Source organism: Heterocephalus glaber, unplaced genomic scaffold (genome assembly GCF_053883595.1).
Source record: "Heterocephalus glaber isolate CG9 unplaced genomic scaffold, H.glaber_assembly_v1.0 deba00001608, whole genome shotgun sequence".
Taxonomy (NCBI): domain Eukaryota; kingdom Metazoa; phylum Chordata; class Mammalia; order Rodentia; family Bathyergidae; genus Heterocephalus; species Heterocephalus glaber.
Window position 1 is genome coordinate 17,665,603 of NW_028258379.1, and position 144,179 is coordinate 17,809,781.

General features: G+C 44.5%; 1 protein-coding gene across 9 annotated transcripts; it reads left to right on the plus strand.

Annotated features, from left to right (window-relative positions):
* Positions 1–2,484: 2,484 nt before the first annotated feature.
* Positions 2,485–120,340, plus strand: Adck1 (aarF domain containing kinase 1). Of its 9 annotated transcripts, none has more exons than XM_087195424.1 (12): positions 2,485–2,616; positions 12,604–12,749; positions 14,953–15,036; positions 22,372–22,471; positions 41,617–41,840; positions 66,512–66,670; positions 84,788–84,946; positions 91,470–91,586; positions 111,152–111,301; positions 112,615–112,812; positions 118,169–118,362; positions 119,652–120,340. In XM_087195424.1, the coding sequence occupies exons 2-12, from the start codon at positions 12,615–12,617 to the stop codon at positions 119,821–119,823; spliced, it is 1,692 nt and encodes a 563-aa protein (XP_087051550.1). In that variant the 5' UTR covers positions 2,485–2,616; positions 12,604–12,614; the 3' UTR covers positions 119,824–120,340. The 9 variants fall into 9 exon arrangements, with proteins under 9 accessions (XP_087051550.1, XP_087051553.1, XP_087051555.1 ...); XM_087195425.1 differs by lacking the exon at positions 2,485–2,616 and adding an exon at positions 2,630–2,743; XM_087195426.1 differs by lacking the exon at positions 2,485–2,616 and adding an exon at positions 10,690–11,090.
* Positions 120,341–144,179: the final 23,839 nt, after the last annotated feature.

Genomic DNA, 144,179 nt, shown 5'->3' on the forward strand with positions numbered 1-144,179 from the left:
ATGTTTTTGGGTACTTTGTATATTCTAGATATTAGTCCTCCATCTGAGGAATAGCTGGCAAAATTTTTTTTTCCATTTTGTATGGTGTCTCTTCATTCTGTTGGTTGTTTCTTCTGCTGTGTAGAAGCTTTTTCATTTGATATGGCCCCACTGGTTGATTTTTGGTATTATTTCTTTGCCTTTGGGGTTCTGTTCAGAAAGTCCTTGTCTATGTCTATATCTTCACGAGTTTAACCTATTTTATCTTCCAGCAGATTTTTTTTTTTTCTTTCTGGTACTGGGGATCAAACTTGGGGCCTTGTGCTTGCTAGGCAGGTGGCGGAACCACTGAGCTAAATCCCTGGCCCAGATTGTGTCTATTCTAATATTTAGATGTTTGATTTATTTTGATGTTAGTTTAGTAATGGTTAGAGATAAAGGTCAACATTCAATGTTCTTATGTTGATAGCTAGTTTTCCCAGAACCATTTATTAAGAAGCTATCTTTCCTCCAGTTTTTGGCTCCCTTGTCTGATCTGGTAGCTGAATGTGCCTGGATTTGTTTCTGTGTCCTCTATTTATTGATACAAATATCTGTGGTTTTTTTTTTTTTTTGCCACTACCATGCTGTTTTTATCACTCACTGTAGCTTTGTAATATAATTTCAAGTCTGAGATTGTGATATTTCCTACCTTGCTCTTGTTACCCAGGATTGCTGCTGGTATTCTGGTTCCATATCAATTGTAGGATTGTTTTTTCTGTTTCTTTGAGGAATGCTATTGGTATTTTGACCGGGATGTATTAAATCTGTATAATAGTTTTGAAAGTCATTTTGAGTATATTGGTTCTGCTTATTCAGGAACAGAGGATATCTTTCCATTTTCTGATGTTCTCTTCAATTTCTTTTTTCAGAGTATTGTAGTTTTCATTGTAGAAGTCTTTCACTTCCTTGGCTAGATTAATTTCTAAATATTTAATTTTTCTTGATGTTATTGTAAAATGTATTGTTTTCCTAATTTCTTTCTCATTGAGTTCATTCTTGCTGTACAGGAACATTTTTGATTTTTGTGTGTTGATTTTTGTATCCTACTATGCTACTGAATTCGGTTATTTTAGGTGGAATTCTTTGGGTCTTCTATGTAGGGGATCATGTCATCAGCAAATATAATAATTTGACTTCTTCCTTTCCTGTAGATATAACTTTTATTTCTTTCTCTTGCCTGATTGCTATTCTGACAACATCCTGGGGTTTTGAAGGTACTACATCTCCCATATGGTCTGAGGGCTGGAACTGCCTCTAGCTCCCTTCTCCAAGTGAAGGTCTAAATACAGTATGTGCCATTGCTTCCTAAACTTGGAGTGTTCTAATATATAAGGACTACCATAGTATTTACATGCCTTAACTCCATAATACTTTTCATATTAAATCACAGACACATAACTATTCCACTAATATGGTCTATAGAGTCAACTCAAAAAGTTAAACAATGCAGTTGCTGTCAACCATTTCTATCTCTTCAGTGACACAATTACTAAACCACCTCTCCTCATAAGCAAAATCCGAACACATTGGTTATAAAATGCACAAATCCACAAAAAGGCAGAGTTTAAAAGAGTGAATGTAAACAACTTAATACCACAGTACATGAAGAGACCAAAGAAATTATTCTCTAAGGCCACTTTTTGATACAGAAAAAGGAATGAAAGATTTTTAAAACATGGAAAACTTTGACCTCCAAGACTAAATCTAGATTATCTACAAATAAATCGAATGACTCTTGCAAAAAGTTTTCAGTGGGATTCCATGTCCAAAGAAGGCATGGAGGTGCCTTTCCATTTACTTAAGTCATCTTTTTTTTTGGGGGGGGGCGGTAGAAATCGAACTCAGGACCTTGCCCTTGCGAAGCAGGTGCACAGAGCTAAATCCCCAGCCCTTACTTAAGTCATCTTTATACTTTAAAATTTTTTATTAGTACATGTTTGTAGCACATAATGATTATGCTCATCATGAGTTGGTACATGTAATGTTTTGGAGTTTTCTTCATACAAATCGTATACCACTTTGATTCAACGTATATTTTCTTTTGATATTTATCAATTCATTTCTTTTCTTTTTTACATTGTTCATCGATAATGTGTGAAAATATAACTATTTTTGTTTGCTATTCTTGTATTCTGCAACATTGCTGAATGTATTGATTGGCTGCAACAGACTTTTTTGGATTTTCTTTCTTTTTTTTTTTTTTTTTGGTACCGGGGATCGAACTTGGGTCCTTGCGCTTGCGCAGCAAGCGGTGAAACCACTGAGCTAAATCCTCGGCCCCTTTTTTGGATTTTCTATATATAAGATTATGTCATCTAAGAAAGACGGCTTTACGTCTTAAAAAAAAAAAGAAAAAAGAAAAAACAGTATCTGAGGCCCCTGTGCCTCCCTGGCTGGCGCGGTCCAGGCGTCCGCGGGCTCTTGCTTGTTGCTCCCAGTTTGGGGAACCGGGAACTACAGGTCCCGGCAGGCCGCGCGGCGGCGGCTACACAGAGCGCAGTGGGGGTGGCGGAGGGCACCGTTTCCTGCGAGGTCCCGGAGGCCCAGCTGCCCGGCTGCGGAGTGAGTCGGCGCCGCTGCTGTGTGTCCCTCGCGGTGAGTGGCGGCGGCTGTCGGGAGACTTGCACTTAGCTCCGGCCAGCCGGTCGTCGCGGTGCGCGGAGCGCCGGGAGCTGGTGTGACGATCCCGCCTTCCTGGGCTCTGTAACCACTGAGGGACCCGGTAGGGAGCCCTGGCTTGTGACCTTGTCACCTGGGCCAGGGGCGCGGGCACGTGGCTCGGCTGACTGGCAGGGGCCCGCCCCCTCTCCGGGGACTCTCGGGTTTGGTGCACTGAGGGCATTAGTGTGGACTGTCCACTTGGGTGATACAACCCAGCGTGCGCAGTAGCCAGAGCTGAACTAGAGCCGCTGGTGGCTCAGCGAGAAGCCTTTCCACTCAAGTGGCGAACCAGGGAGCTGGGGCTGGAGCGTGGAGTGGTTAAAAGCTGGAGCGGCCCTGATCCGGCTCTCCATCTGGGATTGCGACTTGTCCCAGTCTAGTGCTCATCTCCAGCACCTTCCAGACGACCTGTACTTCTGGGTGTGTGCTGACTGGGATCAGCGTGAGAGAAGCCTGTAGAAGACGCCTACTACAGCTCTCTCCCAGGGTTAAGTGGCACTTAGTTCCCACAAACTAGGGACTCATTCAACAAGTATTTCTTGATGTCCTCCATGATGCTTGGTGCATAGTGGGTGCCCTACAAATGTGTTCAGAATTGAAGTGAATTGGATTTTGTGCTGTCTCACGTTTTCTTTAAGCACTTACTTAATGGGGTAGTTCTCAAACTTTACCATGCAGCATAATTACCTGAAGGGTTATTACTCAGAATTCGGACCCCCATCCCCCAAATTTCTGATTCTGATATGGTGTTTTAGGCCTGGTATGAGTACCAAGAATTTGTATGTCTAATATGTGCCCACAGTTTAAGTACCATTATTTTATAGGAAAAAAGCCTGTAAACTCTTCCTACCTGGCCTTTTTGTGAGTTTTTTACTTTTTCAGTTGTAGCAGTAAACATGTGCATGTTACTTTGCACACTGTTAATTCCCACCACATTACTTCACATTCAGATTTTCATGTGGTCTGAAGCTTGTCGTTTTTCCTGGATTAAATCATCTCCTGACTTGATTGTATCATTTGCTTGACCAGTACTTAACAGGCCTCAAGGATGTGAGCTTTGACCTCTGCTGGAAGAGTTTGCATTTTATTCCTTTCTGATATATACTCAGCCTCTTAGGAGGTGAGGGACCTATGAGATAATAGTACAGGTTTACCTATCCTTCCCCATATCCCCAACCAGGGCAGTTCACTGAATAACCTGGTTTGTTTAGATTTCCATGTCAGATAGTCTCTGTAGTCCATCTTAGAGCTCAGGAAGCTGCTTGTTCTTGTCCACTATGCTGTCTTGGTTGGAGCAGATACACCTGGATTCAAGTTCTGACTCTCTTACTTAGTAGCTTCTTGGGCAAGTTTCTTCCACTTCTGTAGAATGAGGCTCTAGCAGTGTGCCCTTCAGAATCTAGTTATTCATGTTACATGAGGTATTGAAACACTTGGCACTGCACCTGTCTTGTTGGAGGATGACTCTTCTTTTATCCTCGCTAACTCTTTTTTGTGTGTCTTTCCACTGTTCTCCCTGGGTTCCCCTTCCCCCGATGAACTGAATAGAGAATTTCTATTTCTTGCTGGGGTGAGATTTGTTTTCCTTATCTATTCTGGGCCATTGGCATGGGTCAGGGATCCTTTGTTTAATTAATATTGATTCAAACAAACATCTGGCCATTAAACACTAGGTAAGGGTATATGGTTAAAATTTGGTTCCTGCGTTGGACTTCATCACTATCTGCAGGAGAGAGCGGGCTGTAAACATGCTTGGGCTCACGACAGTCCCTGGGCATTGATTTGCCTTGTATGCTTTTTATCCACATCAATGACTGTCTTAGTTACTTTTCTCTTGTTGCTGAGACAAAATACCTAATACCCAAAATTAAAGAGGGAAAGGTTTATTTAGCTCACATTTTGCACAGATGTTTCAGTCCATAATTGGCTGGGTCCACGACAAGATGGCTTGTAGAGAGAGGGGAACTGTAGAGGAGAACCAGTTTGTGGCAAGCAGAAGGCAGCAAAAGTAAGCAAGCAAGGGAGAAAACAAACTTCTTTGGTGTTCACAACTTGCCACTGATTTCTGGGGATGCTGGAAGTGGAAGTGTGGGATTCAATGTTTGCCCCACTGGATTTTGGTCTTGCTTTGTTCCCTTTCCTTCCTATCCCCCTGTTTGTAACTTTTGGAAAGGAAATGTCTATCTTGTGCCATTGAATGTTGGAAGTGTTTAACTTTCTTTTCATTTGTATGGGGCTTGTAGCTAAGAAGAGTTTGCCTTCAATCTCAGAGGAGACTTTGGACTTGGACTTTTCAGCAGCGCTGAAACTGTCAGGACTTTGTTAACTCTTGGAGATGGACTAAATGGCTTTTGCATAGAGGGATATGCATAAGATTTTTTTGGGGGGCAGGGGAAGAATGTATGGCTTGTGTTTAGATGTCCCCCTAAAACCTCATACGGTCATAGGCAGGGCTTTTTCAGAGGTGGCTGGATCTAGAGTGTGTGATGCTGGGATTGATTCATGGTGGAATAATAGGATCAAGGGCTCTAGGATTAAAAGTGTGAGTGCTACCTGGCCTAAGTATGCTTTTTATCCACATCAGTGACTGTCTTAGTTACTTTTCTCTTGTTGCTGAGATGAAATACCTGACACCCAAAGTTAAAGGGGGAAAGGTTGATTTAGCTCACAGTTTGTACAGCTATGAGTACCAAGAATTTGCATGTCTAATATGCACCCACAGTTTGAATACCACAATTTTATAGGACAAAAGCCTGTGAACTCTTTCTACCTGGCCTTTTTGTGAGTTTTACTTTTGTCCTGTCCTAAGTAGCCTGGATGAGATATAAGGGATAGAAAGAGCTGTGGTTGTCCCTTGTTGCTTTATTACCTTCTGCCTCCCATGAACTGTTTCTTCTCTGCGATGCCTGTTTGTGATGCTACCCTGCCTTGGAGCTAGCTGATTATGGACTAAAATTTCTACACACTGTGATCTAAATAAACCTTTTCCCTTTTAACTTTGGGTGCCGAGTATTTTATCTCAGCAACAAGACAAAAGTAACTAAGCCAGTGACCATGTTTCTTTGAAGACCTATTCACTTTCTTCAGGGGTAGTTTTGGATCTTTACCAGTCTTGGGAATGGTCTAGAAGAAAATAATGCTTATCTGTGTAATAGTCTCTCTAGGAAATGGGAGGAAGCAGTGGTCACTTTAGAGGTTTACTGGGATTAGATTCCTAAGTGCCTTCCCTCTGTAGTCATTCTCACTCTTGTACTAAGCAGGAAGAAGTGATTCTAGGCTTATATTCCTGTGCTATGGCATTGAGAGGGGGCAGCAGATGGTTGCTAACTGAAAAGGCCTAGCTCCTTTCTGATCCTCATGAACATTAAGTGCTTTATTTCCTATATAGTTCTGTCCACGGGATAGAGATTTTGTTTAATCATCAACTTCCCACTTGTCAAACTTTCTGTTTCTCTAGTTTTATGACCTGCTGGAGTGTTTTCTGTGGTCCAGTGAGGTGGAGTTCATTCTTATTGATTTGGCAATTAAACAACAGTGTCAACTTTGTAGACAGAAATGGATTGTTCTTAGTGAGATACATTGCTTATCTTTTACTTGACATGCTTTTGATTTCCAGGGTTCTACACACTCCCTCCCACATATCTGGCATTGTTTGGGAATGGTAGAGGGTCAGAAATCATAGTGCCTCCATATAGTGACTATTTACTCGAGGACAGTAATAAGAACTTTAGTGACCTGGGGTTCAAGTGTCCCTATCAAAGACATCATGGGGGCTGGGGATTTAGCTCAGTTGGCACCACACCTGCCTCCCAAGAGGAAGGTCCTGAGTTTGATCTCTGGTACAAAAAAAAAAAAAAAATGCATCATGGGCCATAAAAAAAGAGAAGGACTGAACACTTGGATTGGGAAAGCCCTGTTCAAGTTCTTTTTTTTTTTGGTACTGGGGATCGAACTCGGGTCCTTGCATTTGCGCAGCAGGCAGTGAAACCACTGAGCTAAATCCTGGGCCCGCCCTGTTCAAGTTTTAATCTGCCATTTGACTAGCTGAGCCACCTGGGAAAAATCACTCATGATCTCTGCGCCTTGGTTTTCTCATTTATACTTGGGATGGTGTATTTGCATTACCTCCTTGGGTTGCATGGAATATCTAATGAGATGAGTGTAAAAGGCTCTACAAAGGATAGTTATTACTAATATCTAGTGATTAGGTTTCAGGCTCTTGTTGGCCTTAGATCCCTGAAGTTATGTACTGTTATGATAGGTAAGTCAGGTAAAAGTAAAAAATGCAAGTAAACAGAACAGGACAGATGATTCATTAGCAAAGTGTTTAATAATGAAAGATGTTTTTCACTGACAGACATATTTCATGCCTGACAGGTCTTTTAAAATACTCCAAGGGAAGCAGTTAATTTGTATGTTAAAGACTCAGTGACACCTTATGGAAAACTGCAGCTCCGATCTATTTAGAAACAGTTTGGCTCCCCTTCCAGAGTCATCTATTTTATGTATTTCAATTCTCACCTCTTTTATTACTGAGGACATTTGCTTGGAAACTGGGTTTGGGAGTGGTTGCCTTGCTGCCACATTCCCACATGGAGGTGATCTCAAGGGTAGAGGTGACCTTGTATATCGGGGGCCAAGTATGGGGATAGGGCCAGAGGAGGATGAGAGCAAGAAGTGGGAGGTCATGTTGGGGCTTAAGGAGGAGGATGGCTATTGCTTTGGCAGCCCAGAGTGTGTATTTCCACCTGGAGACCTGTGTTGTTATTGGCTCTGCACAGGCCTTTTAGGGCATAGTTCACTGACTCCTTCAGTAAATGCTTTTGGAGTGCTCCTAGGCTAGTGTGTGGCAAATAACAACTTCAGGGTTAAATCTGGCTGTGCTCATTGCTTTACATGTCCTCTGAGGTTGCTCTGGGCTATAGTATAGAGTTGAGTAGCTGCCTCAGAAATGGCATAGCCCACAAAGCCAAAAATAATTACTGTAAGGCTCTTTACAGAAGAAATTTGCTGGTTCTTCTCTAGGCAGAGAGACCAGCAAGGGCAAAGGCTGCAGCGAGGCCACATTGTGCCTGGCATGTTGGAGGATCTACAAGGTGACCAGTGCAGTTGGAATGGAGAGGGAAAAGCGGAGACCCCGGAAGCAAGAGGGGAGGCAGATCCTGTAAGGCCTTGTAGGCTGTGCCCAGCCTTGGCTTTTCACAAATGAGGTGGGAGCCACTGGAGAGGTTGGTACACAGGAGTGCATAACTGGACTTGTGTTTTCATGTTGAGCTTAGACTGGGGAAAGACTCACCCACTCATTAGTTTCATCATTTATTAGCAGGTCTATTGTTGTATTTAAGTCTCATTTGGTCTTGAGGTCTTTCCTAGGAGTGTGGCCATAAACTCTGCTCCTACCCTGATGGGGACCTAAGAGATTTGGTTCTGGATGTTTATAGTGTGCCTTTCTCAGAGTATTTCTTTATCCAGGCAGACAGCCTAATACGTAAGTTATCGAACTGCTATCAGGTGTTTCTATCACAGCACACATATTTATTAATGGCAGATTCCCTGTGGCTCTCATCTGGCTGGGGCCAGTTTATTCCTTCCAAGGTAGCCCCTCTGTAGGAGGTCCTGGAAAAGAGTTAGGTTCAGGTGTGCTGGTCAGGTGTTACACAGAGGAGGTAGCCCAACAAAACAGTGAAATAACAGAGTCTTTGTGTATTCCCAGATCCAGGTGCCCATGAAGAGAGTGAAGAAAAGTTTGGAGGCAGCAGAGTACTCAGCAGGTGCTCAGAGGGGAGAGAGAAACAGAGAGGTAGAGGCACCTGTGTGCCAAAGTCTTTATTCGACTTGAGGGCTTACCTGGAAAGTTTCCCTCAGGAAGTTGTTTGGTAGGTGTAGAGCAAGGAGGTCACACTGTAACTGAGAGGTCACCACTGCAGCATGTTTATGCACTATGCCAGGTATGGGGGTGAGTAGGGGCAGTCAAGCAGGTTATATCTGTCCCATAGCTCTCTTTGGGAGGTCATGACCAAGAGGCAGTTATCTGGATCAACTGCACTGAGAAGCTGGGAGGAGGCAGGAACTGGAAACTCAAGGGTAATGAGGTCCAGCTCTGGCATCAGCAGGGTAAACCTACACTCGAAACGGACGCCAAGGCAACATAAAACAGTAGGAACTCACTACACATATGTATTTATTCATAAATTCTGCCCTTGGCATCCGCAAGGCAAATACAGGACCAGATTGTAGAGATAAACGCAGAGCATGATGAAACATAGGAAAGAACAAGGAATTCTGAGTGACTGACTCACACAAAGCTTTCTAGAGGGCTATTGGGGGATTAGGTATGAGTGATACTTTGGGAAATAAAGTGCAGTGGTAGGTTGGGATGAGAAAGTGATAGGCCTTGAATGTCTGTTAGAGAATTTGGACTTTTTGGTAGGTCAAAGTGTGGTAGAAGTGATGTGAACACACTTGAGGGTGGGTAATAGTGATACTCAAACAGCAGAGGGGAGGGTGGATGGGGTGTGAGAAAGTGTTTGGAATGCAGGCTGATTGAGTTCAGGCAAGAGGCGACACCCACCTTTCCCCTTATTTATCATTCAAGGTTGTGCCAAGTCCTGGGCCCTGAGATGCTAGGAGTTCCTTTAAAGAAGCCTCTTGACTTTTCTTTTTTGATGGTGTTGAGGATAGAACCACAGGCCTTGTGCATGCTAGGCAACTGTGCTCCCATTCCCAGTACTCTTTGACTTTCAGAGATGAAGAAATGAAGTTTAAAATAGTAACAAGAAAAGAAAGTCTCATTTCCTGGGTGTGTAAAGCAACATGTTAAAGCAGCATGCCATTTCATTCTTAAAACGACCCTGTAGTGTGGACACTTTTTTGTTGTTTGTTTGGGATAGGATCTTGCCATGTAGTTCTGGGTGTGCTGAGCTGCAGAGTGCATGTTTCCCACCCCCATGTCTTCTGTCTGAAAGGATTATTATTATTATTATTATTATTATTATTATTTTTTGGTACTGGGGATTGAACTCGGGTCCTTGTGCTTGTGCAGCAGGTGGCGAAACCCCTGAGCTAAATCCCTGGCCCTGAAAGGATTATTAAAATGTTGCAAAATGAGGTGTGGATAGAGAGGTTTTTCACAAAATAAAAAGAAATATAAAGAAAATCAAAAGCTTGCTAGAAAGCAAACTTTTAAGTTATTTTTATATACTTGTTTTCCAGCTTTCTTAAAGTAAAATTGACAAAAATTACATATATTCAAGGTGTACGTGGTGATTCCATGCATATACATGTGCAATGATTCCAACAACCAAATTAATCAACATATCTACTGCTTCACATAGGTACCATATTTTGTGTGTATAGTGAGGACACTTGATCCAATTCTTAGTAAATTTCAAGTAAGCAATATAGTATTATTAACTAGTCACCATGCTGTACATTAGATCCTCAGAACTTACTCGTAATCGAAACTTTGTACCCTTTGGCCAATGTCTTCTCATTTCACCTTATCCCACACTCTATTTTCTGTGTCTATGAGCTTGACTATATTAGATTCTATCCAAGTGAGATCATGAGTGTCTGTCTGTGTCTGGCTTATTTTACTAAGTGTAATGTTCTCCAGGTTCATTCATGTAGCAAATGGCAGGATTTCCTTCTTTTTTCTTTTTTCTTTATTTATTTTTTAGTACTGGGAATTGAACTCAGGATCTTGCACTTGCAAGGAAGGAGGCAGCACCACTGAGCTAAATCCCTGGCCTGCCTTCTTTTTTAATGGCTGAATAGTATTCCATGTGTAACTATCCTGTTATTCATGGATGGACACTTCAGTTGTTTCCATATCTTGGCTATTATGAACAACCGCATACTCTTTTTATTTGTAGTCACAATTCCTTTCTCATAAACATAGGAACTTATTCCAGGAGTTGGGCCAGAAATTGAGCACATATGTTTAGGGAAATGAATGCTTTTCTTTAATTATTTATTAAAAAATAATTGTTTGCATTTACTCCTGTGGAGTGAATACAGTCGCTTGAGTAAAAGAAGGGGATGCCAGCTTTGGGGGGATGGTTTTGCTGATGAATTTGAGCCCATTAAGCTCTTTATTAAAAAGAAATATTTGGGAGAGTGGTACTCAAACTTGAGCTTGTTGGGTAAAACTCACCTCTTCCCTTATTAGAACACAGATTCCAGAGTCTTTTCCCCAGAGTGGTTGTATCAGTGGGCTGTGGGATGGGGCCCAGGAATTTGCCTTCTTACTGTGGCACTTAGGTTGAGATTTTTTCAGATGTTCCTCTGACTACACTTTACAGATGTTGGGGTAGTGAAAGAAGGCTACAAAGGGAAAAAACAAAGGACTTCTAAAAATTACTGAGTTCAGAAAAAATCAAGAAAGGAGAGAAAAAGAAACACACCAGGTAGGAAAACTAGTAAGCATGGAAGTTGATAAAATGTAAATCCAAATGCATAAGTTATATAAAATACAAACATAAAGAGTCAACTATGTGCTGTTTAGAGGAACAATATAAACTGTAAGTGGAAAGTAACAGAATGGAAAAAGATATACCTTATAAACACTTTTATTAAATACCTGTGAGGAAAACCTGTGTGGCTGTTTAATGAGGCGTGAGTCAAAGACTTAGACTTTAAATGAAAACGAGGCTGTTTGGAACAGTAGTTTCCATGCAGAGGAGAAACAGGCTCAGAACAGGGAGGCAGTGGCCACAGACCCAGTCCAGAGCAGAAGCACAGTGATGACCTACATCTGGCTGCTGTGTCTGTGCTGTGTCTTGTACTGGCAGGTGGCATGGTGGTTACTTGTTCCACCGAGGCCTCTCCCTGGCAGCTGCAGCTGGGGTCAGGGATTTTAGTCTCATATGGAATACTCAGAAATTGCAGAGGAAGCAGCCCACCGGGGCACTGGCCCCAGAGAAAGGCTGCATAGCCACCTGGTGGCCTGAGGAAGAACAAGTGGATGGGGAGGCTGGGCATGGTGGTGCACGCCTGCAATCTCAGCACTTGGGAGACGGAGGCAGGAGGATCGCTGTGAGTTTGAGGTCAGCCTAGGCTACATAGTGAGTTCAAGGACAGCCTAAACTACTAGCAAGACCCTGTCTCAAAAAAAAAAAAGGTGGATGGGGAAAGGTCACATTGACTAGTGTATGAGTTTTAAAGAGATCACGTCACCAAGTGGAGATTGAGCCCTAACCAGAATGTACCTTGTAAGACTGTGTGTGGACAAAACAGAGACAGTCATGGTGTTTGTCCCCAAAGGTATGCAGTCTAGACAGGGGCAATGTACTCTAACCAAAGTAAAAACTTTGGAAATCAAGCAGATGTGGAGGGCTTACTGGCTGCTTCTGCCCAGCTGCCAGTTTGGTGATGGCTTGCCCACTTTTGACCTGGGCACCAAGGCTACTGATGCCTGCACGTGCATGTTGTGCTATAATAAAAGTAGTGATGGTTAACATGCCCTTCCTACTTTTCCAGTCAAAAATAGCATCCTTCATTTCTTGGGATCACCATACCCTCTGTCCTTTTTATCTCAGCATTTAGTAGCAGTTCTGCTACTCTAGTATATTATGTATTTTTTTTGCTTCTTACCTTTCATCCCCCTTAGAGTGTAAGCTCCATGTGGGTGAGAACTTCACTCTTTCTTGTATCTAGGATAGTGCTCGGCACTGTTGAAGGAAGGATTTTGAGAGCTGACTGGTACCAGGAACCATGCTAACTGTTTTAGGTATCTCATTTTGTCTCAAGAATTTTGAGGTAAGCATCGTCTTATTTTAAAATGATGAGACTAAGGCTCAGTGAGCTTAAGGAAATGATCCAGGGTCATACAGTCTGTAAGTGGCAGAGCTGGAATTTGAATCCTGGATTGACCATGAAACCCTTTACTGCTATCTGTCTCAACTTTTCTTTCTTCCACAGGGTCTGGGGCCATGGCCAGAAAGGCTGTCAAGCTTGCTTCATGGACTAGCATTGCTCTTGCTGCCTCTGGGGGTTACCTCTACAGCAACAAGCACTTGGACCCTAATGACTTTGGTGCTGTCAGGGTTGGCAGAGCAGTTGCTACGGTAGGTTTCTCTCATTTTGAGGGTAGCAGAGGAAATACAGTATTACTTGCAGGTATACCATACCTACAGCAAATGGGCATGCAGGTCATATATATGTACAGTTAGATGTGCCGAAACTCCGTCTACACAGGTCCATAGACATGGAGGTGCATCGTCCTGTATTTTCATTCCTCTATACACAGCCTCTGCCATCCTGCAGTTAAATAGAATGTGACTGCATGAGGTCTCTGTTCTGAACCTTTACATTTTAGGTTCTGTATCTTATTATAGTGGTCACTTATAGGGGCAGCCCTTCTCAGCAAACACAGAGGAAAGAAGACTTTATGGAAAGAAGATTTTGCAGATTAAATTCTGCCGGCCAGCTCGATCTCATTCTAGTGAGTTAGTGTGACTGGTTCAATAGACTCTAGAGCAGTGATGGCGAACCTTGTAGAGCTTTCAATAATACAAACAGCCCACTGTGGCACACATGCCATAGGTTCACCACCACTGCTCTGTAGTAGCCAGGCCCTGGAAAACTTTGAGAATCTCCTTGGTTCCCCAAACAGAAAGAGGGAATCCAACTTAAATATTGGATCTTTAGAGGTTTTCTCCAGTGGCTCAGTAGCAACATTGTCCTGGTATGATCATGTCCTTGAAACTGCAGATAGCAAGTGTCCCAGGAATTGCAATAGAATTGCCCCATGAGTGTCACATGCCAGATGCTTTCTGTCCTCCTTTATCTGCTGCAGGTGAGTTTATCCTTTTCTCTCTTTGATGTGGATATGCATCAAGGTACAACTCTTATTTTAGTTGTTATCCAATTATTTCCTTAGTACTTGGTGCTACCAAGTGTCCTCTTGAGCATGACTCAGAGGGGAGGCCACTGACATGGTGGCTGTGCTCAAGGTAAGCTGAGTTTTAGAATCAAGACAAATTGGGTCTGGATGAACAGGTTAGGGAATATGAAACGATCTCCATGTGTTCACTGACTGCTTTTTTGGGACCCATCATTGACTTATGATGGGCTTTGATGGGTAGAAATGAATGGTCCCAGCTGGACCGAGCTTTGAAGGAGCTTCTGTTCAGCTTTAAAGGAGTCGACCCAGCTCTGAAGGAGCCTCTGGAGCTTCTGGTCATGGAATATGCACACTAATGGGTTAAAAAGCAATCTAAAGCCATGCATGTGTCAAGATTGCTGCTACAGTTAGACACAGAAGTGAGCACTGGGGCCTGGGAGTCTGGGTGAATGTCCTGGGGAAACAGGGCTTGAATGGAACCTTAGGTACTTGAAGAGTTAGAAAGAAGGGGGGAGGATTTCACCTGGTGCTTTATAAAACAGCCACCAAACTATACATTCTTTAAAGGGCTCTGGTCTTGATCATCCTGGTACATTCCTCACAGTGATCTGGTGGTTGGTATTTAATGAGTATATGTTGAATGGAATTATGCCTTGGAGGGTGCAAAGAATCATTCTTTTTTTGGTATCAGGGATTGAACTCAGGACCTTTTGGTTGCCAGGCAGGTGCAGTGCCACTGAGCTATATCCCTGGCCCTAAGAATCATTCTTTAATATAAATCTTGTAAGCTCCTTAATTTCTAGGGTCCCCTGATGCTCGATTCTAAAAAAAAAAGATTTGGACTAGATAATCTTCAAGGCTTCTCCATGCCTGAGATATCTGGGAATTTGTACTTTTCTGATTCACCAAGAATAAGGGAATCTCTTCAGAATCAAAACTTACTCTGTTAGAACAAACATAAATATAACATGTTTATTTGGGATATCCTTTTTGAGAATAGGATAAATTTATCTAATGTCACTCATTCAATTAGTATTTATTGAGCCCTCTGCTCATGTGCCTGACAGTGTAAAATGTGCCAGGGGTACAGTGAAGAACAGAAAAGACCAGCCCTTGTGTTTATAGAGCTTCAGTTCAGAGAGTTCATAAGCAAGGAAACAAATAAGCAAGAAACCTTTAGGTGGTAGATTATTATGGTAAACAATTAGGAGTTCCTGGTGGGTAGGGGCAGCTTTAGAAAGACCTCTTTACAGAGGTGGCATCTGTGCTGAGCCCTGAATGGCAGGAAGAAGGGGCTGAGATCTAGGGACAGGGCATCTGAGGGTGGACTGGTGTTTTCTGCAGACCTAGCAGCCCATGTTGGGGCCTGCAGCTGCAGGGCTTTGGTGTCTGAGAGCTAAACTTTCCCCTCCTTTGGTTCACAGACAGCTGCCATTAGTTACGACTACCTCACCTCCCTTAGGAGTGTCCCCTATGGCTCAGAGGAGTACTTGCAGCTTCGATCAAAGGTAAGGGAAGTATGGTGCCCATCTGAGCCAGGTCAGGACAGGATAAGTCTGAAGTAGCTGCACAGGCATCAAGCTTCCTGTGGGCAGCTGGAGGAGAGCAGAGAGCAGAGTGGGTATTGACATGGGGGCCACTGGGCATGGGGGCTTGGAAGGAAGGAGGTGAGGACTACCTCCTCCTTCACAGGGAGGTGTTTTAGTACCTCTTAGTTGGGGCAGTCAGATTACATCAAGCTGGGTTGCCTGCTGCTGAGGTTATTTATTATCTACGAGTTGCTGTCTGGGAGGCTGGTGTGTGTTTCTGGTCAGGCCACTTGTGTGAGACCGGGACTCAGGAGGGATGTGGCCTCTTGTCCTTGACAGTTTTTCCTCCTTTCCTTCCCCCTCTTTTTTTCCTTTCTCCTTCTCCCCTTTTTCTTCCCCAGCCCTTATTTTATTATTTTATTTTAAGACGGTCTTGCTATGTGGCCCAGGTTGGCCTCAAATTTACAATCTTTGTGCCTTAGCCTCCTGGGTGGTTGGGGTTACAAGCATGGGTCACCAAGCCTGTGGCTGCCTGACAACTTCTAAATTGCCTTCCTTGGCAAAATCCAATGGAAGGAAATGAAATGCTTTGTTATCCTTTGAAGGCCACTTTGAGCCTCTTGTAGGAGAGGAGCTGTCAGCCCTGTGCTCTGTGTGCTCACTTGGAACTAGGTAGTTGATAGCCTAGAGAGTTGGAGGATCAAGCAAGAGGACATTTTTGTGGGATGTGGGTTGAGCCTGAGGTCAAGCATAGACACTTTTGACACCTCCAGAGAGTTTTGGGTAGACTGGCTTTGCTTTGCTCAGGTGGTCCCCTCGTGCTGCTTTGCCCCTTAGAAAATTCCTGCTTATCCCTTTGGCCTCACATCTGTGATGCTTTCCTTCTCAGGCATCCTTTGTGCCTGTGACAATTAATTTTACAATTTGTATTTAAACTTTTCATGATGGAAATTTCAACCATCCACAAGAATAGATAGAATAGTATCATGAACTCTTTTGGAACTGTCATCTAGCTTGAGAAATTATCAATATCTGATTGTCATTTACTCCTTTATTCATTCTTTCATTTGTTTTCTATTCATTATTATTATTATTATTATTATTATTATTATTTTGGTACCAGGGATCGAACTCGGGTCCTTGCACTTGTGCAGCAGGCGGTGAAACCACTGAGCTAAATCCCTGGGCCCTATTTATTATTTTTTTGCTGAAATATCTTAATGTAAGTTTCAGGCATCATATTGCTTCATCTGTAAATACTTTAGTATGTGTCTCTAACAGATAAGGACTTTTGAAAGAACATAACCATGATACTGTGATCATACAAGATTAGCAATTCTAGCTGAATATGCTGGCACATGCCTGTAATCCCAGCACTCAGGAGGCTGAGGCAGGAGGATCACCATGAGTTCAAGCTACGTAGTGAGTTCAAGGCCAGGCTAGACTACAAAGAGAGACTCTGTCTCAAAAAACAAAAAACTAAACAAAACAACAAAGATTAGCAATTGTTTAATAATCCCTAATAGATAGTTCTGTCAAATTTCCTTAGAGCCCAAAATGTCTTTTTTTTTTGTTTTTTGGTACTGGGGATCGAACTTGGGACCTTGTACTTTTGAGGCAGGCAGCAGAACCACTGAGCTAAATCCCTGGTCCCAAAATGTCTTTTTAAAAAAATTAATTTTATTGGTACATTTTAGGTATACAATATAATGACATTCATCATTGGAAATTCATACCTTTACATAATATATCTTGATTCTTATTTTTTTCCCATTCTCCTGCCCTCCCTTCAACCCTCCACCCCTGCATATTTACAAAGACTTTGTTTACATTTTTTCCTTTTCTCATACTAATTCCATTCCTTTCTTTCCTTTCTCCAACCCCACCCACTTCCCCTTCCCCTTTGGACCTTTTCTTCCTATTTTACATTATATTATACCTTTTGATCCTTATTTACACTTTCATTTTCTCACACCAGAGAAACTATTCGGTATTTATACATGTGTGTCCTATTTATTTCACTTAAGAGGATGGCCTCAATGTGCATCCATTTAGCTATAAATGTCTCTAGTTTCTCATTCTTTATGGCCGAGTAGTACTCCATTTTATAAAAAAACCACATCTTCTTTATCCAGTCTCCAGTTGATGGGCACTTGGGCTGTTTCCATGCTTTAGCTATTACAGACTGTGCTGCTGTGAACATGGGTACACATATATCACTGTAGTATATGATTCTTTTAATTCTTTGGGGAAGATACCCAGCAGGGGAATAGCGGGGTCAAATGGGACCTCCTGTCTTAGTACTTTGCGGTATCTCCATACTGATTTCCACAGTGGTTGCACCAGTCTACACTCCCACCAGCAGTGGAGCAGGGTTCCTCTTTCCCCACAGCCCCGCCAGCGTTTGTTATTGGTTGATTTCATGATAGCAGCCATTCTTTCTGGTGTGAGTTGGAATCTCAGCGTTGTTTTCATTTGTATCTCTGGAATGACCAGTGATGTTGAACATTTTTTCATGTATTTATTTGCTATTTCTACTTCTTTGTCTGAGAAATGTCCCCAAAATGTCTTTTTATAGTTAGTTTCAATCTGGATCCAACAAGGTACATGTATTACATTTGGTTAATATTTCTAAATCTTTTAAAATCATATAACATTTCCTTTTCCTCCCTCCTTTTATTTTTATCTTCTTCTCTTCTTTTTTATTTAGCTCTTTGCTTGCTGAAGAAAACAGATCATTTGTTTTGTAGAATTTTCCACATTCAGGATTTGGCTGATTGCACCCTCAAAGTGTTGTTTAATGGAAAATATATTTAAATGGCACACAATTCAAAGTGTATAATATTTGAAATAGACAAAATGACCCTCCTACCCTTTCTCTTCAGGTACTCAGTTTTCCTGCTTGGAGGCAATCATTATTTCTCGTGTATCTTTTCAGATATCTTTCTATTTGAATTTAATCACACTATCTTTATTCCTGCCACAAATGATAGTTGGTCTTTCTCTTCTTTTAGACTATTGGTTCCTTTATGTTGAAGATTGGATGTTCTTTTTGTGTATTCTGTCATTAGTGATGATACCTAGATAGACCAGAGTTGATTTAATGTCTGTTTCAGTGCCAGGCTGTATGATGCTTGCTCTTTGCCTTTGGAGAGGCCCCAGAAAGAGTCTAAGATTTGCAGTCAGAAGACTTGAGTTTGTGCCTTGTCTTTGGGAGGGTCATCTAGCCTTTTGGACTTGCTGTTTTCCTGATTTATAAACTAGAGATGGTTATACCACTTACTGAGGCTTATATAAATAATATATGAAACAAAACTGTACCTTATAAAATGTAAAGCAGGCATGAAAATAAGTCAGATGTCTCCTGGAAGATATGCTCCATGCAGACAGGCTTGGTCTGTACTGTGTATATTTAGGTCTGTAGCACTTTATAAGAGTACCCAGGACACGGCTGGTCCTGAATAGACTTGTTAAACAATTGGATGAGTGAAATGTTGGTTTTTATTGGATCTCAAAGCCTTTATCTCTAAGGCTTAATGCACTTCTACTTTCCCTCAACTCCTTCCATCTAACCAGTGCTGTGAGCCTTTGAACCTACCACAGTGACATTCAATAGGAAGGCTCAGGCCTGGATACAGGGGCAAAGCTTCTGCCTTGAGAAATCTGCAGAGCAAGCAGGCGTAAGTGTCCTGAAGACAGTTGCCTGTCCGCATCGGTCACCTGAAAGACAGAAATGTCATAGCTCCTGAAGAAGTGACAACACTGGGGATGCAGTAAGTAAAGTACAGCTTGGCATTTGATGAGAGGGCAGCCCAAATTGGCTGGCACCAGATAACAGTGTAGGCTGGTCCTAGGAGTTGTGCCTGGGGAGGGGGAAGTGGCTGACATGAAAGAGCATGAATAAATACTGCAGGAATGTTTTCTTCCATTGGAGTGCATATCCATTCTCATCATCATGGCTAATAAAGAAATGAGCGAAGGATAAAACATAATTTGCTTGCCTGTCAAGTCAGCATCTTGAGGTTCCAGAGTAGGTCAGACCCAAGAGACAGCAGCCAGTGACTTTAAGAAGCACTTTCAAGGTTGTTGCTGGCAGGCTGGGTTCTCAGTGACTCAGCTCTGCATCAGGAGGGTGGGGAGCCAGCATAAAGACACAGGTCTTAGGGCCACGCTGGCACTTTGCTAGGCAGCTGAGGGGTTGAGGAAGTGCTCAGGCCCCACCTCCTAATGCCAAGCCAGCTGTAGAACCTTCATAATCCAATCACCTTCCTCCATAAGCCCCTCCTCTGAGGGGAAACTTTGGGGGATCATCTAGATATAAACCATAATACCTGGGCACTGTCCTGGCCAAACCTGGCATTTCTTCACCATTCTTCTACTCATCTATTATTTTAGCCAGTTCTGTGCCAGGTATTGAGTCAGGCTTCAAAGGTAGGAAGGGAAACAAGGCTTGACCTCTGCCCTCGAGCTGTTCATGGTCTGCACTGAAGAGGTAGAAAGCAGGCATGAAATCACCAGCCGCAGAAGGATGGATTTGTCTTTATTACAGCTCTGGGCTCTGGTTTGGAATTACTGCCAGTGACCCCTGACACTAGCTGACTTCTAGCCAAGAGAAGCAGGAGCCCAAGCCCTGCAAGGCAGTGGGTGTGATTGAGGTACGTGCTGGGAAGGTCTCCTCTGGAACAGGCAGAGCTAATTGTATTATGGTTCTTTTGCATGTGTAGCATCTGTCCACGCAGTGTGGAAACTATTCAGTGGGTTTTCATGCACTGTTCCCCCAGACCCTCTTTTGCAGCTTTTGTTTATCATCATTGGGAATTTGCCCAAGAGGGTTCTGCTTAGAGGAGGAGGGAAATTGAATCCTTGCTATCTTGGTGACTGGCTTTCTCAGAGCTTGTGATAATTTCTGCAGGAGCATGAGCTGCATTTAATGTGCTCTGGTTGGGTCATCTAAGGATCAGTTCTCTGGAATAAGTCTGTGATGGAGTCCAGCACCTCCTTTTTAAAAAGCTTTCTGTCTACTCATAACTTTCTGAGGATCACAAATCTGTGAAGTTCTCTGCACTGGCCCTGACCCCAAAGCCTTCCCAGTTCTAGGAGAGTTCCAAAGGAGTAGGTTCTTGGGCCTTGTTGTGGTCTGGGAGAGAGTTGGTGGGGCCCACAGACGTCAGTGGGGGTGCTGGGGGAAATGTGATATGACTGAAGCTTCCCTCTGGAGATTGGGCTTCACATGGTAGCATCTCCGTAGGCCCAAGGCAAACATGGAAAGGCTGGTTTCCCTTTTGCTTGATCTAAACTTTTTAGTGGCCTATGGACCATTGCCAAGCACAACATCCTATTCTGCCATATGTGCGTATAGCCTGTATTTAAAAAAAAAAAGTGAAATACTTAAGACCTAGAAAAGGCACAAAAATAATTCACTGATCACCTTTGTACTCACTGGCCAGTTTCAGAAATAGTACCTTACCTATATAGTTGTAGCCTGTGGGTACTTCTCTGACTTCAGCTTTTTTTTCACGTAAATAGAACACACACCTTCTTGGCCTCATCATCATTGCCACACATTCCTCTCCAAGCAGTTCTTCAGGGATTTGTATGATCTTTTTCATTCTGTTGACTATTTAATTTTCATTTACTTGATTTTGTTTCAAGCCAAATATCTGCAGAATTACAGGTTTGATAGTTCTCTTTCTCTCCCTCTCATGCACGCACAAATAAGTGTTCCAGGTGCCATGTGAGACTGCCTCTCGGGCCGAGTTTTGCACACCATCAGTGGCGCAGGATTGCACTTTGAGAAGCAAGGCCGCGTCATCCAGAGGGGATGCTCAGCCAGACTGTGTGGCTTGCACCCACCGTCACCTTCACCTTTCCCTGCTGGGTCTGGTCACTCTCTTTCCAGCTCTGTTCTTGTCTTATCTCACCCTGATTTTCTCCTGGGGTTGCTTCAGGCTCAGAGATGGCCAACAGGATGGGATTTGCTTCTGCTGCTCCGTAGTAGGAATCCCTTTTCAGAGGCCATGGTTGTTAATAAAACAACCCCCGGGTTTCTGGAGGTGGGGGTGTTACTGTGTGCTGGCCAGCTCTTCACCCTAACATCGCGAGCGCGGCCATTCGCAGGTCCCTTGTTTGTGTGTGTCCGTGGCTCCCTTGCAGGTGTGTGCTGCCTGGACACACAGGGCTGCTTCTGCTGCCACAGAGCTGCTCCCCACCTGCCACTGCCATGTGTGTCTGCCAGGTAGCAGAATGCTTTGCCTCCCAGGGGCTGTGCCCAGTGTTTAGCTTGCACTTGATGCCAGGCAATCAGTGGGGCAGTGGGGCAGTGGGGCTGGAGAAACTCCAGCTTCTGCCCACTCTTGTCTGTCTCAGACCTCATTGCAGACTATGGCTGCGCTTCCCTGATGTTAAGAACAAGTGGTTACATTTACTGAGCAGTAGTTATAGCACACATACAGTGCTAAGGACTCTATTATCTCACTTAACTCTCACAACAACCCTACAAGATAGATATCATTGTCATCGTCCCCATTTTACAGATGAAGAAAATGAGACTCAGACTGATCGAGTGACTTCTCTTAGGCCCCACAGCTAGTAAGTGGGTGCATTACTTTCCTGTGATTGCCATAACAGATTACCACAAATCTGGTAGCTTAAGACAATAGAAATGTATTCTCTTGTAGTTCTAGAGGCCAGAATTCTGAAATCAAAGACAGATAGGGCCATGCTGTTTCTGGGGGCTCAAGGAAAGAATCCTTTGCCTCTTCTTCCAGCTGTGGGTGTTCCTTGTGGCTACATCGCACCAACTGCCGCTTCTGGTCTTTTCTTCTCTTTCTTGTAAGGACATTTGTCATTGGATTTAGGGCCTACCTGGATAATTCAGGATGATCTCACCTAAAAATTCATAACTTACATCTGCCAAATTTTTTTTTTACAGCTGGGTATGATAGTGCACACCTAGTAATCTCAGCATTCTGGGAGGCTGAGGCAGAGAGATTGCAGATTTGAGCCCAGCATGGGCAGTTTAGCAAGATTCTGTCTCAAAGTAAAAAATCAAAAAGGTTTGGGACTCTAGCTCAGTGTAAAGGCCCTGAGTTCAGGCCCCGCTACAAACCAATCAACCAACCAACCAACAAACAAACAGACAAACCCACTTATTTTTCCAAGTAAGGAAATTTGTTACAGTCACAAATTTGAGGGATTAGGGATGTGGACATTTCTTTCTTTTTTTTTTTTTTAATCAGGGATCGAACTCAGGACCTTTCACTTGTAAGGCAGGCGGCTGAATCACTGAGCTGGCCCTGGACATTTCTTTTTCAGGGACACTGTTCAGCCCATCACAGGAGCTTGGATTTAATCCCAAATGGTGTGGCTTCCACTGTACCTGTGACCCTTATGCTTCCCAGTTCCTCTGGGCCAGGTGAGCCTTCAAGGACCTTCTAGGCCAGCAGTCTACACAGCATGGATTTCCTTACTGTATCAGGGAGTTTGAGCCATTTGGGTACAGTGCTTTCTGCACCTTTCTGTCATCCCCTCAGTTCCTGTGTTTCTCCTGAAACCCTGTGAGCTGTTCATTCTGGACTGAGGCAGGATTGTGAATTTGAGAGGTTTTGTAGCAAGTTCAAGGTCAGCCTGGATTGCCTAATGAGACCCTGTCTCAAAAAAACCAAAGGAAAACAAATCCCCAGAACAAAACAAAACAAAATATCTCATACCTTTGTGTGCTCAGGAGATCTGGCTGCAGGGATTGTGAGAACAGATTCATATGGGCTCAGACAAGATGTATTTCTCTTGCCTCAGTGGCCACGTCTCCAAAATGGGAGGGGGTAGAATGGCAGAGGAGAGGGAAGGCCATGACATGTTAGTGAAGTTAATGGAAGGCTTGCTGCTGCTGTATGGGTGGTCGAGATGCTCGTTAACGGCAGCGATAATCTAATGGCCTAGTCTTGATTTCCTGCTTCTCACTGTCTTGGCCCCAAGCAGCTATTTTCTACCAAATTAAAATCCACTCAGCACTCTTCCTGTCTCTGAATAAAACTATGCTCAAAGCTCTTGCCTGTTACAGCAAGACTTTTTAATAGACTTTTCCTCATAGAACCATGAGACATATGTCCAATTAGCAGAATAATTTCACTTAAATATACAAATAAACTGTTGACTGATAATCGTAGGACATATGTGAGGCTAATTTAAGGCAAGTTGGTTTGGGAACTGGGGTATTGTTTCCTCTCCCACCCCAGATCAGTCTGTAGGTCTCTCTTACTCTCTAATCTTTTGCTTATGGAATAGATCTTCACTCCCTGCCATCTATATGATGAAGAGGGTTGTCTCCATGCTGTGCTGGTCACAGTGCAGAATATCCAAGCTGCTATTCATTCAGCCATTTGAACAGCAAGTACTGAACATCCATTATGTGCCAGCCATACCTACTATGCTAGGTATACAGGGGTCTACTCTAGAAAGGTACATGGTAAGTAATGTTGATGGAACCGACAAGGAAATCTGCTCCAGGAGGGCAGGAGCTCAGTTTGTTTTGCTTTCTGTTATGTCTGTGCACTTAGAAACAGTCATGATACACAGTGGGCTCAGTATACACTCTGCAGTGAATTGGTGAGGGAAGTACTATGATAATTTTAGCTCTTGCTAAGTGCCCTGAAGGAGACAAAATGTAGTTATGGGATAAAGAGCAACTGAAGGTTGGACTGGGGGAAGGCTCTCAGACATGGAGCTTTTCCATTGACTCTGAAGAGTGATCTGAGAACCAGCAAATGAAGAAGGGGAATGACTGCTAGAGGAGGAGGCAGGGCTGGCTGTGTAGATTATGGGGCCCAGTGCAAAATAAAATGTGCGTCTGACTGGAGGTGAGAAAGTCAGTCTCCCCTGTCTCAACCCATTCTCCAGAGTTGGCCCATTCTCCATGGTTGGCTGGGTCCAGTGCACAAGCATCATGGTAGAAGGGCACAGTGGGGGGAAGCTGCTTACCTCATGGAAGGCAGGAAGCACCGAATAGGGGAAGAGCTGGAGAGAAAGGTACTGAGGTGGTCACGCCTCCATGATCTAGTCCCTCCAACCAGCCCTTACCACCTGTTTCCATCACCTCCCAATAATGCCATTAAATTACAGTCTCATCAGTGGATTAAGCTACTGATAAAGTTAGTGCTGTCACAGTCCAATCACTTTTGTGGGCATTTCTTAATTCAGTCAAGTTGACCATCAAGATTAACTATCAGGGGTTGCATGCCTAGAAAGCCAGCCTAAAGAGGAAACCACAAGCCTAAAAGCTTGGAGGTGGAAATGAGTTTGGCTTGTTCAAGGACCTGAATGGAGGCCAGTGTGACAGAGTAGAGTGGCTAATAGGGCATGTAGTACAAGTAAGAGGAGTGAGGCTGACACAGTTTGAGCACATAGGGTCTCCAGGGCCAGAGTGAAGGGTTGGAAACAGCAGGAGGGAATCTGCTTTTGGATCTTAAAGGGAAAAAAACCTCTATATGAAAAATTCCAAGTATCATTATAAAGCACAGAGAATAATATAATGAATTTCACATCTGGCACCTAGACCTAAAAAAATGTGCTGTAGTTCTTTCAGTCATTTATTTATTTATTTATTGCTGAAGAAATTTAAAATAAATTGTAGAAATCATGGCATTTCGCCTCTAATTTCAGTATGTACCTCTGAAAACTGACATTTTTCTGTGTAATTGCAGTGTCATTACCACAAGCAAGGAAATTCACAAGAGGTCTTTCATTTCATCTGCTCCTGCCTGTGGGGAGCTGTTCCCCAGGTGACCTGCCTGCTGATCATCACACTGTGCCTGAGCCCTGAGCTTTGTGCCTAGTCCAGCTCTTATTCTTAGGATTGAAGACACCTTACCTGTATTTTTAGGGTTTTGTTTTCTATTCCTTCCCACTAGGCCCCAAGAGAACAAGGCTGTGAAGAAGTGAAAGCTAAAAACAAAATTTGTCCCATATCCAGGCCTATGGCCTGAACAAGCAACATGGGGAAAGAACAGAAAGGAAGACAGGCAGGCTGGTTGGGTGTATTATTCTGCTTGCAGCCTAACATTTGTTTTTCTTGTCTGTAATTGCCATTCCAGAAATGCCCTCACTCTTCCAGCCACAGAGCAACTGTTAGAACAAATTAATTATGTATCTTCTCAGTGTGTGTGATTAAGGGGCAGATGGAGGGAAGAGTCCTCTTCAGCTTTTCTGGCAACTAGGTTCTCAAATGGATGTTTTCCAGACTAAAGAGTGCAGGTCCTGGGCTCCTGTGGGCATCTGGGTTTGTCTTTGTGGTGACAGGGTTGCTCACTGGCAGGCCGAGTCTCAAGTTGCCAGTAATAATATTATTAATCTCTTAAATTTGCAGCTCATTTACTGTTTGGTGAGGGTTTGCACAGTCACATTAGTTCATTTATTGGGATTTCAGGGATGCTGGAACAACTTTCTTTGCTTAATATCTCCCTAAATCATTGTTGATGATTGTAATTCCACCATTAGAGAGTAATTCCTTTGGCCTACAACTCTGTTCCCTATTAAAATGCAAGTATCCTTGGAAGCTGTTTAACATATTCGTTAAGCATTTGCAGCCACTAACAACTGGGATTCCCGAATACCCATGCTTGCAACTTTTCTGATGGCCTTCTCTGAAACAGAACCTATATTTAGAACCCATCCCATTCCATAGAACTTGGCTTTGGGTTAGTTCCCATGTTTGGAAAGAGATAGGTAAAGAAACTCCTGCCGAGGTTCAGTGACCTCAGCTCCCTGTGTTGCTACCACCAAGGAGTATTCCTTTTGACTAGAACTTTTTGGAAACACTGATTGATGTGAAGGAACCTGTATCCCTGTATCTTATCATGTCAGAGGCTTTGGCCTTAGATCCCACCTCTGCTAGAATTCCTGAGGCAGCAGGGATGATCCAGGCTGCAAGACTCAGATTGGATATTGACCTGAAGTGAGCGTCACAGTGGTTAGAGGAAAAAGTGGGTGATGTCCAATGTCCATCTTGAAGAAGGGAGACTGAGCCATAGGGCTAATGGTCTACTTGAACTTGGGGATAAAATTTTAAAAAATGTCTTTAGAATGCCAGCAACAGAATTGTAGTTTTTAGAGTGAGAAGATATCTTAGGAATAGTTACTGTGGGGAAAGCAGAGGCAATTCATCTGCCAATTGCAGTTGATGAGTAGTGGTTATCTGACTGTAGGATGGAGATCAGGAAGTCTTCACCTGGGTTCAGTGAATGCATTCTGTGGTTGATTAGTGATGTCTGACTATGTCATGAGTGGTAATAAAGAGAGGCATGCATGCCATGCACTTGCTGTTCCTAATTCTCCTCACTCTTTTGATTTACAAATAAGCCAGTTGAGATCCAGAAGGTTGAAATGGTTTGTTTAGGATTGTGTAAGTAGGGGGATAAATGGGCAGAATTGGCTTAGAATCCAGGTCCTTTGAGTCTTGGGTCAAAACTTCTGAAGTACTGTATAGTTTTTTAGGGGGGTGTGCTAGAGATCACACCCACTGCCTTGCACATTGTAAGCATGCACTCTACTTCTGGGCTCCCTGGGACCCCTGCTGCCAGGTATACAGATACGTTAAGAAATGTTTCAATGCAGAGAACATTGTGGCTTTGAAGTATGGCTGCTTGGTTTCATTCCCAGATCCCATTTAGCTGTGTGTCCCCAGCCAAGTTGTTTAACCTCTCTCTCTCTCTCTCTCTCTCTCTCTCTCTCTCTCTCTCTCTCTCTCTGTGTGTGTGTGTGTGTGTGTGTGTGTGTGTGTGTGTGTGATGAGGATTAAAACCAGGGCTTTCACACTAGGCTACGTCTTCTGCCCTTCCTCTCCTTTAAAATTTTTATTTTTGAGATAGGGTTTTGCTAAATTGCCCAGGCTGGGGTCAGGTTTGTAATCCTCTTGCCTCAGCCTCCCAGAGTGCTAGGGTTACAGGTGTGAGTTGCCGTGCCTGGCTTCAACCTTTCTGAGCTAGAGCTTCTTCATCTGTAAAATAGGGAGTAATAATTGTGCCTGTTATCTATGGTAGTCATGGAATTAAATTAGAAAATGCTTGTATAAAGTGTTACGATTAAGGCCTATAGTAGTTCCCCTTCCCCATGGAAAATATGGCTCAAGACCCCCCAGTTGATGCCTGGATCCAAGGATAATACTGAACCCTATAGATAATGTTTTTTCTTATACAAACATACCTATGATAAAGTTCAGTTTATTAGTAAAACATTAACAACAGCTAATAATAAAATAGAACAGTTCTAGCAGTGTGCTAGGGAATTGGGGCTGCAGCTCAGAGGTAGAACCCTTGCCTAACATGTGTAAGGCCCTGGGTTCAAGTTTCAACACTGCAAAATAACCCTGCCAAAACAAAATAAAAAAACTTCCCAAACTATAATGTAATAAAAGTCATGTGAATGTGGTCTTTCTCTCTCTCTGAAAATATCTTTTTGTACTGTAGATTTTAGCAACCTCATCGTAATTTTTTTCTGACGAAGTTGAGAACTTTGACTTTTTTACTTCAAGGGTTTCTCTTTGGCATATCTGAACTAGCAATACCTGAACACCAGGGGTGCAACACTGTGACAGTTGATCTGATGGCCAATAGGGCTAAGTCACTAATGGCTGGGTAGTTTGTGCAGAATGGATACACCAGGCAGAGGAATGATTCACATCCTGGGGAGAGTGGAGCAGAGCAGTGCAGGACTTCATCATGCTACTCAGAATGGTATACAATTTAAAACTTATGAGCTGTTTATTTCTGTAATTTTCTATTCAGTGTTTTCAGATCATAGTTGACCATAGGTAACTGAGACTACAGAAAGCAAAACTGCAGATAAGGAAAACTGCTGTTCTTACTGAGCCAATTAGAATGTTAGAATTAGTAGCCAGTTAATTCTTTTGAGAAAATACCTAGAAGGAAAATAGCTGGGTCAAATGGGACCTCTCAGCCTAATTTTTTTTTTTTGTTTTGTACCAGGGATCGAACTTGGGTCCTTGTGCTTGTGAAGCAGGTTGCGGAATCACTGAGCTAAATCCCCAGCCCATTTTTTTTTTTTTTTGGTACTGGGGATCGAACTCAGGACCTTGTGCTTGTGAGGCAGGCGGCGGAACCAAAGAGCTAAATTGCCGGCCCTCTTATCCTAATTTTTTGAGGAATTGCCACACTGATTTCCACAGTGGTTGCACCAGTTTGCACTCCCACCAACAGTGGAGAGGGGTTCCTTTTTTCCCACAACCCTGCCAGCCTTTGTTTTTGATCGATTTTTTGATAGCAGCCATTCTTTCTGGGGTGAGATGGAATCTCAGCATTGTTTAAATTTGCATCTCTAAAATGATCAGTGATGTTGAACATTTTCTCATATATTTGTTTGACATTTGTACTTCAACTGAGAAGTTTGTATTCATCTCAGATGCCCATTTTTGGATTGGGTCTTTAAATTTGAGGGGTCTGATTTTTTCAGTTCTTTATATGTTGTAGATTTAGTCCTTTGTCTGAGGAACTGGCTAAAATTTTTTTCCACTCTGTGGGTTGTCTTGTCACTCTGTTGGCGAATTCTTTTCCTTTGCAGATTTCTGCTTTTTAATGATGAGATCCCAGGTGTTGATTCTTTGTAGTATTTCCTCTACGATTGGGGAAATAGCCTAAATGCCCATCAACTAATGAATGGGTAAAAAAGATGTGATTTTTGTAATACAATGGAGTACTCCTCAGCCATAAAGAAGGGTAAACTTGAGCCATTTCTAGGTAAATGGATGCATCTTAAGACCATACTCTTTAAGTGAAATAAATCGGACACACATGTGTAAATATTGCATTGTGTCTTTGGTATGAGATACTAAAAGTATAAATAAGGATCAAAATGTATAATAGATTTGTGAAATAGGAAGAAATTGTTCAAAAGGAAAGGGGAACTAGGGGAGGTGAAGGGGGAAAGGAAAGAAGGGAAAGAAACAAATGAAAAAAGAAGAAAAAAATGGAAACAAAGCTTATGTAAATAGGGAGGGGTGGAGGGATTGAAGGGAGGGGAAGGGAATGGGAAAAAAGTAAGAACCAAGATATATCACATACAGTTACAAATTTCCTATGATGAATGTGATCATTATGTATATCTAAATTATACCAATAAACTTAAAAAATTAGTGCCAAAAAAAGAATTAGTAGGCAATTAGAATGTTACATTTATATTGTATTGTCCATCTAGATTCTTGCTGGACACAATCACTACATCTGCAGTATCCCTCAGGGTTACTCTCAGAGATAACTGCTTCTTTCCCATGGAATGTTCTGGGTTTGAAGTGCTCCTGGAATTTACTTACAGTCAGGTGATGAAATGTCTCATATACTGGTAACCATGCGTGAAGTGGTGGTAGATCTATAAACACCTTTGGTTCTGGGCAGTTTTTCTATTATTCTTCATACTGCACATGCAGAGAGCCCATCTGAACAGGGTGTGTGTTGGCGGGCGGGGGGGGCAGACAATTCTTCCTGTAGAAGTTGGCCTAATACCTCACCACCCTAGGTGGATTTCTGAGTATACCATGGAAAACTGTTCTCTTTTCCCACTGTGGCCAGTGTTTAGCCCCTTTTTGGACCTTCCTCCTTGGGTTACACAGTTCCTGGCCTTGTCTAGTTCTGCAGTAGGAGACCTCACACCTTCCAGGCCACCTTTGCTTTTTTCCCCCCAGCAATTCTCTGTCTCAGCTTGTTTGTTTGAGTAGGCCTTTCTAGACCCCTGGGTATTTGTGAATTTGTTCCTAATCTCAGTGTCATTTGTTAGCCTACTGGAACGGCTACAGGAAGCTCAGACATGGCCAGGGCCATGGCAGCCCAGCATGTGGCCCAAGCATGAAAAATGGCTGATGCTGAGCTTAGAGGGTGGATGGCTGGTTGCTGTGAGCAAGTTGGGAGGACAGCACGGAGGGCCCCACCAGGCACTGGCCATCTGGTGTTGCTTTTCCTCTAATTCGTGAGGAATGTTTGACAGTGTGGAGGGGAAGCAGAGTCTAACAGAAAGAGGGGGTTTTGGTGTTAGACGACAGTGTGTCAAAACATTGATCTACTCTTTGCTAGCTGATTAACTTCGACAAGACCCTGAACTTTTTGAGCTGCAGGTCCTGTATTTACGCTATTAAGAGAATGATAGCACTCATCTCAGAGGCTGTTGCCTGGATCAAGGGAAACTGTGCATGAAAGACTGAGTACATTGTGAAGGATTGTGCAGTCACTATGAGGACCATTATTATTGACCATATGATGAGCAGATTTTGTTTCCTAGTAGCTCAGATTCTATGCTTATAGAGTGAATCAACAATTCAAACAGAGACCAACAATTATGAGTACAACCTGTGAAAATTATAAATCAGGGACCTGTTGGTACTTGGATTGTACTGATGAGGGATTTGGTAATTTAAGTTTGATCCTCATTTTAATATGAAATTATTAACTGAGTTGACTGTTAGGAAAATCATGCATACTTGGACGTTTACAGTACAATTTTTCTTCTTTGTTAATGAGTACTGATCAACTTAATGAAGCAAAGGGGCTTTCGTATTGAATACTCAGGGTAGATATGTATAAAGTGCGACTAAGATAATATAGTGGATTAAAAAATAAGACAGTTTCTGTGTTCTGGAATTAGTGACTATACTAAATTTAGTGAAAATACTAAATTAGTAAATTATAAAAACCGTGAATTGTATACAATAAAATGATAAATTTCGTGGTATGTGAATTATATCTCAATGTAAAAATTTTAGTATATGTGCTGCCAAAGCGAGCACTCTCAATGTAAAAATTAAAAAAAATCATTAAAGCAGTAGGTATATTATTAAAAATTCAGAAATTTTAGAAAAAAATTTTATCAGTCCGAACTCATTATAATTTTAATATACTTTGTTCTAACCCATTCCTGTTATATACATCCATACAGTTCTATAAAGAAGATGAACTGGTTTTCTCATTTAATGTGTTGTCTTTAGCAATTTTCTGGGTTGGTCTTGACAGTCTTAATTTTAAATTGGGTACTCAAGATTCTATGTGTGGCTGTGCCATGATTTACTCAACTAATCTCTTTTCCCACTTTTAGTTTACATCTATGCAGATATTTGTCTATTATAATTAACGATATGATGAATATCTTTTTGCATGTTTTTCTTCCATATCTTGGATTATTTCCTTTGGAAAAGTTTCTAAAGTGAAATATCTGAATCAGTATATTGCTGAGAGAAATGAAAGAAAATGTAAGAATATATATCATGTTCATAGATCAGAAGACATGATACTGTTAAAATATGTATTCTCCCCAAGGAAATCTATACAGATTCATGACCATCCCAATAAAAAAGCAGGCTTTTTTTTTGTAGAACTTTGACAAACTGATTTTGAAATTCAGAACTGGGAAGCCAATTCTAAATGCCAGGCATGCTAGAAAACAACACTGAAAAAGGAGAGCAAAGTTGGACTACTAATCCTACCTCATTTCAAGACTTTTTATAAAACTAGCACAATAAACAGTGTAGTGTTGATGTTAAGATAGACAGACTGATCAATGGAACAGAACAGGGTCCAGAAACAGACCCACACAAATATGGACAATTAATTTTTCATGAAGATGTAAAGGCAGTTCAGTTGAGAAAGATCTGTCTGTTTAGCAGTGCTGGAACAATTAGATATTCTTATGAAAAACTGAACTCTGATTCGTACCTCACACTAAAAATAAAAGTTGGCTCCAAGTGGATCATACACTCAAATATGAAACCAAAACTATAGTTAGGAGTGTTAACCTAAATAGCAAACAGAGAGCTATTCTCTAAGAAATTCTGAATTTAATCAAGAGTAGCTGAAGATTATAATCTGGAATATATATGCTGTGGGGACCATAGACATATCCAAAGAGGTTAAGGTAGGAGGAAGCTTTAAAGGCAAAAGAGGAAAGTACATGTAATTTATTTGGAAATAAAGAGAACACTAGTCATAGGGTCTAATCTCAGAGGTTGACATCAGTTCATGAGTGGAGACAGTGTACCATCGACTGTCCTTGTACAGCCTGCCAGCCATCTTTGTGATGTATGTAGCAAGTTGTAGTTTGGAAGTCCTTGGCTAAAGTTTTGATGACAGGGATACGTGTGTAAGAGCCCATATAAGAAGGTACTAGTTTTTATTATAGGCATGTATGCATAGGGCCCTCTTTCATAACTTCTGGCTTTATTTATTTTGTTAGGATTTGATACAAGTGACTCCATTATGATTCTGACAAGTTGCACAAAAGAATGGAAAGAGAAGCCACACCTGGGGAGAAAACATTTGCAGATCCTATATATGATAAAGTACTTGTTTATAGAATATATAAAGAATTCTTCTAACTCAATAGTAAAAGAAACAACTCATTAAAAATGGGCAAAAGATTTAAACAGACATTTCACCCAAGAAGATATAATGATGGCAAATAGGTGCATAAATAGATGTTCCACGTTATTAGTTATTAGGGAAATATAAATTTAAACCCTCCTGAGACGCCACTTCACACGAATGACTAAAATGAAAAAGATTTACCATACTGAGTATTGGGAGGATGAGGAGGAACTCTCTAGCACTGCTGGAATGTAAAATGGTACAATCACATTGGCTGTTTGGCAAATTCTTAAAAAGTTAAACATATACCTATCATATAATTTAATATTATATTTATAAGTATTTACCCACAAGAAATGAAAACATTTATTTGTACTCCAAAACTGGAAGCAACTCAACGTCCACTAACAGGTGAATCAATAAATCAATTGTGGTATATTCACACAGTGGAACACTACTCAGCAAGACAAAAGAATTAGTTGTCAATACATACAACAACATTAAATCTCAGCATAGTTATATTGAATGAGAAGGGACAGGCGAAACAAGAATATGGGCTTTATGATTCCATTTATATAGAACTAAAAAATTCTGTCTATCTGATAAAAAGCAGTCATTGGTTGTCTGGAGATGAGGGGTATGTGGAAGAATGGGGTGGAATTACAAAGAGATGTGGGGAGCTTTTAGGGGAGAGATAGATATGTTTAATGTGGTTATGGCAATGGTTCTATAGATGTACAAGTGTCAAAATGTTTAGATTGTACATTTTAAATGTGTTTATTGTATATATGTTAGAACACTTCAGTGAAGTGGTTAAAACAAATGAATAAACAAGGATAGTAATGAGTTACTGTTCAGTGAAAAAAGAGATCCACGAGTCCAAACTGATGGAAATGAATGAATAAATTGAAATTTGATGAATAATGGGTTAGTTACAAAATTTGAAAGTACTTCTTCATGATGTATTTATTTATAAAGGGCCGAGAAGTAACTTTAAGTGAGGAAGCCAGATAGATTCCCCTAAGATTCCATTTCTTGAAGATCCTGAAGCAGGGATAATAATAAAAAACGTTCTTCCCCATTATTAATACAGTATATATTAGTTAGAAGAAACTTGGAAAAATATATAAAAACCTTTAAGGAAGAAAAAGATAATCATCATTTCACAGTCCAAGATACTGCTATTAACATTGCCATCCTTCGAGGCTTGAGTGTTTGGCTAGAAGAATTAATCAACGGTCTCTTTGGGGTCTGTTACCTTCTTTCACTGTTTCCTTTTTCCTTCCTATGTTTGTGTAGGGCGTGTGTGTGTGTGTGTGTGTGTGTGTGTGTGTGTGTGTATTTCCTCTGTCTCACACACCCCTAAGCCCCACTGGAAATATTTCCCTGTTCTCAGAGCCCCATGTCTGACATTAGTACCTTTCTGCCAAGTTTGGGGCCTGGGGCCCCTGCTCACATTGATTCAGACACGAGGAAAGAATTGTTCTTTTTGGGCCTTTGCTCTATCCAAACAAATCAATAACTAATCAGCACCGAGTTGATCTTATTAATTCTACATTGTTCCCCTCTCAAGCCACAAACCAAGCCGGCTAATGACAATGCTTTTAATGAATGCAAAGCAAATTAAAACTCATTACAGCAAGGTTACTGGTAATGAGATAATCATAAGGCAAGTTATGGAGCTGGGAATGTAAAGGAAGTTGGTGCCTGAGCAAGGAGACCAGGCTAGCTGTTCCTGTGATATCTTGACAGGGAGGGACTGCACGGAGGAGCTTTAGAAATGCACCAAGCCAGTCAGTGACACCAAGTGTTGGGTGGAGGCAAGACTGGCGTCCATAGAGCAAACAGGTGCCTGGAGTTAGGGTAGAAGTTCTCCTCCTTTGGGGAGGAGAACCTAAAGTCTGTGTGTTTAGAATTTTCCACTATTGCTGTTATAATTTTCATTTCTTTTCTTTTTTTTTTTTGGTACCGGGGATCAAACTCGGGTCCTTGTGCTTGCGCAGCAGGCGGCAAAACCACTGAGCTAAATCCCCGGCCCCTAATTTTCATTTCTTATGCACTAGTGTTTGCAATTTAGATGATAGTCCATGAAATTAGCAATTGTTTCTGTCTGTTACACTGTGGTCCAGACTTGCTAGAATAAACCATGGACAGGGAATGGATGAGCCTGGAGTGGATTTTTTAGCTTTATTTTTCTAGCAAGGTTGATTCTTTTTCCATCTCTCTTTCCATTTATTTATTGAATGAACACTAATATATGCTGAACCCTGGTTCTTCTTTATGCATTGCTTCATTTAGTCATCATAGTGACAAGTATAAAATTTATCCCTCTTTTACTACTGAGAAAACTGAGGTCCCAAAGTTTATTAACTTGTTCAAGGATATATGAAAAGTAGCAAAATAGGATTTGAACCCAGGTCTTTCTCATTCCAAAGTGAATACTATTAATCATTATGTATATGATCCTTCCTTGTTTTATTCAAGGCCAAATAAAACTTGCATTGCATTTTCGATTGCTGTGGCTACTCTGGTGCCTAGCATGGTGATATCCAGTATATGTCACATGTTGGAGTCATTGGACAGTTACTTTTACTGCCTGCTTCTGGTAATTTTGGTTTTGTGGCTGCGTGGCTACTGCTCAGTCTATATTACGAGATCTTTGCATATGAAGACCATGGCTGTCCTCCCTTGCAGCTCCCCACAATGCCTGGTATGTAGAGAAATTCTATTAATGTTTATTCACCAGCACAAGGTACATAGCATACAGGGCTGGGTACTGACAGATCAAAGTTTGGACACACTAGAGTTTCACCACTTACTGACTGAAACTTTGGTAATGTTATAGAACTTCTCTGAGATTTTTTTCCTTCATTTTTAAAGACACATAGTAATATTTGTGTTACGGAGATAATGGGGAGATTTAAAAACCACCACCACTAACAACTATATTTGAATGTAGGCCAGGAAGAGTAAGATATTCCTCATTTAACAACCTACATATTTAACAACTATTTGGACTTATGCCTGGACCAAGGTGTGCTGTTTGAACTTGAGATCCTGAATTTGAACTTGCCATGCAGGAACATGAATGGCAGTCTGACCTTATGGTGCTTTCTTCTACTTCTGTACTGTAATGTATATACTATATACAATTCCTTATTTAGCGACCAATTCAATCAATGACCTAGTCCCAGAACTGGAGATTGGTCATTAAACGAGGAATATCTGTACTTGAAAAAGGTGACTAAATAAATGTTTATATATTGATTATACTTGTTGTTGATTTCTGAGCCTGAATTGTCCAATCTGTGGTGTTATTTGAAATCTAATTAAAAAATATTTCATCAGTCACACTAGCCACATTTCAAGTACTTAGTAGCCACTTGTAGCGATATACTTATCACCACTGTGTTGGACAGTACAGATGCAGAATTATTTCTATCACTGCAGAAAGTTCTATTGGACAGTATTGTTATGAACTGACTTACTTTTCTGCACATCCTTCATGGGGTTTATGCTTATGTCTGTGCTCAAGGATTGTGTATTAAGGACTAGATTCAAGGCAATGCAGTGGGCAGGAGATTCTGAAAATGGCTATTTTCTTTGAGTACATTTGCATGGTTGGGGAAAGCATCCTGGTAGGAGAATGATGAGATTCCTCTCTATATAAAGTGAACTCAAACAATATAGTGAATGTTTAAATTTAAAACATTTATTATAATAAAGTACCATTAATCCCCCTCACAATAGGCCCCCTTGCTTTGAACACTTTTCCCATTGTTTTTGCCACTTTCTGAAGCAGTTCTGGAAGTCCTCTTTCATAAGTGTCTTTATGAATTATGATTACAAATGTGGTGCTATCGAGTGTCATCCAATGAAAAGGCAGCCTTGTAAGAACATTACGGTGTGTCCTCATCTACCTTATTCACTGCATCTGGTATTGTGTGACTTTTGGCTCTTTCCTAAAGTCAAAATGGTCATGAAAGGTAAACGTTTTGAATTATCTCAGGACACTGAGGCAGTCATGACAATACAACTAAATATACTCGTGAAAGAGGACTTCCAGGACTGCTCAGAAAATGGCAAGAATGATGAGATAACTGTGTTTGAAGCGAGGGAGAGTATTTTGAGGGGCACAAATGGCAATGTCTTTTACTGTAATAAATTTAAGAATCCATCCTACTTTTTGATCACACCTTATATTTATTCCCTGCTGCCAGTAGGGTTAGCACCTCATGGTGCCATGCAGTGAGTGAATACTGAGGGAGGAAGTGTGTGTGCACTAAGTAAGTCACTGGCTTCCTGAAAGCTGGAAGGGGCCTGGTTTCTGATCCTAATGCAAGGTGAATCTGTGAGAGCTGGAGCAGGAAAGCGACCCTGGAGACTAAAATGCCTACTGTACTATTCAGCATCTATGTCTTTTTGCCTTCAAAGAATATTTTAGGTTTTTGGTGATTGGCAGTGCCCCTCACCTCCAGGTGTGTGTGTGTGTGTGTTAGAAGCTTGCTAAAGTGGGTTTGGGGACTCTTCAGTGACAATGTGGCTGCTATATGTAGTAGATTCTGGGTCGGTTGGCTTCATGGATAGTAGTTTTGTGAGTGTATAACCCTTCTTTGTCATTGATGTATATTTATGGCACCTGCACAACTTGCTTTGAGGTACACAGAGTGTAGAGTGGACACACATGGCCTTAGTCCTCAAGATGTGCCAGGTAACTGGTGAGCTGGGGCTGGGCTGGCCTTTTTGGGTATGGGTGATGGAGAAGGCTCCCTGCATTGCCCCTACAGTGTCTTGAAAGGGGACCATCACTTTGTGCCAAGAGATACCCCAGCCTGATTCAAGCCATAGGTGAGGAACAGTAGGTCTCTAACTGTGCTTCCTTTTGGGAGAGTTGAGCAAGGTGTGCTCAATGCTTTCCGAGGGCTGTCAGTAGCAGAGACAAAGATGCATGCAAATCTAGTCTAAAGAAAAGAATGGAGCAGGTCTGTCAGCAACACATGTGTACACACAGCAACACGTAGATGTGCATGTACAACAACACAGGCAGCGATCCTCACACATGCACACAGAAACACATGCACACACACACGGACATATATATACAGACACACAGAACAACACACACTTATGCCTTTGTTTATCTTGTTCTCTTGATCACAAATGCCCACCCTTTTCATCTTAATCTATTCAAATTCAATTTGAGTCCAAACCTGTGCATCAGCTAGGTTCCGGTTACACCAGTAGTTTAAACAAGGAAAATTTAATATAAAGAATTAAGCACTAGTAAAAGGTGGTTAATTCCTAGAAGTTGTAAAAGGAGATTCTGACAGTATAGAAGTAGCAAACATATGAGGATCATGAACAAGAGTGGAATAAGAACCAAGTAGAGGCTCCCCTATATCGCTAGAAGTCAGGCCCTGATAGAGCAGGCAGGGTTGCCCAGGGTGGCTGGTGGTGAGGAGCCAGAGTGGAAGCCTGAGCTAGAGGGTCCATGGGGCATCCTGCTAGCTGGCAGAGCAACCTAAGGGCCAGAGTTTATCTGTGGGAGGGTCAGAATGGTCAGAATGGTGCTCAGAATGCTCACTGGAGGGTGTGGGCTATAGCTGGTCTGGGAGGCCCCTAGAATGGGGACTCCCTGTCTGCTAGAAACAGTAAGGGAGACCCTTGCTCCTCCTGTGACCTGACAGTCACAGAACTCCCATCTGACAAAGAAGGACTACCCCAGAGAGTAGCTCTAGTAACACAAAGCTGGAGGAGGGGCGCATCTGGAGCTAAGAGGCTATGGCATACCAACTGTCCCCAACTTACAGGGGCTCGACTTAGAATTGTTTGACTTTATGATGGTGCAAAAGTGATGTGCCTTTGGTAGAAACTGTATTTGGAATTTTGATCATTTTACAAGCTGGGAATATGAAGCCTAATTCTCCTGATACTGGGAAGCCTCAGTGAGGCACAGCTGTCAGTGAGCCACATGATCATGGGGGGAACATCTGACACGTTAGTGTGCTGCATTGTTAAGCTATGGTGTTCAGTAGGTTAGGTGTATTTAACAGATTCTGACTTGAGATAATTTCAACTTATGATGGGTTTATCCAGATGTAACCCCACGGTAAGTCCATTTGTAACCAGCACATGTCCTGGTGCCTCCTCCTTATGTGGTGAGTCTGAGCCATAGTGTCCATGGGGCAGCCTGTATAGAAGTAGCAAACACATAGAGCTAATTTACAGCTAATTTTTTGTTTCTTTCATCCATGAGTTCCCACAATACCTAGTCCCAGGCTCTTTCCCATACCTGCTGCTAGGTATTGTTTTCTGCTGTGTGAATGTCCCTGTGGGGTGTCTTCTCTGGCCATGGACAGGGGACTGGGTCCACAGTGAATCTCCACTATGTGGTCAGTCATGTCTTTATTGGGAAGGGGGAGAGAGGAGAGCGGCCTCAATTCCCTTCCAATCTTCTGCTTTCTTAGGGTGTGGATTGTGCTCATTGTTCTCTTGGATTCCAGAACAACTTAGATGCCTGTGTGCCAGGGCAGAGATATTACTGGAAAGTAGCTGGCTGGATGTTAGGGTTTGTGTCTAGATGTTCCCCCAAAGCCTCTTGCAGTCATAGGTCGAGGTTTTCAGGGGTGACTGGATCTGGAGTGTGTGATGCTGGGGTCAAGGATGTGTGATTACTAAATTAGTCCACTGGTTGGTTTAGCATAGTTCTGGGTAGGATTAAGGGTGCCCCTACCCTGGGTGTGAGTGCTGCCTGCCCTAAGGATGGATAAAACATAAGGGATAGAAAGAGGGTCCCTGCTTGTCGCTTGTGGCTTGTTGCTTGCTGCTTTTTCGCTTGCTGCTTTTTCGCTTGCTGCTTTTTCGCTTGCTGCTTGCTGCCTTCTGCCTGCTTGCTCTGTGGTGCCCCTCTGCCATGCCACCCTGCCTTGGAGCCAGTCAAGTATGAACCGAAATCTCTACGAACTGGGAGCTAAATAAACCTTTCCTCCTTTAACTTTGGGTGTCAGGTATTTTGTCTTAGCAACAAGAAATGTAACTAAGACACTGGACCTAGGGTCTGGTTGCCCAGATGAAGATGGTATGGATACCTCTCTGGCTGCTGCATATTCCACTGTCAGTTGTGCATTTTTCTCCCCTGTTGGGTTGGAGTTGGGGACTGATTATTTCAGCTGCAAAAAGTTGTCCATTTGGCTTGAACCTTGGTACTGACTGCAGGGAGATATGCCCAGCCCTGTGTTTGACCTCATTTGTCACCTTTCCTACTTCCTCAGAACAGCTGAATGTGGCTTTGGCCAGCCAGGGCCCTGACTTTGCCCAGCTCAACAGGATCTTCCTTCATTTGATACTGGCCAGCTTTGTCCCCAGTTTCCAGTTCTTAAGAGAATCTCCCCTCCCCTTAACCCTTTGACCCATCAGGGGATGCTTATGCACACACTTTCTCAATTAGAATTAACTTCCTTCTCACTGCACCTTTCTGCCAGGGAATAGAGACTCTCATAGGCGTCACTTGGATCAGGTGTTTACATACAGGCTGAAGAGCTCTATGTGATTGGAGCTGTGTGTACATGGGATTCCCTAGAATGGGTAGGGATGGGAGGTTGAGATGTCCAACAGAGGCAGAAATGGATGGGCCCTGAGGGCCTAAGGATAGCCTGTGGCTTGGAGTCTGCTCTGGTGGAGGTGGGCTGAGGGAGTCCGTGGCTATTGGAACAAGGGTGTTTAGGGCTAGAGTGTTTGCTTCTTAATTTCTAAAGTAGCAGTTTCCTATGTCGTTCACTTGGCAACTGATTATATAGGACCTTTGAATATTTCTTGCATCTTTGTTATCAGTTGTTATTTAATTCTTCACATGGTTTTATTAGGTGCTAATTACGAGTATGTCAGCATCCTTTGTAGCAGTTGAGACCATAAGTTCATTTTGATAGTCACTCTTTGTTAACTTTGTTGGTGAAAGCAGGTACCAGGTTTTATCAGTCAGCTTTTTATCACTGTGACCAAATAACCTGACATACTAACTTAAAGGAGGAAAGGTTTATTTTAGCTCACAGTTTGAGAGGTTTCAGTCCATGGTTGGTTGGCTCCAAGGTAGAAGTATCATGGTGGAAGGACATGGTGGAGGAAAGCGCCTCATGTCATGGCAGCCAGGAAGCCAAGAGAGGAGGAAGAGTCAGAGAAAAGATATTTCCTTCAAAGGCACGGCTCCAGAGACTCATCTCCTCCAACTGACCCCACCTCCTAGTAGCCCCTTGAGCTATGGACTCATCACTAGGTCCAGTGATGAGTCTAGCACCCTCACAATCTAATCACTCACTGAAAGCCCCACCTCTGAACACAGTAGATCTCTTGGGGACATTTTAGATCCAAACCATAATGGGTCCCCACAGGACCCTGGAATCCCTTGTCTTCTCTGTGTGCCCATGGTCCTGTCCTGCCTTGGAGGCTGTAGCTGCTGGAAGGCAGGACCCTTGTAGTTCCAAGACTCTTGGCTGGGCTGGGGTATGACGGGGAATGCACAGCCTGGGGGCAGGTGGGGTCACCACCCAGCTTTGGAAAGATGCCTAACTGCCTGCTCCATGTGGCTGATACCCCCCAGTCGTGATCCCCAAGTAAATAGGAGTACCATGCTAAAAATTACTGTATTAAAAAAGCTGTCAACTCAGAGTGTTTTCTAGCCTTTCCTTTGACACTTATTAGTTATTTTATAAACAAAACAACTGAGTATCTCATCTGTAAAGGTACCAACACCTACCTCTCTGAGCTGCCTTGGGGATTAAAAGACAATGTGTATGACCATGTTTTATCAGTTGTAGAGATCCAACATGAAGTATTATCAGTATGTCTGAGGGGCGTGCGGCAAACACATGAACTCAATGTACCCCTGAATGAGTCCTTAGTAGATTCGATGTGGCTGAAAGGCTTAAACACTCATTTCTAAGGAGTAGGACCCAACCAGGAAAGTTTTTGGTGGAGGGAAGGAAAAATGAAAATATCAGGCCACAGAGACTGGCCTCAGTGTGAGATTGAAATCGACTGTTCTGGGTGGGTACAGAAAATGGGAGGGTGTGTGTGTGTGCACGTGTGCACACGTGCGTGTGTGCGCGTGCGTGTGTGTGTATCCTGGGCACTGGGGAGTAAGTGAAGGTCTTCAGGCAGAGGGCAGGGAAGGGGAGCAGTGTCCAGGGAACATTCTGCACTCACATTTCTCTAGCCTGGCCTCTCTCCATGCAGGTGCATCTCCGCTCTGCCAGGCGTCTCTGTGAGCTCTGCTGTGCCAACCGGGGGACCTTCATCAAGGTGGGCCAGCACCTGGGGGCTCTGGACTACCTGCTGCCGGAGGAGTACACCAGCACACTGAAGGTGCTGCATAGCCAGGCCCCGCAGAGCAGCATGCAGGAGGTCCGCCAGGTCATTCGTGAAGACCTGGGCAAGGAGGTACCCAGCCCTGCCGGGGAGGGGGGGATGGGGCTGGGAAGGGTGCTTTGGCAAGGGCCATGGCAGAGTTCTTGCTGCCCAGGCCCAGGACACTGAGGGTTCACCACTCAAGCAGCATCAAATGTCATATCAACCTCATGCTGAAATCAGAGAGATCAGAAGGAACTTTGGTGGTGCTCAGTAAAAAAATATTAAATACAAATGTGTTTTTTACTGTTTTGTTTGGCAACCTGATGTGATTCATATTGTTCAACCTAATAATGTCTGTCGATTGCTGAGGGCTTAGTGCATACTGACCACTGTGCTGTGTTCCACACATTATCTCATCCTCATGGCAAACATATGAGGTAGGTACTGTTATTAGCCCCATTTTGCAGATAAAGGATGGAGGCTTGTGGTGCTAAGGTCCAGTGTCCAGGGGCACTGTAAGTGATTCTAGTGCACTGCTCTGCATATCAGGAAGCTGCCCAAGACTTCAATGCTTTGGCTTTTCTGGAGTATCTCTGGTCGGCCTCCATCAGCCTCTGCTCCATCACTCCCAGTGAAAGGAGGGTTACTCTCTTGTCACCCAGAGTAGCCCATTCTGTTGGCAGCTGGCTTTAACTTTAAGAAGTGCTTCCTGATGATACCTTCTGACAACATCCCTGGGTGCATTCCCTCATGCTCATACCAGTGACTTGCAGGACGCCCTTTTGTGCCAAAGTGGGCACAGTTGCATGGACCCTGAATGGCTTGTTCTGGTCTCTGTGCTTCTGGGCAGAGGGAGGGATTTGAGCAGCGGGTCAGTTTGAGGTTTAGAAATTATGTGCTATAATTGGAGGGTCCCTCAGAGATCTCTACTAAAACCCTTCCCCTCCCCCTCACCAGACAACTTCTGGGTTGTCTGAACTTTCCTGAGCAAAATACTGTTAAAGTGAAGGCTTTAGTGGATGCCTTTCCTGAGATTAGTGTATAATTTTTGATTCCTCCCAGTTGCCCTTAAGATACAGTTCTTAGCAGGTCTTTCAAGGCCTGGCCCATTTGGTGTCTACCTCCCATCTGTTTCATGAAGATACCTTGTGGGGCAGAAGGGCATGGTGGCCAGAGTTTGGGCTCTGGGGCCAGGGCCCAGGCCTTGGACCTAGCAAACTGATATCCTTTTGGCACCTCACTCTCCTTTTCTGTAAAATGAAGATAACCATAATGTCCACCTCAGAGGTTGCTTTGTATAGCACCTTATGTGGAGCAAAAACTCAACAAATGTGAGATACCATGACTGTGGTTATTTCCCTCTGCTCTGGTCACACTGCACTGCTCAGCTCACACTCTTAGCCCACACTCAGCTCACACTGTCTTGCCTGTGCCCATGGCCCACCATCTGTCTGGAATGTTTTTACCCCATTCTGTCTGTTAATATGTGATTCAAGGCCTTTGTCCATCTGTCCATCTATCTAGCAGATTCCATGCAGGGTGCTAGGTGCTGGTTTCCAAACCAGACTCCAGCTCTTCTGTGCAGGCTTCTCCAGTCCCCCCTGGACTGGTCATGTTAGTGTTTGCAGAACTTTTCCCCCTCTACTTGTGCAAGCTATGGGCTTGATTACTTGAATCTTCCATTGCAGGTTAGAAAGTCTTTGAGGATGAAGGCCATGATGGTCCTTTAATCTTGTATCTTTAGCACTAGAACAGTGAGGTATACAGTTGGTACTGGTGTTTGTTTAATGAGCCAATGGATTCATGAATGATAGCTTCATTAGGCAACTCAGGGCAGGGCCAACAGTAGGGACAGAGGTTTTCATTCCATTTGTGCTATTGCTGGCCCTGACCTTGGGTCTCTTTGAGTGAAACTGGTATCAAATGGCCAGCATCTGGCTCATGGTGACCCACTCCTCAGTGCTGGCCTGGATTGGAGGGAGCCTTCACTGTCTGATGCCGTGGAGCCCAAGTCATGCTGGAAGGAAGCACAGAAATGTCTATGACTCCCTTGCACTGAGGAGCATTTCCTCCAAAAAGAGACTGAAAGGCAGTTCAACTTAGGGCTGGTGTCAGGGAGCAGGCTGCAGGCTAGGAGAGCAGGGTTAGGATGCAGGGATCCCAGGCAGAGGGATCAGGATTGGCACAGTGCTGGCCCGAGAGTGCCTTTGCTTCTTGCAGAGACTGTTGGCCTCCAGCTTCCAACAGTACGAGATTCACCCTTGAATTAAAACTAAGTAAGTGATGGTAATAACAGTGCGAGGCACATCATTGCCAGCATGTGGCAGCTCAGTGCACGTGGATGTGAGGGGGAAGGCAGCAGGAGATTAACCCTTAGAAGCCTCTGGGAAGGAGAGCGGGCTAGAGCAGGACAGCAGCTCCTCCTAGCAAGGGTGGAGTGAGATGAGAAGTTTGGGAAGTCGGCAGTCACAGTGTCCTCCCTGCACCCTGCCAGCTGTCTGGAGGATATTTGGAGCTGGAAGACATTTCCTGCATCTTCAGGGCTCCTTCTCTAGCCTCCTTCAGCCAAGCAGTCCTGAGCGAGGTGGCAGGGTGGCTCTTGCCCCAGTTTGTCTGGAGCCCATGGAGAAAGGAAGGCTAGTGTCAAGGTCACGGTTCTGAGGGGGCGTCACCACTCCAGGGAAGCTCAGAAACTTCTGGTTTCTTATCACAGCCCCCACAGGCATGCGACTGAACTCTTTCCTTTGCTCTTCTTCCTCCTCCTACTCCCCTTCCGCCCCCCTCTAGGGAAGATGGCATTTGTTCCCTCGTGACACACTTTCTAGTCTGTGGGTGGAGGGAGGGGAACAGGCCAGGTGGGGAGCAGCGTAGGTGGGTGTGGGGGTGTGAGGCGGAGGAAAGTCACTCACTTTCCACTTCCCTCTTCCAGCTCTTCCCATGGCACCCCTTGGGGAACAGCTCCCACCCCTGGGGCAGTGTTTGAGTAGGCTCTGTGACGCTTGGGTGCCTTGTTGGCCCTAGACTCTTCAGGGAAGCTCGGTTTCATCCTGATTCTGAGTGCGTGGTTGAGAGGAGCTGGGCCTGTCATGCCTGGCTATCTTTCTGGGTCCCAGGCCTCAGCTAGGCTCTGAGGTTACCCTAAGTTCAGAGGCTATGGAAGTGCTCCTGAACTTCAGACTGCAGACAGGCTGGCTAGACAGGAGCTCATGATAGGTGCTTTCTGGCCTCTTGAGGACCTCCCCACCCACAGAGCCTTGGTGGGTCACCAGGGCCCTCAGACTAGTTACTGTGCCAGGTAGATGGGACTAGTCCACCAGCAGGGGATGGGTGGTGAGATGGAGAGAGTAGCCCTTCTGGATCCCGGAACCCACGAATATATTTGGTTCCCTATCGGTGCACACCCCTGGAAATGAGCAGGTGCTATCAGGGTAGAGGGGAGGACAAATGGGCAACAGCCTTTCAGAGAGATTGGCTTAGCAGAGGGTGACGTGGGGGCCACTCAGCTGAGGGCAGCAACAAGAAACAGGATGATACTTAAGGTCTTCTGATTCCTCACAAGGTGGGATCTTTTCTGCTGCATCAAGTGACCTGGGTCTGGACTGAGTTGGAGATGGTTTCAGCGCTGGTTCATTCACTGCCTTTGGGACTGTGGGTCCCGGTGCAGTGCTAACCTTGGCCACCAGATGGCGCCTGAGCTTGCTAGTCAGGGAGAGGAGTTGGAGACCTGGCCCTTCCCTGAAGGGGAGACCAGGTGGAAGAGACTCTGGTTCTTTCTACTCTTGGGCATGGTCCCGCAAGAGTCCAAGCGGACATCTCTCCAAAGTGAATGGAGGAGGATGTGGGGTTCACACAGGGGGCTGAGGTATGAGGCTGTTGACTACTGTTGTGGTGTGTAAGTGTCCCCCGTGGCACTATTGGGAACCTCTAGGGGGAGGGGCCTACTGGGAGCCCTTAGGTCATTGGAGGTTGCTCTTCAAGGGGCTTGTGGGACCTTTTCAGCCCTTTCCTGTCTCTCTTTTGCTTCTTGGCCATGAGGTGATCAGTTTGCTCTGTCTCATGCTCCCTGACCCCCTGCCCTCTTGAGCCCTGGGCTTCATGCTGCGGAACCTGGCATGGTTCTTTATCACAACTATGAACCCATCCTTATGCCTTCCTCATCTGGGTTAGAGGTTCTCTGAGGCCTCCTGTCGGCTCTGACAGCCTGTGATTCTGTGGTTCAGCACCTTTTCTTCTTTCTTCCATTCATTTTCCCACTTGCTTCTTCAAGCAGCTGGTATTTGGTGAAAAAAGCACAGTGCTAGACACCTAGTGTGGGCAGGGATGGGCATGACTTCATTCCAGTCTCCATAGTCTAGGTTTGGGGGAGATAATACTTATCGAGGTAATGCCTGGTCATGTAAGTGCTCTAGGACTTTGTAGGTAGGAGAGAGGGGGTCTTTTGCGGGGGGGGGGGATAGAGCTTTCGGAACCAGGTGGCTTCTGTCCCTGGCCCTGAGAGATGGGTGGGATTGGAGGAGGTGCAGGTTGGAGTAAGGAATCACTGATCAATGGCATGGGCTTGGGCAAGGTGCAGGGATGGGTGAGATTTTGTTAACTAGAATGTAGAATTTAGTAGTGAGCTTGTGAAGTTGGGGCTGAAGTCACATTTTGAAGGGCTTGGAATGTTCTTTTCAGTATGTGAGCCGAGGGAGAGCAGAACTTGGAGAAGGACCTCAGCAAAGGAAGGAAGGAGGGGCTGAGATGTAAGAAGGAGGGGAAGAGTGGAGCGGGCATTGAAGGAACTCCCACAATAACCTGATCATTTTAATAATGTGGGAGATGAAGTCATCTTTTGCAAGTGGGGAAAATATAGGTGGGGAAGCTTGTGGTGGGTAGAGAGCCTGGAGACAGAGTTATAGTGGGACTTAAGAGATGATCAATAAACTAGTTTACTGCATTGGCACAGTTGTTTTTGGTTAAGAGCACATCCACATGCGTCAGGCAAGTCAGATTTTGTTATAACATATTTCAGAACAGGATGGAGATTTGTTTGTTGTCTTGGAATTTGGTTGTGTCAGATAAGATCCTTTCCACCTCTGAAATGTTATGAGAAACTGAAGGAAATGAGTCCAGCTGTTGGGATGGAGTACAGAAATGCCTTTATTAGGGGTAAAGCTTGCATTTGTGTCTGGGGCAGTGTGGCTTATAGATTCCAAAACATGTGTTTGCTAGTCCTTTGGCCCTGAACTCCCCTTCCAGGAGGATGAGGATTTAGACTTGACCTTCTTTTGTAGCTTCCCCAGTACCCCAAGTGCTGTATGTCACAGGTACTCAGTGCTCGAGATGGAGCACCTGACTGGAGTTTCTGTGGGGCTGCAGAAGAGGAGGTGTGGGGGTGCCACTGTGTACAGGTAGGGGGAACACACATCAGTTTTTTGTGTGAGTCCCTGGGAACAGATGGAGAGCTCCAGGTCGAAACAAAAGTTCAGAAAAGAGACAAAGAAACTCCTTCCTCAGCAGTATCAACTGTTGATGAAGCTTGGTGGTGGTAGCAGAGAGAGCTTTGTAGGTGAGAGGACCAGCAAGAGCAAAGGCAGGAGGTGAAGATGAGGTGGGAGAATGACTGACAGGGATTAGGGGCCCACAGGACCCCAGCTGGCACAAGGAGAACTTGGTGAGAAGTAGAAAAAGGTACCCCCTCCTTCCAGACTGTGGGTGCTCTGCTAGGGCTGGACCGGATGTTGTTCCTGTTTTAGTCTGCGTTCTCCAGAGAAGCTGAACCACAGCACTATGAGTGTACGTGTATGTATGCATGTCTGTGTATGTGTCTCTTTGGGTACATATGTGTGTGAGAATAAGAGAGAGGCATGGATTTTAAGGAAGTGGATCATGTGATTATGGAGGCTAGCAAGTCCAACATCTGCGGGGGGCCCCAGCAGACTGGAGCCTCAGGAAGAGCTGATACTGCAGTTCAAGGGCAAGTTTCAAGGCTTCCTGCTGGTAGAATTCCTTTGTGCTCCAGTAACGTCATTGTTTAGTCTCTTGAGGCCTTCACCTGGTTGCATGAGGCCCACTCAGATAGTGGAGAACAATGCACTTATAACTACATCTCATTCAAAACACCCTCACAGACAGAGCTACAATCATGTTTGACCCAATATCTGAGCACCCCTGGCCCAGCCCCAGTTGACACATAAAATGAATCGTCACAGTTCCCCTTATGGCCCTCAGCTGAGACTCCATCTTTGTACCCTCAGGCCTGTTTTCTTTTCTTGTTTTGTTTTTTTTTTGTACCAGGAATCAAACTCAGGACCTTGTGCTTCCCAGGCACGCATGGCGCCACTGAGCTAAATCTCCTGCCCAGTCCTGTTTTCATATGACACCGGACCTTCTTATTGAGCCTTCGAGATGGGTGGGAGCCAAACTGCCTACTGGTGTATTTGTTTTGTGACCTTCGGTATGTTATTATCCTCCCTGTCCTTCAGTTTCCTCATCTGTAAAATAGGGTAATGACAGAGCCTGCCATGTGGGCTTGATGTGGGGAGGAAATGAACCGTTGCAGGTGAAGCACTTAGGACGTGCCTGGTGCAGAGCAAGTGCCCAGTGAATTTTATTAGTATTTTTGAGTGCTTTATGTAAGAAAGGAATTTGGGTTCTGAGGGACTTGTAAATGGTAGAATCAAGTCTAATGGTTTTTCCAATAACTGCTATGACTGTCTGTCCCATGTAGTATTTTGCTGGAAGACTATTTTGCTCCCTAGATTGCCCTTTGTCTTCCTCTTCCAAATCAGTCCCCAGCACTCTACTGACTGCTCAGTTCCTTCCCTCCACTCACCCCCACTCAGAGCTGCCGGAAGTTCACTTATGGCAGTCTCCCAGCCCTTGGGCAGTGTCTGCTATAGGTGAGGCACTGTAACATTTGTGTTGGGCTGATTCCAGGAATAAGTAGATATAGGCAAAGATCTGGTAACTGCCAAGGAGGAGCCACAGGTGTCTAGATCATGAGGCCGGTGGCTATGCTGAACTTAGGCCTCCTCACTTGCAAAGTGGCAGCCAGACTGTTTCCTGTCTGGTGTCCTGGTAGAGCCAGGGCTGGGGTGGATGCAAGAGTGAAGATGCCCTGGGATAGACTAAAGCTAGGGAAGTGATTAGGGCCAAAGGGGCCAGGGAAGCCCCTCCTACCCTGAGGAACCACCCCGCTGGGGGCCAGAGCTGGTAGAACACTTCCCATACCCTGCCCCACTGCTGATCAGTCCCTTCATGCTTTCCTGTTTTTTTGCTGTCTTCTTTCCAAGGCCATTCTACTTCTTACTACCTCGCATGTATTTGTTGAGCACCTTCTTTGTACAGGTACTGTGCCAGTGCTCCACCATTTTCTGGTGCCCTTGTCCCCATTGCCCTGTGTTCCCATGCTGGCAAGGGTCTGGGGAGGTCAGCTCACTGTGCTCTGGGATGCTTCACTGCTGTGGCGTCACCTGTCCTTCAGGATGGTCTTCCACCCTGAAGGTATCCGCTGTCTAGATCTGCCTCTCCTGGCCCTGAGCACAACCTTTGTTTGTCCTGGCATCTGGCTCCTTTGTCTCCCCAGACTGTCCCCCAAAAGGCCATCAAAGGTTCTGAGAATGGAACAGAAGGATCTGGTGTTCATGAAGTTGGGTATAGGAGGAAAAGGGGGGCCAGGGAGAGAAATTATTCCTCTCCTGCTTATCTTCATCTTGCCTTCCCAGCAGATCTCAATAAAAAATACATTTATATTAAAAACATAATGAAGAATAAAAAAAAATTTCCCCCCCAATAATGCCAAACATCAAAAGGAGATTTTTATCAATTATGAGAGAGATTTTGGCTCTAAAATGGTAATTTAACGAATGGGAGATGGATGGCGGGAAGCATTAATGTCAGTCGGGACGGATGGCCTGCCATTAGTCACTGGGGGAGGCACAGTGGCGGCTGCAGGAGCCCTGGCTGGTTTTTGTTCCTGTGCTCAGCCTAGCCCGGCACCCACCCTGCAGCCACTGCTCTCCTGCAGGCTACACCCTCTCCCACCTGCAAGGCTCCTCTGGGGCTCCTGCTTCAGTCTCTGAGGTACCTTCACTCTTGATTCTGTAGCTTCTGGGTGAATCTTGTCCAGATTGGGCCACTTTGGCTTTCAGGGGTGCATCCCTTCCCCCCAGCCTCATGGCTCTTTCTGCTTGTTGCCTGGCTCTACCTTGACTGCTCTGGGGAATCAGTCAACCTCATGTCCTCCTCCAGGCCTATCCTTGACTCTTCATTTCCCACATTTAATTGTGGGACTCTTTCTCATATTAACCTCCAGTCAAAAACCACCCCCCAACACACACACACACACACACACACACACACACACACACACACACATTCTGAATGCCTGATGGAGGTCAGAAACCATTTCAAAGGTTTCATTTGGTCACTGCACTTATTATTAATCTGATCTTACAGATGGAAACTGAGGTAGATTTTACAGTGACATTTTTCCTTGGTCTTCTCACATATCTACAGTTAGGATTAATGGTGCTTGTGTTTCTCAGAGTGCTTCCTGTCCCCTGCTGAAGCTCTAATGCAGTTATCTGTTGCTCATGGTTGGTCATTTCTCCATCCTGAATCCCCTTTGGGGCCTGGCCTGGGCTTTGCATATAGTCAATGTTAGTAAATGTTGTTGAATTGAATTTTAGAACTATCGGGAGTGCCTCTGTCCTCCTGAAGGCTTCATTAACCTCCTCAGCCAGGTTGAACAGAATATCTCATGAATCTAGAGCATTTGATTTGGCCCTGTGGGTGGTCCTCTTGCTCAGTCTGGCTGTCTGCTCATCTTAGTGCCCAGTTTATGTTCTCAGGAGGGCCAGACTCCTTTCATTTGTCTTAGGGTTCCCTCAATGCACTGCCCAGGGCTGGCTCCCAATAGGTGCTCAACAGTGAGCTGTCACATGAACCAAGATTGATTTGATGCAGTACATCATGGCTGAGGCCCCAGGGTTACTGAAAGGCCTGGAATCCTCAGGGTGGCCAGCTTCTTTGTCTGTTCCTGGTTCTGTGTTCCTGGGATATTCTTACAGGAGCCTGTGGAGGGCTGTAGGAAGGTATGACTGGGATCCTCTAAACTCCAGGCTGCGGGCAAGACCAGGGTTTGGCTTCTAGAAGGAGCAAAAGGATAATTTCTGAGGCATTATGGGAGACAGATTTAAAAAAAACAGGTCTGGGAGTCAGAGAGCCTTGCTTAAATCCCAAATGGCACCATATTTTGTGTCATCCTGGGAAGGTTTGATAATCTTATTAAGCTTTGGTTTCCTCATCTATAGAGAGGGATGATCAAAGAATCTGCATATTAATAGGATTGTGGCAAGGACCAAAAGATGTAAGTCATCTATAATTGCTTCAGAACCTTGGTCAGGGCAATAATTTCTTGGATAAGACCTCAAAAGCACAGGTAACAAAAGCAAAACTAGATGAATGGGATCATATCAAAATAAAAAGCTTCAACAAAGAAAACCATCAACAGATTGAAGAAAGGAGAAGATATTTGCAAACTCTGTCTAACAAGGGACAAGTATCCAGCATTTTTAGTGAACTAAAACTCAACAACCAAAAACCAAATAATATGATTATGAAATAGCAAGCAATCTGAATAGATATTTCTCAAAAGAAGACATACAAATGACCAACAAGTATATGAAAAAATATACAATATCACTATTCACCAGGGAAATGCATCAAAACCACAATGAAATATCTCATTTCCGTTAGAATGGCTTACCAAAAGACAAAAAAAAAATAACAAGTGCTGACAAGGATGTGGAGAACAGAGAAATCTTATACACTTTCTGTAGATTTAGTATGGAAAAAATATGAAGGTTCCTCAAAAAACTAGAATTAGAACTATCATATGATCCAGCAGTCCCGCTACTGGATATATATCTGAAGAAAATCAGGGTGCTGGAGAGATATTTGCACTCTTATGTTTACTGTAGCACCATTCACAATAGGTAAGATATGGAATCTACCCCAGTGTCCGTCAGCGGATGAATGGATTAAGAAAATGTACATATACTCAGAAGGTTATTATCCAGCAATAAGAAAGAATGAAATTCTGCCTTTTGCTAAAATATGGATGGAACTGGAAATCATTGTGTTAAAATGAATAAGCCAGGTGCAGAAAGACAAATTGCCACAGGTTCTCACTCATATGTGAAAGTGAAAAAAGTTGGTCTCATAGAAGTAGAGAGTAGAATAGTGGTTACCAGGGTCTGGGAAGTGTAGGGGAAGGTAGGGGTAGAGAGAAGTTAGCTACTGGGCACAAAATTAGATAGAAGGAATAAGTTCTAGTGTTCTGTAGCAAAGCATTCCATAGAAGGAATAAGTTCTAGTGTTCTATAGCAAAGCATTCCATAGAAGGAATAAGTTCTAGTGTTCCATAGCAAAGCATTCCATAGAAGGAATAAGTTCTAGTGTTCTATTGCAAAGCATTCCGTAGAGGGAATAAGTTCTAGTGTTTTACAGCAAAGCATTCCATAGAAGGAATAAGTTCTAGTGTTCTATAGCAAAGCATTCCATAGAAGGAATAAGTTCTAGTGTTCCATAGCAAAGCATTCCATAGAAGGAATAAGTTCTAGTGTTCTATAGCAAAGCATTCCGTAGAGGGAATAAGTTCTAGTGTTTTAGAGCAAAGCATTCCATAGAAGGAATAAGTTCTAGTGTTCTATAGCAAAGCATTCCATAGAAGGAATAAGTTCTAGTGTTCCATAGCAAAGCATTCCATAGAAGGAATAAGTTCTAGTGTTCTATAGCAAGGCATTCCGTAGAGGGAATAAGTTCTAGTGTTTTAGAGCAAAGCATTCCATAGAAGGAATAAGTTCTAGTGTTCTATAGCAAAGCATTCCGTAGAAGGAATAAGTTCTAGTGTTCTATAGCAAAGCATTCCGTAGAAGGAATAAGTTCTAGTGTTTTAGAGCAAAGCATTGTTTACTATAGTAAACAATAATTTATTGCATTTTTCAAAATAGCTAGAAGAGAGGATTTTGAAAATTCTCACACCAAAGAAATGATAAATGTTCCAGATGATAGATATACTTATTACTCTTATTTGATCAGTTCATGTTGTATATATAAGTATTGAAGTATGGTGCTGTATCCCATAAATAGGTGCAATTATGTGCCAATTAAAAAAGATATAACAATCTGAAGTGCAGTGCCTAGTGTATGGTAAATGGCAGTAACTGTTAGCTGCACTGATGTGAATACAAATGTCGTGTTATATTCAATACCTCTCCTGGTGGCTGGATCTTCCAGGGGTTTGGTAAATGCTGGCTGTTTTTGTTCACCCTTTGTTGTTCAGAGGCAAGTGGCTTTTAATAAAAGTTATCCAGGAGAATCACTAATTCAGGGATTGTAAGGGGATAGAAATCATTTAGTCCAAACCTGGCATTTCACAGGTGAGGAAACTGAGACTCAGAGAGGAGAAGTAACTTGCCCAGAGTGGGGCCAGGGATTTAACTCAGTGGCAGGGACGTTGCCTGCAAGGTCCTGAGTTCGATCCCCAGTACTGGAAAAAAAATGTATGCAAAACTTGCCTAGAGTGGTACAATTAGGAGGCTGTAGAAACAGGACTGTAACCCAGGTCTCCTGGTTCCTGGTCTAGTATTCTTCCTTCTGGATGCTTCTGTTCCAGGGAGGAAGCTTAGTGTGTGGAATGAGAGGGCCAGAGCTTGGGAATCAGGCTGGTCCCCGAAGGCCTTGAGATGCTTTCATCCCTTTTGGGGCCTTGGGGTTTCTTTGACTTTGAGGAAGCCATGTTTTCATAAATCCGCCCTGAGTAATAGAATTTTGGGGTGTTGTTTAGGGGCATGCACCTGTTTCATACTGGGACAGTCACACCCCCTGGTAAGGAACCCTTTGAAAAGTCAAGAGACTATTTATTGTTTCTTCTTTCCCAAACATGCTTTATGTGTTTTCAAGCATGTTGCCTCATTTAGTCCTGTAACAACTCAGAGAGCTGAGTATCCCTTTCCCCAGTATTTCCAGAAGTAGAAACTGAAGCTCAGAGACTGAGGACTAAGTACTGAGGATCACACAGCAGGGCAGTGAATGAGCGTGGATCAGGGCTTAGTGTCGTCTAACTCCAGAGGCACAGTCCAATTGTACAGGCTGCCTCAAGGAGGCAAGCACCCAGGAGAGGAGCGGCAGGGTTCAAGTCCATGCTGACGGGCCTGTGAGACCTAGTCACCCTCTGAGGGCCGTGCTCCTTCCTGGACCGCACACCTCTCTGCCCTCTTGCCCCAGCTCCAGGCTGGCCCCAATCCATGTTGCCTCAAGAGCCAGTCAGCTGTTGGCAGGGGGTGGGGTGGGGGTCAGGCTCAGGAAGTGGGTAGTTAGGCTCCTCTGTGTTCCCTCGGGAGCAAGTGCTGCTCCAAGCTGCAAGGCCTTGGGCACTGTGGGTGCTGTGGACAGGAGGGGAGAGCCCTTGCCTGCAGGGTAAGAAGGGACTACTCTCCTGCTGCTCCTCTGGGGAAGGACCCCCTGCTCTTTCCACTGCCCATCACCTCTGCACACTTGCTGTCTACCTGGTGCTACTGCTTGGCAGGAGAGGGAGGTCCACCCTCCACGTCCAGCTGATTTATGTTCATTGTTGAAACAATAATGTTTAATCTAGAAGGAGCTAATCAGTTTTTTATGCTGATTATGCATAGGCCAGCTGGGCCTGCTTTATTCATGGAGCTTCAGGAACAAGCCCACTTCCCAGGCCAGACTTCTTCAGTAATTGATACCAGGGGAGGCCTTGCTACAAGGAGAGCCTCTTGGTGGCCTTGCCTGTGCCACTTTGGAAGGGAGAGTGTATGCCTGTGTGTCCATGTGCACGTGTGCACGTGCATGTGTGTCTCTTATGAGGAAGGATAGCCTGGCTCCAGGTGGAGAATCAGATTTGAGTTTATGTGTGTGTGTGCACGTGTGCACACGAGCGTGTAGAGATTGGGTGCCATAGCCCTGGGGCAAAATTAGAGGAGTGCAAAGTGGAAGGTCAGAGTTACAGTGTCACGGAATCAGAAAGGCTACGAGTCTTCTAACACTCTCCTTTTCCAAGGGAGGAATTAAGACCCAGAAAAGGTAAAGTGACTTCCTTCAGGTCCCCTAGCAAGGTGGGACTAGTCTCTGCCCCTCTGCCCTCACCCAGGCTGCACATTCTTCCCAAGGCTGTGGGGTTGTGCGGGAGAGTCAGAGGAAGGGAGACTGCACGGGCTGCTTTGCTGGGGTGATCCCATGGACACTGGCAACAACCCTGTCATCTCTGAAAGCTTGTATTTTGGGATGGAATGAGCTAAGACATGCCTTGGGAAGAGGACACTGAGGCAAGAGAAAGCGGTCTGAGTTTGGGCCACAGCATTCAGGTGTTCTTGGTCCCTGCAGCAGGGCTGTGGAGAGGCATGAGCAGGGGCTGTTTAGGGGAGGTGGACGCTGGCGGGATGTAGGTATGGTGGGGAGCAGAATGAGCAGGATGCTTGAAAGCGGTTTAGGATGGAGGCCATGGCTTGAGCTGACAAATGAGGCAGGACTGAGGGTGTCACGCCTGGTGGATGTCACCTCAGGGAGGTGTCTGAACCTTGAGTAAGACTAGGGAGGACTGCATCTCCCAGGCCCAGGGTGGGGACAACTGCTAGGCCTGCCTGGCTTGGCATCTCACAGGCAGGGGCACTGACGTTTAGGCTCCCTGTAGCCCCTTTCCCCTCTGTGACTTCCATTATTTGTTTATTTACTTACTGAATCCACAGGTGCCCATGGCCCTTTGTAAACAAGTTGCCACAAGGGAGCTTGTGATTTAGTTATGGGGTCGGCAGCTGTTCAGCAAGTGATCAGAGGAATAAAGCTTTAATATCACTTGTGTAAATGCCATGAGGAAAAGTACACAGTGAGCTGAGTGGGTAAAGGGGGTTAGGTTAGCTTTTTGTATGTGTGTGTGCTGGGGATTGAACTCAGGGCCTTCATATTGAGCTACATCTCTTGCCCTTTGTTGTTTATTTTTGAGACAGGGTCTTGCTAAGTCACTAAATTGCCCAGTCTGGGCTTGAACTTGTGATCCTCCTGCCTTAGCCTCCCAGGATTCTGGAATTAGAGGTGTGTGCCACAAGGCTGGCCTCAGGATGGCCTTTCTGAGGAAGTGCTGTTGAGCTGAGACCGAGGATAGGTAAGGGACTGGAAGGCAGGACAGAGAGAATCAAGAATGAAGAGGCCTTGGGGTGGGGAAGATGTGATCAGGGCCAGCAGAGGGATGGTGGCGGCAGGACAGAGTCTAGAGAGGTGAGCTAGGCATGTTGAGGACTTCTGAGGTTGGCAGCCATTGAAAGGCTGTATGCAGAGAGGCGAAGTCCAATCTGCAGTTGCTGATCCGAGGAACCAGAGTAGAACTAACTAGAAGACAGGTAAGTAGTTCTCACCGTCATCCAGGCGGGAAGCAATGGTGGTGGCATCATGGAGAGGAGCAGATGAGTATATTTTAGAGAGTAAATCAGCAGGATTCGAGGATGAGGCCATGGTCAGTCAACTCCTAGGGTTCTGGTGTGGACAGTGGGTACTAGCAGGCCATCCTGCTGGCCTTTTGAGGGGAGGCATCTTCTTTTGCACTGGTGTTTTTGCAGTTACTCCTCTCTGCAGAGCAGAAGAAGGGTGGTGGTCAGAGAGGGCTGGGGATTCATTGAGGACTGAGCAATTTGAGGTTCCACACTGAGGGGCCAAACAGCCTAAGGTCTCCAGATGGTAGATATTTAAATTAAAAAGACATCAGCATTCTGATCTAGTGAGAGTTTGGGGGTATTTCCCTGTGGCCCCCTGTGTGGAAGGAGAGGTTGTTACTGTAGCAGCTGGAGCTCCTGGCAGTCAGCTGCCAAGTCATCGTGTCCCAGAATCCCTTAGGCCCCCGTGGCTCTCCTTCCCTCAGAGGTGCGTGGATGGAGGACTGGGAGTTCTGTGGAGGCTGCAGAGGACACCAGGCTCCTTGGGGAGAGAGGACAATGCCATTGCTGCCATGCAGCATTAGCGTTGGTCCAGGGCCTGGAGAGAATAGTCTTGGGGAGCAGCAGGTTCTGTCTCCTGGGAGGGAAAACAGGCTAGTCCTGGGTGTCGTCACCTGGCATGGCAGACAAGGAAGCTGTGATGTACCTGCTCCTGGTCCCACACTTTGAGTTCACATTTGGCCTACGTTCCCCTCATTTTGTTCCCCAACTTTCCAGCCCATTGCTTGGCCTGAAAATTGTGGCAAAAGGCTGAAAATGGTTTATACTTAGGATTCGACACCAATGCTCAGTGTGAAGTCAGTGAACTTTATCTGTAAAGGGTTTTTGTAAGATTCCTATTGCTGCTGGGACAAATAGCCACAAATTTAGTGGCTTCAGTCAGTATGCCTTTGTTATGTTACTGTTCTATGGGTTAGAAGTCATAAAAACCAAGATGTTGGCCAGGCTACCTTCCTTCTCCCTGGGGAGAATCTTTCCTTACCTTTCCGGTGTCTGGGGGCTGCTGGCATGCTTTGGCTTGTGGCTCCTTCCTCCAATCAAATCCAGCACCATAGCATCTTCACATCTCTTTTTTTCTGTCTCAGCCACTCACCTCTGGTTTTGTCATCATTTCTTCTTCTCTAATTCAGACATTTCTGCCTCACTTTTAGGGAGACTTTCATGATGACAAGGGCCTCTTCATCTTAAAGTCCTTAAACTCATCATACCTGGAAAGTCTCTTTTGCTATGAAAGGTTACATCCACAGCTTTTGGGGATTGGGTCATAGACTTCTTCGGTGGACCATTTTCCCACCTACCACAGGGCCCAGGTAGTAAATATTTTATGTATTTTGGGCCATCCAATCTCTGTTGAAGTTGCCCAACTCTGCCTTGGTGTGAGTGCATCCAAGGATAGTTTGTAAGTGACTGGGAATGCAGCATCCTGGTAAAACACAGCTTACCCTTGGCAGACAGGGCTACTCATCCCAAGTCTGGTGTTCTTAACTACTGCCCTCTACTTTACCCAGGTCAGTCAGTAGTCTGTGTTCTTTTCCAAATGTGGCCTTTGGACTTTTCCCAGTTGATCCCCGCGTCTGAGTCGACTTCCTTTTAAGATTCCTGTGCACCGCTGCTGTCACATGTGAAGTGAATCCAGAGAACTTTTTCCTCAGGTGCACAGAGGGCTTTGTACCAAACACTTGCTGTGGGCTCTGAGGCATGGGGGCACAGCATAGGCTCATTTGTCATGTGGCAGGTTGCCACCTCCCAAAACTAGGGAAGCCTGTCTTTGACAGCAAATGGAGCTCCATCTCAAAAGATGCAACGGTTCATTTTCTCTCCTTCTGTTTTTGGGTGGAGGAACATCTGAAGGTATTTGGCAGAGGCCTTAGGGGTTTTGTGAGGGTAAGCCCATGGGGTTTTGGAATTCAGAAAGGAATTGAACCTTTGTGGCTAGGATTTCTGCCGTAGATGAAGGCCACTTCCTGGTGGGGAGGCCAGGATGGCTTGGATTCAAGATTGGGGGCTGCTGGCCATCAGATTTCTAGATCTTTCCTGACCCTGTATCTCATTCCCCTGATTCATGGTTCCCTCATACTCTTCCCTCTGCCCTCTTTTCCTTTCTCAGCTAGTTAACTGGCTCCTCAGTCTTCTGATCTCTGCTCTTGTCACCTCCTCAGAGAAGCCCTCACTGGTCAGACCCCTGAACTCTGGCTTTTATGGGACCAGTTGTCCCTTCAGAGCACTTACTAGAATCAGCCATCACACTTTTACCTGTTACTGTTTGATTAATTCCTGCTCGCTGTGCTTCATTTTAAGTTCTAGTTTGGACTCATTCTCTAGAGTTCCCGTGTCAGTAGATACTAGTTTCTCAGTAAGTGTTTGTAAATAAATGACCTTTAGTGAATGTGTTTTCTATGAAATGAGGGCAATAATATCTTCTTCAGCTGACCTCAAGAGAGGGTTGGGCATTGTGTAAGAGTGCTCTGAAGGCACTGACACTGTGCAAATTGAAGGCACTACCTGTGGTTGAGCACCCAGTGCTTTAGGAGTGGAGATATCCTAATATTCCTTTGTACCAGTCCAAGTGTGATCCAAGGAGGAGAAGGCAAATCTTCATGTAGAAGCTCAGCCTCCTGATTCCTGGCCTAATCCCCTGGTACCACTTCTCTAGGCCCTGAGATGGGATGTGAGCACTTAGCCTCCCTCAGTACTCTGCAGCTCCAAGGCTCATTGGCCTGTGCTGTGTACCTGGGGGACCCCTGCCCAGGCTGGGCCTGGGTGTGGGGGTCCCCAGCCTTGTATTCTGTCTGGGATCTCTGGTGTCTTACTGCAGAGATCTCTGCCATAGGCAGGGACCTAGACATGTCAACCCGTGAGGCTGTAGGAGTTATTAAGATGGGGAACGTTGAAAGATGAGATTTATGACAGGCAACAGTGGATTATGAAGAGCAATTTATCAAATGTCAGTGCCTGCAGCCTACAATTTGCAGGAGGTTTGCTTAAGCTGAGGAGATCTGATTGGCTTGCCCCCTCCCCCTCCAATAATGAGTGACAACTCTAATGGATGCCTTCCCAGGCTGGCCAGCCACACTGGGTGTTTGTCTGCTTTTTATTAATCATTATTATCACAACATTTCCCTAGAGTCCCTCCACCCACAGCTCTCGAGGTACCCATTACCAAGGAGGCTCCTTGGGCTGCCTTGAAGGAACTATAGCTGCTTCTGGGAGGAGTTTCCACTGCCCTGGGTCAGCCAGAGGGCCCCAAGTCCCTTTCCCATGATGAGAGTAGGGAAAATCTGACTCTGGCTCTGTTCATTCATTAGGAAATGCTTACCCAGCACCAATGATGTATCAGGTACTTCAGATATAATGCGGAGCAAAACCAGAAGTCTGTGTCAAGGAGCTAAGAGGGAGATTGAGCAAGCACAAATGGAAGTAAAAGTGCAGGGGTCGTCCTTGTCCCTAAGGAAGACACATGAGCTCTGAGAGCATACACTGGGACCTTCTCTGAGGAGGTGGCAGTAGAGCTGTGATTTAAAGGATAGGTAGGGTAAGGGGAACTTTCCAGATAGAAGGGACTTCATGTGCAAAGTCCCTGCAGAGAATAGGGAGGGAGTGTTCTGGTGGCTGGAGGTTGAGGGAGGAGATGGGGCAGCAGAGGTAGGCAGGGTTGGACACGTTAATATTTTGGGCAGGAGAAGCTGGTGAAGCAGTTCAAGAGAGAGAAGTGGCACAGTCAGCTGGTGTTTGGAAAGCTCACCATGGCCACATAGGGAAGAGATAGGAATGTGTGTGGGTGGTCCAGTGAGGAGTCCATTGCCATCGCTGGGTAAAGGAGGATGGTGCTTATTCTCTGTCAGCTGGTATCGCTGTCTTCTGTTCCGCACCTTGTCCATTACACTACTGACTGCCCTCTTCCTGGAGGCGTTGGTTGAGGCCCTCTCTATTATGAGTTCCTGTGCTATTCTAGACCCTCTGTGTGTGTGGTTTCATGAAACAACCCTCTGGGGTTGGTGTTAAATTATCTTACAGATGAGGAAACTGAGATGCAGAGGGGTTATGTATGTAGCTTGCCCAAGCTGGTGCACCTGGAGCCAGGATTTGGGCCTGGGTGGTTGGGCCAGAGCTGGCCTTGGAAGCTCTGTGCTTTACTATCTCTTGGGTGTCTGACTGTCTTGCCCAGCTGTTGAGCAGGTCCCAGGGGCATGTTCATAGCCACCCTCCTGTGCTTGCACCTGGTTCCTCGCTACTCTACCTGTTAGCTGCTTGTGAGAGGAAAGAAACTTGGCCTGACCTGTGATGCCCTTGGCCGAGCCAGGCGAGTGATTACCTTTCACCTCTTCAGTGGTGGTTAAGAGTAGAATGCTGGACCAGCCTCCTTCTAGGAAGGTAGATAGGACGGACCGCTGCCTTGTGACTTCTGGGATTGACTGAGGGTACTGCTGCGGGCCCTTCATTGTCTTCCCATCTTGGCAGTAGCAATAACTGATGGCTCTGCAGAACTGACAGTTTGATCCGTCAGAACCCCAGAATGCCTCCGAAGGTGGGGTCTACATGTCTTCAGGCTGTTATTAACTTTATTCATAATACATTGCTCTGAATGGGAAGTTGAGGGTCAGAGTATCCGACCTTGAGGCAGGGCTGCTGTGGAAAGAGAAGGGAAAAAGTGCTGCTTCGTCCTCTTCCCTGATCACTGAAGGTCTCTCTGGTGCTATTGGAGTTCTACTCTTCTCACCTTGCCTGATGCTGCCTTCAGGATGGGGTGAAGCTGGGACACCTTCGCAAGCAGACACCACTGACATGTGGGTGTGATCTTTTTAGGGGCTGTGCCTTCTGAGGTCTCCTCATGGCTAGTGACTCTGTTTTGTTGGCCTATGTACCCAACATGGTTTCTGTCACTAACAGGCCCACAGTAATGTCTGTTGACTGATTGGCTAAGGCTGAGGAAAGGCAGATTGGTTTCATTACATGTATTAACTCTGGCCAATTGGCAGTGACTGCCCGGAGCATTGTGTTGAGAGAGATTTCAGGCATCACCTGAGTTCAGCAGGAATGATGCTGTAATGGATTAGTAATGTTGGCATGGGTGCACTTGGGATGTGTTACTTAGCTATTGCTGTGTAACAACCCCCCCCCACAAGAACTTTGTGGCTTAAAGGAAACAATATTTCTTGAAATATATATACATATATATATGTATATGTATATATACACACATATGTATATATTTTATTTTATTTTTTTTCATATGTATGTATTTTAAAGCAAACAACATGTATATATATTTCTAGTTATCCTGTAGACTTTCCCTCTCTACTTGGTTCTTCATGGCACTCTGCCTACCCAAGATGTAAATAATAAATCTTTGAACTTATAAAAGAAAACTTTTTTTAATCTTACAAATTTTGTAGATCAGGGATTTGGGAAAGGCTTACTGGATGGTTCTGGCTTAGTGTAGTAGTCAAGGTTCCAAAGAGACAGAACCAAAAGGATAGATTTAAAGATACCTGAGAGGGGATTTATTAGGGGAATTGGCTCATGTGATTACGGAAGCCGAGAGCTCCCATGATGGGCCACCTGTAACTGGAGACCCTGGGTTTCTGGTAGTAGGTCTCAGCCTAAGTCTGAAAGCCTCAGAGCTGGGGAAGCTGATGTTGCAATTTTCCATCTACAGCCAAAGGCCTGAGAACCTGAAGGGCCACTGGGTAAGTTCTGGAGCTCATATCCAGACAGCCTAGAGTTCTGATGTCCAGAGTAGGAGGACAGTGTTCCAGCTCCAGGAGGGAAAGAATCCTTTTCTGTGAGCCCCCAGCTGAACAGATTGTAGCCACCCACTCTGAGGGCAGATCTTCTGCACTCAATGCATGTTTATCAAACAGGTAGGGTGACTATAACATGTTGGATGCCTGGGGCAGGACCTTGGGGAATGGTGCCCAGAGGAGGGCAGGGACTCCCAGTGGAGAGGGTGAAAGGTAGTGGTGGGTTTTCTGTTCAAGGCTGGTGTGGGCATTTGCAAACCTCTTATTAGCAAGAGCTCTCATGACTGCCCTAGGTGGGGGCAGAAAGGGGTCGGTAAGGGTCACTTCAGGCATTCCATTAGTATAGGTGACACTTGTCTTTCTTCCCACCAGACTCTAGGGGATGGCATCTGATACTCAGCCAGGCATGAAGTGGGCCAGCTTTAGACCGTGAGAGCCAGCTGTTGTTTGCCACTGATGCCATGGTAACCTGCTCAGGTGCCCTGGGCATTCTCCGAAGCTCTTATGTGGGAACTTCCTGGCCTTGGCATTTAGGCCTGTGCTTAACTGCTTCAAGGCAGGCTCCTGTCTTCGTCTGGAACCAGGTGGTCAGGGCTCGTGAGATGCATTATCCATATGGTAGTGAAACTTCTGAGGCTAAAATTGGTCTGATATGAATGAGTATGGGGAAAACAGGATGGAATATTTGAAATTGGGCTCCAGTGGAAAGCCCAAGCCATCCTCCACCCTGGGAGTCATGAGCCAGTCTTCACAAAGGCTGCAGTTCGGGAGGGGCTGGGCTGAACTCCCCAAGAGTCACGCTGTGTCTTCTCCAAGGAATCTTGACTTCATGTCATCTTAATTTGGGCCAAATGAAGCCCTTAGCCAGTGGTTACCTCATCAGTGTGGCATTTGGGAAACATTAGCCAGTAACCTGGCGTTGTGGAATCTGAGGCCGATTTGTAGAGAATCTTTCACTCTGCTCTGATTCAGATATAAGCCATTAGTCCCAGGATTCCCAGACCTCAGCTAAACCAGACAACTGAAGAGTGATGGCCCCTGGTCTGCCAAGATCCCAAGAGTGGACACATTTCTTCCTGCCTCCCAGATGTTTTTTTTTTCCTCATAAAAGATCCCCTTCCCTTTAAGTGCGTGTGTACACACACACACACACACATACACACACACACACACACACACACACACAGCATGTGCACACATGCCTGTACACCCTAAACCATACAAAGCTAGGTACACTTTTTTCCTGATAATTTCTTTTCCAGGCAGGGGCATCAGTATATTTGAGTCATGAGCTGACAGTAATTAAAAAGCACGTTAAGTAGTCATTTTAAAAAGCCGTTGTTTTACTTAATTGATTTTGCCGCCAGACTCAGAAGAAAGAACAGGGGAAAGGAAGCCTTAGAAAGGGAGACAAGTTTTCGAGAGTGACTGGAGGCAGCTGAGGGCCCTGCTTGAATCTAATTGCTGCAAATGCTGCCATTTGTTTCTGCTAATGGTTTTCTCGTGAAAGGGCTGGGGACAAGGCACATCCTCACTGATTGGAGGGGGGTGGCATTTGTTTCAGCAGCATGGGGGGTATAATTCTGATTTCAGGACAGGGTCTGTTTTTCCTTACTATCTACCAGCATAAAGTACTTCCACTGAACACTTTGAATCAAGGTTCCATTTAGAGATACTTTATTCATATTTAATTACAGACTGCAGCACCGATCTTTAATTACCTTTTTTATAAGCCAGCTAGGAACATCCACTAGCAATCAATTATTGTGTGTGTGTATGTGTGTGTGCTTGCGTAAGCACAGGAGGGTGTGGGCGTGGGACTTGCTTCCAGCTAGAGAGGGGACCGATGGCTGCAGGGATGCTGTGGGTTGCTGCGGTGGGGAATCTGCCTGACAGGTGCCCTGTGCCAAGGGGATAGCGCTTCCTATTACATTCCATGCTTCTCTTTGCTTCCACTGCTAGAATTGGGAATTTGGGCAGACCCTCACAGCCGGGCCTGGTTCCGGGTGCTGACTTGGCAGCTGGGCCTGAGTGTTATCCTGGGGTCTCCTTGATCCCCTGACGGGGGCCAGGAAATTGTGGGAGGCCCCCTTCCTGTTCTCCAGGGATATGGCAAACTAGGCTTCCCGTCATTCTGGAGATTTGGATCTGCTTGCCTCAGCTCTTTCCTTCCTCCACTTCCCTGTGGGGTGCTCTTGGCAGCTGTTCTTGTCACACAGTCTTAGCGAGGCCATGTCACTCTTTGGTTGTGGTGACTGTGGTGACTCAGCAACGTTCCTGCAATGACATGGGTTTGAAGACTGATTGTCCTTCTCTGACAAGGAACAGATGTTTCGGGGGCCAGGCAGAGGCTTGGGGTGGGGAGTGAGAACGGAGGACACCCAGATCCCTTTGCTGTAGGAAGATTGGGCCATTCTGGCTGCTTGGGGCTGAGGGTCAAAGTTCACAGCTTTGCTCCTTGGTCCTCCAGCAAGGTTTCCACATGAACTGGTGTGGATCTCATTGTGTAATGGCTGGGAACATTGCTGAAGCCCTGTCTTCCCTTCTCTTTTTGGATCTCTGTCCCAGTAAGACTGTGGAGGTGGGGCTTGGAACTCACACTTATTGAGTCTTTTAGGGCTCTGGGCCCCTTGTCCATGGGGCTTTCATTTATCTCACTTGGAGCCTGGGAAAGGCACTGTATCAGTCACAGCTACTTAAGTTGCATGTGTCACAAAACTGAAATAGATTTATGCAAATTTAAAAAAGGAATTATAGGGTAGGAACTCAAGCATGCTTAGATCAAGGGGTTGAAACTTTGTAATTATAATTTACTTTGTTTCTTGACTCTTTTTTTCCTTGTTGCTACTGTGCCTTTGGGCATATTTTTCTGTTCAAGTTCAATAGAAAGAACTTCTTTTCCCAAAGTTAAAAAATAAATGCAGAAAAATTGAATCTGATTGGACCAGTTGGTCACATGTTCATCTATGAGTCAATCAGGATGGGCAGGGGCATTCCATATTCTGATTGCCCAGGTCTGGGGTCTCACCAACCTGGGAGTGAACCCCACACCTGATGTGTACTTTCACTATTTTGAAAGAGTACCCATTTGGGGTGTTTGGGTTAGTAGAATCATGGGGACAGGAAGTCCTAGCTGTTTCAAAGGGAAGAGAAAGTTGATTCAGTTCTCCAGCTGAGAGAATAGTGGATTTATTCATCCAACAAATATCTGGTTTACACTGACCAGTTCCAGCTGTACTCTAGGTACTAGTAATTCAGCAGTGAACAGAACAGACAGACAGAAATCCCATCCCAAGCCCAGTGCCACGATCAAGGGTTTTTGTGCCAAGAGATAGCTGAGCTCCTCCCATCCTATAGAATATTCATATTAGGATTATGTAGTTGTGACTGCTCCAGTCAGAGAGGATTTCCCCCTCAGAAAAATTGGTGTGGCATTTCTCCTCCCCCCCGCCACCAGGGATCAAACTCAGGACCTTATGCTTGCAAGGCAGGCGTGGTGCCACTGAGCTAAATCCCCAGCAGGCATTTCTAAGAGAGGAAGGAAGGAAGGAAGGAAGGAAGGAAGAAAGGAAGGAAGGAAAGAAGGGAAAGAAGGATGTACTTTCTACTTCATAGAGGAGGAAAAGAGGCACAGAAAGGGTAGGGGGTCTGCCCAATCAGGGAGGTCTCGCTGACAGCCTTGGGATCTCTTCCAGGGTGGCCAGGCCAGGAATGGCTTCAGGAGCCCATGTTGAGGCTGCTACACAGGCAGGAATGAAGTTGGGTTTGGAACCTCTGGCTCAGGGTTCTTGAGCTTTCCTGGTTGGTGGAATTGGAATGTCTTCTATTTGATCTTGTGGGCTGCCGAGGACCCAGTTGTATTAACTTCTTTTTTTTGGTACCAGGGATCGAACTCGGGATCAGTGGTGGAACCACTGAGCTAAATCCCCAGCCCCAGTTGTATTAACTTTTAATTACAATCATGCTTTGGTACTTGACTGCTTTGAAACTCATCAAATTTGGTGCTTTACACATTTTGATGTGAAGATTTTGTCCCAGAACTCATTGCTTGTTTGATACTTGGCACAAAAGCTAGAACTTACTAGTGTTGATTGCCTCATGATTGGCTACCATTTCCAGCCAAAGCAATTTGGTACTCTTCATTTTTGGTACTCATTGTACCTCTCAGAGCCAATTAACAACAAGTACTGAGCGAGGTACCACTGTATCTACAGCCCAGGAGAGACAATGGTGGGTGATTAAATGGGTACATGGTGCACAGTTCTGAATATTCTAGACAGCATTTCTCTGGCCTTTGATGTGTGGGGATGCACCTTCTGTATGTGTCTTTTGTCCAAGCTCCTCCATATGCCCAGAGTGACTCCACCATAGCAAAGGGCCAGCCAAGAGCCTGAGTTGGTACCCACCTGATAAAAGCAAAAAAATCTCTCATGGGGCAGAGGAAGCTCTGGCCCATCTTCCTGGCCCCCTCTCACTTAGTGAGTTGTTATCTTCTCAGTTCCCCTGTCCTCTCCACTCCTGACAGCTCCACGATTTGTTTCTGAGCTTTGATGACACTCCTTTGGGAGCAGCCTCCCTGGCCCAGGTCCACAAGGCGGTGCTGCGTGATGGGCGAACAGTGGCTGTGAAGGTCCAGCACCCGAAGGTGCAGGCGCAGAGCTCGAAGGACATTCTCCTGATGGAGGTGGGCAACCCCCTTTTCTCTTTCATTTGTTGTCAGTCTGTATTTCCCAGGGATCCAGATGGCCTCAGTGACACTGGCTGAGGCTGGTGGGTCTCTGTGACCCCTTAATCAGCAGAGTGGGAGAGGAGAGTGGAGACCACAGGTAAGCAGTGTCCTGACAACTTATAACCACAGCCCATGGCAGGATTGGTCAGCACTTTAAAAAAAAATTTTTATTTTAATGTGACACATGTAGGTATTAATAAAGAAAATATAACAAAGTGTTCTTCTATGAAAAAATAAAACAAAATTTCATAACAAAATAAAGAATAACAGTAGTTAATATGCTGTGTACCATAATCTTAAAAGAACTGCCAAAGTGTTAAAGTACAAGTCATAGACAAAAAAGGCTGTCTCTTGCAAAAAGTAAACAAACAGATAATAGCACAAAACTTTCTTTTCAGCGAATGAAGAGAAACTAGTAGTAACAAATTAGCATATATAGTATATTGAAATATTTTTGAAGCAATGGGATAGAGAATTTAGGAAATTATTTGAACTCTCTAACTTCCTATTTTCTATTTTGGTCTTCATTTATATATGTATATACTTTATTACATGTATAAATATATACATATTAAGGTCTGTATATATTTTATTTTACATATATAAATGTATACATATTAAAGTATGTATATATTTTAAACTTGGAATTTCTCATATAAGAGAAACCATGCCATATTTAAGCTTACATGTCTGACTTATTTCACTTAACATTATGTTCTGCACTTGCTCCATTTGCCTGCAGATGCCTCAGGCTATCTTACTTTATGTCAGAGTAGGACTGCATTGTATATAAATACCAGATTTTCTTTTTCTTTTTCTTTTTTTTTTGGTACCGGGGATCGAACTCAGGTCCTTGTGCTTGTGCAGCAGGCGTCGAAACCACTGAGCTAAATCCCTGGCCCCAGATTTTCTTTATCTCGTCATCTGTTGATGCACATATAAGCTCTTTCTAAGATTTAGCTATTGCAAATTGTGCGCTCTAAACATGGATACACATATATCCCTGAAATACGATGACTTCAACTCTTTTGGGACAATACCTAGAAGGAGGATAGCTGATCAAGTGGAATTTTTATTTTTAATTATTTGAGAACTCTCCATACTGATTTCCATAGTAGTCGTACTAGTTTACATTTCCAACAACAATGTAGAAGAGTTTCTTTTCCCCCACATCCTCACCAGCATTTGTTATTGTTAGATTTTTTTGATTATAGCCATTCTTTGTGGGGTAAGATGGTATCTCAAAGTAGCTTTAATTTGCATTTCTCTTATAGCCAATGATGTTGTACTTTTAAAAAATGTTTTATTGGCTATCTGTACTTCTGGGAAGTATCTATTCACTTCAGTAGCCCATATTTGATTGAGTCTTTCATTTTGGGTGAGTCTAATTTTTTTGAGTTCTTTATATATTCTACGTGTCAGGGTTGGTCCATTCTTGATTTGTCCCTGGGAATCCTCTGGGATGGTCTCAGAACATGCCGAGCAGCTGTTGGGGCCAGGGGGACCTTAGTAGGAAATGTTGTAAAAATGAGGTGAACCAAAGATAATTTCTTGAAGGGTTAAGAAAAGTTACATGATAATTTGTTAAATATTAAAGGAGAGCAGATGGCTGCAAGGGATGTACAAATGACAGGCAGATCACATAGACTGTGTTTGCTTATCTGACATTTGTTTTGAATGAACACATTTACCTTCCAGAAAATGGCCCTGGGCAAAGCCCTGGAGGGTCTAGTGTGCCTCCAGAGTCTTCTAGCTCCATGCCTCCGTCAAAGGAGATAGAGAATGGGCCCCCATTGTTGGCAGGGAGGTCAGCAATCTATTCAACCTACCAGTATGCCCCTCTCATTCCTCTGTTCCCTCCCCTGCTCCTACACTCTTAGTTGATGTTTTCATCTCACTTTCAACCAAACATACCTGTAGATCTCTTCTGCACTATGTGCTATAGGGTGCTGGGGACAGGAGGAGAGTGACCTCCCTCCACATTCTTGGGGAGCTCCCTGTTTGGTGGAGGAGACAGGTATGTAAACAAACAACCACAGAGAGGGGACATGAACTCTGCCAAAGTTGCAAAGGGCTTGGAGCACTGTACCTGGGTGGGTGGGGGGCCTCACTGAGGAGATGATATTTGAGTGGAATCCTGAGGACCCATGAGACAGATGGGCAGGAGAAGGGCAGCCCAGGCTGTGTGAAGGCCCTGGTCTTAGAGGAACAGGGTGGATATGGAGAACTTCAGCTGGTTTTGATGGCTGGGAGTGGGTGGAGATGAGGATGGGCAGGTAGGCAGAGTGCACAGAGGGCTCCAGTACCAGGCTGCGGTGCAGAACAGGGTACATAGTCAACTCTCAGCACATATCTGAGACTGAACTATCTGATTTTTTTCCTGTAGTCAGTGGGGAACCATGTAAGAATTTTAATCAGGGTGCTATCACAATCAGATGTGTATTAGAAGTAGAAATCTGTTGGTGGTCTGGAGTATATATATTAGAAGGCAGAAAGACCATAGCCAGGAAACCAATTGAGGGGTCTGAGGGAGACTGGTCTGAGGGAGAAATAAGGATGTGAAGCAAGGCATTATGCTAGGCTGGAGGAGAGGGATGAGCTCAAGTGGGGGAATCATCTGGACTTTGTGAGCACCTTTACATGGGAAGGCGCAAGGACTGGTATAGATGAGAAGGAGGAGACTGAAGTCTATCCTAGGTTTCTGGCATGAATGATTACACTTGGGTGGCTTTAACTGTATGAGCCAGGGTCCTGTTGAGAAGAAATTGCCCTAGATATTTCAAACAGAGGGGATTTAAAACAGACAATAGGGTTTACAAGGAATGGGATTGCTGAGACTCTAAATAGGATGATGAGACAATTACCAACAGCAGAAAGCCACTGCCACCTTTACAGAGGAAGGATAGAGGAGGGACAAAGAGAAGAATTGATTTTTCTGGAGCTCTCTAGCTGAGAGCAGCTGGTGGTTGCTAAGACCAAGGTGAGTTGGCCTAGTAGAGCTGGATCACAAGTGTAGGGTCTGGTAGTTGGAGCCACAGATGTGTTTTTTTTTTTTTTTTTTGGTACTGGGGATCAAACTCAGGTCCTTGAGCTTGCGCAGGAGGCAGCGAAACCACTGAGCTAAATCCCCAGCCCGCCACAGATGTGCTTTGAGGCAGTTTTTCATCGCGTTGGGTCCCCCTATATTCCACTAGTGTTGCCCATCGGCTAAACCTACCTGGAAGCAAGTTGGTAGGGAAGCCTGGGAAATGTAGTTTGTTACAAGAATCAGGGCATTAGGGTGGATCTGATGCAAAGTGAAATAGACAATGGAGCAGCCATGTGGGTTAAGATACTGCTGTTGGTAGTTTTGGGTAGGGGTACTGGAGTTCAGGTTGGAATACACATTTAGGATTTATGATCAAGGATACTCATGGTTGCTGAATGTGGGGGAGTGGTTGAGCTCATTTGGAGGAAGTGTTTATAATAAAGAGAGAGTGGTGGGTCAGAGGTATAGGCGGCATCATTATTTGGGGAGTGAGCTCAAGAGATAAGTTCCTGAGGTGTTGAAGGAGGATTGAAAAATACTCCTACATCTGATGAAAAAACATCTAAGAAGAGGGTGCTGTATCAGTTATCTAACGCTGCATAATGAACCAGTCTGAAAACTTAGTGGTTTGAAGCAATAGCTGTGGATTTTGCTGATGAATTTGTACTTTGGCCAGGGCTTGGTAGAGAAAGTTGTGTTTAAGGCAGCCCTAGCGTGCATAAAGGGTGGGCTGACTGGGGCTGGAGGACCCATTTCCAATGTGGCTCACCCGCATGGCTGGCAAGCTGGGCTGGCTGTGGTCTCAGAGCTCAGTTAGGCCTGAGGGCTAGGCCTTACTTCCTCTTCATGTGAGCCTCCACATGTGGACTTCCCCACAGCATGGTGGCTGAGTTCTAAGAGCAAGTGTCCCCATAGAATAAGGTTGGAAGCACATTACAGTTTTATGACTTAGCCTTGGAAATCACAGAATTACTTCTTCCCTATTCTATTGGTTGAAGCAGCCACAAAGGCCCTTTTTGTTCAGGGGCTGAGAAAGAGATTCTCCCTCTTAATGAGGGAATGGCAAAGTTCTGGGAACATATTAACATGGGAGTGTTTTTGCAGCCATTTTGGAAAATAGAATATTCCAGAATTGTTCAACACTGAAATGAGTATTCTGGATTTGGCCTTTTAAGAGTTGTTAGAAAGAGCAGTTGCTTTGGCATGAGATGGGTGAAAGAGAACTGAGACCAAGGAAGTGTAGACACTGAATGTGGATACTCTTTTTTTTTCACTTTATTAAATTCTTTTATTGGTACATTGTAGGTATACAACACAATTACATTTCTCATTGGGAATTGTACCTTTACATAATGCATCTTGGTTCTTATTTTTTCCCCATTCCTAGCCCTCCCTTCACCCCCTCCACCCTTCCGTATTTACAAAGACTTTATTTCCATTTTTTCCATTTCTCAGCATTTTTCCTTTCCCTTCTTTCCTTTCCCCTGCCCCTCCCACTACCCCTACCCCTTTGGACCTTTTCTTCCTATTTTGCATTATCGATTATTCATTCTAACCATTGGTACATTTTAGGTATACAATATAATGACATTCATCATTGGAAATTTGCACCTTTACATAGTCTCTCTTGGTTCTTATTTTTGACCCTTGCCCAGCCCTCCCTTCAACCCCTCCATTCCACCTATTTACAAAGATTTTGTTCCTATTTTTCCATTTTCTCATATTAATCCCATTCCCTTCTATCCTTTCCCCTAGCCCTCCCACTTCCTTCCCCTTTGCCCCTTTTCTTCCTATTTCACATTACCTATTATACATTTAGTCCTTATTTACACTTTCAGCTTCTCACACCAGAGAAACTATTCGGTATTTATTCATGTGTGTCCTGTTTATTTCACTTAAGAGTATGGCCTCAATGTGCATCCACTTAGCTATAAATGTCTCTAATTTCTCATTTTTTATGGCTGAGTAGTACTCCATTTTATAAAAAAAACACCACATTTTCTTTATCCAGTCTCCAGTTTATGGGCATTTGGGCTGTTTCCAAGTTTTAGCTATCACAAACTGTGCTGCTATGAACATGGGTGCACATATATCACTGTGGTATGATTCTTTTAATTCTTTGGGGAAGATCTCCAGCAGTGGAATAGTGGGGTCAAATGGGACTTCCAGTCCTAGTTCTTTGAGGTATCTCCATACTGATTTCCACAATGGTTGCACCATTCTACACTCCCACCAGCAGTGGAGCAGGGTTCCTTTTTCCCCACAGCCCCACCACCATTTGTTATTGGTTGACTTCATGATAGCAGCCATTCTTTCTGGAGTGAAATGGAATCTCAGCATTGTTTTCATTTGCATCTCTCGAATGACCAGTGATGTTGAACATTTTTTCATGTATTTATTTGCTATTTCTACTTCTTTGTCTGAGAAATGTCTGTTCATTTCAGATGCCCATTTTCAGATTGGGTCTTTAAATTTGGGAGGTCTGATCTTTTTAAGTTCTTTATAGATTCGAGCTAGTAGACCTTTGTCTGTGGAAGAGCAGGTGAAGATTTTTTTCCCACATTGTGGGTTGTCTCTTCACACTGCTGGTGGTTTCTCTTGCTGTGCAGAAGCCTTTTAATAAGAAGAGATCCCACTTGTTGATTGTTTGTGCTAGTTCACGGGCAACTGAGGTTTTGTTCATAAAATCTTTTCCTACACCAATGTCTTCAAGGGTTCTACCTAACCTCTGTTCCAACTGGTTCAGAGTTTCTATTTTAATATTTAGATCTTTAATCCATTTTGATTTTAGTTTAGTGCATGGTGAGAGATACGGGTCTAGTTTTAATCTTTGGCAAGTTGAAGCCCAATTTTTCCAGCACCATTTATTAAAGAGGCTATCTTTCCTCCAGTGAGGGTGTTTGGCTCCTTTATCGAAGATGAGATGGCTGAATGTGTCTGGCATTGTTTCTGCATCTTCTAATCTGTTCCACTGGTCCTCAGGTCTGTTTCTTTGCCAGTACCATGCTGTTTTTAATCACAGTAGCTTTGTAGTAGAGTTGCAGGTTGAGGATTGTGATAGCCCCTGCCATGTCTCTGTTACCTAGAATTGCTTTTGCTCTTCTGGGTCTCTTCTTGTTCCAAATGAATTTTTGGATTGTTTTCTCAAGGTCTATGAAGTATGCTGCTGGGATCTCCATTGGAATTGCATTAACTCTCTATAGCAGTTTTGGAAGTATGGCCATTTTCACTCTATTAATCCTTCCTACCCAGGAGCAGGGGATGTCTGTCCATTTTCTGATATCATCTTCAATCTCTCTTTTCAGAGTGCCATAGTTTTCAGAGAAGAGGTCCTGATTTCTTTCATTAGGATGATTCCTAGGTATTTCAGTTTTTTGGATGCTATTGTGAAAGGACTTATTTGCCCTATTTCTCTCTCAGTGAGTCTGTCATTTGTGTAGAGGAAAGCTATTGATTTTTGTGTGTTGACCTTGTAACCAGCTACTTGACTGAATTTGGTTATAAAGTCTAGAAGACTTTTGATGGAGTTCTTGGGGTCTTCTATATAGAGTATCATGTCATCTGCAAATAATGACACTTTGACTTCTTCATTTCCTATCATTATTCCTTTTATTTCTTTCTCTTGTCTAATTGCCGTGGCTAATGTTTCCAGAACTATATTGAACAAGAGTGGTTATAGTGGACATCCTTGTCTTGTTCCTGTGGTATGATTCTTTTAATTCTTTTTGATTCTTTAATTCTTTTAGTGTGAAGGATTTCAGTTTTTGACCATTTAGTATGATATTGGCTGTTGGTTTTTCATAGATGGCTTCTATCAGTTTGAGGTAGAGACCATCTATTCCAATTTTTTGTAGGGTTTTTATCATAAATGCGTGTTGGATTTTGTCAAATGCTTTTTCTGCGTCTATGGAGATAATCATATGGTTTTTGTCCTTGGCTCTATTGATGTAGTGTATTACATTGATTGATTTGTGTATATTGAACCATCCCTGCATCCCTGGAATGAATCCCACTTGGTCAGGGTGTATGATCTTCTTGATGATCTTCTGCATTCTGTTTGCCACTATCTTGTTGAGGATTTTTGCATCTATGTTCCTTAGTGAGATTGGCCTATAGTTCTCCTTTTCAGTTGGGTCTTTCTCTGCTTTGGGAATCAAGGTGATGCTTGCTTCCAGGAATGAATTTGGGAGTATTGCTTCCCTTTCCATTTCATTGAAGAGTTTAAACAGTAGTGGCAGCAGTTCCTCTCTAAATGTCTTGTAGAATTCAGCAGTGAAGCCATCAGGGCCTGGGCTTTTCTTAGTTGATAAGTTTTTAATTACATCTTCAATTTCATTGGTTGATATTGGGTTGTTCAGAATTTTTAGGTCTTCTTTGTTCAACTTTGGTAATTCATACATATCTAGGAATCTGTCCATTTCTTCTGTGTTGTTCATCTTATTGGCATATAGGTTCTGGAAGTAGGTATTGATCATCCTCTGTATTTCTGCTGGGTCTGTTGTAATTTCACCCTTTTCCTTCCTAATTCCATGGATTTGGGCCTTTTCTTTCCTTTTTTTGACAAGGTTGGCTAAGGGTTTGTCAGTTTTGTTGATTCTTTTGAAGAACCAACTCTTGGGCTCATTGATTTTTTTGTATCGTTCTCTTAGTCTCCATTGCATTGATTTCTCCTCTGCTCTTTATAATTTCCTCCCTTGTATGAGCTCTGGGGTTATCCTGTTCTTCTTTTTCTAGAAGCTTGAGGTGCAGCATCAGGTTGTTTAATTTGGCTCGTTCTGTTTTCCTAATATGCGTATTCACTGCTAATATGGTAATATTAGGTAATGCTAATATGCTAATTTCCTAATATGGAAATTCACTGAATTTCCCTCGTAAGACTGCTTTCATTGTGTCCCATAGATTCCGATATGTTGTATTGTCATTGTCATTTAATTGAAGGAACTGTCTGATTTCTTCTTTAATTTCCTCTGTGACCCATTGGTTATTCAGAAGTTTGTTGTTCAATTTCCACGTGTTTATGAAATTTTTTGAGTTTCTTTTGCTGTGGATCTCCAATTTCATTGCACTATGGTCTGATAATATACAGGGGATAACTTCAATTCCTTTGCACTTACTTAAACATGTTCTATGTGTGAGTATGTGGTCTATTTTGGGGAATGACCCATGTGCAGCTGAGAAGAATGTGTATTCTGATTTTGTGGGGTGGAAGACTCTGTAAACATCTGTTAAGTTCGTTTGTTCAAGAGTTCGATTGAGTTCTAGTATTTCATTACTTATTTTTAGTCTAGTTGATCTATTTGTGACAGTGGGGTGTTGAGGTCCCCCACTACAATTATATTAGTGCATATATGGCTTTTCATGTCCGTTAGTATTTCTTTTATATAGTTGGGTGCACTAGTGTTTGGGGCATAGATATTTATGATTGTCATCTCTTCCTCTTGGATTGTTCCCTTTACAAGGATGTAGTGTCCTTCTTCATCTCTCTTAATCAGTGTTGGTTTGAAATCTACTTGATCTACCAAGAGGATAGCTACTCCTGCTTTTTTTCGGGTTCCTGTCACATGCAGTATTGTTTTCCACCCTTTAACTTTCAGTCTATGAGTTTCCTTTTGAATTAAGTGTGTTTCTTGTATGCAGCATATTGTTGGATTTTGCTTCTTGACCCATTCTGCCAGTCTATTTCTTTTGATTGGTGAATTGAGACCATTAACGTTGATGGTTATAACTGAAACATATTGACTTGTCATTGCCATGACTTTTTCTTTTTGTTGGGTTCTCCCCCTTTACATTTAATTTCTTGTCATGCCAGATGGGTTCATTCTGCTTTGCTTCCTGGGATTGTGATCCTCAATGTCTGTTCCTAGAATATTGTGTAAAATTCTTTGGAGTGCTGGTTTGGTATTCACGAAGTTCCTAAGGTGCTCTTTGTCATGAAAGTATCTTATTTCTCCATCCATTTTGAAAGATAGTTTTTCAGGGTACATCAATCTTGGTTGGAGGCTGTTTTCTTTTAGGGCTAGGAATATGTCACTCCAAGCTCTTCTTGCCTTGATGGTTTGTGTTGAGAAGTCTGCTGTGATTCTGATGGGCTTTCCTTTGTATGTGATTTGTTTCTTTTCTCTAACTGCTTGTAGAACTTTGTTCTTCTGTTGAGTTTCTGGAATCTTAACAATTGTATGTGTAGATTTTTTTGATCAAGGCCATTTGGAGTCCTATATGCCTCACTTATCTGTATGTCAAGCTCTTTTCCCCTGCTTGGGAAGTTTTCTGCCATTATTTCTGTGAAGAGATTTTTTATGTCATCTGCACTCTCTCCTGTTTCTTCATTGACTCCAATCAGTCTTATGTTATTCTTCTTTCCATCATCTAACAGCTGCTGGATTGATTTCTCATGTTCCCTTATAATTTTGAAGCAATTTTTCTTTTCCTGTTCACTAATTGCAATCTTATCTTCTATATCTGAAATTCTGTCCTCACATTGGCTCATTCTGCTGTGTAGACTTTCAGTGGAGTTTTTCATGTCCTGGAAATCTATTTGCATCTGTTTTATGGATTCCATTTGTTTCCTATGTTGGGATTCCATCATGTTCCTGAGCTCCTCTCTAGATTTATTAATCATGTCTTGCACTAGGGGCACAATTTCTCTTGTTATCTGAGAAATTATTTCTGATTTCATTTTTTCCAGATCCCCTTTTGCTGCCAGTTCAGTGGGTCCAGGTGGTTGAGTATGAGAGTGTTCCATGTCATTTCCCTTTGGGGTTGCTGTAGGTGATCTGGAAGTCTGGTTTTGAGACTTATTTATGTGTTTTCTCATTTCGACTGGCGGGGTGCTGTTAGCACCTGCACGGATTACCTCCTCTGAGCTGGGAGAGGTGAGACAGGGGCCAGGAGCAGTGGTAGGGATGGTGGCCCAAAAGCCCTTTCCTGTCAGCTGGGAGCAGTGGGAGGGATGATGGCCGGGAAGCCCCTTCCTATGGTCCAGGAACAGTGGGACGGCGGTTCAGAAGCCCCTACCTCTGGGCTGGGAGCAGCGGAACTCAGTGCCGTGGTCTGGTGGTCCGGTGTCCTCTGTGTCTTTGTAGTGTGGAACCAGGTGGCTGCCTGTCTGCAGCAGGGTGATTCAGTGTGTTCTGCACAACTCGGGACCTCCTAATGTGGATACTCTTGCCCAGTGTTTAGCCATGGAAAGCTTGGGAGAATTAGAGAAGAGCATAGGCCTAAGTGCTACAGGGGCTTGAGCAGGATTGCTGCTGATGGGGAGGGGAGGATTGGAGGCTGAGCAGAGACGTAACTACTGGGTCAAGTCTAGGAGGAGATTCAAGAGATTGGGCACCAAGAACACAGTGGAAATGTTAGCCTTTGATGAGCCTTTGTTTTGAACCTGGAGGGTGGTGGAAGGGCGGGGCACAGACGACTGAGTGGGGAAGGGGGAACGGGAAAGTGGGCAGCTGAGTGTGTACCAGCCTGATAGCCTCTATTTTTTCTCTGCAGTAGGAGGCAAGACCATCTGTTGAGAATGAGAGGGTAGGAGGTGGCACTGGAGGCTCGAGGGGGTGAAGGTTAGGAATAGCTGCTGTATGCCTTCCAGAAGGAACTGCTAGGGTGAGGAGGGTCTGCTGAGTATACTGGGAAGATGCCTGGGAAGCTGGTATTTTAGCAAACCTGCCAATAACTATGGAATGGCTGTAGCTGGGAGTAAACCAGGGTCGTGGAGAATCCCTGGGTTCAGGCAGGAACCTGCCATGGCCTAGCAGTGCGTCAAGGTCCAAAGGCCTGGGTGGATGGCTGCTACCTTTTCTGCTCAGAGCCTCATCAGCTTCCTAGGTACTGGTAGTGTGAGGTCAGTAGCAATAATAGCAGTAATAAAGACTTGGGATCTTCCTCCCCGTGACAAGCATCAGATGCTTTTCATAGGAAGCACAGCCTGGCAGACTGTGTGGAGCACAGAGCAGCTCCTTGGTGGTGGTAGAGGCAGAGTGGGGGCTGGGTCACAAAGCAGATTAGAGACTATCTTCACAGCCTTCAGGGGGACCACCACCTCTGAGCCATCAGCATTGGCTGCAGCACTAGGTGGCACTGCCTTTTCAATGGACTTGGTCTCTGGTGAAAAACTCCTACCTGGGCCACCCTTCTCTGCTATAAAACTAAGACGATCCCAACCAGACATTGGAAATAAATTTTTTTTCAGGTCCAGACCTAAATGGTGTCTTGGTTTTAGGAATGACAACACCGGTAAGGTGCTCAGGCATGCTTGGCAGGAGAAGATGATTTCTTAGCGACATTAGGGCCACCTTAGCTACCAGAAACTTGGAGATAGGAGAGGCAAAGCTCTGTTCCTGCATAGCTTTCTGTGCTTTCTTTCATACCAGTCCTAGATATTGCATGCTTGCTTTGCCTCCTTTCCCTCTAACCCTGTGTCTTACTTTCTCATCTCTGAGAAACAATCCCTGACACCCACAGTTTAAAGGAGAAAAGATTTATTTTGGCTCAGTTTGTAGAGGACCCTTCCAGGCCCCATTCCCAGTGACCTATCTCCTCTCGATGTCATATGTAACTATAAATTCTTCAGAGGCCTAATCTGGTGATGGGCCTCACACCCCTATAATTCAGTCAGCACCCAAAGCCCTGTCTATGAGTGCAGGAGGCTTTGGGGGACCTCTAGGTATAAACCATAGCACCTGTGATTGATCACTGCCTAGTCTTGAGAGGAAAGCAATCTCATTAAAGTAATTCATGCTAAAGACAGAGTAACTGATAGTTCTAACCTCTGTATATTTCTTTTTAGGAAGGTGGGTTTATAAATCCGAACACATCTGCTGTAAGGGAGAAAGGTTTATAGGAATGAAACATTTGGGCGTGAGGAGGTGGGGACCACTAGGTGTATCAGATACGATGCTTTTGGCTGTAAGAATCAGAAAATCCAGCTAAAAGTAGTATAGAAAATAATAACCCATGTTAGCTCACATGTAAAGACATCTGGAAGTTTCATTAGCTATTTCAAGGTTGACTAATCCAGCATCTTATTGTGGTTTATAAGGACCCAGGTTCTTTGCATTTGCATCTCTGCCATCTCAGCTTCCTGGCTTGTCCTCCTAGGATAGTACCCTTCATGGACCCAGTATAACTGCAGTTCTTGGTGGCATCCAGATGCCAAAGAGGGCTTATTTCCCTTGCATATTTCTTATCGGAAAGAAATTTCCTTCATTTCTCATTGGCTAGAAGTAACACCCATGCCTAAGTCAGACTTGGCAAGGGCAAGGTGTTGATTTGGCTTTGACCAATTTTGATTCACCTTCTCAGGCTATGGCCTCTCTTGAGGATCGTGAAGAAGGTACAGGATGGGAGTTCTGATACCCAGGCAGGTGCAGGTGATGGCTGTTGGGTTGGGACCAGGAGTATGTGCTGGTGTTTTGTGCTCCTGGGAACCAGGGACTCCTCTTGGGGAGGGGAGCAGTCTTTGCAATAGACTGCTGACTGGATAGCAGAGAAATGGAAGCAAACTCTTTAAGTACATGGCATTTGGTGAATCTGTTGATGTTGGTGACTTTGCACAAAAGAGAAAGTCACAGCTGAGAATGTTTTCAGCTTTGTCATTATCACCTGATACTGTCCCTTTAGTAGTTGAGGCAACTCTACTTCTACATGCACAGCCAGTGACTCTTATTGATTTGAGTGGCTGTCCAGAGCCAGACTAATTGGGCCTAGAGATTGGAACAATGATTCAGCAGGAAGGGGTGAAGTGACAAGGCACAGGCCACCCTTCTGCTGGCGGGCTGGCTTTGCAGCATTTCTCTTCTGCCCGCAGTGGTGGGGAGTTCTGCAGGCCACATCTCACTGCTGTTCTCCCTGTGTGAGAGGAGGGTGGGAGGGACTAGAATGGTCTGTGAGGTGCTGAGGAGGCTGTAGTCCCCAGGCCTTTTGCATCACCCTGTGTCCCTCCCAGCTATGTTTCCACTTCCACAAGGTGATGCATGCCCCTTGCGCTGCCAGGCCCTAAGGGCTCTAACTCATGGCAAGTTTGAAGCTTTTATGTACCACTGGTCACCAAGGCTCTGTTGTATGTTGGGGAAGAATTTGTTGTCCTGAGTACCATAATCTGTTTTACCGCTTTGTGTTGTCCAGCCCATCCCAAGGATCTCTAAAAATAAAGACCTGTGACTTATGTTTCTGACTTTTTTTGAGCAGCATCCAGTGCATGCTGTCTGTCATCTTGTTTCTTTTCTAAATGTGCTGATTGAAGAGTGGGTGGCTAGGTAATGTCTGTGTTGGCACAGAATCCAACGGCTGATTTAAAAAAAAAAAAATGTAAAATATGCAGAGATGTAAGCCATCCCATGAAAACTTCTCTTCACCCTGTAATTCTGTTTTCTAAAAATCATGCACTTTAATAACTTATCAGAACAACGATGAACCACATGAATGCCAAGCTATTTACATAACTCTGAATTGATTTTTGATCCTTGTCCAACATCCATTTTTTACTAATTTGGATTGGTGCAGACATTCTGTTTATGTGCTGCTTTTCCATAGAACATTATTTCTTTTATAGTGTGTAATAACTTGATAACAGTAACTTACATTTTAGCTGCATTTTACAATTTGCAAAGCTCTCTGTCTGCCTTATCTTAGCTTCCTGTTGTATTATCCTACATTGTATTGCATGAGGCAGAACTGCATAAAGAAAGAACAAGAAAAACCCGGCTCCAGATCCTGTCTTGACAGTTCCCCCCAAAAGTACTGTGTGTGCTTTAACCTCCTGGAAATCTGTGAAATGGGCAAGAAAAAGATGAGATGAGACTATGTATATAAAATGCCTTATGGCACAATGCCTGGTATATACAGGAACTAAATAATATTAATTTCTATTTTTTTTGCAGTTGTAAATTATGAGCACTAGTTTTTAAGATTCTATGTGACTCTTCATTTTTCTGTTGTGTTTCTGTGTGGCTCACAATTGATTTTTTTTTCTTATTGTGAGCCAATTGGTCTATAGGAAAACAGTTTCATGACTTTACCTTGAAGGAAGTGTTAATTATTGAATATACCTTGATTGATTCATAAGTTTACAGATTTAGTGGAAAATTCTCAGTTATTTTGAAACTTTGGTTCCCCCAAATTCAGCAGTGATCCCCCTTTTCCACCAAAATCTCAAGAATGAAAACCTCAATATATTTCAATACCACAAATGAGGCCATATAGTTGTCTCAGAGGAGGAAACAAACCCATTGAACTATTCATGTGTTAATTTATTTATCCACTTACACATTCCTGTAATGTCCAGTAAACATCTGTGGAGTGTTGAGTATGAGGTAGGCATTGATGAAAACAATGGCTGTTGGAAGAATTTTATAGAAAAGATACAGGAGAAAATTTAAAAAGGCAAATTGCTGACAACACCTGTTTTATTTTAGTTGATTGCATCTATTGTAAAAAAGAAACCAAAATGAGTCTACTTGGGGCAGGCTCTTAAGAAAGGAAGGGAGTGAAAACAGAAGGTGAACCTAAGAAGTTTTTAAAAAATTAATTTTATTGGTGTACTTTTGATATACATACTGATTACATTCATCATAGGGAATTTGTACCTGTACATAATATATCTTGATTCTTCTTTTTTTTCCCATTTCTCTCCTCTCCCTTCAGCCCTTTTTCTCCTCCCTACTTCCAAAGCTTTGCTAAGGAGTTTTATTTTACTTTACTCGGCCAAGAAAAGTCTAAAGCCAGTAGCCCAAAGCTCTTGGACCAGATGACTCGTAACTTGACTTCCTTCCCCACCCAGTGAATGTCAGGGAGTTGGTGAACCTCCAGAGTTAGGTGCAAAACAGTGAGTTTGTACATTTTCTGGGCTTCATGGCTGGCATCAGATTTTCAAGTTGGCAGCCTCCTATGAGAGATGGTGATCTACTATCAAGAGCCACTGACTTCCACTGAAGGCAGCCTCTTGTTCGGACAGGAGGCTCCCTTGTCCATGGTTTCAGTTATCTGCAGTCTTGTTTACACATAGTTAGCCGTAGTAGGTACATGTAAGATATTTTGAGAGAGAGTAAAGCGATTAATTTAATTACAGTATATTATAATCTACTTATTTTTGTTAATCTCTTAGTGTGCCTAACATATATAAATTATAGCTCTGTATGTATAGGAAAAGACATATTATATATAGGATTTGGTATCATTGGCAGTTTTAGGCATCCAGTGGAGGTCTTGGAACATATCCTCCTTGGATAATAGGGGACAGTAGTAGCCTGGTGTGGTGGTGCACACTTGCAATCCCAGTACTCTGGGAGGCCGAAACATGAAGATCATAAGTTGAAGCCCAGCCTGGGCTTAGTGACTTAGAAAGAACTTGTCTCAAAATAAAAAAGAGCTAGGATTAGCTCAGTGTGAAGGCCCTGGGTTCAATCCCCAGGAAAAAAGTTGGGGGACTATTGTAACCAAGAGAGTGACTTACCATCTACAGAATGCTTCAGAAATTAGCTTTATGAGTGCTGTGGAGTTTATTGGATTATGAATTAATTTACTAGTTAGTTATTAGCAGTTACTATTAGTCAGTAAAGTCTATGACTGCTTTAATGATTAACGGCCTGAGATATTAATAATAATAATGTCTAATTATATAATTGATTAGTAACGGAAAAAATCTTTAAAGTACCTTTCAGTGCTATTTGGATATTAATGATAATTAAAAATTTCACAAATATAATGACCATACAATAAATGATGAGGAATTTTTGCTTGGCAGAAGCTTCCCCCAAGGTGTGGACCTCTCTGTGCTGCAGGTAGCTCCCTGTGTACATCCCTGTTTGTCCCGAGACAGCTGCCTGCAGGTAATTTGTCAGTACTGATTGAAGGAGGAAACCTCACCGTGGCTCCTGTCCTGCTCTTCCTCTGCCAGGCCCTCTAGAAATTAGACTGGAGCAAAATTCCATAGAGCTTTGCTTGCCTGAACTCAGTGCCCAGAAAGTGGAATTCTGGTGCCTTCAATGACCTACATGACCTACATCAGTTTGGGCAAGTCACTTCTGTTTCCTGTGGGCTTGCTTTGCCTCCACTTTGGTGGCAGCTGAGGGCAATCTGGGGACACGTGATGAGATGCAATGCCTGGAGGCTGCTGTGTCCAGGTCCCTGTGTCTGACACTTGTGGTCCTGGCTTCTCTGTTGCCTCCTCTCCCTTGTTTCATGTGACACAACAGAAACAAAACAAATGAAATCAATTGGTATAAGGTCACAGGTCTAGCCATGAGAGACTAGACAAGAGTAAAAAGAAATGAGACTACAGCCTAATGTAATTAAAAAGAGGTTTGTTAGAAATTGACCATAATAACCCTGTGTGATGATTCTTTTAGAATAGTGTCTGGTACATCACCTAGGACATAGAGTTTAAAAACAGAGCTGTAAATGCTTTGTAGTTAATAGCTTTGTGTTTTTTGTATCACATATGCCTGACCCAATATGCATAATATTCGAGTCCAGTGCAGACAGAGGCATAGACAGGGCTCTTAGCTGCGGCTCAGGAAATCCATCCAGGAAGACTGAAGGTCTTCTGATACCAACAAACCCATGATTTTCTAGTTCTTGCTGAATGCCATCTGCTGTAGCCACAGGTAGAGATGGATGTTCTTGAAGCACTTGGGCTGCAGTCTATACTGAGAATCACTGGGGTGATCAGTCAGTGTTTCTGTCCAGGCCTGGCTTTGAATGCCAAGAGGAGGGATTAGGACAGCAGGTGGGTTGCCTTCTGTGTTTCCCTCCTGAATTCTAGAGCCTCCCACATTGCTGGTGGCACCCTTGCTCACTCATCACAGAGCCATTATCTGTGAACTTGTGAAATCATCACACGTTTAGGGGCCTGGTCATGGGGGAGCCTTCAAGCTGAGTCCCTGCCCCAGAGGGGCTGTCGTGTGCACTGCACACATTATTGGGCTTTTGTTCTCTGGTCCTAATGTTTAACTAAGGTGTCATTAAACTAACATCTTGATGCCAGATACATCTTATAAATTTCCATTTTCTTCATGCCATCACTCAAGAATCCATAGTGGGCTCAAATTGCCAAAAACACAAGCTTTTTATCTGGATTGTCAAATCCCTTATCTTTTATCTCTCTCATGTTGTCCAGCCTGTTTGTTCCCTTATTCTCATTTAATTTTTTAATTAAATATGCTTTTCAGAAAATGTAGAAGTTAATACAGGTATACTTCAGATCATCTGATCCAAAATGCTTGGGATCAGAGGTGTTTCAGATTTTTCAGATTTTGGAAATACTTATACATAATGATATATCTTGTGCCTGAGACTCATAAAAATTCATTTATGTTTCTCCTTCACCTTGCACACAGAGCTTGATGGTAATTTTATACAATATGTTTAGTGTGCCTGTATTTTGACTGAGACCTGTCACATGAAGTCTGGCGTGGAATTTTCATGGCATCATATCAGCACTCAGAAAATTTTGGATTTTGGAGCATTTTGGATATCAGATTTTTTAATCAGTGATGCTCAACCTATATTATGAATACTCAAATACTAATCACTAGGCTTAATAAAAAGAAATGACAGTTACAGACGAAGCTCCTCTTAAGTGCTTTGCAGATGGGATCTTGAAGAATAAACCTGGGAGTAGCAACAGCACAGTGTGGCAAAATGCTTAAGAGCAAGGGTTTTGGAGTTGGGTAGGCCAAAATGGAATTCTAACTCTGTACTTTACTTGCTGGGCAAATTCAGGAAATCACACAAACTCTCAAAGCCCCAGCTTCCTCATCCATAATAGAAATGTGGATGATAGGATGGGTTACCCATGTATGTCCTGGAGTTGTAAGGCTTAAGTGGAATGGTAAGTAACGCACTCACCCTGATGCTTGCCACATGGGGAGCAGCCAGCAAATGGGAGCCATGGTTACTGCTGGTGGCTGCTGGGCTGATATATCTTGGACAGAGATACAGCCAGGTTTCCCCATGCACTCTTACTCCACGAAAGACCCAGGCAGAGGGTAGGGAGGGCCCTTCATGTATGTTGTGAACAGACTGATGGGCTATTTGGTGGATTTCAGGTGCTTGTCTTGGCTGTGAAGCAGCTATTCCCAGAGTTTGAGTTTATGTGGCTGGTGGACGAAGCTAAGAAGAACCTGCCTTTGGAGCTGGACTTCCTCAATGAAGGGAGGAATGCTGAGAAAGTGGCCCAAATGCTCCAGCACTTTGACTTCCTAAAGGTAGGAGGGGCTTGGCATTAGGGGGCCATGGTGGTCTGGTGGGAGGATTGATTCATGCTGTGAACATCTCTCAGTTTTTTTTTATGTGAACATCTCTCTTATAGCACATCTCCTTCCTTAGTTTTCTTTCTGAAGATGAGTGGTTTGTCACTGGTAATACATACTAAAGCCCTTCAAGGCAATTTCCAAAGAAGTACCTAGTTTGATTTTTGACCCATCAGTCAATTGGACAGATGTTTTATTGCATAATCTACAATTGCAAGGCACCAAGCACTACCTGAGAGGCTGTGTGGTGGGGTCTCTGCCTCCATGAAGCATGGGGTATTGGTGCTGATGGTGGTAGCTAGCACTACTGTACGCCGGTCCAGTTCAAAGCACATGTATATTACATTAGCTCATTTAATGTGCAGTTAGTTCTGCTGTAACACAACATGTGTTCCTAGAAATCATTATAGTGTGCAAAATTGCATAACAGAACCTACAGAGATTATGGGGGAAATGGGCATAGGGGTAAGCACTCAAAAACATCTGTGACATAGAAAAGAAAAGACAGGGACTAATAAGAACAATAGCCCAGTGTTACACATGTTAAATCGCTGAGAAATATGTAAGACTGCAATACACGGGCACCTTACCTTGAAACCTTGTGAGTTATTGTGAGTTAGTAGAAGGAGGGTCATCTGAAATGGGACAGGAACCTATAACACCAGATGTTGTGTTTGAAATGTGTGTGTGTTTTGTGTGCTCCCATGCAGGTGTTCATCTGGCTGCCGTTTTCTATGTTCACTCTGTGTCTAGTGGGTGATAGGGCACAAGAGCAGATGCAATTTTCAACCACACTAGAACAAAATTGTGTGTTTCCAAAACAGCATAGCAGAATTGCTCTCAGCAGTAGAAGGCACTTCCTGTGGGAACAGTATCAATTAATACAGAGTCACAGCTATCAGTGCCCCATGAGAGGTACTGTGGGTGAGTGGGCTGAGGACTCAGAAGCCATTCATGGCCCATCAGGTGAGGGAAGCCTTTGCTGAGGAGTTGGTAGAAGAGCTGGTCTTTGAGGACTGTCCTGATGTCCCCATGGGGCAAATAAGGATTGGAATGAGTGAAATCCTTGGTGGAGTTTATACCCATTTATCAGGCATTCCCTTCATTATGATGGTGTAAAGGTTGGAGAGTCTTCCTTGGATTCTACCCAGGGAGTTTTGCTTTCAACTCTAGAAGAGATCAGCTTTTTTCTCATCACTCAGGAGGCCAGGAGAAAGTGGGAAGGGAGTCATAGAATCCTTAAGAGCTCCATGTATGAGTTCCAGAGTGCCCAGTCATTTAGCTCTCCAGTGGGAAGGGAGGTTGGCTGGGAGCAGGAAAGGCTCTGTTCTGGCTTTGGAAGACATCGAGAGACATGGAGATATTGCTTATATACTTCCTTTACCCAGATTAGGAAGGATATATCTGTACTAACCACCTGGGAATCGCAAGGCCTGGCTCATGGGAAGAAAAGCTGTGATGATCAGTGAGCGCAGTGTCTTGACACACTGATTTTGGTGGAAGGTGAAGTTTAGACCATCTCCAGGGTGTTCTGTGGTCACCTGGGTTTTTTTTTTTTTTCTCACCTGGGTTTTTGATGGCCTCTGTTGTAGTTATGAATGTCTAGATTTCTTTGTGCATGTGAATCCAGAAGTGCAGAGTGGATCCGAAAACACTGCGTTAGCCTTCAAGTTCAAACTACCAGTCGAATGAAAACTGGGTTCCCTCAGACAAAGAGTAATATGAGTTAATTAGCATAATGCTGTGGGGCCCAAAATATGTTTCTGCTTGCGTATCCCATTCCCTAACATTGCTTTATCCTACATTTATCGAGCATTTCCTGAGCCGGTTGCTGTGCTAGGAGCTGGAGGTTGGTTCTTGCCCTGGACAACTTCCCGTTTTATGGGGCAGGAACACACAAATGTATTGGTATAGTAGAGATTATTTCACGATGTGACAGACACTGCTTTGTTTTTGTGGTTCCCAAGATGAAGTAATTAGAGGGCTTCTAAAAAGTCTTGACTGTACAGAGGAGTAAGCAATATTTATTAAATGTTTCTTCTTTGTCAGGCAGGCACAGTGGCATCAGACAGTGCAGGTACTGTGACAGCAAATCATTCCAATGGCCATCATCCCATCTTACAGATGACAGTCCTTGAGTAGAGGAGCTCAGGCTACAATCCAGGTTTTCTGACTCCAAGTCTGGTGCTCATCTCAGGATTTTCTGCTGCCTTTTACCCGGCAGGGGAGCCCCTCAGAGCTAGAGCTGTGAGCCAGACAAACAGAAACATCTCCTCCACTGTTTCCATGGAAACGGCAAAATTGTCCCCTGGCTGGGCCAACTACCAATGGCCAGACCAAGACATGTAATAATAATGACACAAATTTGTGAAACGAGTATGCCACATGGGTAAATAATTAATATACCAATCTGACCTGCTGCCTCCAGAACTGTACACTGTTCCTAAGACAATGGTGGAACAGAGGCTCCTGAGTAATTCATTTTGCCTAAACACACCACAAGCAGGAAGCGAATTTTGCACTGTGAACTCAGTTCAGCTCTTAAAACTGGAGATAGATTGCTTTTGCACGCTGGCACCCCATCCCAACATCTGTGCGTAATTATGCCTCAGCAAAGAGTTTTTACCTCTCAGTGTGTGAGGTGTCTTCCAGTGCTTCTGTGGGGTTTAATAACCTCGGCCCCATGCGATAAATCTCTGTGCCGCGGACAAGCACTGAATGCAAATAAGGTGTTCAGGAGGCTGGAGGAAGGTGGGGCCAGCCAGGCTGAATGGTCAAGAAGATAGCTGGCGACAGGGCAGCAAGGGAGGAGCCTCTGAGCAATGTGCTTGGGCCTGGCAGAGAGGAGAGTGGGTGTGGAGGTGGGCGTGGGAGTGGGCCGTGTCATGGCGGAGTCACCCCACGGTTTCTTCCTGTGAGTTGAGGAGCCTGAAACTACGCACAAACCCTGAGGGATGTTATGCTTTTGCTTGGTAGTTTCTTTCTTTTTTTTTTTTTTTGGTACCGGGGATCGAACTTGGGACCTTGTGCTTGTGAGACAGGCGCCAGAACCACTGAGCTAAATCCCCAGCCCGATGTTATGCTTTTGAAGAAGCATCATAGCTTCCTAGAATCTTAAAGATTAGCAACTACTCATGTGTAATGAATAGTTAACATTTTGATATGCATTCACTGTGTTACACACTTTTAAAATGCTTTACATGTATTTACTCTTTAATCCTTTTAACAGCCCCACAAGGGAGGTACCTTCCCCACCCCTCCTGGGACTAGGGATTGAACCCAGGGCCTTCACATTGAGTTACATCCCTGGCCCTTTTTTGTGTTTTATTTTGAGACAGGGTCTTGCTAAGACGCTAAGTTGCCCAAGCTGGGCTCGAACTTGCAATCCTCCTGCCTCTGCCTCCCAGAGTGCTGGGATTTTAGACATGTACCACCATGCTTACCAGGGTGGTGCCGTTCTTAACATTGTATCTTTTTTTTTTTTTTTTTTGAAATTGTTAACATCATATCTTCATGGGGAAACTGAGGCCTGGAGAGATCAAATCATTTGTCCAAATTTATACAGGATTCCAGTAAGGGGCAGAAAGGAGATTTGAGAGGAGGTACCCTGGCTCGGCCTCAAACCACCAAGCTCCTCTGCCTTTGTGATGCTTCATGGGAAAGATGAATTATGGTGGACCATCTGCGGCACCACCCGCCCTGGTGTGGATCACAATGTCTGTGATTCACTGTGTGCCAGTCATGAGGGCAGCTGATGTTTGTCTGGCAGTTGCCAGGTGTTTGGTACTATGCTGCTTCGCTAACAGAAGTGGGGCTTGTAAAACTGGCTCAGAGAGGCTGTAAAACTGACCCATAGTCACACAGCTTGTCGGAGGCAGCATTGTGGCCTTACCCATCAATCTGACTGAGGGTCTGCACTCTGCCTTGCTGGGCTGTGGCTGCAGGGGGACAAGCCAAAGCACAGGAACAAAGTAGCAGCATAAGGTCAGGCCACACTGAGGTGGAAGCCTCCCAGAGTCTTGGGTAGAACTTTCCAGAATCTGCTCTTCTTTGGGGTCAGCATTGGCCTCAGTGTGGGAGCAGGTGGATCCCACAGGTAGAGCCCCTGCTCTGTGGCAGGCATACAGACCCAAGGTCCATGGCCAGGTGTGATGTTGCCTCTCAGGGATTTGTGATGGTTTGTTTGGGGGCGGGGGGTCAGTTTTCCTCTTTGATCCTTCTGTTCCTTGACAGAAGAAGTGGGGTGGGAGGGATGAAGGTGAGGCCTGCGTGTGAGGTGATGTGAACATTAACCGCACTCCAGACCCTCCTGCCCATCCGATGATTTGCAGGGCGAGTCACCTTCCTGACTGAGCAAGGAGCACTGGGCACTGGGCAGTCATAGTCACGCTGTATCTGTCTATGGCCTTCCCTGAGCTCCCGCATCGAGCTCTCCATTCCCCACATTCGGTATTTCTGTCATTTCAGACCTGAGCAGCAGAGGCAAAGGTTATATTCTATGGTCAAACTGCACTGGTCACAGAAGAGGGAGCAGAGATGGAGGAGGGCATCCAGCACACTGGCCCTGCCTGGCCAGCCCCAGGCACTGCCACCTTGGGTCCTCCTTCCATAGTAGCTGTCCTGGTGTCCTCCATGTGTCCCCAGGGACCCTGCTGGGAGTGTAACCTCCTGTCTCCAAAGCCCCAGGCCCAATGCCACACTTAGTTTTCCAAACAGAAGGAAGAAATTAACTCAAAATGACATCCCTCTCACTTAGAAACCATGAACAAAAACAGTAAATGAATTTACACTCTTTTTTATTTTGCAGTACTGGGGATCAAGCTCAAGGCCTCATGCATACTACACACATGATTTACCACTGAGCTACACTTCCAGCCCTTTTTATTTTATTTTGAGACATGTTCTTACTGAGTTGCCCAGGCTGGCCTCAAACTTTTAATCCTCCTGCCTCAGTCTCCCAAGTAGCTGGGATTATAGGCCTGCATCACTAGGCTCACTTTCGGTTTGTTTTTAAAAAGATGCTTTTTGAAAACTGTCAAGCAAGCCTACGTTTTAAGTCCAAAGGAACAGACAGTCACAGATTTCTCTATTGGCCTAGATTTTCAAATGGCAAAACTCAAAAGAAGTGGCAGAGCAAGAGAACTCCTTGGTGTCAGTTGGAGCCAAGGTTCCAACCAGAGGACTTTGCTTGTGTGTAGTGGCCCCACTTGCCCTCAGTGCCCCTTCCTGAGTGGAGCAGAAACAATGCTTCTTGCCAGTGGGGAGACTGAGGCATTAGGAGTTAAGTGAATGAGCTGAGTGCAAGTTTCCATAGAATTGGGAACAGAAAGTAGGTCTCTGGATTGAGAGCCATGATCTTGTTTCTAGGAGTGAGGGGTTAGGGCAAGGGGAGATCTTATTCTTCAAAATATTTGAATTAGCTGGTCTTGTTTTTTATTTGTAAGAGGAATAAGCCCCACCAAATTTTGGGGAAACATAGCATGCGGAAAGCTGCCTGGCTGCAGTGGTCCTGATAGCTGTCACCCACTTGTGTGGCATCATGACAGCCTTTGATAATTCAAACCTCTTCCCTGCTCCTGGGGGAATCTGTTCTCTTGTTGGCTTTTCGTGTTCTCAGAGTCAGAGGGAGTTAGAGAGTTTGTGAGTTAGTATTGCGGTTGTTTGCAGATAACTAAAACAAAAAAATTTATTTTCTTCACATAGCAGCAAGGTTTGCAGCAGCTGCCTATAGATACCGTTTTAGTAGCCTGATTTTCTTGGGTTCTTCTTCATGGTTGAAAGGTTACTGCTGCTGCTCTAGAAATCATGTTCATTTTTAAGGCAGGAAGAGGAAGCAGAGTAGTTCCATTCCAAAATTCCGTTTTTAATCAAGAAAATAAAAACTTTCTCAGAATCCCCTAGCAAACTACTTAGATTTGATAGGCCAGAATGGAATCACATGATCACATGTACCATAAGACCAGTAAGGAAAGCGTTCTTTTTCATCTCTGGTGAAGAGGAGGCTTGGAGATAGATGTTAGGTTAAGATACGGCATAGTGTCCACATGGGGCTTGTAGGAAACTGGCCTGAGAGTCAGAACTTAGCATCTGGTAAAGATCCATCCATTTGCTGCTCACCTACAGCACCTGTCACCTGGTGAGAAAGCTGCAGTGGCGGGGAGGGTGTTTGTGAGCCTGGAGTAGCCTGGTGTGGGTGAGAGGGGATGGTTCTGAACACCAGTGTCCAGGGTGAGCCGCTCCATGTTTCCCTCCCAGGGCCCAGTGTGGTAGACATTGCGGGGGTGAGGAGGCCACTTTCTAGCCCCCAAGGAGGAGGGATCTCTACAGGAGCGGGCAAGTGGGGTGGGGCCGTTCTCTACGGGCCCAATCTCCCTGAGTCCCCCGTGGGGAGGAAGGGCCTGCCATTGCTGGGCCTTGCTGTGATCCTGGCTCTTGACCTCCAGCCTCTCCTGCAGTGACCAGCCCTTTTTTGTTCCAGGTCCCCCGAATCTACTGGGAGCTGTCCACCAAGCGGGTGCTACTGATGGAGTTTGTGGAGGGCGGGCAGGTCAACGACAAGGACTATATGGAGCGGAACAAGATAGACGTCGATGAGGTGAGGCTGGGGCACTGTACTGTGTGTGCAGGATGTGGGATTGTCTGGGTGAGGCCTCGGGGTCTGGCCCCATTGCCTGTTGTCTGAAGAATGACAAATGGAGCACAGAGGATCCTTCCGGGTCACTGTGTCCAGCTGGCCACATGCAGCGGGGAGGGGGATACAGCCCTCTCAGCCTCTCCTGACTGGCTGAGCCATTGTCTGTTTTCCTTTTTGTCCCATCTGGGTCCCATACAGCTGAGTGGCCACAGGCACAGTGGGGGAGAGTCACTGACCCTTCTGCCCTCCTCTCCCTGCCACTGCCCAGGACACAGGTACCAGGTAGCAGGGAAAAAGACCCCAGTAGTCAACTGGGGCTGCTTGGTGGAGCAAGGGCAAGTGTGGGGCTTATGTCTCCCACCTGTGTCCCTTTGGTCCTTGTACCTTATCTTCCGTTTCCTGGTCCTCATGAAGTGTACTTTCCCCACAATTCTTATCATTGTCATAGTCCTTGTGGGGCTAGGTGTGGGGATTGCCGCCCCAATCCCGGAGCTCGTGCTGGATCAGCCGCATCCCATGCAGGGAAGGGGAAGGGGAGTGCTGGAGACGCAGATGATTGCGGCCTTGGGTGTCATCCCAGAGGTTTGGGGGAGTCCCTGGAGGTTTTGGGTATGACGGATCAAGGCAGTGACATGGTCTACTACTCTGCTAGGGGCAGGAAGGAATGGAAGGCCCCAGACCCACTGGAAGCCAATGCTTGTTCCTACTCAACCCCTCTCTGTCCCCACTCACACCAGGTGACACATGCGGTTGCGCATGGGTTCCCAGTGGGAAGATGGCCCAGAGCAGAAAGCCAGGGACATTGCAGGGAGTGTGGGGATTCTGAGGCCTCCTAGTGGCTGTATGGCTCTAAAAATGGGGACCACAATGGTATGTGCCTCTGAGAGGGGCCGTGAGGACTATGTGAGTTCGTCATGCACCATGCTGAGCACAGTGCCTGGCATGTGGTTGGGACTGAAGAAGGGTAGCTAGATTTGTTACTGTCTTCATTATTACTATCATTGGCTCCTGTTCTTTGCTTGTCTCCTTTTATCATTAGTGGGTTTTTTTTCACTTTTATTTCCATTTATTTTATGCCTAATTTATTCCTGTGCCGTAAGTTTTTGTTTCTTCAGTTTCTCCTGGGATATCTTTTTCTTCTGTGCAACTTCCTCCTCTGGTTTAGGAACAATTTGTTCCTTTTCAGTAAGGATCATCTCAATGTGGAGGGGGAGCTCATGTATGGGTTAATCCGGCCATGAGCTCTGTAAGTCCGGCGGTGCATCTTGGATGCTTTGTTCACCTGAATATGTTCAGTGACCAGAGAATCGACATCTAAACTCTTAAGCTCAGCATTACTCTCTGCATTTTTAAGCATGTGCAGCAAAAATTCAGCACTGTTTTTGGGCCACCAGCCCTGTGTCCAGCCCCACTGTTTGGCCTGGGCACACCTACCAACTCCACCATTGTAGCGCCTGAATGGCACACATTGCTTCTTTAATGTGACATCCTTCAGATACTTGGTGGCCTTTCGGATATGCATACAATTGATGGCCTGGGCAGTTTCATGGGTGTTCTTAAAGTGAACATGAAGATTTGAGCCTCTGGATTTGTGTGATTTTGTGGGGTTTTCTGGGTCAAGAGAGTAGCCAACCATTTTCACAGGTCACCTCTGGCCGCCTACAGGAAGAGCTATCATTAGTGTTTTTGATTGCCTAACTCCCTGTGTTAGACCTTTTGTCCATCGTAAGCCCAGGAGGGAGGTCTTTCTGTCTCTGTTTTAAAGATGAAGAATCAGAGACTCAGAGAGGGTAAGTAATTTGCCATTGATTGGAACCCAGGGCTCCCTGAGTGCAGCTCCCCTTAGGCCACGAGAGCAGGGACTGCAACAGAGTGTGTTGAGCAACTGCGAGGCCTGGCTGCAGCTGGCTCAGCTGGCTCAGACCTTCAGGTAAAGCTGTCTTCCCCCACTGTGGGGACAAGGAACTCCAAGATCCTACTGAGGGGTGGCTGCCAAGATACAGAGGCCATCCCAACCCCGCTGCCCATAGACTTTCTTCCATGAGTTCTGCTAATAACAAACAGGGGCAGCTCCTTCTTCCTCCTCTTCTTCCTCTTCTTTTTCTTATTCTTCCTCCTCTTCCCCCCGCCCTTCTTTTCTTCTTATTCTTCCACACTGAGCTGCATCCCAAGCCCTTCTAATTTTTCATTTTGAGACTGGATCTCACTAAGTTGCACAGGCTGGGCTTGAACTTGCGGTCCTCCTGCTCAGCCACCCAGAGTGGTGGATTACAGGTATGTGCCATCGCACCCTGTAAACAACTGGGGCTTCTGACTCTGCTCCCCTTGCCCTTGGCTCCTGGGGTGGTGCAGGGCAGGGGTCTGGGCAGGTGACAGAGTCTTTGGCTGTGATGTATGGAAAGGATATGGTGGAAGGGATGGGTGGTCACCTCCTTCAGGGGGAGCAGAGGCTCTGCCTGCTCATCAGGAGACACTGAAGGCCTCGACCCTGCTCAGTTATTGGCATTTTCTTACAGCTGGCTGTGGCAGGATCTGCATTCCATCCGCTCCAAATCCATTCATCTCTCTGGATGCAGTGAGCCAAGGGTCTAATGACGATTAATCAGAGGCAGCTTTGATTTTCCAAGAAGACTGCATAGGTGGAGAGATGTGCTCTGGTGTTGCTTGCTGGGCCGAATGAGGCACTCATGGCAATGGGCATCAGCAGGCTGTGCCCTCAGAGGCAGGGCTGCTCTCTCCTGCCACCACCCTCTAGCAGTACCTTGCAGACAAAGCCAGCGTCTGGGCAGACAGGCCTTGGTTGGCATCCTTAAGTCAGTGAAGGGTGAACAAGGCAGCCTTGGTCCCTGGGTTGGTCTCTGAGAGGCGGGGCTGAGCCAGAGTGTTGGTTGATTTCTGTGGGCATGGAGAAGAGACCTGTTGGAACCCTAGTATGTGGTGCCAGGCTTGTGAGGCAGATGAACTCTACTCCTTACTGCTATTATTCCTAATATAAATTTCTAAATGAGAAAGCTGAATCTCAGAGAAGTTCAGTATCACACAGGCTGCAGGGAAGAAGCAGGTTGAACTCAGGTTCACATGACTCCAAAGTCCTTGCCCCTCCACCTTCTCTATCTCCCTCCCAGAGGTCAGCATTAGGCTGCAGTGGCACCTGGAGCCACTGGTTGATGGTCACATCAGTAACAATGCAAAGGAGCTGCGGTGCTGACTCAGAAGCTTTGCCACTACCCAAAGCACTATCTGAACATAACCCCTTTCTAATTCATGGCAAAAGATCCTCTCATCTTGTTCATAGAAACATCTTTGTGTTTTTAAGAATGGAACTCTAAGGGATGCTGCAAGGACTACCTGAATTAATGCTGAAACAGCAGCACAGTGTATGGCGTGTGGTGTAAATGCACCCCTAAATGGTAGCGGGACCATTGGTGTTTTTATTACTATTGTTGGTGGCCCTGTTGTTTTTTCCTCTGCCTCCCTTTACCATTAACACTCATCTACTGCCTGAGCCCATGCACCAGGCCCTCTGTACAGATAACCTTCAGAAGGAGGGCTTTGGTCTCCATTGTGCAGACCAAGAACCAGAAACTCAGAGAGGGAGGGTAATGTAACTAAGGTCACCAGTCTTTTTTTTTTTTCCATTAAGTTTGTCGGTACATTTTAGGTATAAAATACAGTTATATTCATAATTGGGATCTTGTACCATTACATGATGTATTTTGGTTCTTATTTTTTTCCCCATTCCCCTGCCCTCCCTTCACCCCCTCCACCCTTCCCTATTTACAAAGACCTTGTTTCCATTTTTTTCCTTTTCTCATATTTTTTCTTTTCCCTTCTTTCCTTTCCCCTACCCCTCCTACTTCCCCTACTCCTTTAGAGCTTTTCTTCCTATTACACAGTATCAATTATACATTAAAAAAATTAGAACATCAAGATTTAGAGGACATTACCACAGATTTTACAGAATTTAAAAGGATATAGAAAGCATATTACAAAAATCTTTTATGAAATAAATTTGACAACTTCCATGAAGTACCTTGGAAGACAAATTAATGAAACTGACTCTGGAAGAAATATAAAATTTGAATAGAACCTATTAAAGAAAGTATATTCCTGGTTTGAAAACCTACCTATATGACAACAACGACTCATATACATTTTACCTGATAAATTATATCAAACAATTAAAGCAGAAAAAAGAAGGAACACTTCTCCCCTCATTTTAGGAACTCAACATTGTGCTAATCCTAAAACTGGATAAAGATAATAGAAGAGAAAAGTATGAACATAAATAAAAAAAATTTGTTTAACAAAACAAACTATTAGAAGTCAGATCTGGCAGTATGTAGTAAGTGGTTTTATTTATTTATTTATTTATTTGCTTAAATTCTTTTATTGGTACATTTTAGGTATACAATACGTTTACATTTATCATTGGGTGCTTCTACCTGTACATGATGTATCTTGGTTCTTATTTTTTCCCCATTACCTGTGCGCCCTTCACCCCTCCACCCTTCCCTATTTACATACTTTGTTTCCATTTTTTTTCTTTTCTCATAATTTTTCCTTTCCATTCTTTCCTTTCCCCATCTCCTCCTACCACCTCTACCCCTTTGGACCTTTTCCTATTTCAAAGTATCAATTATTAGTTATTAATCCTCTGAGCCCTTATTACACTCTCAGTTTCTCACACTAGAGAAACTATTCGGTATTTACACGTGTGTCTTATTTATTTCACTTAAGAGTATGGCCTCAATATGCATCCAGTTAGCTATAAATGACTCTAGTTTCTTGTTTTTTATGGCTGAGTAGTACTCCATTTTATAAAAAAAACCCACGTTTTCTTTATCCAGTCTCCAGTTGATGGGCACTTGGGCTGTTTCCAAGCATTAGCTATTACAAACTGTGCCACAATAAACATGGGTACACATATATCTCTGTGGTGTGATTCTTTTAATTCTTTTGGGAAAAAAACCAGCAGGGGAATAGTTGGGTCAAATGGGACCTCCAGCCCTAGTTCTTTGAGGTATCTCCACACTGATTTCCATAGTGGTTTTATTATAGGGATGGCAGTGTTGGTTCAGCATTGGAAGATCCACCCCTATAAATCATCATTTTAACAAAGGAAAGGAAAAAGCCATATGATCCTATCAGTAGTTGCAGAAAAAGTATTGGACTAAATTCTACAGCTGTTCATGGTAAAAGCTATCAGGAGACTAGAAGTAGAACAGAATGTTCTCAACAGATCAAAGACATGTACTCCATACTTCCAGCAAAAATGCTTTATATGAATGGAGAAGATACAACGGTTTCTCCCTAAGGTGGGGAACAAGGACAGATATGCCTACTTTTCATCTGTCCATTAAACTTTGAAACATAGGTCCCACCAAAATAGTCCGGCAATAAAAATAAACAAATAGCATAGGATTGGCAAGGTAGAAGTAAAATCTTTACATGTAAATGAAACAATCATCTACAGAGAAAATACTAAGAAATCTCTAGGAACCCCTAGAAGTTGTATTTGAATTTAGCAGGATTAGAAAACACAAGGTATATATAAAAATTCAGGTCTGTGTATACTTGCTATAAATGAAGAATTGGATATTGAAATTTAGGAGTAGAAAGGACCTGGAAAAGTAAAAAGAAAAGAAAATAACAGTGTTGGATGACATTTATTACCTAATTTTAAGACTTCTTATAAAGCTACAGTAATCAAGGCATTGTTGGCATAAGGAAAGACATAGATCAATGAAATAAAACAGAGAATCTAGAAATACAATCACACATATATGGTCCACTGTATTTTGAAAGATTATTTAACATGAACATTTTCTAGAACATAAACTAACTTGAGCAGAGGAAAAGATAATGTTTTCAACAAATGGTACTAGAACATCTGGTATCCGTATGTAAAAGATTAACCTCAACCCTTGATTTCCATACATAAAAATAACTTGAAAGGATCTATGAACCTAAATATGAAAGACTAAAACTATAAAACTTTAAGAAGAAATTATAAGGGAAAATGTTCATGAATTTAGGGTAGGCAAGAATTTCCTAGGATACAAAAAACATGATATATAAAATAAAAAATTGATAAATGAGATTCCATCAAAATTTAGAACTTTAAAAGACATTGTTAAGAAAATGAAAAGTAGACCTTAACCAGAATATATTTATAATACATATAACCTGTGACCAGAATAAAGAACTCTTATAGTTCATGAATAGACAACCAAATTAAAAAGTAGACACGAGAAGATGATAAATAGCCAGTATAGCACAAGGAAAGGTGTGCAACACTAGAAGCAGAAAAATAACTAACCAGTACAATAACAAGATCATATTATACACTCATTAGGGAGATTGTTAAAAGTTTTAAAAGAACAAATGTCAGCTTAGGTGTGTGAACCAGTTAGAACTTTCTAATACTGCCAAAGTGAATGTAAAACGATAAAACCATTTTGGAAAACAATATAGAAATTTCTAGTATTACTGTTAAGAACCAATAATTCTGTTCTTAAGTTTTTATTTAAGAGAAATGAAAACACATGTTCACGATAGATTTGTACATACAGGTTGACCGTCCCTTATCTGAAATTCTTGGGACCATAAGTGTTTCAAATTTTGAAATCTACTTGATCTGCAAAGAGGATAGGTACTCCTTTTTTTGGGGTTCCTGCCACATGGAGTATTATTTTCCACCCTTTAACTTTCAGTCTATGAGTTTCTTTTTAAATTAAGTGTGTTTCTTATATGCAGCATATTGTTGGCTCTTGCTTCTTGACCCAGTCTGCAAGTCTATTTCTTTTGATTAATGAATTGAGACTATTAACATTGATAGTTATAACTGATACATATTGACTTATCCTTGTCATGATTTTTTATTTTTGTTGGATTCTCCCCCTTTGTGCTTAATTTCTTGTCATGCCTGATGGATTCATTCTGCTGGGCTTCCGGGGGTTGTGATCCTTGTTATCTTTTCCTAGGATATTGCCTAAAATTTTTTGGAGTGCTGGTTTGGTATTCATGAAGTTCCTAAGGTGCTCTTTGTCATGAAAGTATGTTATTTCTCCATCAGTTTTGAAAGATGCTTTTGCAGGGTACATCAGTCTCGGTTGGAGGCTGTTTTCCTTTAGGGCTTGAAATACATCACTCCAAGCTCTTCTTGCCTTGAGGGTTTGCATTGAGAAGTCTGCTGTGATTCTGATGGGCTTTCCTTTGTATGTGATTTGTTCCTTTTCTCTAACTGCTTATAGAACTTTGTTCTTCTGTTGGGTTTCTGGAATCTTAACACTTATATGCCTATGTAGATATTTTTTGATCACAGCTAGTTGGGGTCCTATATGCCTCACTTATCTGTATGTCAAGTTCGTTTCCCCTCCTTGGGAAGTTTTCTGCCATTACTTCTGTGAAGAGTTTTTTTTATGTCATCTGCACTCTCTCCTGTTTCTTCATTGACTCCAATCAGTCTTATGTTATTCTTCTTTGCATTGTCTAGCAGCTGCTGGACTGCTTTCTCATGGTCCCTTACTATTATAAGGAAATTTTTCTTTTCCTGGTCACTAATTGCACTCTTATCTTCTACATCTGAAACTCTGTTCTCACATTGCCTCATTCTGCTGTGTAAACTTTCAATGGAGTTTTTCATTTCCTGGAAATCTATTTGCATCTGTTTTATGGATTCCATTTGTTTCCTATGTTGGGATTACATCATGTTCCTCAGATCCTCTATTTTTTTATCTGTGTCCTCTCTAGATTTATTAATTATGTCTTGCACTATGGATACAATCTCTGCTGTTATCTGAGAAATTATTTCTGATTTCATTTTTTTCCAAATCCCCTTTTGTTGCCAGTTTAGGGAGTCCAGGTGGTTGAGTATCAGATTGTTCCATCTTGTTTCCTTTTGCGGTTGCCTTAGGTGATCTAGAAGTCTGGTTTTGAGTCTTGTTTACATGTCTTCTCATTTCAACAGATGGAGCCTTCTGTGCCTTTGTTGAGGCAACTTTTTATTTTATTTTATTTTTTTTAAAATTTATTTTATTGGTGCATTTTAGGTATACAATATGTTTGTATTTATCATTGGGTGCTTGTACTTGTACATGATGTATCTTAGTTCTTATTTTTTCCCCCATTACCTGTGCACCCTTTACCCCCTCCACCCTTCCCTATTTGCAGAGATTTTGTTTCATTTTTTTTCTTTTCTCATAATTTTTCTTTTCCCTTCTTCCTTTTCCCCTTCCTCTCCCACCACCCGTACACCTTTGGACCTTTTCCTATTTCAGATTATCAATTTTTCATTTTAATCATTTTAATTCTTATTTACACTTTCAGTTTCTCACACTAGAGAAACTATTTGGTATTTACACATGTGTGTCCTATTTATTTCACTTAAGAGTATGGCCTCAATATGCATCCATTTAGCTATAAATATTGCTAGTTTCTCATTCTTTATGGCTGAGTAGTATTCCATTTTATAAAAAAACCACATCTTCTTTATCCAGTTTCCAGTTGATGGGCACTTGGGCTGCTTCCAAGCTTTAGGTATTACAAACTGTGCCGCTATAAACATGGGTGGACATATATTGCTGTGGTATGATTCTTTTAATTCTTTTGGGAAGATACCCAGTAGGAGAATAGCTGGGTCAAATGGGACCTCTAGCCCTAGTTCTTCGAGGTATCTCCATACTTATTTCCACAGTGATTGCACCAGTCTGCACTCCCACCAACAAGGGAGAAGGGCTCCTTTCTCTGCACACCCCCGTCAGCATTTGTTAATTGGTTGATTTCTTGATAGCAGCCATTCTCTCCGGGGTGAGATGGCTTCTCAGTGTTTTCATCTGCATCTCTCGAATGACCAGTGATGTTGAACATTTTTTCATATATTTATTTGCTGCTTTTACTTCTTTGTCTGAGAAATGTCTGTTCATTTTGGATGCCCATTTTTGAATTGGGTCTTTGAATTTGGGGGGTCTGATTTTTTTCAATTCTTTATATATTCTCGATAGTAGACCTTTGTCTGAGGTACAGCTGCTAAAAATTTCTTCCCGCATTGTAGGTTGTCTGTTAACTCTGTTGGTGGTTTCTCTTGCAGTGCAGAAGCTTTTTAATATGATGAGATCCAGTTGTTGATTCTTTGTGCCAGCTCCCATGCTACTGAGGATATGTTCATAAAGTCTTTTCCTATGCCAATGTCTTCTAGAGTTCTACCTCACTTATCTTCCAGCAAGTTTAGTGTTTCTGTCTTAATATTTAGATCTTTAATCCACTTTGATCTTAGTTTAGTGCATGGTGATAGGTATGGGTCTAGCTTTAATCTTTGGCAGGTTGAAATCCAGTTTTTCAACACAATTTATGAAATAGGCTATCTTTCTTCCAATGATGGTGGTTGGCTCCTTTGACAAAGAACAGATGGCTGAGTATGTCTGGAGTTGTTTCTGCATCTTCTAATCTATTCCACTGATCCTCAGGTCTGTTTCTTTGCCAGTACCATGCTGTTTTTATCACAGTAGCTTTGTAGTATAGTTTGTTCAGACAACTTTTTGCTCACCCAGTGGTCTTCAATTCTCAGCAAGCCACAGAGAAGCCTTTTCTGTGCTGCTCACCAGTACACTAATTCTTGGGTTCAGAAAGGTGGCCTTCTGGATCCCTGAGCTGAGCTGTTGTCTGGGTGGGCTTCTGGCTGGGGCCTGTGCACACTTGGGATGGTATCCAGGTATGCCACTGGCTAGGGGTCCTATGTAGCTGTTGTCTGGGAGGGTCTTTGTTTGAGGGCTGTGCATCCCAGTTCCTGCTGTGTGAGCAAGCTTCTGGTTAGGGTCTTGCGCACTCACTGATGGTATTGGGGCGAACCTCTGGCTGTTGCTTGTGTGCCTGTGCAGCTCTTTTCCAGGCAGGCCCTTGGCTTGTGCCAGTGTGCCCCAGCCTCTGGGATTGGGGTGGAGCCCTGGCTGGGATCTGCTTCCAGCTGTGCTGCTCTGGTCCACACCACTGCTCCCCCAACTAAGGTGGTCTGGTGTGCCTTTATTGTAGAGATTTTCTTCCCCTTTCCTGTGGGCTTTAATTTTCATCAAGGGCCCTCAGAGAGGCCCTCTTTCTGTTGTTCACTTCTACTCTATCTTCTCAAGCTCAGAATAATGTCCTTTATGACCTCTGCAACTCTGTGGTGTGGATCTAGGTAATGGCTCTGCACAGCCTGGTGGGGGGGTGCTGGCACCCACGTGGCTCACCTCCTCGGTGCTCTGGGGCGGTGGTATTGCAGCCTGAGAGGCTCACCTTTTCAGCCCTCTGGGGAGGTGGTACGGCAACCCAAGAGGCTCACCTTGGCTCTCTGGGGTGGTGGTAGGGTGGCCTGAGAGGCTCACCTCCTCGGTGCTCTGGGGCAGTGGTATGGTGGCCAAGGTCACTGGTCTTAAGAGCACACTTGATAAGTGTTCAAATGGGCAGACCATGTCATCACATCCAGGTAAAGATACAGACAATTTCTGGGAAGTTTCCTCATGCCCCCTCTCAGTCAGTGTCCCCGCTGTCACCACAGCCACTGCTGTTCTGTCTTCTGTCACCATAAAGTGCTTTCGGCCATTACCGAACATCATAAATGAAATCCCACAGTGCTGGGTCTGGCACCAATCAGATCAGGGTCCTCTTTGGAATGTCTGTTCTGTTCCATTGGTCTGTGGGTCTGTCCTTGCAGTAAGGCACTGTCTTAATTTTGTAGTCCCCTGCCCCAGCTTCTAAGCTGTACATGAGGAGCTCTTTGGTATTTAGTGATGATGTCATTAAATACTGACTTCTGCAGAAGCCTCAGGCAGAGCCGTGGGCCATGTGCTCTACTGTGCTATTGCTGACCACTAGTAATGGTGGGACTGGACCAGGAATAGGCTAAAGATTAATCTGTTGTGTCTTTTTCCAACTGGCATCAAAGCCCCAGGCCTTGGAGAAGACTAATGATGCCAAGGATGGAAGACTGTACATCCCACAAAGGCTCAGATGGATTTCAGAGGTTCCATAGTCTCCCTAAGCCCAGTGGACTCAGCAAGCCAGTCCTGGAGTAACTCTCCCTCCCGAGGACAGCCTGACCTGGCTGTGAGCATTCCTTGGGGAGGGAAGTAAAAATGACATATAGGAGGAGCAAGGGGTAAAAATCATACTCTACTTCCCGGTGGTACCGTGCTGGTGGCATCTTCGCTGCTATGTACTGTGACTCTACTGGAAGATGGCTCTAGAAGGAACCTCTCTGAATGGCTCTAGAGCCCTGTGACCCCTTATTGAGTCAACACCACTCCACATGGAAGAGGCTGACTCACCCTGGAGCACCCCAGCTTGTGAGGACCCGAAGACCAGTCTTAACTAGCCAGTTCCTGATAGACTCAGAGGAGGAAACATCAGGTTAGGAGGTCAGAGATGTTGCCCCAAGCTCCTGCCCTGCAGTGCCTTGCTTTGTGACCTTAGGCAAATCACATCTCCTGTCTGGTCCTCAGTTTCTCATCGAAGCTGTTGGACTAGCTAGATTCTAACTAAGGGTCCTTTCTACTGAAATATTTTATAGAACAGAGATTCTTCACTTCAGTGGGTGCTGAGACCAGTTCATGAACCTTCTGTTTCAGAAGCACAAAGGGTGTTTATTCAACAATGAAGATTCCTGGGTGCCACTCCAACTTACCAGGCAGAATCTGGGGTGGGAAGGGTTGTAGAGGGTTGCAAGGCTCTGCATTTTAGCAGACTCTCCAGGTTGCTCAGACACTCTCTGAAGCTCAAGACCCCTGTCCCCACCCCTCACCCTGTCATGAAGTCAGGGGCCCAGGCCACCCAGGTGAGCTGTCAGAGCTCACCCTGCTCTCTGTACCTCCAGGCGCAAGGCAGCCCTGCCAGGTGTGCTCCCTTGTGTGCTCACCTGTGGAGGAGCATGGGCCTTGGGAGCCAGCAGCCTACAAGATCCCTCGTTTGTTTGTGTCTCTGAACCCAGAAGCGGGTATTACCGAGGGCCCGACCTGGTGATCATATTTGCCAGTCACTTTAAGAGCTGGTGACAGCGATTGTCATTGATCTCATTAAAAGTAAAGGTCGTGCGGGAGTCCGCTTTTCCAGGCTGGATGGGGCCTCTCCTCAAGCCATAGAAGCACTATTGATTGCGGGACCTTTATCGAAGGTTAATTGGATTTCAGTGAGTGTGTGTTTAAGACCCTGCCTGGGCTAAGGCCCAATTTAATTGGCGTGAAATTAGCCAAGAGAAAGGTGACAGAGCGGGAGTATAGGGGCAGCAGGGTCAGACGACTGAAGGCCTGCTGGGCACACATGCCTGTGTCTGAAGACTGGGAGTAGGACCAGGGAGAGGGCTGGGAAAGATGCTACCTGGCCATCCCTGAGCCATGGGAGCTGGCTGGGGAGAGGGCTGCAGGGTTCCTTGGCTGTCATCATATGGTCCTCAGAATGGCACTCCTGTGTGGGGTGTGCCCTGCAGAGTCTGTCTGTTCCACTCTTCAGAGAGTAAATCCTAGTCTCCCATCAGGGTTGGGAGGGGACCTGGGGGTTTAGCTCACACTTTGTTTTTTTTTTTTGCTACTGGGGCTCAAACTCTGAACCTTGCACTTTTGAGACAGGTGCAGTGCCACTGAGCTAAATCCCTGGCCCTAGCTCACGTTTTTAAAGTCCTTCAACTAATTCTTTTTCAAGATCCCCCCAATCCCATTTTCAGAGGGGCCAGGTGCACCTGAGCCTCCTTGTGGCTCAGAGGTAATAATCATAAAGCTTCCCATTGCTGGCGTGAGGCTCTATGCTTTCCGGCTGGCTGAGCTGTTTCTCGGGAGCCATCCCCTCCTCCAAGCTAAATAGTTTTGCTTGTCTCATTTTGTCTGCCGTTGCTGGTCCTCCCACTTGTCATGGTGGGGTCTTTGCCTTCTTTTCTTCCTGTAGAGTCATTTTAGTGGGGCTAGTGAGGGAGTGAAGTCAGTGGTATGGCTTGTCTGCCATGTTTAGCCAGAAGCTCTTGGTATGTTTCTTCTTTCAGTAGTTGAAAAATCCATTCCCTGCCATTGTAGGAGCAGTGAAGGGGTCTCAGATCCACCTTGCAGCATGTTTTGTTGAGCACTGCTGTTGCAGGTGCTGTATGGTAAGTGCTCTATAGAGGTATGGATGATGTGTGGCAGAGAGTGGGGCTTCTCAGAGACTGGGTGCTGGGCAGGAAGGGTAGAGGGTCTCAAAGTCAGGGGACCTGGAGTTGTGTTTGGCTCTGGCGTTCACTGGCTAGATGCCCTTGAGTGAGTTACTTAGAGTTTGTCTGCTCATCTGTGCAGTTGGAGGGATAACTACTTACTCCTCAGGGCTACGGTGTGAACTTTGCAAGCTGTGAGGTTCTATAAAGAAGTTATATATAATTCATAATTCATGAGGGTATTATTCACAGAGACACAGTTTCCTCCATAGATTCTTTGAAAATCTTCTTTGCTTCCTTCTGTCTTGTTCACCTGTGAGTTGTCTGAACTTATAGACTTGGAGATTGAGTAGTAGTCGTCAGTTAAGCATGCTTATGTGCTGCTGCCCCCCATAAAAGCTCTGCCCAAGTTTCTGTCTTTCCTCTTAATTCCCTATTTCTACTCCCACCTCTGTTGAATGGGATGTTTTCATTTTTGCTCATTCATACCTCCTGGGTCTTTCTGGCCCTCTGGTACCTGCAGATGCATGAAGATCCTGGTTATAGAAGTTACTAGGAAGAAAATATGTCTTCCCATTGTCTGCCCTCCATCACTTCTTGGAAGCTCCTGGATATTAGAGTGGCCCAGGTGTGTAGGACAGCTTCCTGGAGATTCGTCTTCTCATAGCAAAGGTGTAGGGAGTGGCAACAGTGTCATTTTGGAGTTATGGTGCTGGGTCTGCTGCTTGGAAGTTGTGTCACTTTGGGAAACCAACTTACCCTTTTATTTCCCATTTCCTTTTTTAAGTAGGGTACCAAAAAGTAGCCAATAGGACAGTCTGATGATTGAAGCATGAAACACTTGGTGCAGGCTGGGTCCATTCAATGCATGAGGAATTAAATTACCCAGGATTCCAACCCTCAGCCCCTCTGCAGTGGCACCAGGTTAGCCAGCCCTGGAGAGGAGGGAGGGGAGAACCCCTCTTTCCAGTTTTCATATCAATTTTACTCAGGTGGGAGGATATGAAAATCTTTCTCTGGAATGACTCATAGTCCAAGGCAGGAGATACTAGATACTAGGTAGCTTTTCCTCCCTTTACCTTCCAATAGCCATGGCTCCTGCCTCTCTCCTCTGGGTCCAAGGTGACTTGCAGAGCATCTGTAATATGAGAATTCAAGAACCTTCCTTGGCCTTGTGACACCTCCTGGTTGGCTCTCCAGGGACGGGTTGGTCAGGCCTAACCTACAGAAGCTTTCCCAGGTGCCCAGAAGTGCCATAAGAGCCACCTCCCCAGGCTCCTGGGAGTAGCCTGGCACCTCTGCTGTCTTCCTCATGGCTTCTCCCAACACCACGTGTGGCCGAGCAGATTCTCAGCACCCTTGAGGTCAGGGACATTGTCTCAGGATTCACTTATCCAAGATCACTACCCAGCCATCAGTAAGTTTGGTCTCGGTGCTGGGTAGCAGCAGGTGGTCTGTGGTTTATATACTCTAGAGCAGTGGTGGTGGTGAACCCTGTGGCATGTGTGTAGCTTTGTTATCATTGAATGTTCTAAAAGATTCACCACCATTGTTCTAGTGGTGGTACCTGGGGATGAGGTAGGCAGAGTTTATCATACTGTGCTCCATGCTGTGGTCTGGTCTGTGTCCAGAGGCCTGGGCAGAAACTGGGAGAGGGGCAAAGAAAGTGTGAATGACAAACCTCCTTCTACTTAACATGGGTCGACTTGTGTGATTATTAATATTCTAGCCAACCTCCTGTTTCTTTCAGAGATCTTGGCCTTGCTTCCAAGAACCCCCCCAGGAACATAAATAGACTTTCCCTTGGGGGTGGGAATAAATTAATTCATGCAATTATAGAATAATTAAAGTACTTTCAGCCAATTCAAGTCTTGAGAAAAATCCAAAAATAACTCCTTGACTTAAGTATTATTTACTAAATTAATTCTTTACCAAGCCTTTTTATAGAGCCTTGGTTTTTCCCTCCCTTTCCTACTGTTAGAGAATAAAGGCATTGTGTAATTACTGAAATCACTCGTGAGTGGCACATTCTTTTTACAAGGAACAATTAAAAGACTTAGTAACTTTTTTTCCAAATGGCACAGTACCCTGGTGTTACTTAACACCGTGGATTGGTTAGCCACCTATTCAGGTCTTGCTTTTTAAATTTTTGATTGTTTTTTTTTTTTCTTAATGGTGCTGGGAATAGAATCAAGGGCCTTGAGCACACCAGGCAAGTGCTTTGCCACTGAGCTACATCCTCAGCCCAGCCACCTGTCCAGGATTCCCTGCAGAGAGTCTTTTCTTGAAGTGGAGCACCTTGCTGGATGGAGGGGAGCCTTCAGAAATTTTGAGGGCAGCCTCTGCCTGCCTCCAGAAGGAGCTTCCTGGGAATGGAGAGGCAGGATGACATGACCATTGAGTGACTGTTCTCTGCAGTGGGGTCACCTGGGTTTGGCTCCTGGGGTCATAATTCCTGAGCAGGGAGCGAAGCTTCTTTCCCCTTCTGTGTCTTCCTTCCTTACCTGTTTCCTGTAGATGATATCTGTGAGTATTCAGTCTATCCATGTTGAGTACCTGGCACAGCATCTTGGCCATGACCACTCAGCAAAGGTATTTTTTCTTATCTTTGTACAGATCTCATTGTTAGTGGGGCAGAGGCAGCATTAAGGGCACAGTTGTCTGTTCTTTTGTGGAAGGTGTAGCTAACATTATGTGGAAGGGGTGGGAGAGAGGGTTGTGTGCCCAGCAGGGGCCTTAAATTTTCTCCTGGGACCCTTAAAGCCTGTGTACAGGTAGAGAGGCTGCCTGTCCTTCTGTGGACAGATTGATTCCCAGGGAGACTCTAGCACAACTCTAAAATATGTTAAGAGAAATTATTACACAACTTAGCAATAAGCCCAGAAGAGTACGCTGTGCCCTTTCAAAATCATTCTTGGACATTGTTCAGCCAGTCCCCCGTACCTGACTTTTTAATATCTAGGGAAATGTACTTTTGTTTGACTTTGTTATTGACAATTAATTAAGCCTCCAGACTGAAGTCATACATCAACTTGTAGATCTTGTCCAGTAGAGATGCAAATAATTTCTGTCCAGTAGGAAAGATAACCCTAAAGGTTGATTATTTTAAATGCCTCATAGGACAATAACCAGCTTGTATTTCATCCAGAATCTTAGTCTCTTAATCCTGTTTAAATGCCCCTAAGTACCTGCTGCCTCAAAATTCCCTTTGAACCAGCTCTGCCATTTTACTTGGCCCTTGTTAGCAAGTTAAGGAATCTTTGACATGTGGTCATTCTATATTGGTATAAGCTGTGTTTTCAACTTGATGACAATAACATTTTGACAGGGATAATGGGTATTCATGTTTTTCTAAGCGTAAAGGCAGGTGCCTTATCCCCATACCACTCATCATGCCCAAGGTGGCACAACAAAGATGGCTCCAGCGTCAAGCTGTTGGCTTGGGCTAGTTCCTGCTTTTTTCTTTGCCTTCCAGATCTGTCCATCCTAGAGGCATCTGGTTAAAACAAACATCAAGAGCAGATCCCACATGGAAAGGTACCCAAGTAGGGGCTGCTGGATGGGGGTATTGCAAGGGGAGGCTGCTCTAGTGGCTCTGCTTGTGTATGTGGGCAGCAGTGGCAGCGCCCTTCCCTCCTCCCACCAAAGCAGCTCAGTCCTCCTGGACAAGGGCTCCCCCACCCTGGGTCCCCACACCCCTAGGGACCATCTTTCAGTGTAGTAATAAGGGGCCCAGAGCGATCAGCAGTATTTCAGAAAGCTTAAGGGAAATCGTACATCTCCCCGTGACAGGTCTGCCCAGACTAAATGAAATGTCATTTCTCTGCTTTTTGGCTGGAATTCCATCAGTTCAGTCTGGTGGCGCTGCTTATCTTGGGCTGATCAGGAGCCCTGATTGGACCTTATATGCGTCCTTGACAAATAAAAATGAATGATTACTTAATAAATGCAATTGGTTTGGCAGATACAGCCTTTCAAAATATGGCTACCAAGGAGCTCCAAGGAATGCAACAAAAGGGTTCTTGGTGGCACAGAGGTGGGGATATGCTAGCTCACCTAGGAGCAGCTCTGGCTGAGACGCCCTTTCCCAGGAAGCAGTATGGTAGTGCTGGGACACAGCTTCTCAGCCTGTCTGAGAACTTGCTCTGGGACAGAGCCCTGTGTGTAATGTGAGTAGACATTAAGCACTCCAAGGCCCTGGAGTGCTGGTGTGGCAGCAGGGCACAGTGTCTTAAATGTCTTTATCTCTTAAAAGGTACAGTGAACTGGGTCTACCCACTTTCTGAAAGTGTTGTGAGGAATCAGTAACAACCACCACAGGGGCACTTAGGAGAGGTTACCAGGTCACAAGCACTGTGATGTTCTGATTTACCTCTGCAGCTACCCTTGAGAGTAGGATTGTTATTGTTTCCATTTGACTGATGATGACAGTGTAAACTTGCTTAAGGTCACAAAGCTCAACTGAAAAGTGCAGAAGTAGGTGTGAGCCATATAGAAGGCTGTGGGGTTGTGCCTGCTTTGAATCCCAGCTATGCCTTTTTTCTAGCCGTGAATAATTAAGTTAATCTTGACGAGTCTCAGTTTTTCATCTGCAAAACAGGGGTCACAATTGTACCTCCCTTTACAGCTGTTAATAAGGATGTCAGCTTTTGTTTCTAAGGCAGGGTTATTCTCGTCATTTAATTTGGTGCCAATTATAACTGATTGGGTTTCAGAGGACGATAATGGGTTAGGACAAGCATTAAACATATGAACCGTGGAATCCCAGGAAACCACAGAGAACTAAAGGTCTCACTCATGTTGAATGCAGAGTCTTATATTCATGTGTTTGGCTCTGTTACAAGCAAGTGCATGCATAATAGAGCCAGTCTATGGTATATAAGTTGTACCTCAATAAAGCTGTTTAACAAACAGCTATCATTAATCAACTAATCACACAAATAATTGCTAGTGGCATGACAGAGAAGCACAGTCCTACAAAAGTGTATGGTGAGCAAACCTCTTCTAGCCTGGGAGGTTAGGGAGGCTTCTCCAGGCTGGTGATCTGATCTAGGATGGGAGGAAAGTGGGGAGGGGGTGAACCTAGTGACTGAGGACATGGCAGGAATGCTCTGGCTGTGGGAACAGCATGTGCAAAGGCCCTGAGGCAGGAGAGCACAAGGGTTACTGGGGAAGAGAAAGAGTGAATGTAGCTGGAGTGTCAGCATGGTGCGAGATGAGACCAGGGAGGGAGGGAGGGAGGGAGAGCCTGCCTGCAGGAGTTTGTAGGCTGAGGAAGGATCCTAATCCCGTGCTTCCTACCTCATGAGCCCCAGTTCTTATTTCGCTGGAATATGTTTGTTAATGACCATGGGGTCCAACTGAGCAGAAAGGAATGCCAAGAGCAGCCAGGGTCCTGGGGTGCCAGCTTTCTGCTTGAGCATGTCTTTGTCCCCTGGAAGCCCATTGGCAGATCATCTTTGGACCCAGGTCTGGCTCTATTCTGCAGCTGTTCCCTAGCAGGGAAGAGGCTTTTAGCTTTAATAAAAAAGAGAGTAGAGATAAGAAGGCTGCCTCGGCAAGGAGAGCAGCAGTGACAGGATGATTTAAATGGCCTCTCCAGTGTCATTTCTTCTGTGCAGACATCATAAATCAGATTAGCATTGGGCTCTGCTGGGGAGGGAGTCAGAGAAGGGAGAAGGGCCTTGACTCTGAAGCTGCCTGGGGCTGTCCTGGAGCCAACAGGGGTGGTGGTGGGATCACCTAATCCTGATCCTCAGTCCCAGCCCTATTCTTTGGAGAAGGAATGGGTGGGATAGCTCCCCAAACCTGTTCTCAGCTTTGGGAAAGAATGGAGAGGAATAGATAAGAGAAGAGGGAGAGAGAAAGGGGGAGTAGTAGAGGGATGGGTGTGGGAAGTAGAGAGGTCCAACCATTGGAAAGAGGAGGAGCAGCTATTCTCCTACCTTACCATACATTGAAATTACTCTGTGAACTTTAAGGATATACTGTGGGAAAGAAAGAAAGAAAGAAAGAAAGAAAATACTGGTACCTGGTACCCTTTCTAAGTTCCAGGTGATTTTAATGAGTAACTAAAATGGCAAGGGAAGAATTAGAGCTTAGCTCCTATCTTTTTTTTTTGGTACCGGAGATCGAACTCGGGACCTTGTGCTTGTGAGGCAGGCGGCAGAACCACTGAGCTAAATCCCCAGCCCACTTAGCTCCTATCTTAAAGGTGGGAACTGAATCATCTCAAACCATCTCTTTCATCACCACTTTTTAGGTCCACCAGGTCCCTTTGGTCTCCTCTTAGAAGGGACCCAATTGGAGGACCAGAAAAGAAGCCCCCTAGACAGGTATAAATGGAGCAGAAATCGAACCTGTTTCCCTTGGTTTTCAGATCTCCCGCCACCTGGGCAAGATGTACAGTGAGATGATCTTTGTCAATGGCTTTGTGCACTGTGACCCCCACCCAGGCAATGTGTTGGTGCGGAAGCATCCTGGCACAGGCAGAGCAGAGATTATTCTGTTGGACCATGGACTCTACCAGGTAGGAGAACCTATTTCCATCTGGCCCCAGGGGCTGGTCCTGCTTGGGGTCAGAGCCCACTGAAATCCCCCATCCACCATGAAATGAGAGTGGATGGCCAGGGTGGCTGGGGCTGGAGAGGGCTCTGTCCTCTCCTAGGAACTGTCATTTCATGCACATCACTGTCCTAAGAGATCTTTGAGCCTCAGCTTCCTTCCAAAAAAGCAAGACTGATCTTGTCTCCTTTACAGACCATCACAATGAGTAGGTGGTGCTTGTGTATGTGTTGTGGCTTCCCAGGGAACCACAGACAGCCCTAATCTGGGAAATGAGCTGCTCTGGGCACAGGCTGGGACTTCTAAGAGGGAGGGGAGTCCCAGTGAACATACGCTATGTGGTGGAAAAGGAGGCAGAGAACTGGTAAGCATTGGGTAGCTCATGATTCAGTCCTTGAGAACTCAGGATGAAGAGCAAGCTTTAGCAGTCATGAGCTCCCACTTGGAAGCTGGGAAATTCACTGCCAACCTGGGACCCAAGGGCTAGCTTGATTCGATGAAGAGGATGGTCCTGGGAGGTTTCCCCAATGGTCTTCTGCTCTTTTCCCCAGAGGCCTGTTTCCATATCTCAAAATTTCAGCCTCCTCTGAAAGGCTGGGTGAAGTAGCACACATCAGGTCAAGTTAGGTTAGCTGTTGTCATTCATGGTCCCCAAATGAATGCTGCCCCAATAGGAGTTTCATTGCTTGCTCCTATGCCAGTCCTGGGTGTGGTGGAGTCTGCAGGCTCTGCTTCCCAGCTCTCTCCGGGAGCTGTGATGCTGTCAGCCAACAGCAGGAGAAGAGGGCTCAGAGGCACATGGATGGGAAACTTTAGGGGGAAGTGGAGCTTCTGCCACATTGCTTCGGTCATAGCTCAGGCAGAGGGCCACATCGAACTTTGGGGGAGGCCAGGAAAATAGTATGTGCCAAGGAAGAAGAGGACTTCATAGATTGTGGTACACAGAATGATTAAAAATATCGAATGAAATTCCCTTCGCTCTATGAATGTCATGTTTAGACTTAAAATATCCTCAAGATATTATATATATGCAAATGTTCTAAAATCTGAACAAAATCCAAAATCGAAACTACTTCTGGTACCAAGCATTTCAAATAAGGGATATTCAGTCAGGAGCAACGTTGACCTTGGGCCTTTAATGACGGCCAGGCTTTAGGGGAAAGCAGACATCATGGAGGGTCCTCCTTGCCCCCCTTTGCAGTAGTCAGCGCCAGCCAGGGCTTAGTCCTTTGGTGGGGAGAGGAGACTCAAGCTCCGCCGTTGCTGTTGTGACTGTAGGTGCTCACGGAAGCGTTCCGCCTGGATTACTGCCACCTGTGGCAGTCTCTGATCTGGACGGACATGGAGAAGGTGAAGAGGTACAGCCAGTGCCTGGGAGCCGGTGAGCTCTACCCCTTGTTTGCCTGCATGCTGACAGCCCGGTCATGGGACTCCGTTAACAGGGGCATCAGCCATGCCCCAGTCACTGCCACTGAGGTAAGCAGACCCTCCTAGCCCGTCTGCCATCCAAATGCAAGGGATAGGGATGGCCTGTGGATGGTTCCAGTCCAGGGTCTGAGCTTCTTGATTGGTGGGCTATGTGCATGGGAGGAGGGGCAAAATTGGAGCTATGAGGGAGAAGAGATGATGTCCATGGGTGGAGGAAGGAAAGGGGAAGATAGACCACTGTGTCCTCTCTAGGCCTTACCAACCTGGAGTGGAAATATAGTCAGGTACCCATAATAACCTAGACTTTTGTGGCTTTAGTTCCAACCTGCACATGTGAGATGTCAGCCTTCCTTCAAGTTCTCCCCCAGGGCTTCTGGGAGACCTCAGGGACTGTTCTGGTGGCACTTCTGCTGTCTCCTGCCTGGCACTGTCTCCTTTTACATGGCTCCTCTCAGGCTCCATATGGGGCAAGCCCTTGCTTCTCTGCACAGTATTCAAGCAGCATCACTCATTGCATTGTCCTATAGGATTTTACTTAAGGTGGTTATTTTGTCTTTATCAGTTGCTCCTTTCTCTGTGGACCTGGACAGGAGCCTGGTGGAGTCTGGCTGGGGAACAGATCCTGGGAGCGTCTCCCTCCCTCATACTCACCTTGGCTCCCCTAGTAGGAGTACACAGGGCCAACTTATTCCTCCTGGCTCAGGTGGGCTTCCTTCCAGGGAGCTTCGGCATTCTTCATGGAAATGACTTCTGCCCATTTACTCTGTCAGTTTCCAGGCCCAGCCATGCTGGCCTGTATCTCAGTGGCGGACAGACTTGAGGTCCAGCTGAGGTTCCTGCTCACTCCAGGGTCTTCCTTGTGCCATCAGAAAGTCTGGGGTCTAGTTCCAGCACCTCTTCTTCCTAGCGGCGTGACCTTGGGTATTCTTGTCACCCTTCTGGGGCTCAGGGTCCTCCCCTGCAAGCTGCTTTGTGGCTGCTGGCCTTCAGAATGTCGGAAGCTATAATCTCACATGTCTCACAGGTCATTTCTTGCCATCTCATGGCTCCACTTTCCTCCAAGTTGACATCATCTTCCGGTAAGCTTGGTGGCACTTGCTGTTCCAGGCTCTGCAGCCTTAAAGCTCATCACCTCAGAATGAGAGAGACAAATAGGGATGGCAGGGACAATTATTTCTTTTACTGATAATGCAGGGAAAGTGCCTACCCACAGTTCTTGAAGTTCATTTATCCCACAAACATTTGTTTTTGCTGGACCCTGGGTTTGATGCTGAAGATCTTGTGATGCACAGACAGACAAGGATTTTGTTTAATTTAGGCTTTGGTTGAGAGAGACAGTAAACAGCGAACAAACAGGTAAGTGAGGTAAATGCAGGTGATGGGTACTGGAGGAAATAAACAGGGCAATGTGCATGAGGGGATGAGATGGTGTTCAGAGAAGACCTTGATGAGGAGTTGACATTTGAGCTGAGATGCAAAGGACAAGAAAGGCACCAGCCTTCGGAAGACCTTGAAGGCAGCATTCCTAGTACTCTAAGGCCTAGAGGAAGGAGAGTTTGGTATGGTCTGGAGTGTGGTGAATAGGATGGTGGAATGAGAAGAATTTGGAGGTCTGGGCAGGGAGAGAATCACATGGGACCTTATAAGTCATGAAAAGAAATTCAGATTTATTCTGACTATATTAATCTCTTTCCTATCACTGGGACAAAACACCTGACATGCACAACTTAAGGAGGAGAGTTTTATTTTGGCTCGTGGTTTCAGAGAGTCCAGTCTATGGTTAACTGCTCCAAGGCAGAAATGGCATGGCAGAAGGGTATGATGGAGGAAAGCTGCTCAACTCATGACACCCAGAAAGAAGAAGGAGAAGGATCAAGGGATAAGAATATACCCACATCCCCGATGACTGACCTTTTTTGACTAGGGTGCTTCCTAATAGCACATTCAGCTATAAACTCATCAATGGATTAATCCTCTGATGAGTAGAGCACCCCCATGTTCCAATTATTTTATGAAAGCCCCACCTCTGAATACATGAGACTTTTGGGCAATGAGATCTAAATCATAACACTCAGTACAAAGCAAAGCCTTTAATAGTCTATAAGCAAGAGAAGAAGATGCTCACAACTGCTGTTTTTAAGTATCCTCCTGAATAGGGCAGATGTGCAGTGGGGCAGTCAGTTAGGCTGGCCGAGGCTTCCAGGTCCAGAGGTGACAGAGGCTCAGTCCATGCTGGTAGAACAAAGATGGAGAAAAGCAAGTGGAACCAGGTGTATTTTGGAGTTGGGATTGAGAGGAGTTTCTGTAGGATTGGATGTAGAGGAAAGGAAGATGTCGAGGCTGCATTGTTGGTTTTGGATGAATTCTAGGGTGGAGGATAGTGTCATTCCCTGGCACAGGGAAGACATAAGGAAGGACGTATTTGAGTTGGGGCTGGTCAATGATTCTCTTGAGCAGATGGGGCTGTCCTAGAAAGTTAAAACTGAAGATCAAAGAAGAAGTCCAGGCTCAGGATATAAATTTGGAATATTTTGGCATATAGATGATACTTAAAGCCACAGAATAGCTGAACAAGGTCATATGGCACATAGTAGGTATTCAGTGGATGGTATCTGTATTAACTAAGATAAAATTTGGTTTTTTCATTCTTATTAATTCATAAAGACCCACTTATAACACCATTCTCTGAAGAAGTCTTGTTTCCTCTGGGAAACCTTTCCTCGCCACCTTTGCTGGAAGTCACCCCTTACTGCTTGTGTCACTCATGTGCAGTATATTATAGTCTCTTGCAGGGTGTTTGTCTACACATCTTGAATCTCTAGCTGCATGCTGAGCGCCTGGAGGGCAAGGACCCTGTCTAGCGTATCTTTGAATAAGATCCCAGCAATACTGGGACTGACTAGTAGACAAGCATTTGTGTGGGTCATGAGGACACTTGACTCTATCTGGTCATTTGGTTGAGAACCCAGATGGGTGACCTGAGCCAGTGGGATGGAAAGGCTCTGTATTTCTGAGCTCTGTTCTCATTCAGAATCAAGGGAACCCCAAGACTACCAGGGAGGATATTCTCCCCAACTAAACATGGCCTAAACAATAAGGAATTTGTTCTCCAGGGAGGTGGGTCCTGGAGCTCTGGCTCACTCCAGTAATTCTCTTGGCTCTCCTCTGATGATTGTAAGGTGGTGGCGGCAGTTCTAAGCTTCACATCTTCATTCAGTGATGATCAGAGGCAGGAATCAGGAGCTATTTCCTCTCATGTATAATTCCTTAAGAGCAAGAAGTCCTTTCCCAGAAATCCCCCAACAGACTCTTTCTTATGTCTCATTGGCCAGAAACTTATCACATGTCCCTACTCGCACCAATCACATGGCAGGGGGATGAGTGCTGAGAGCCCACACTGGCTGAGAGTAGTCAAGATTTCCCCTTGAGGGTAGCAAGCAGCTGTGAGTCCTTGAAGAGCGTGACCCCGAGGAGTCAAGTGAACAAAACTCGAGTTCTTTTAACAAAGGAGAAGGGAGTTACTGTTGGGTAGACACCTAGCATGGTGTACTACAGATACCCACCATCAGAACATGTCCAAGCTTGCAGCTTTGTAGCTCTGAGAGCCACTGGTCACGGCACCCTGATGGGCATGGGTGCCTTCTGTTTGGACTGAGAGGGATGTCACCAGGCCAATTCTGACCTGGCTGAGGGGGCTCCATAGTAAGTAAGCCAGGCCTTCATCTGGCTCAAGCAGGGTGACCTGCAGTCGTGATAGCAGACTGCCTCTTGGTGTCTGGCTTGTGTTGAGATGTTCCAGGCTGATAGCTCCTGACTGAAGGACATTTAAAGTTTTACAGTGACTTGGTTATCAGCAGAATTCTCATGCTTCTTAAAGGACTGTGGATTCTGCTTCTGCTGCAGAAGGTGGCTGGGTAGTAAGGCCTTTGGCAGCACTGCTGGGCCCTTGGAAAGACTTCAACTGGCACTGAGTGCTTGGCTGTGCTTTGCCTCTTATGACTGTCTGGGCTGCTAGGAGGTCAAAAGAAATGAAAGGACTTACTCAGGGTCACACAGTCCTGCTGTGAGGGGGAGAGGCAGTACAGCTGGATGGGGAGAGCATGGGCTCAGGAACTGGGCTGCCTGGGTTTAAATCCTGACCCATCACTTATGAGCTGTTGTCCTTAGACAGGTTACTTGACTTCTCAGTGCCTTAGTTTCCTCATCTCAAATGATTTGTTTTCCATTGCTGGGACAAAGGATCTGACAGATAAAACTTAAAGAAGGAAGGGTTTATTTTGTTTCATGGTTTCTGAGGTTTCAGTCCATGATAGATTGGCCCCAAGGCAGAAACATGGCAGAAAGGCATGGCAGAGGAAAGTTGCTTACCTCATGGCATCTGGAAAGCAGAAAGACAAGGAAAAAAGCCAGAGAGGAAGGGGCCTAGAATAAGAAACACCCTTGAAGGCACTCTTCCAATGACTTTCTTCCTCCAACCAGACCCTGCCTCCTAAGAGCACATTCAGTTATGAAATCATCAGTGGCTCAATTACGTTTTAAAAGCCTGACCTCTGAACACATGGGCCTTTTGGGGGACATTTTTGATGCATACCGTAACAAATGGGGATAATATCTGCAATGTGATAAACCTGTTATGAGGAGTGCCTGGCTTGCTTAGTATTTTCCCAGTGTGTGTTGGCCACCACCACCAGCGCCACCATCATCACCACCACCACCACTATCACTGTCATTTTTCTGGAGACTATAAAAGGGTCAGAGCCACACTGGCAGGCCTAGAATTCTGGCTGGGTGATTGTCTGCCTGGACCCACACAGAGATCAGGGACAGGGAAGGGAGGGAATCCAGGCCCCTCCCCAGCATCAAGGGCCAGCCCTGCATCCTACTCTGGAGGCATCAGGACCTCATGTAGTGACAGGATGAGACTGATTCCAGCATAGGGATAGTGATCAACTGTGGCATGCAGGCAGCAGATGGATCTAGCGGGGAGCAGGGTGTGGTATGGGATTTGGGAGCTGTGTTGCAGTCAGGAGTTCAGATGTATGGACTGTATCAGCCTGGGCTCATTGATGAGGGACATGACTCCACTTGCAGGGCTCCTGAAATAGGTGGCCAGTCCAGAACCCTTGGAGAGTTGCCTGGCACTTATAGATGTGCTGCTGTGCTGCACCAAGTGCTTGCCGAAGGGCTGAGCTGGAACCTCCTGTCCTGGTCTTCAGGCCAAAAAAACCCTGATGCTAGATTCCCCTTGGGGGGCTCCTCATGGTGCCAGGACAGCTGTGCTGGAGCTCCAGCTGGGAGCTTTCTTGTAACCCCCTGGTTGCAGGCTTCCCAGGCCTTCGCCACTCTGGTTCCTACTTCTATACCAACCATTTGCTTCTGTCTGTCTCCCTGTTGGATGTTTCAGGATACAGAGATCCGCAACAATGCAGCCAACTACCTGCCCCAGATCAGCCAGCTCCTCAACCACATACCTCGCCAGATGCTGCTCATCCTCAAGACCAACGACCTGCTGCGTAGTATCGAGGCCGCCCTGGGTACCCGTGCTAGTGCCAGCTCCTTCCTCAATATGTCTCGGTGTTGTATCAGGGCGCTGGCTGAGTGAGTGTCGGCTCCTGCCTCTGCCTCTGCCCCTGTCCCTCCCCTCCCTGGCCTTCCTCGTGGTTGCTGCCTGCCTTTGCTTTTCCCCACCGGTCCATGGGGCCCTGCCTGCCTATCCCAATCTCAAATCATCCTGAGGAGAAAGGTAGGGCAGCTAGCTCCGGCAAGCTGGCAGACGCCTTGGGGCAGTGCCTTTAGGTGGCCCAGAGAATCACCTGTGCTTGTTAAGTGGTGGGTCCTAAGACCTCACATTCCCTATTCAGTCTTCCAGGCAATTCCTACCATCAGTTTAAAATGTTTTCTGAGTGTCTTAGCCCCATGCAGGCATCCCCTGGGCTTGGTGTCAGGAGGCTCTGGTGCCACCCCATCTCTAATTGGCCCTGGGACTGGCCAGGCAGCTAGGCTAGTGCTCTTTTTCTTGACTATGACTTGGGGAAATGTGCTTAGTAGGTTTTCTGGGAATCCCAGACCATTCTAATTGCCACGGTGCCCTTGGAGCACTGATGAGGAGAAGGGTGCTTACTCAGGGAGATAGCTCCAGAGACAGAAGGTTCCTGGCCTTCAAGTGGTGTGGTGAATACACCTGAAGGGAACCTGCTCTGCTGGAATGTTCTCACTGCAGAGACGGGGCCTGGCTTGTGGTCTGGTCCAAGCGCATGCCTCCTGGCAGGCAATGGGTCATCCTGGGAAACTAAGAGAGTTGACCATGTATATCAGGTACCCACATCAAATATCAGATTAGAATACAGCAAAATATACTGCATACTAAAAGGGCTGGCCATGATTTATTCTTCCCCTTAGAGTTTAGGAGGTGTAATGTTGAATAGGTCATCATCATAAACACAAGTTTTCACTGTGTCTTGTTTTTGGCCCAGAAGGAATTGTGCCGGGGTAATCTGTAATGGTTCTAGCCTTGTAGGACTACCTGAGTGGGTTTCTAAATGATTCTTATGCTCAGAAAGTTTGATTGCTTTTGAGTTTGGGGGATTCTGGATTAGCATGTGTTTGTTACACTTTTGAAAAAAGAATCATTGGAATGTTCTACCCATTGGGCGTATTAGATCCTTGGTGCCCTGGGAAACAGCTGCTTTTGCTTACCCAACCTATTTGAATAACTCCTTTAGAATATCTGAGTTCCTCTAGTCCTGGATTGGGCAGTGGTATGATCAGATAACCAAGAGTGGTTCCCAAGAGCAAGGAGCTAAAGCCAAAGCCACTATCTTTTATTACTGAGCTAGTGTTTCTTATTTCTTTCTCTCTTCTTCTCTCCTTTCTTGCCCCTCCTCCAGGCACAAGAAAAAGAATACCTGTTCATTCTTCAGAAGGACTCAGATCTCTTTCAGCGAGGCCTTTAGTTTATGGCAGATCAACGTTTATGAACTCATTCTGCGTGTGAAGGGCCTGAGGCTGACCAGCTGGCTCTCGACCCTGCTTTGCTGGCTCTTTCCTGCTCCACACTGAGTGGGTTTGCTATGTCCTACCCCTTTCTGGTGTTTTTTCATATTTCCTTCATTCCCTGTCTCTACCCTGTGCCCTCATTTCTGTCCTGTGGTGGTCTGCAATCCCAGGGTCATTGTCCACGCCCCAGGATGCTCAACCTTTGGAACTGCTTCTCATGCTGCAGCCCTTGTCCCAGGGCCCACACGCCATGGAATAGGCTTTTCTCCTTCAGGGAGAATTTGCAGCAGCTGCTGTCACGCCCATTCCCACTAACCACTTCTATTGTCAGTATAGACCATGTATGCTACTGAGGGCACATTTAACTAGCAGGAAGTTTGATTTTTTGGAGGTGAGCATTGTCTCTGAGACTTCTGGAGGACAGGCTATCATTGTTATGTCCCTTCCCAGAGGTGTCACACCTGAGGGAGGCAGTTTACCATCTGAGGGAAGACTCTGGGCAGCTGTGTGTTCACTGCTATCATGCTGATCTCTTTGGTATTATTCGTATTGTATTTCAATAAATCCTCTTCAACTTTCAGGGTCTGTCCATCCTGACTCACTTGACTCCTGCCTCACCCCAGCCACATACCCACCCTGGCCCTTGCCAAGGGTGGACAGCTCATCTTGGTTGCTGTTTCTGTGGGATTTTCCAGGGAGACCTAGGGGAATAAGGCCAGGGTGGTGGGTGGTGGGATTTCTATTTGAGGTTGGGAGTGAATCCACACCAGCCAGTAGTGGCTCTGAGCACTGGTTACCAAGAGGATCTGCTCCTTGGCTCCTTGCCCTTGTAATTCTTCCAAGCAGCAGGACTCCTTCCATTGCGGACTGCTTTTTGGAGACTTAGCTTTCCTTCTCTGAGAACTTGATTGGAGGTGTTAAGAAGCTCAGGGCTGAGAGGTTAGAGGCTGACTTTGTTTCCTCCCCTAGGTTCCAACCTCATTTCCTGTGAGCTGGATACCTGCACTGTTCTCCTAATCATTTCCTGACTTACCCTTCTGGTTCTTAGTTGATGGCTCCACTTCCATTCAGGGATTCTACTGGGTCTTCTTAGTCCTCCGAAGGCCTTACTCCCCTTGCTGAAACATTGGTCACTGTGGCGGGGTTTGCATTTGGAAACCTCAGGCTGCCTATTTGAATTCTGTTTTCACCTATTGCAATGCAGGCTGCCGCTCCCCATCTGTGTCCTCTGCCCCTGCTTCTGGGACACTCCCAAGCTCCTGCTCTAACTCCTGTGTCCGTGTGGTCTCCAGGTCCCCGAGACCCTAGTTTTAGCAGATCCTAGCTCCCCAAACACCTGTGCTCCCAGAAGGTAATTGTATTTGAATCTCTAATCTTGCTCCACCCCATTCACAGGGGGCAGAAAACCCTGAATCTGAGCCTTGTTTTCTGTTCTCTTTGTTCATAATACAATAAGTAGATTTTCTAGTGATCAGAAATGATTTGCCATTCTTTTATTCCTGAAAGAGTTACTTATTCTTAGTGACCAGTTAGATGTGCCCAGGGACCTGCAAGAACAATTTGCAAGATCTGTTAGTAATCATGAGGATGCATAGTGCATATTATATTTTATGGTGTCTTTTATAGCCACTGAAGTAAATATGAATGCCTTCTGTTCAAGGTAATGGTTACTTGATTCTTACTTTTAGTGTAATGCTTGGGTTCCTTTGCACTAGGATCTAAAACATCAGCGTGTTGCCAGTGAGCCCAGCACCCAGAGCATTTATCCAGATAGAGCAGAGAGGCGAGGAGAGTTGGAGGTATAGGACAGCTTGAAAGTAGGAAGGGAGTAGGCTGATTTTTATTGAATGCCTTTCACAAAGCTGTCTCATCAGCTTTCTGAGGGAGGGGTCATTAGTCTCATCTTATAGACGTGGCAACCTAGGCTCAGAGAGGTTTAGTAATTTACCTGTGGTCACACAGCTGCTGATGTTCCCTGCTTTGCTTTTGATTCTACAGTGCCAAGATAAGGATTATACTTGCTCCTAGGGCTACCTTGTGTACTTGAGTTGTGCTTCTCTCAAATATGGGCCCAGCACCTAGGTGTCCTGGCTTACAGAAGATGCTCAATAAATCCACAAACACTGAGAATCCCAGCATACTTTGAGATTTTCAAGGATGATAAAATCTGTGCATTTGAGAAGCTACACATGCATTTGTCCCACAAGAGGTGATGCTTTGCTGGCCAGGTTAATTTTGGGAGTGTTTCTTGATCACTGCAAGATCAGAAATGGTCTGTCACAGCTCTGCAGGCTGCCTGGGGCCTTCCTGCCACTGCTACAAAGCTTGTAAAATGTAGCTAACAACAAAAGTGGCTCTAAGAGGCACCCACGCAGCCCCTGGGGAGCAGAACTGATGGGTTTGGAATAACCCTCATGTGGGCAGATGTGAAGAGAGTGATATCTGGGCCAAGTGATCAGGAAAGGGGGTGGCACAAGCAGAAGCTGGGGTCTAAGCAGGGAGCTGGTGACCCATAAGATCTTCATTGACAGGAGGAATAAAACCAGAACAAAACTGGCAGAGGTGTGATGCTTGATGGGTTTGAGGAGAGGGCTCATGTTTAACAGAGCGCATACCCAGTGACCTGGTGCCATTGGTCCTGGTCACTGTACTCCTGGTCGAGGGGAGCGGTGGGAAAGCCCCAAGCCTTAATTCTGCAAAAGTCTTGGTAGAAGCCAAGCTTGATAATGACCTGTTTGGTCCAAAGGCTTCCACTCTAATGTCCATTTTTTCTTTTCCTCCTCCTATTTCCTTCCCCCTTTCCTCCCTTGTTGCTTCCTTCTCTCTCTCCCCCACTCCTTCCTTCCTGTGAAGCAAAGCCTGGTATAGAAGAGTGAGTGTGAACCCTGGGCTGCAGTTGTGATGTCTGTTTCCTGTAGTCGGTGCCTCCTGGCCTGATCTAGCTGCTCCTGTGAAGGCTGCATCAGCCCAGGTCACTGTGGCCCTGGGCAGTGCTGCTGGGGCCTGAAGCCTCTTTCTCTTGTCTCTGCCTTTGGCTGCACTGTTGCACAGTTCCTCTGATGTTTCTTCCTGTTTTTTTCTCATATGTGTAAGAGGGAAGGACAGAGTGTTAGGGCTAATCAAACGGCGGCAGGAATTCAGCCTCTTAGGCCTGCCATTTCAGCAGCTGTGTCCTCATCACCTCTCCTTGCACATTTGAGTTGGGGTGGGGCTTCTCACATTTTCCTGTGTGAACCAATCACCTGTGGCCTCATTAAAGCCTGGGCCCTGCCTCTGTGAACCAGGGGCAGGGGGAACCTGAGGTTTGTATTTCTAATCAGATTCTGGTTGATGCTAATGCTGCTGAACCAAGGATGACACTTTGAGTTGCAAGGATCTAGGTCAGTGGTCCTGGGGCCAGCAGCCAGGCATTGTTTGGGAGCTGGTTAGAAATGCTAATTCTCAGGCTTTGATCCCACTCACTGAACTGGAGACAGGGTGGGGCCTATGAGTCTGTTTCCATAATTCTTCCAGGGGATTCTGATGCCCACACATGGTTCTCAACCCTATCTGCACCTGGAGAGCTTCAGATGCCTGAGATTGTGATTTAATTGGTTTGAATGGAGGCCAAGCACTTATAAAAATTGTTTTTATTTTAAATATTTTATTCTGAAATAATTTTAGACTTTACAGCAGAGTTGCAAAGATAGTACAGAGGGTTCCCACAAACCTGCCACCTACCTTTCCCTAATTTTAACTTGTCATGGAACCAGGGCCCTTAATTAATGAGAAGAAACTCGCATTCATACAGTCCAAGTAACTTAACTAAGCTACAGATGTTGTTCAGATTCGTCCTTTCTGTGTCCCAAGGTCCCATGCAGGGCACCACCTTGCACTCCGTTGTCACATCCTGTCAGACTCCTCTGGCCTGTGACAGCATCTCATACCCCATGTCTCTCATAACCTTGACACTGTGGGAGAGGACTGCTCAGGGATGTTGCAGAGGATCTCTCATCTGGCTCTGTCTGATGTTTCTTTGTGAATAAACTGTGTTTTTGGTTTGGATGAACATGAAGGTCCAGTGCCCTTCTTGTTATCCCCTGTCCCAGGAAGGACATGGACATGACTTACTGGTTGTGTTCTTTAAAGCTTCCCGGTCAGAATGGAGACTTCTCCCTCACAATTGCACGTCCTTCAGAGAAGGAAGGAACATAGCTGCGGAATTACCTCATGCATGGACATCAGGTAGCGCCTCACTGAGGCTGAGAGAGGCCTGGCTACTTCCACATTAAAAAGGTCTTGGGGGGCCTGGGATTTAGCTCAGTGGTTGTGCTGCCTGCCTCGAAAACTCAAGGTCCTGAGTTTGATCCCCAGTACCAAAAAAAAAAAAAAAAAAAAAAAAAGATCTTAGGAAACCCAAAAACGCATATGTGCCAAAGCAAGACAATAAAAACAGTGGTGTGATTTTAATGGTTAGTTAACCACAAGTTAGCTCTGTAAGCATAACACAAATGTCTGGCATCTGTTTATGGGTCTGACCTGGTAGTTGCCTCTTGGTGCCCAGTGAGGGCAAGATAGTCTCCCTTGGGCTGGTAGCCAGCCCTTTCAAGCACATCTCCTGGTCCTGAGACATGGAAGTGGTAGGTGGCCCTGTCTCTAGGTGGGTCATAATAGAAGAGGAAGGTGGGAAGGATGGACTGCCAGTAGCACAGACTTTCTTCTCTTCATGCCTAATGCTGGGTAGGGCACAGAGCCCTTCCAAGGTCCTGGGAACCAGGGATGCTGGCTGTCCTTTCACCTTCTTGGAGCTGCCAGGCTCAGGAGGCAGCTTGGAGCTGTGTAGCTGGCAGGAGACCTTCCTGTGCCAAAGGTAAGCACATGCACATCAGTATGTACAATATCATCACCGACAGGTGGTATAGAGCAGTAATTAAGGGCATGGGTTCAAATTCTTTCATACTGTATCGCCCTATACTACCTGTATTAGGCAAGTAACTCTGTTTGGGCCTTGACTACACAGTTTGAAAAGTGGAGATAATAGTACCTGCCTCATAGGGTTACTGAGAGGAACTGGCTAGGTAATACGTGCAGTGTGTTTGGAGAAGATGAACCACACAGTGAGTGCTCTGTAAATACTTGTTATGAGCCCATGTGGCAGACATGATTCCCAGCCTTCTTAGTTCTTGTACGCTTTCTACGTAAGGAACTAAAAAGTGAAGTCTTGCTTTCCTAGCCTTCCTTGCAGTGAGGTTGACACATGAAATGAGAGGTAAAGGGGAATCTTAAGGAGAGTGTCTGGGAAATCCATAAGGGTATGGCTTGTTTGTGTTGCCTCTTCCTCTTCCTTCCTATAGGGAGGCTGGTGTGTGGTTTGGGATATCTGGAAATACAGCAACTATTTTGTGACCTAGAGGCAATAAGCACAATGTGACATTTTATTCAAGTGTTGGTATGGACTGAATTATCTCCCCTCCCCAATTCATAAATCCTTACTCCTCACATAACTATTTGAAGACAGGCCCTCTGAGGTGGCAGTTAAAGCTAACTGAAGTCATTAAGGTGGAGCTCTAATCCTATAGGGCTGATGTCTTTATAAGAATAAGACACCAGAGTGGTCTCCCCTCCAGCACAGAGAAAAGGACAATGAGAAGGCAGATGGTTCCAAGTCAGGAAGAGGAGCCTAACTAGAACCCAACCAGCTGGTCCCTTGATCTTGGCCTTCTAGTTTCCAGAGCAGGGAGAAATTAATTTCTGTTTATGCCTGTGGTATTTTATAATGGCAGCCTGAGCACTTAAAGGTTCCAGAGACAAGGAAGCTGACACCTTTTGGAGAGAGAGGAGCATTCTTTTACCTACCACATCCTTGAATCTTGTGATCGCCCTGGGAATGCTAAGGTAGGCTTGGGTCTAGGTGGAAGGATTAGCTAGCAATAAATAACAAAACAGCAACAGCAATAATAACAACAGATATCAAGGACTGACTATTTGCTTACTGCTTTGCATGGATCCATTTTCACTTAGTTCACACCATTGCTCTATGGGGTCCAGAGCCAATGTCATTTGCTGTGATCAGGGGAGTACACTGAGACACAGAAAGTTCAGGCTACTTGCTGGAGGTGACCCAGGTGATGAACCTAGGTGGTGCACAGCCACAGCTTGGCTCTCCACCCCTTGCTGCACCACAGGTGGCTTTGACTTGGGGTTTGCCTCTGCTGGGGTGGATGGGCTCTGCTGTACGTAGTCCTGGTGGACTCCCAGTACCTTCCCGCCCACCTGGGTCTGCAGCTGATGGGCTCCTGTGGTGGGGGCAGCTGGGCAGAGCCCCCCTGAGCAGTCATTTTCCTGCAAGGAGGGTGGGCCTGGATGGACCAGAGCTTGTCCAGCTAGTGTGGCCTTGGACACTAAGCCTTCTGGGCCCCTCTGGATACTGGGATACAACCTCTCTAGGGAAATCCTCGTAAGGGGTTCAGATATGGGCAGAATTGCAGTTTTGTTTCATGGTAAGTAGGAACATAGAGGAATTTCTCCTCTTTTCACATTTTCCTCTCCCTCCCAAGTATTTAGGGAGAAGGGTCAAGCTGTAAGGGATCCAGGAGAGAAACCAGAAGCATGTGGGCTGTTCTGATGAGCTGGTTAAAGTGAGTTCTGTAACAATCTGATGGCTCTGACCCTCACCTTACCTTTGGCCTGGATCTGATTCTCTGGCAGGGGCCAGTGCCACCTGCACTGAGCCAGGTGGCTGGAGGTCAGGCCTGCCATGCCATCCTAGTTCTGGTGTCATGGGCAGGTTGCTTTGGTCCCTGAGCTTAGCTTCCTGCTGTGGGACAATAGTGGTTGTCCAAAGGTTGCCCTGCTCAGAGGTCTGTGGTAAATGTCACAGATAGTGCTGGTGAAAGCTGATACTAACACTAACGGGTTTACAGTACCAGGTGGGTAGTTTATCTACTCAATGTCCTTTGCAGCTTTAACTAGGATTCCTTTTTCTCAGGGATACTCCCTTCTGTAGAAGATGCTCCTGCATCTCCCACAAGCCATGAGGGTAGACAGATGGCCACCCCTCTGGCTGCAGAGACTGGTTCCAGTGCAGGCTCATGCTCCCATGTTTGACTGTCTTTCCATTGCTTGCTAAGTCTAGTGGCTCTCTTGCTGTGTTGTCCTTGGAATGCCTGGAGCTTGCCTTTCTAGCCATCCAGATTTATCCTTGATTTTTCAAGTAAATGAACGAATAAATCTGAAATCTTCCACCCCAGTTTTTGTGCATAAATTACTTTAAAATAATTATCTGATATTTAGTGGAAAAAAGTCCTAATCATCACAGCTATTATCTTTAAGGGCCTTGATCCATGTTGAAAGATGTGGAGGCCCTACCAAAGTCTAGAGCGTTCCTATATAGGGATAGGCAATAAAGAGATATCTATAGATTGGATGCTCTCCAGAGAGCTAAACAAGAGCAAACAGTTACATTGGAGTAAATTCTTATTGTCATAGCTGTTGTGGAAACTATGAGAGTATGGGCTACTGGTTGGTTGCTATATATATCATTTTCTGGTGAGAAAAAATGTCATTCTGACTGTATGCCAGTTGTGTGAATGTACTTTGGACAGTAGTCATGCCTATATTCTAGTAACCCATGGAGTTCTTAGAACTATTTGGCTGAAATAGGCTTAATTTCTCTATTGATTCTGCTCATTGCACAGGTCTCCCCCAGATGGCTGGCAGGAACCATTTCTTTAATTACAGTATTAGTTGGATAGAGCCATCCTTGGGAGCACTTAGGATAAGGACAGTCTCACATGGCTGTACTCCATGGGCCTGTAAGTTCAGCTGGCCAGGTCATGGGACCTACACTGAAGCAAGGACGAGACTAGGAGAAGGACTATGCTCTCTCTCTCTCCTGTTCTTCATAAATTCCACATGCCCGACTGAGTAAAGTGAGAGCTTGTGGGAGAGTTGGCCCCCCTCTCCCTGACCTGGCTGTGCTATTATTTGAAGTTTGCTAAATAGGCTGATCTTGATGGTGAAGACAGCAGATTCACCCCAAATCTTTGATGCTACTCTATGCTTTTTCATATGTCCAAGCCCTCTCTCCTCCATCTCAGTGATCATGCTCAAGTGCTGCCTCCTGTAGGGAACCTTCCAAAGCTATAGGCCCTTGCTGATTTGCCTCTTTTCCCAGTTCTCCTGACTGTCTCTCTTCTCATCCACACTTGATTGTCTCCTAGCCCATGCAGTCCTCAGGGGGCAAGGAGCATTCCCTCTTTGTCTCTCACATATCTTTCTACATCACAACAGTGGAGGAGGTGAAGGTCAGCCTCACATTGGTTGAGTGGCCATTTACATGTGCATCAGTGCCTGCACGTAGCATGTGTGCCTCCAGTGTCCATCCTGGGAGTGGGCAATATAGCAATGAGGTCAGACGCCATGCTGACTTTAAGGACTATAGACTGTCTGACAAAAGAGAGTCTGGCGTTAGGAAGAAGGGGAGTGTTCCTGGGTGAGCCAGGAATCTGTGGTCTGGAGAAAGAGAAAGGGATTTTGACAAGGGATGGTGGTGCCACCTGCAGCCCCACCAGAAAAGAAGGAGTGATGAGACCATTTCTGTATTTCTCTGTGGGGACAGATGTCCCATCTCATTTTGACTAAGGTTTGGACTCATGGTCTCAGTAGATGATGCCCTTAGCAGCTACCTGGCCCCAAAGCCTTTATCCTCTGTGATCTTCACACAACTACCCAACTCCATAGAGGCTACCTCCTGATATCTCTCATGTTCATCAGCTTTCTTCTGTCTCTACCACCTCATTCATGCCTGGTCTCCCCTGCAGTCTTCTGGCTCCTATCTTGTGCCTGCTTGTGTTCCCCCTACACCATCCACCCAACTACTCTTGTTCAAACAACCCAAAGCTAACTTGTCTACAGGCGCACTGCCAAAAATCTGTTTGCCTAAGGATCAATTCTCCCAAAGATCTGTTTACCTAAAATTAAATATTCTTGAATGTTTTCAGATCCATTTGACCTTCCTATTTTCTCTTGCCTATTTTTCTTTTGTATTTTAAAGATCCTAAAAACCAATTCATGAAAGATCATTTGACTCAATTTTGTATTTCTAATGAGTATTTATTACACATGCAGCTTTTTGTGAATTTTTTTTTGATGTTATGGATATCTTTTTCTAGTTTACCTACTTTCATTAACTTTAAAGATAACCAATATTTAGTTGTTGTGTCTAAAGAAGCTTTCCTCAAAATATTTCTGTCCTAGCAATTATTAATGTCCAAGACATTAATTACAATCAATTTTATGTCATCTTGACCCCTTAACTAAGGGTACATTAATTTCAAATGGAAGAATAGATATTAACATTGAGTTTTGTGTGACGTATGTTGCTTTATAAACTAAGGACCCTGAAAAATAGTGATTCTTGTATGCAATATTGCAGGTTGCCTAAATCTCTCCTGTGCTTGGTACTGTTATACAGTGTATGCTCAACTTGTGTGCTGAGTGAGGTTCGAGACAAGACTGTAGTAACCATCATTTGTAGCAAAGTAGTTTGTCCCATGAATGACAGGTGTCAACCGGCAGAAAGGAGACATTTGCTTCATATTTTATATAGGGAAACCAGTGAAATGAAATAGACTGGCAATGGTAGAATGGATGAGCTTTTGACTCAGAAAAGTAGACCAGTTTTGTCTGGGGTTTTAAAATAGATACAGTGCACCCTTGACTTATGAACTCAATTCGTTCACGAGAGCTGGTTATAACTCAAGTGGAAGAGCCTCAGGCCCCTCTACACAGCCTTTGAAGTCTCTCTCCTGCATACAGGCAGATTTCAGTGTCCTTAGAGAGACATTGGCCCAGGATTTCTCAACCCCACACAGGAAAGGACGTTGCAGTGTTCCTTCCAGAACTCTTTAAGGGTTAAATTTGTGTTTGAGACCATCTGGAAGCACAAGCAGCAAGCATTCGGGTTATAACTCAAGACTTGGTTCATAAGTTAAAACTAAAATTTTGGTCTTAAGCCAAGTTGTTCACATGTCAGGTCAGTCATAACACGAGAGTCCACTGATGGCAAATACCTGCTAGCCCCTACCATGGCCAGTACAGACTAAACAGATTGACCACTGCATCCTTTCATCGAGAGCTGGGATATGGCTACAGAGTCCTTCACGCAGCACACCATCTGACTGCCACTGCTCAAGCTGTGTTGGCATGTAATGCTCAATTGCTATCTTTCTAACCAAGAACAGTTCTTTATTTTTTCCCATTAAGTTTATTGGTACATTTTAGGTATACAATACAGTTACATTCATCATTGGGATCTTGTACCTGTACATGATTTATCTTGGTTCTTAATTTTTCCCCATTCCCCTGCCCTCCCTTTACCTCCTCCACCCTTCCCTATTTATAAAGACTTTGTTTCCATGTTTTTCCTTTTCACATATTTTTCTTTTCCCTTCTCTCCTTTCCCCTACCCCTCCCACTTCTGCGACTCTTTTAGACCTTTTCTTCCTATTTCACAATTATCAGTTATACATTTTGATTCTTATTTACACTTTTAGTTTTTCATACCAGAGAAACTATTTGATATTTACCCATGTGTGTACCAGGAGCAATTCTTTTCCTGGGGTAGTGGTAGGGTGCTTCTAAATGAAAGGTGTGTGAACTGGTTACCTTCTTCATCAGCCAGAACATTCCTAGCTTTCTGTGATAGGGAGGAGACATCTTGGCCTCATTTGAGGAGTTTAATTGAAAGGCACTGTGGTGACATTTCCTAGCTCGGAGAACTTTCCCACTAACACTGTCTAGCTGTGTCTTCTGCAGGGAGTGTGATCTTCTGGCATGGGGAGACATCCTGAGCATTTTGCACTGGACCCAAAGGAATTCTGAGTAAGAGCCAGCCCCTTGTCCTCCCACAGGGTCCAGCTTGGTAAGCTGCAGCCATGGGTCTGGGAGGACCCCTTGATGGGAGTCTAGGGAGCTGTGGGCGCTTGCCAGCTGGTCACTGAGGGCACATCCCCCACGTCCACCTTGATTCCATCCACCCTGTAAACCAAGAAGATTGGGTGATATCAGTGGTTGCCAGTGCAGGTGGTGCTGCCCCCAGGGGCTCTCTGCAAATGTGTGGGAACATTTTTTGTTATCATAATGACTGGGGAATTACTGCTGGCCTTGAGTGGGTGGGGTCAGGGTCAGGGATGCCAGAGATCTTCCTATGGGCCACCCAGCCTCACTCAAAGAATTTTCCTGGGACCTGAGTGATTTCTAATGGCCCCATATTATGTGCACATAGTGAAAATCCTGTGTATAATGAACTGAATCAGCAACCTCTGTTTTACATGTAGAGGAAAAGCATTTTTGCATGGTTTTAATTCCTGATTAATTTTCCAGGAATGCAATTACCATGAAAGTTGAGGAATTATTTGTTTCTTTAGGAGTTGCTGTTCACCGTTTTGGGAAACTAATCACCAGTGGCAGTGCAGAACCTGCATTTCAATGGTTAACGCAACCCACCTATATCAATCTGGCTTAGAAAACTTATGTGTATAGGTAGTTATAATTTTTACAAATTTTATTTCAGGGTGTTAAGGGGGCATTATTAAACACTTGTTGCAAAAAAAGGTCATGTTGGGTCTATTTGGGCTAAAAACCACTGGTCTAATAATCTCCAAAGGTCTTTTTGAGTTCTAACACCATCTGGGTGAGAGTTGAGAGGAGATTTAGACTGCATGGAAAATGGAAAACATGCAGCAGTGGAAATGTATCAAAGCAAATGACCCTTCTCAAATTGCACAGTGCCCACTGCTGAATGGGCACTCAACCCAGATACTGGAGTGAAGTCCTTGATTTTGGACTCTGTGTCCAAGTGGAATTCAGGACCAGAACTCTTTAGTTATGTAATCATATGACCCTTTTTTTTTTATTGTTACGTGTTACGGACTAAATGTGTTGAAATCCAAATCTGTAATGTGATGGCATTCTTGGTGGGTTATGGTAATTAGATCTTGATGGTGGAGCTTCATGAGTGGGATTAGTGCCCTTGTAAGAAGAGACATGAGAGAGATGCATTCTGTTAGCCGTGTGAGGATATTTAGAGAAGGTGGCTATCTACAAGCCTGGAAACAGGTCCTTACCAGACGTAGGGTCTGCTGGTGTCTTGATCTTCGTGATCACGGTATCTCCCCTGCCAGGTAAGTGTGGTGGTGTCTTGATCTTAGACTTCCAAAGCCCACAGAATTGAGAAATAAATGTTTGTTGTTTCACCCACCCTGTCTATAGTATTTTTGCAAAAACAGTCTGAACAGACTGGAACAGCAAAGGATCCAACTGAAATGTGTACCTACTGTACACATGCGCAAGCACTACTTCAGCTCTTTTCCTTTTATTTGTGAGTCCTTCCTCATGCCTTGTTTTCACGATGCAATTTTAGCGGAATTAAACTTGAACAGCACCAAATTATGTAATTAATTACATTCAGTTTCAATTACAATCACTAATTGATCCAAGCCTGCTAGCACAACACTTTCATTATTTGGCATGCGATCATTGAGTGCCTACTTTGTGCTGGGAATAAAGTGGGAAATGGTCAGTTTCTCCTGGGGAGGGAGAGAGTGGTGGAAGGTGGGGTTGTCAAGAAAAACCTCCCAGGAGAGCTGGTTGTAATCAAGGACTTGGTGGGGGAAGTGGCAGGTGGCTAAGTCGTGCTGGCCTTCCAAGTCACCTGTGCATGTTTGTATGATAAAAATCTCAAGCAGGTCACACTCTGGGATTAGACAGGCTGGCTTTGGCACCAGATGTCCTATGTTGTATTCTAGGTCTCTCTGATTTTTCTCTTTCATTGACTCTCGAATAGTAATTAGTTTAAAAAATTAATAGATTTAAGCTAGGTGTTGTGGTACATGCCTGTAGTCTCAGCTACTCAGGAGACTGAGGTAGGAGGATTACTTGAGGCCAGGAGTTTGAGCTCAGCCTGGGCAGCATAGTAAGACCCCCGTCTCAAAAACAAAACAAAATATTAATAGGTACAATGAACATGTGCCACCCAAGATATTCCTGATCTCATTGGTCTTCCCGCTTCTATCCTGTCTCGGGCTCCTCCCGTAACCTAAGGCAGTGATGGCAAACCTATGGCACGTGTGCTGGAGTGGGCACGCAGAGCCCCCTCTGTCGGCACAGGAGCCAAGTGACCCCAGCAGCTGAGCATCAGATAATAGTTGTTTTTTCTAAACTAAAACCTCAGTATTCAGGTTTAATTGCAGTTTGGGCACTCAGTCTCTCAAAGATTCACCATCACTGACTGACCCAAGGCCTTGCTACTGAAGCCTGAGTATTCATTGGCATCACTGGGGCCTCTTGATAAGTGTAGAGCTGACTCAGCTGGTCTGGGTGGGCTCTGATGTTTGGCATCATCAGCAACCTCACACCTGATACTGATGCTGCTAGCCGGCAGCTGCGTTTTTAAGTTGCAAGATGCTTGGGCCACCAGATGGCCCTCCTTTTAGGGGTTGTCATTCCTTGAGGGAGAAGCCAAAACTGATGCACCGTCTCTTATTTCACTTTGGATGCAGTAGCAAAATATCATAAAGTAGTTGACTTTAAGATGACAGATTCATTTCTCACAGTCCTGAAGGCCGAGAAATCCCTGTTTCAGGTGCCAGCACATTCAGGGTCTGGTGAGGGCGCATCTCCTGGCTCAGTGCTGTGCCTGCTCACTTCATCCTCACGTGGTGGAAGTGGCAAGCTGGCTCTTTGTGGTGTCTTTTAAAAGGGGACAAATCCCAAACGTGAGGGCTTCACTTTCATGACCTAATCACCTCCCAAAGGTGCCATTACCTCGGGGTTAGGATTTCAACATATGAATTTTGGAGGGGGGACCATGTCACTGAGTTTGGTCATGGTGCTTGGTGAGGAGACTTACTGTCATGGTTCTCCTAGAATGGTGAAATTCCTGTCTCACTGCCCTGCAGATTGCTTTCTCCCTTCCCTTCTGTGTTTGCTTTATTGCCCGGGTATGTTTTCTCATTTCTCCCGGTGGCAACTGTACTACAGTATCTCACCAAGTGAGTTCAGATGTGGTAAGGAAGATGATATGCCCCACAGGGCCATTAGGCCTTTGTTAAGGGGCTTATTCATGTAGTATTTCTTGTCTACTAGGGAGGAGTTGGGTCCTATATAAAAAAAAGACTAAGGATAAAAACAACCACAGTGTCTGTCTATCTCTCTATCTCCTGGGATAGCAAAGACACACTTTGGTGCAATACAGACTTCTTTTTTCCCTGACAATTTTATTATATTAAAAATACAATACAATTTTTAATATTATAAAAATAGGTGCCTTAATATATCTGATGAGGTATTTTGTTTTGAAAAAGTATCTCGAGAAGTTGTCCACCTGGGCTCAAATTTATAATCCTCCTGCCTCAGCTGGGATTACAGGCACGTACTACCAGGCCTGGCTTAAATCTGATGTTATTAGTATTCAGTTATACAATATGTAAAGTTATACTCCATTCAAATACAATAAATTAAAATACCTATTAGGTATATTGGCTTTGAAATTAGGGTCACATTTCAGATATACCTAAATCTAGCTATATGGCTTCAACAGTTTATTCTTAGCATCAAGTTTTTTTTTTGTTTGTTTGTTTGTTTCTTTTGTATTAAATTCTTTTATTTGTACATTGTAGGTATACAACACAATTACATTTCTCATTGGGAATTGTACCTTTACAAAATGCATCTTGGTTCTTATTTTTTTCCCCATTCCTAGCCCTCCCTTCACCCCCTCCACCCTTCCCTATTTACAAAGACTTTATTTCCAATTTTTTCCATTTCTCATCGTTTTTCCTTTCCCTTCTTTCCTTTCCCCTGCCCCTCCCACTAACCCTACCCCTTTGGACCTTTTCTTCCTATTTTACATTATCAATTATTCATTCTAATCATTGGTACATTTTAAGTATACAATATAATGACATTCATCATTGGAAATTTGCACCTTTACATAGTCTCTCTTGGTTCTTATTTTTGACCCTTGCCCAGCCCTCCCTTCAACCCCTCCAGTCCTCCCTATTTACAAAGATTTTGTTCCTATTTTTCCATTTTCTCATATTAATCCCATTCCCTTCTATCCTTTCCCCTAGCCCTCCCACTTCCTTCCCCTTTGCCCCTTTTCTTCCTATTTCACATTACCTATTATACATTTAGTCCTTATTTACACTTTCAGCTTCTCACACCAGAGAAACTATTCGGTATTTATTCATGTATGTCCTGTTTATTTCACTTAAGAGTATCGCCTCAATGTGCATCCACTTAGCTATAAATGTCTCTAATTTCTCATTTTTTATGGCTGAGTAGTACTCCATTTTATAAAAAAAACACCACATTTTCTTTATCCAGTCTCCAGTTTATGGGCATTTGGGCTGTTTCCAAGTTTTAGCTATCACAAACTGTGCTGCTATGAACATGGGTGCACATATATCACTGTGGTATGATTCTTTTTAATTCTTTGGGGAAGACCCCCAGCAGTGGAATAGTGGGGTCAAATGAGACTTCCAGTCCTAGTTCTTTGAGGTATCTCCATACTGATTTCCACAGTGGTTGCACCATTCTACACTCCCACCAGCAGTGGAGCAGGGTTCCTTTTTCCCCACAGCCCCACCACCATTTGTTATTGGTTGACTTCATGATAGCAGCCATTCTTTCTGGAGTGAAGTGGAATCTCAGCATTGTTTTCATTTGCATCTCTCGAATGACCAGTGATGTTGAACATTTTTTCATGTATTTATTTGCTATTTCTACTTCTTTGTCTGAGAAATGTCTGTTCATTTCAGATGCCCATTTTCGGATTGGGTCTTTAAATCTGGGAGGTCTGATCTTTTTATGTTCTTTGTAGATTCGAGATAGTAGACCTTTGTCTGAGGAAGAGCAGGTGAAGACTTTTTCCCACATTGTGGGTTGTCTCTTCACACTGCTGGTGGTTTCTCTTGCTGTGCAGAAAAGCCTTTTAATAAGAAGCAATCCCACTTGTTGATTGTTTGTGCTAGTTCACGGGCAACTGAGGTTTTGTTCATAAAATCTTTTCCTACACCGATGTCTTCAAGGGTTCTACCTAACCTCTGTTCCAACTGGTTCAGAGTTTCTATTTTAATATTTAGATCTTTAATCCATTTTGATTTTAGTTTAGTGCATGGTGAGAGATATAGGTCTAGTTTTAATCTTTGGCAAGTTGAAGCCCAATTTTTCCAGCACCATTTATTAAAGAGGCTATCTTTCCTTCAGTGAGGGTGTTTGGCTCCTTTATCGAAGATGAGATGGCTGAGTGTATCTGGCATTCTTTCTGCATCTTCTAATCTGTTCCACTGGTCCTCAGGTCTGTTTCTTTGCCGGTACCATGCTGTTTTTATCACAGTAGCTTTGTAGTAGAGTTGCAGGTTGGGGATTGTGATACCCCCTGCCATGTCTCTGTTACCTAGAATTGCTTTTGCTATTCTGGGTCTCTTCTTGTTCCAAATGAATTTTTGGATTGTTTTCTCAAGGTCTATGAAGTATGCTGCTGGGATGTCCATTGGAATTGCATTAAATCTCTATAGCAGTTTTGGAAGTATGGCCATTTTCAGTCTATTAATCCTTCCTACCCAGGAGCAGGGGATGTCTGTCCATTTTCTGATATCATCTTCAATCTCTCTTTTCAGAGTGCCATAGTTTTCAGAGAAGAGGTCTTTGATTTCTTTCATTAGAATGATACCTAGGTATTTCAGTTTTTTGGATGCTATTGTGGAAGGAATTATTTGCCCCATTTCTCTCTCAGTGAGTCAATACAGATTTGTTTTTGCTTTAATTCTTTTATTGGTACATTTTAGGTATACAATACATTTACATTTATCATTGGGTGCTTGTACCTGTAAGACCCAAATCAAAAATGGGCATCTGAAATGAACAGACATTTCTCAGACAAAGAAGCAAAAGCTGCAAATAAATATATGAGAAAATGTTCAACATCACTGGTCATTCGGGAGATGCAGATGAAAACAACACTGAGATTCTACCTCACCCCAGAAAGAGTGGCTGTTATTAAGAAATCAACCAATAACAAATGCTGGCGGGGTGTGGGGAGAAAGGAACCCTTCTCCATTGTTGGTGAGAGTGTAGACTGGTGCAAGCACTGTGGAAATCAGTATGGAGATACCTCAAAGAACTAGGACTGGAAGTCCCATTTGACCCCGCTATTCCCCTGCTGGGTATCTTCCCCAAAGAATTAAAAGAATCATACCACAGTGATATATGTCCACCCATGTTTATAACAGCACAGTTTGTAATAGCTAAAGCTTGGAAACAGCCCAAGTGCCCATCAACTGGAAACTGGATAAAGAAGATTTTTTAAAATATAAAATGGAGTACTACTCAGCCGTAAAGAATGAGAAACTAGAGACATTTATAGCTAAATGGATGCATATTGAGGCCATCCTCTTAAGTGAAATAAATAGGACACACATGTGTAAATACTGTGCAATACAGTTTTAACAAAACACATATTACAGAGGGTTCAGCACCCTACCTGAAGCAAGCTGTCCCTGTTGCTGTGTTCCAGGGCACACCCAGGGTTGCCAGGGTGATTGGACCTCCACTTTCCCAGGGCTGCAGGCAGGCTGGTGTAATCAAGAGCCAGAGGGCCGTCAGGGAACAGCTCACCTAAACAGCATGGGCTCTTCTCTGGGGGACTTGCGCCTTGGTCTCTTCTCCATGTGTCTCTGCATTCCTCCTTGTCCTTCATCTCCCCTCAGCTTCCACAAAATCTGCGGCATCTAGCTGCTGGGCAATCAAATAGGAAAGAAGAGTTTGCAATTGGGCTGTTCCTCAAAGAAAGAAAAAGAACTGCAATCTATTGTCATCATAGCCCTGTCTGATAAGGCTCATCAGGCTGAGAATCCCAGAGCCTGGCTCCCTTTTTCTCCTGGCTCCTCCCCTCCTGTGTAGACCCACAAGCGCTTTTCACAGGAAGTGCTTTGCACCCTCCCCTGCCATGCCCGCCAGGGCCCAGAGCCTTGGTCCAAGTCTGCCCCAGGGAGACTGCGGCCTGGGGCCCTCAGACCTTCCTGATGGAGACTTAGTCTGCTCTGCTAGGGAGGAAATGGTTCACACTAGCCATTTCTGCCCCTCCTTTTGGATGACAGTCTGAGTTCTGAGGGTTTCCTAGGAAGGGGCATCTGGCCTTGATGTGTCCCGCTGTGCAGGTATCTATCCACTGGGATTGCCTGGAGCTTGAGCTACTGTTTTACCTTTCCTGGAGGTATTTACCTCCTAAGTTTCTAACACCACGTGCACCTGTCTGACATTCTTCCTCCCTCTGTGCCCAGCGTCTTCAGGTAAGGTAGCTCCGCCATGACATCTGTGCATAGCAGTCACAGGATCTGCTCTTCTTCAGCCATACTGGGGCAGTGGGGAGGCTCTGGGATCCTAAACCTAGCTATACCCTGTGACCATTTGTTGTCTGGGGGCTGGCCTCTCGTCCAGAGGAAGCTGTGCTTTGGAAATGGTCATAGTTGTGCTGTACACTCCTGAGAGTGGAGCAAGGAAGAAGATTCCTTCTCTAGGACTCAGTGATGTTTGTGTGTGTGTGTGTGTGTATGCATACGTAGGGATACATGCATAGAGTATATGTATGTGTGTATGTGTATCTATCTATCTGTCTGTCTATCTATTTAGAGAGTTGAGGTTTGGATGAAGTGGGTGGTGGAGGTGGTAGGGAAGAGGGAGGAATCCTGTTTTTATTCCTTGTGTTTTTCTCCTAAATCCTTTGCTTATGTTACCCATATATTCTGTTCCCTTAAGAAGGTCTAAGGAAGTAGCTTTTTGAAGTCAAAAGCCAGTAAGAGATTCCTCCCTGTCTGCTTCCCCTGCTTCTGCAGCCTCATCCCTTTCCAGAGGTACATGCAAAGAAAAGCCTGGCTTGGTTCTGCTCGATGGTAGGGGTGGGGCAAGGGAAGTGAAAAAGGATATGAGGGGAGAAAGCTCATCATTGAACAGAGAAAAATTCTTAATCTGTCATAAATACTTCAGGTTTTTGATTGGCTACAGGATCTATAGTGAGGTATTTCTTGTTTATTTTTTGTTCTCTTTTGGCTTGCAGGGACACTAACAACCAAAGGGTGCCCTTTTGCCCTATTCTTTCCCCGCCAGAGGCTATGCCCTGCTCTGATCTAGCAGGGCATTGCTTACTTTCCTGTGTTTTCCTACTCTTTCAGGTGTGGTTTTAGATCCTTAGGTCTGCAGCCGGCTCTCCCCTTCTGTGTTGCCAGCTCTTCGTTTTAGTTTGTTTGTTTTGAGGAAATATTGGGAGTCTGAACACAAGCAGCTACTGTTCTCTCCATAAAGTGGAAAGAAGTCCTGAAAGCAAATGGTATCTGTTAAGATCCTGTGAGACAAAAGAGAACCCTCAAAACCAAAGGAAATCTGACCCCTACTTTCAGAAAGAATTCACTTGAACCCTGGACCTCGCTATCCTGTACTGGCAGAAAAAGGCTCCAGAACTCTGGTAAGTCACACCAAAACTACTAAAACGAACAGAGAAAAGTGAATAAATACACAGAGTGATAAAAATCAGAACTAGATCCAGCATGCCTCAACTTTTAAAAGTTACTCCCTGAAAAACCACCATGGGGCAGAAGAAATCTGCAGAACATTTCTCTAGGTTGAATTAAACAGACTCAGACCAGAACTTGGGGATATGAAAGAAACCACCAGGAATCAGAAATCTAAGAACAAAAATGGACAAAACAAGCCCTTTCTGTATTGCCCTTTTAGAATCATGTTAACATTTCACACACTCAGAAAATAAATAATTCAAACCAACTAGGGTGTGGAGGAACTCAAAATGGGATACAAATAGTAACAAATGACCAATTTACAACTGAATAATATAACCACACTGAAGGATGGGAAAGAAAAAAACCCTAACAAATTACTTAGGAAAACAAAATTTTGACTATGTACTTTATAAAGCTATAGATGAAAAGAACTATACACAGATATTGTGCTTTAGTTAGCAAATTTATTTTTCACGGGGATTTTGTGTTAGAAATGCTGAAACCACAAGGATTGAACAAATAAATATGGATAACGACAGCCATGTTTCTCACTATTAGAGAAAGATGTCACAAATAAAGCAAGGAGGAATGCTAAAATGAACCCTGAAGTTGATTGAAGTATCAATAATAGGTCTATGTGTATATACATAATAATTCCTAATTATGTTAAGAAGGCCTAGAAGCCGGGGATTTAGCTCAGTGGTTTTGCTGCCTGCTGCGCAAGCCCAAGGACCCGAGTTTGATCCCTGGTACCAAAAAAAAAAAAAAGAAGGCCTAGCAGCAATGATACCTCATTGGCAACAAATAGCTAATACCTACATGTTGGTTTCTAATACCATTCTTTGGTAAAAGATAGGCTTCTTGGAGTAATGGGTGATTTCAAGTTGGATGGGGAAAATGTAAGACAGGACTGGAACAAAACTGATGCTAGAAAGTGTCTGAATAATGATGGAAGCATATTGAAAGGACTCAGAAGCCAGCTTGAAGGAGCTTCCAATGGCCAAATCTGGTCAATTTGAGCAACCAAATAAATAATGATGGCATTGGGTTATAATTTATAGAATAAAATATCTATAGTATCTGTGAATTCATGCTGATATAAGTAACTGAATAAGGAACTAAAAAGGGGAGAAAGGACAACACTTATAGTAGAATTTGAGTTCATTGCTATGGATTACATATTCGTGTTACCTTAAAATCTATGTATTGAAACCCCAGTACCCAGTGGGGTGGTGTTTGAATAATGGGGTGGGGAATGAATGAGGTGAGAAATATAGAGCAGCTTTTTTTTTGTTTTTTGGTACCAGGGGTCGAACTTGGGTCCTTGTGCTTTTGAGGCAGGTGGCAGAACCACTGAGCTAAATCCCTGGCCCCAAGGGAAATAATTAGGTTTAGATGAAATCATAAGTGTGGAGCCCCATGATGGGATTAGTATTCTTGTAAGAAGATGAAGAGACGAAAGGTGGCGTTCTCTTCTCTGCCATGTGAGGATACAGTAAGAAGATGTTTTATCTCCAAACCAAGAAGGCCCTCACCAAACCTCAGATCTGCCTCTGCCTTGACCTTAGACTTCCTAGCCTTCAGAACTGTGTGAAATAAATGTTTGTTGTTTAATCACCCAGTTTATGTTATTCTGCTATAGAAGCCAGAACTGACTCAGACATAAATGTAGAAGGAATGATGGAAATGGAAAATCACCATTTTGTAAAGCCCATATTGGTAATTGTTGGGGGAAAGAATTATAATTGATGTTGCTATTGGGATGAGTGAGGGGAAACAGGATACTTGCATGTTCTCAGAGGATCTTCTGACAAGGTACTTATTAAGTACAAAGGAAATAATAGTAACATATGGAGACTCCTGGCAAATGTCACCATACCCTAGTTATTTAAGCTATCACTCACCAGCTATCACTTACTACACCAGTAGTAAGACATATGAACATCATATGCCTCTTAATACAGATGGCCCACGAAGGGTGTGACTCCACTTTGGAGGTCTTCCTGGAAAAAATGCACAACATAAATCCAGTCATCAGCAAATACCAGGTGAACCCAAGTTGAAGCACATTCTGCAAAATAGCTAGCTAGTGCTTTTTAAGTGTTGAAAGTTGAGAAAGACCTGACCATTAAAGAAAGAGTAAGGAACTGTGACAGACTGGAGAAGACATACAACTAAGTGCAATGTAGGATCTTGGACTGAATCACCGATCAGAAAAAGGACATTGGGAAACCTCAAATTTATAGAGTACTTAATGGTATGTTATCAGTGTTAATTTCCCACCTTTGATGACTACTGTGAGATTATATAAGATGCCAACACTTGGGGGATGCCGGGTGAAGGGTCTATAGGAAGTTTTGCTACAAAGTCAGTTTTATAAATAGAAGGTTTTTTTTTTAAGAAATGAAAAGTTAAAAAATAAATTGCAGCTGAAGATTGCAAGTTTGAGCCCAGCCTGGGCAACTTAGCGAGACCCTGTCTCAAAATTTAAAAATGGCCAGGGTTGCAGCTCAGTGCAAAGGCCCTGGTTTCAACCCTCAGTAGTGACAAAAAAAATCCAGAATAGAAGAAAACTGGAAAAGCACAAGGTAAGTATGAGTAAGAAACTACCTCAGATTGGATTGCTTAGGTAAAACTCATATCATTTTGGTGTATTTTAGTTGGGTCTTGACTTTTTTCCCCCTTAAATAATTTTTTTGCCTCCCCCTTTCTCCTGGTATAGCACAGCAGTATTGTCCCTGGTGTTACAAATACATATATGCATATTTAATTTTTATATATTTCATCAAGTAAATGTAACGATATAAATGATTTTTCAAAAGATATTTTGGACTACTGTAGAAATGACAAAAATTCATCAAAGTATCCTTAACGTACCTCCATGTTTGTGTTATGTTCTTCCTATCTAGCCCATACTTGAGCTATGTATTTTCATTTAAAAAAGCCAGTTCCTTCCAAATAAAAGAAAAATTTAAAGAAGTGTAAAGTGAGAGCAGAAAGCTTGTGTTCCTTCAAAATTCATATAGTGAGATCCTAACCTCCAATGTGACTGTATTTGAAGGCAGAATTTTTAGGGAAATAGTTAAGGTTAAGTGAAGTCTTAAGAATGGGACCCTAATCCAATAGAACTGGCCTTAGAGAAAGAGACAAGAGAGGGCTGGCTCTACCTCTGACCTCACACAGAAGACAGCCCTATGAAGACACAGGGCTGCGTGCAAGAAGGGCCTCACCTGACACCAACCCTGCTGGTACCTTGACCTTGGACTTCCAGCCTCCAAAACTGCAAGGACTTCTATTTTTGTGATCCATTCCATCTGTAGTATTCTGTTACAGCAGCCCAAGCCAATAATGCTGTGACTCTCCTCATTTCTGTCCCTGTTGCCTGTCAGGCTGAAGCATGTCCTGATATTAAGGTTCTCCAAAAAGGCCACTGTTCTCCAGTGCCACCTCCTACCCTGGGGATATCCTGCCCTTGGTGAGACCCCTTATCCACCAATAATATCCCTGCCTCTGGACCTTTGGATATATGATTCTCTTTTGAGCTTCAGCCCTCATCTTTTGTATTAAGTCACTTTCTTGTCACTGGGAAAAATACCTGACACCCACAACTTACAGGAGGAGAGATTTAATTTAGCTCATGGTTTTGGGGGACTCAGCCATGGCTGGCTGGCTCCAAGACAGAAATGGCATGGTGAAATGGCCTGGTGGAAGACAGCTGCTCAACCTGTGGCAGCCAGGAAACGGAGTGGGAGGAGCTAGGGACAAGAATACACCCTTCCAAGTCATGCTCCCAGGTCCCTGCCTCTTTTAGCCAGGCTCTACCTCCAAACACATCAGAGTTTTGAGGGACATTTTAAATCTAAACCATAACACCTTCCTATCCCTCTCCCCCATCTCCATGAGATCATCTCAGACTCTCCTGTCCACATCACTGCCAGCTTTTTGCAATTTCTGCCCTGCCATATAGTCTGCTACAGGATTAAACATAATCACGGGACCATGGTCTGTAGTCTGCCAATGGTAGTGTGCGTTAGTCTTCTCTTCACACCTTATAGTTCTGAGATATGTTCGAGAAATGCATTGTTAGATGATTTCATCATTGTGTGAACATCTTAGAGTGTACTTATGCAATCCTAGATGATACAGTCTACTACACACCTAGGCTATATGGTATATATATGGAAGAGCCTATTAGTCCTGGGGCCATGATGACATGATGATCAAAACAATGAGAGATTAAATAAAACTCAAGAGAAAATGGCACAATCAAGAGAATCAGTAAACAAGATCTATAAGGCTGCTGGCTGTTACACTGTAAAACAGTGATAAAAAGCACAGTGTAGTAAATACTTAGACCTGTAACGTAGATGTCTATTGTCATAATCAAGTATTCTGTAATTTGTGTAATTGTATGTGCTATACTTTGTATGACTGGTAGTCTAGTAGCTCTCTTCACATCAGTGTCACTGCAAATACCTAAGTAACGTGGTGCCAACCTTATGGTGGCCACAGTGTCACCAAATGATAGCAATTCCTCAATCCATCTTAATCTTCAGGAACCACTACTGTCTGTGTGGTTCAGCAGTGACTGAAAGGTTATTGTGCAGTGCACTATGTAGTGATAACTTAGTAACTTTAACTTACGCCTTGAGGGCAGGAAGGAAGGCAAGAGAGAGGAATCAAGAGTTTGTAGGTGCTACTACAGCTGCCAAATCCAAGTATGCAGCAGGAGTGAAACTATGGTCCGTGCCTTGCTCTGAGCAGAAATTATTAATTGGCTACAGCTCACTGCTTCCTGATCTTTCCAAACCCAGGGCTTCATGTGACTGTTACCGCTTGGTCCAGGTTGGCTCATGAGATGAA

Coding starts and splice junctions, on each gene's coding strand:
- Adck1 (XM_087195424.1), top strand. CDS start 12,615: ATGGCCAGAAAGGCTGTCAAGCTTGCTTCATGGACTAGCATTGCTCTT. Junction 112,813..118,168: donor CCCCAGTCACTGCCACTGAG/GTAAGCAGACCC, acceptor TGGATGTTTCAG/GATACAGAGATCCGCAACAA. Junction 118,363..119,651: donor TGTATCAGGGCGCTGGCTGA/GTGAGTGTCGGC, acceptor CCCCTCCTCCAG/GCACAAGAAAAAGAATACCT.